This window comes from Melitaea cinxia, chromosome 14, assembly GCF_905220565.1.
Source record: "Melitaea cinxia chromosome 14, ilMelCinx1.1, whole genome shotgun sequence".
Lineage (NCBI taxonomy): Eukaryota > Metazoa > Arthropoda > Insecta > Lepidoptera > Nymphalidae > Melitaea > Melitaea cinxia.
The window spans coordinates 10,042,974-10,187,152 of NC_059407.1; the positions used below are offsets into that span (position 1 = coordinate 10,042,974).

The following is a 144,179-nucleotide window of genomic DNA, read 5'->3' on the forward strand; positions in this document are numbered from 1 at the left end:
AGATTGTTACTCAAACTGCATAACGCGGGTTAATAATGGGTATATAATAACTGAGGAATTTCCTGCTCAAAATATGGAGCAGCCCGACTGGGGTAGTACCTCGACCTTACAGAAGATCACAGCAAAATAATACTATTTTCAAGCAGTATTGTGTTCCTTTTGGTGAGTAAGGTGACCAGAGCTCCTGGGGGGATTGGAGATTGGGTTGACAACGCGCTTGCGCTGCTTCTGGTGTTGCAGGTGTCTATAAGCTACGGTAATCGCTTACCATCAGGTGAGCCGTACGCTTGTTTGCCGACCTAGTGACATAAAAAAAAAAAATCATGTCATATGCAAACATCTCAGAAAGCTTTGCTATAGAGGATAATTTTGAGATTCCACGATGATTTCTTCATTCCTTTTATCAAGACATTTATAAATTAGAGTTATCAAAGTTTTTTAACACAATACTGTAGACACCCTGTCCTCCTCGAATCCTTTATCTGGACTTTATCTCGGCTATCTCGATTCCAGATAGCTATCTAGAATCCAGATAGCCCAGATAAAAACAGATAAAAATTGTATGAAAATTGTTACAATAACTTAAAAAATAAAAATAAAATAAATTTTATTGGTAACAAAACACTGCTTACGTAAGATAAAATTCAACAAAATTCAATCTTCATACTTAAAATACAAAGCTTTACACAAAAAAAATTCTCATACAATCATCGTTTTTTATTTGGAACTTTCAGCAGAGCTAGTGGTTGTATTTTGTTGCAGTTGATAAATTTGTACACTTGTATTTTGAAGGATTTAATACTAGTAGTGTGCCGCAGAATGATAGGTACGAGATGGGGTCTAGCCCCAAAAATCACTCTGTGGCTGTACCAGTCCGTCATCAGGCCAATCATCAGCTATGGTGCTGTGATTTGGTGGCCGAGAACCAGACTAATCACCGGTGAAGCAAAGTTACAACGACTTGCTAGCTTGCATGGCGACTACGGGCTGCATGAGGACCACTCCGACTGCAGCCTTGGAAGCCCTACTGAACCTGCCGCCGTTGCATTTGTTTATCCAACAGAAGGCGGGAGCGGCTGCGGTAAGACTCAGGAAGCTAAACCTATGGAGGAACGTAAAAGTAGCACACAGAAATACTTGGCGAACTGGCAAACAGGGAACCGCTCATCGAAGCGGTTACCGACAGGATGCCCAAACAGTACGTATTCGATAAACAATACAGAATACAATTACACGAAGACCCAGGGGAAGGCCTTCACCCTAGAGAGTTACGAATCTTCACAGACGGGTCGAAAAAATCAACAGGTACAGGTTCTGGGTTTTACTCAGAAGACCTGAATATCCACATCTCATCGCCATTGGCAATCCACAATACCGTCTTCCAGGCGGAATGCATGGGAATCATAATGGCAACAACAGCGATCAACTCTAGAGAGGTACGGGGTTTTCCAATCCGTGTACTTTCCGATAGCAGATCGGTCCTGATAGCCCTACAGAGCGACATTATAACATAAGGGCTAATATACGAGTGCCCTCGAGCTCTGACGAAGGTAAGTGAAACAAACATCATTACCCTTCAATGGATAAAGGGCCACAGTGGATCGCGAGGTAACGACGCGGCCGATCGACTGGCAAGGAATGGATCGGAGATGAGGGTCCACGGACCTGAACCCAGTCTGCCTCTGCCTTTCGGATGGCTGCGCAGCCAGCTGCGACACAACACCAAGGTAATGCACCAAGAATATTGGACAAACCTAACTACCTGCAGGCAGACCAAGGAAGCTCTTCCGACGATCAACCCAGGATTGTCCCGCAAACTTCGCGGTTATGAAAGAGCTCAGCTCCGACTACTGGTTGGGGCTGTTACCGGACATGCCTTGCTTAACAAGCACTTACACAATCTAGGTGTTACAGACAGCCGTGCAGAGCGTGCATGGAGGCAGTAGAAACGGCCTCATATATCCTGCTGGAATGCGGTGGTGTGGTGAACTACAGGGCACTACACCTCGGGACACCGAGGTTGCTCCAGGAAGTCGTCGGCAACGTGAAGAGTATGCTAGGCTTCCTCAAGGAGCTAGGCTGGCACGAATAGTGCCCGCCGGCCAATCACGTAAAAAAGGTGCACCAAGACGTCGAGTTGCGGAAAAAAGCCCGTGCAAAACAACAACAATACTAGTAGCGCCTTTTGTGTGATAGCCTACGAACTTTTAAGCCCACCCTTGTATTTATTGACGGTATCTAATTTTATTTTGAAAACTAGCTGTGCTCGCCACTTCATTCGCGTGGAATTTAACAGAAAATTTATTGTTCAGTTCGTGGAGTTATAAAATAAATAATTTTCTAAAATAAAAGTAGTCTAAGTTATTCTTTACTACACCAGCTATCTGCCAGTGTCCCAAGTCCCGTCAAAATCGGTCCAGTCGTTTAAGAGAGATTAGCCGAAATAAACAGACAGACAGAAAGACAAAAATTGTAAGAAATGTTATTTTGGTATATGTACCGTGTAAACATCCATATGCATTTAGTAAAAAGCGGTTATTTTAATGTTACAAACAGACACTCCAATTTTATTTATTTGTATAGATATTAACAAAAACATGTTTTAATATTTTGTAGTTTTATTGTCTTTTTCTTTTAACTTCATAAGTGTAAATAAGTTCCGTCTGCTTAACATGACTTAGTGTAATCTTTGATTGCATTTTTAATAAAAAACACAAATTTATAATATCGGACAAAGCAAAGTAACGCACTGTTTAAAATTTAATATCGATGCCATTATACTTACGACAATAGTAGATGAAGTATTTTGTTTGTAGTTTGTAGGAGTATATATTTTATATAGCTTTTTTAGTAGTATATAGTTAATGACTAGTCCGTTGGCGCAGTTTGTAGTGACCCTACTTTTTGCTCCGCGGGCTGTAGGTTAGATTCCCACCCCGAGTCTGGGTGTATTATATATGTTTTTTTATTTGTGTATTATTTATATGTATATTTATCTAAGAAAAAATATGTAACTATACCAGTCGGCAGTTACCAATTATACGAGCATTAAGTTGCTTACCTACTTTAGAAACGGACGGCCGTGTGTGTATGTTGTAGATATTTATTTATATATAGATTTATTTAGAATTTCTAAAGTAGTTTCCTAGACAGTTCATCTCGCAATGCTTACATTTATACTAAAACTTTATCAAAAATATTTAGCAAATTTTAGGGACAAAAATAATTGCACACGCAAAGGAAAATAGTAATATCACCATCAAGATCACACAGGCATGTAAGATTTTATGTGACCAACTTTCGACTCCATAACAGCCTATAAGCGCAGTTGCATATTTTTTATGGGATTGTGTAAACTAGAAAAATAACTTCTTTATTGCAATGTCGTCCTAGTCAACACACATTCCAGTCAATACACATTTCCCCAGATTTTTGTTTATACTATCAATTCATTTAACCACGATTATTATGTCGTTGAATTCTCCGTACTTAACAGTTTTCTGTATATTGTTATTGAGAAACTGGATAGGCCTGCTCCAGATTCTAATACTTTTTTATACCCAAGCTAAGTCAATATACTATCCGCCAACCCGCATTGTAGCAGCGTGGTGGATTAAGCTCTGATCCTTCTCCTACATGGGGAAAGAGGCCTATGCCCAGCAGTGGGATATTACAGGCTGAAGCGAAAAAAGTCAAATATACTACGGGGATTTTCATATTTTTTATATATTTGCCTCATCTTATTTCTCTCCCTAAGACGGTTAATTAGATCTTTACCGAACCACTGCGGATACTTAATCGTCTTAGGTTTGTTTGCAGGGATGAAATCATGAACTGCTTTATTTATAACTTCTAAGAATGTCACAAGTAACCCATTAACATCCTTACATCCATCAAACAAAGACACCCAATCAACTTCAGCTAAAAAATTCCCGATTAAGTCACAATTAGCCTTATATTATATTATTTTTTTAGAAATTTGGTTTGTTAGTATTGTTATACTGCAATTTGGGACAGTAAATTGACGAGGGATCTACAATAACAAGTTAGTGCGGTGGATCGATAGGACACAACACGGCAACAGCCTCACGCACGTTACAAGATAACAATTCTTGTAAAACCAAATCAAGAGTTCTCCCCATATAATTGGTGATGCTATTACATTGTTTTGAGCTGTTTAAGTTAACAAAATCTACAAAATATTGAAAACGTGATGATAAATGGTACAACAAATCACCTACAGAAGCCCAATTTAAAGTTGACAAGTTAATATCTCCAAAAATACATATATAGGTACGAGTTGTATAAGTCAGAAATTCGATTGAAATTGTCCACAAAGCATTTTACTATCAATAAGTTTGCCGGTGGTGGAAGATTCGCCGCACACAGTGCCAAAGGAGTAGAATCATTGATTAGTACCCATAAATCCTCATAATCACTTTCCCAATCTTGTAACCTTCTAGAATCGATGCGATTATTTACAACGATCAATACTTACCATACCAAACATCATAATTCAATATGCTATTATATATATTAAGCCAAGCCAATATTATATTAAGCCAAGTTTCGTTTAATAAAACAATATCATAATTGGACAATGTAATCTTTGTATGAACATTTTAATTTTAGTACGCAAGCCTCGAACATTTTGATAATATACCGATAATAAATTGAATTTTAAAATTTATTAGCCAGATTCAAGCAAAATAACAACAAAGGTATCGTTAATTATTTAAGGTTATTCAATGGGTCTAAATCGCGAACAAGAATATAGTTATATAAAAAAAAAACGACCAAAAAAAAATCACGTTTGTTGTATGGAATGTCTTAAATATTTATTTTATTCTATTTTTTAGTATTTGTTGTATACATCATTTGTGGAATGCATCATCTGGGAAAATTTCAACCGTCTAACTATCACGATTCGTGAGATACAGCTTGGTGACAAACGAACGGACGGACGGACAGCGGAGTCTTAGTAATAGGGTCCCGTTTTACCCTTTGGATCATCACTTCATCATCATCACTTCAGCCTATCGTAGTCCACTGGTGGACACAGGCCTCTACAAGCTCGCGCTAAAAATGGCGTGAACTCATGTGTGTTGCCCCCATAGTCACCACGCTGGGCAGGCGGGTTGGTGACCGCAGGGCTAGATTTGTCGCACCGAGGACGCTGCTGCCCCTCTTCGGCCTGCGTATTTTAAAGCCGGTAGTAGTAGTTCCAAGGTGGTGGTAGAACTGTGTTATTCCTTAGTCACCTCTTACAACACCCACGGGAAGAGAGGGGGTGGCTATATTTTTTACTGCCGTAGCCACACAGCAGCACCCTTGGATACGGAATCCTAAAAATAAAAGGCAATTCAATTTTTTGTATTTACGGAACAATCCTTACAATTTTTCCTTACTAACAAAAAAAAAAACTAGGCTCTAACGAATTACCAGTAAGACAAACATGGAAAACAATATTTTCTTTGAATCAATAACGATTACAATGTCATAAAAAAAGTGTATGTGTCAGTCATCAGTGTCAGTTGTTTCACACTCCCCTTATTTTTAACGGACTATAAAATAAGGAGATTTCCAATTTGACTGTAATTTTTTTTTATGTTCTGTACCTCAGAACTTTTGACTGGGTGGACCGATTTCGATAATTCTTTATTTAATCGAACGGTGGTGCTTGTCAGGTAGTCTGACAAGTACTTTTTGGATTGTTTAAAAAATGCGTTCTCGTCGACTTACGTTTTATTATACCTACCTCATAGTTTTATACTGGGTGTACCGATTTTGATGATTCTTTTATTAATCGAATGATGAAGCTTGTCATATAGTTTCATTTAAATTTGATCGAAATTTGATCTATTTATTCCTCAACCTACGTTGTATTACTACGTTTGTAAGCAAACACATTATCATTTTACTACTATAGCAGGATCAGTGATATGATCTTAGAAAAATCGAGACCACTATTTTGTATTTTCTGTGAATGGTGGCCGATATAACAGGAACAATTTATCATATATCATTTCATTTTTTTAATGGGTTTTAAATGGAGTTTGTTCGAAAGGTTTTAAACGGATTCAACTTGTAATTTTGAATAATTAATAATTACTTTGATTTTGTTTCCTTAAAGTTTTTTAGAAAACATATTCGTAATTCTTAGCAAAACGTTAAAACGAGGTACTTGAATAATTTTTGTATCTACTATTGGTATATTACAGTCATATTAACTACGAGTTACGTAGAACACATTGATTGTAATTTCAGTTAAAGTGTGAATCTTTGTATACGCTACTTAAGTAAAGCGTTTAATTTAATGAGAGTGACTGTATGAAAGCAATTTTAAAGAAAAAAGTGTTTTGTTGTTGCGTTGCGCAGAGAAAGCTCTGGGCGGCTGAGCGCGGGGCGGGCGGCAAACGGGCGTAAATAGCGGCAGCGCGCAGTCGGCCAGCTATCGGCCGGTTCGTGAGAGCGCGCTGGCAGCGCTTTGCAATTCCCTCTCGATCGTGTGCCGTGTACCCTTCGTGAGTTGTTGATCGAGAGTAAGCTCGGACACTGTAGGTAGAAAGCCTGAAACTCGTTTGGTATCTCGTCAGACCATTACTTCGCCGAGTGCTAAATTTTTTAGTGTGTATCGTGTAGTGCAACCGTAAACCATTATGAATACTGTCCGATTCCTTTAGAAGAACTTGTATCCTGACTCTTAACGAAGATACGTGGAACTGAAGGAGGATATCCATACCTAATTCGAAGCTTTACGTCGCGTTTGTTAGAGGAGGTAAAGCTTATAATATTTGCCATTTCAACAAACTCTTACTTTGGATTTTGATTGATCACATCTCCAGTAGAGATGATATAGCAATAATTGCACGAAATTATTTGTTGAAAGGTTTACGTTTTATGCGATCGTTATTGAAGTTAATGTAATATATACGTATTACTAGGCAATTTATATAGTTCTGCATCGATTGGTAAAGTGCATGACAGTTTGTGACCCATTTACGCTAAGACACTCGAAAACTCGACGTTTGGCAATAGATATGTGTAACCATTTTGGCTGGTACACTCTCCTTGCATATATTTTAAGAAAGGTACAAGTGTAAAGTATCACAAAGATACCAAAAATAATCTCTAAGCTTGTTGATACTTTCATTTCCGTCTACAATATAATTTTTTCGTTCCTTGTCTTTGTACTCTTTAAGCTGAATTAGGTGAGCTTTTTCCGTTGGCATCAACGAGTAATTTTATACCAGATTATTTTTAACCTTTTAAAGTTAAGAATAAAACCTTAATTATATATTTCTAGACTTTTGTCCAGAAATGAAATTATAAATGCAGCTTTATATAAATAAATAAAAAAACGAATAAATATTTGCAGAAATAATATGCTAAAACATGTAAAATGTGTCTAATATTTTCTATACGTATATTTAAGGAATGTATTTCATTCATTTGATTAATGGCTTTCAATAGTTCTGAAAAAGTACGGATGATTAAGCCAATGTCAGCAGAATGAAGAGGACACGAAGGATTGATTGATCGTTTCCATTTAATAAAAATGTAAATTTCGCGTGTGATTTTTAAGGGACTGGAAGTAGGTTAGGTATTAAGGGGTCGAAAATCATTAAGGTTATTTAATATCAGAAAGATTTTTTATTTCCTCAAAAAGTGATACTTTATAGTAAATTCAAAAATCTTTAGTTTTGGATTTTAATGAAGGTTTTAGGTAAATGTGACGGACGAAACGTTAATGCATTTAAAAGTCAACTTAAAAAGACAAGAACATATAATAATATTTCATCTTCTAAACCTATCTATATTTAAATTAGTTGAGCTATTCACACATTAAGAAATCTCAAAAAGCGCTGAATGCATAAAGATAAAATTTGGCAGGGAAGTAGTTTTTTGTTAGTAGACGTCCGATAGGAACGGATTTTTTGATGGGGTAAAGAGGGTCAGAGCCCTCAAAAGATTTTAAAAGACCTAAATTTTTATGTCATAAGCTTGAAGTTCGACTCAGAGGTATTTTATAATTAGTAGACATCCGCTGTAAACAGGGTCGGATTAAGGTGGTCTGAGGGCTCGAGCATGATTTTATGGAAGTCCTTCATATTTGTAATAATAATAATTATTATAATAACCTAATGCATGACAAGTATGTGCTTGTATGTGGGTTGTTCTGCGCTTGCTAACACTGAGTACTACATAGACATAACCAAGTGGCCAAGATTCTCCACCAAGAGCTTGCTCTTAGGTATTTTCTCCTGGAACAGAGGACACCGTATTATCAGTACTCACCGTTGCCAGTACTCGAACGCGACGGAGTCGGTTCAACTCAGACCTGCCTATCGCCACAGACAGGACGATACTGGTGAACAAGCGATATTGTGGTGATGGACAGGGCACGGTTGAGGGTACTTTTAGTGGACATCACTATCCTGAATGACGAGAACCTCGTGATAAAAAGAAACTGAGAAAAAACATCTGGATCTGGATCTGGCGTACGAGAGTGTCGACATGTGAGATATGAGGTCCGCTGAAATCATCCCTATTGCAATATCTGCGAACGGTTTGATTTCGGTTAGCCTCGCTCACCATCTGAGGCAACTGGGAATCCGGGACGGTTCGCTTGCATTCAGGATGCAGAAGGTGGAGTTACTCGACTCGGCTAGGATTGTCCACGCGTTTTTTTACCTACAGCTTTCTAACCCCTAGGTCGTTTGATCTCCCTGACGGGGCGTAATCCTCCACCCGCTTTTATATGTAAATATATTTAAATTTAGTATGTTATTTATATAAGTATTTATTATATGTATCTATTGTATAATAAACGGGTGGAGTGATATCCTGAATAAGAATAATTCTTTGGAAGACCATGAAATTTTAGTTGTACAAGGTAATCTATACTAATTTTATAAAGAGGAAAAGTTCGATTGTTTGTTTGCATTGAATAGGCTCCGAAACTACTGAACCGATTTGAAAAATTCTTTCACTGTTGTGAAGTTACACTATCCGCGGGTGATATTGACTATATTCTATTTTCAAAAAAAAAAAAAAATAGGGAAAAGAATATGTTGAATTTTGGTAAATACCCGTGCGAAACCGGGGAGGGATGCTAGTATTAAATATGATTGAAGTACAATAAAACAAATCAATCATTTTTAACAATATATTGTCATTGAATTAGTTATACTAAAATTAATTATTAATATTACAATCATTGAAATGCTTATTAAATGTCACGTTTAATTAATTTTGTGCTACTAGCTTGAAATTTGGCAAGGATATAGTGAATAGTTAGTAGTTAGATAGTAGTAGTAGTATTGACACAGAGGTAGTTTATAGTTAGGAAACAGCCGCTATAATTTGTAACAAGGTACAAATTCAAATGGCGGATTAAAATTCAGTACATCGTGTTTGATTAGGTTGATCAAATTACCCAACACATTCAAAGAACGTCATTAGCAGTAGGGTCGATATTTAGTTCTGTTATTCGAATTGTCAGCTCCAAAACTTGTATGTATATTTGGAACGACGCTGTGAATTTTTTGTGTTTAATATCTCCTGTCTCCTACATGTCCAGATATTAGATTCAAAAGTGTCCTTATTATTTGTACCTACTTTAATACTGTTATTTTAATTCCTTAACAACTAAAAGTCATTTTTTATTAGAGTAGCATGTTGTTATTTCATAAAGAAAAAGTGTAATCCGTATTTGTTATAAGTAACTAAATTCTAAGTCGATTTTTTTGAAGATTTTTTTTTTGAGATTCTCACGTATTTCACTACATACTATGTAAAAAGTACCAACTATTTTTCACAACAAGTTATAGAGGATATAAAGAATAGTACTGTTTTATGCAGAGTAAAATCTAAAGATTTCCACGGGCGAACTTATTATTAAATTATTTGAATACTTCCACTTTTTAGTATGCTTTAATTACCACGGAAAACGGAAATACCTTAGTTGTTGTTTGATACAGTCTTTTTCTGAGACTAGTTCATTTTAATTATTCTTTAAATGCATTACTCTTTTTCTTTAGTTATACTTGGATTTTTTAACCGACTTCAAAAAATGAGGAGGTTACTCAATTCGACCGTATATATATTTTTATTTTTATTTTTTTATGTATGTTCGGGGATAAATTCGTCATTTATGAACCGATTTTGATAATTCTTTTTTTGTTGGAAAGAAGATATCCCTGGTGTGGTACCGTGATAAGGAAACCAGGATCTGATGATGCGATTCCAGAGAAATCGAGGGAAACTCGAAAGTCCGCATAACTTTTTACTGGGTGTACCGATTTTAATAATTTTAAATTTAATCGAAAGCCGATGTTTATCATATGGTCACATTTAAATTTCATCGATATCTGATTAAAACTTTTGGAGTAATCTTTGATGATGCGTATTTATTTGACTATTTTTTCCTCTACCTACGTTGTATTACTTGTCGATATAATTGAAGTCGGATTTTTTTTCGTTTGCCTGCAAACACAATTATTATTATGACAAATTTTTGTGAAGGCTAGGTGTAGATACTGATTTAATTTTTAATTTATTGTACTGGAGTCTTTAAATCGGTGATGTATTTTTTTAAAGAAATGAGCTGGTAAACAAAACTGGTAAATTCTATGCATCTTCTCTGCTAAATTACTAAATTCTTATCCGCTACGCTTTTCAAATCTGTATATACGAAAAATACAAACATACTTTGTGTTACACTTTCTCCTAATTAAAGAAAACGTTGTGATCAGGTTTGCTATTAAATCTACGCATTATGTTATTTTTGTGTCAATGTTTTTTAATACTATACAGGTGGTAAACAAGCGTATGGTTTGCCTGAGCGGATATCGTAGCGTACGGACGACTGCAGCACCAGCGGCAATGCGGGTGTGTTGCCGTGTCTTTTGAAGTTAGTTAAAGAAAAAACAAATATTTCATTAGCTTCTGTGAAAAAATGTGTTGTACACTTTTGTTTTTTTTTTTTTGCTGTTGTATTTTCAAGCGTATTTTTGTACAAAACTAAGCGCTCAATGACAAATATCACGGAAACTTTTGCCAAGTATTTTAGGCCATGAATCGCAGAAATGACTCAGGAGTTTATTTTTAAACGTATTTCCTACCGACGCTTAAACTTTAGATAGTTTACAGTGACAATAATTATTAATCTTTTATGGTTAACTTTCGCTGGTAGAGTATTTGGTACAAAAAATGAAAAATTGAGTACAACTAATCATGAAAAGCTAAGCGTAGCCCGACCCTACCTGCCTGACTAGCCCGTTGGCGCAATTTATAATGACCCTGCTTTCTGCTCTGTCTGGGAGTCTGGGTGTAATATATATATTTATTTATATAGGTATTATTTATAAGTATGTTTATAAAAAAATGTAGCTATACTAGTCGGCTGTTACCTATAACACAAACATTATATGTTTGATGCAGAAAATTTCAATCTCAACGATTTTTTATATTTATTTATCTGTAGAATACCAACAAAGTATACGCCATATTTCAAGAACATCATACAAAAACAGTAGGGTCGGAGTATAACTTTAATTATAGGTGAAAACTACTAAACTTGACTTACATACACTATTACCATACTTAAATAAACATACACATGGCTAGAACTTAAGATTGTGTTTTACATTACAATCAGCTATAATAAAAGATGAAAATTAAAAAAATCGAAGAATTAAAGAGAAACAATACTTGTATGGGACAGTCTATGGTTGAGTGAGAGATGACATGTGAGGGAAGGTTATGAGGGAAACCAAACCCAATGAAAGTCGATCTAACACTAAATTTATTCAGATTATTTTGAGTATATATAGGCAGAAGTACAGACGTCATTTGACGTCAATCGTAGCAAACAAATATCAATTTCATTAGAAATCTGCATAAGAAAATAACAATTTCGTAATAAATCAGCTAAATTAAAGAGGTTACTAATTAGCAAAACAATCATATTGCTCAATGTGCGTTGACCCGTACATCCTGCCGACTTAAAGAAGAAAGATAATTTTTTATATTAAAATCTACAATAACAATAATAACAATACAATTAAAATTTAAGTACATAGATTTAAATAACTTATATAATAATCATCACTGCACTACTCTTTAATTGGTATGTCCAGTCGAACGAATCGCGGTCGCGCGCTCGGGGGAGCAGGGGCCTCCTGGTCTTCGTTCTTATCTGCTGCAACTGGAACTGCGGTCGTGGAGACGTCTTTCACAGCACTGCTCTGTATAATTTTGTTTCTGCGGTATCGCATGGTACCGTAGAGACATCCCGCAACAATGATAAACCCTAAGATTATATACAAGACAGAGTACTGATGTATATCGTGTATACTGAGTGATGCGTTTTCCTGCTCCTTGAGGTTAATGATCTGAGACTTCATCCGGAGCCACAAGTCTTCATGATCCTCGGGTGTAAACAGTTGGAAATCCGAAGTATTTATTATGGAATTTAATATTGAATAATCGGCTGGGATCGGTATGTTTTCTTGGACCTTAACTTGGCTCATGTAACTATTTTGAGTGAATATAGAGAAGGTGTCACCTTTTATTGTACAACCTTGACCGATTTGTAAAAGGCCATTCCCGGTCAGTGTTGTCAATACAACTCCAGTGTCAATGCAAAATATGCGCACTGTGCATTTCCCACAGCAGGAATAAAGCCACATGTTATTGTTATGTAACTTGACCCAGCGCACGCGACATGGTGCCTCCTTTGTTTTACATATTGTTGTATTGTGTATACTCAAGTTACACATTCCGCTGGTTATTTGTAATTCGTATATCGGCTTATCGAGAGCGCATAATAATTTGTTTGTCTGTATGTGGACACAATTTTCTACATCTGATTCTGTCAAGATGAGTAGTAAGTCCTTTTGTAGATTGAATGCAATGTATGGTGCGATAAATTCTACGTTATAATGCTGCTGAGGAAGGGTTATTACTCTATCCAGTTCAAAATTTTCCTTAATTACCAAAGGAATCTTGATTTCGATTATCAAATAAGAAGAACCAATGTCGCCGTTAACCTTCATTAGCTTATAAAGTTCTTTAAAATCGTTTTTATCGGCAGGCAAAGTCAGGTCATTCGGTATATGTCGGTATATGATATTTAATTGTTCTTCCAATTATTCAGGCAGCAAAAATGATTGTCTAAATGACCGTTTGCGAGGCTTGTTAAAGAGTTTATAACGCTTTCTTGCAAGTGTCGTAGGTTTGATATAATCATAGCTGAGACTGAGGATGACAAAATGTGTAATTCATTGTTAGCTATCTTCTCAGTTCGATTACTAGCAAAAGAAAGATTCGTTAGACATTTCTGTAGTATTCCGAATTGCTTGTTTAATATTTCTTCATTCCTCTGAAGAATGTTATATTGCGCTTCTATGACACTTGTTTGATTTTTTAATAAGGCTCGTAGAAGGTCCTCGTTTACAGAAAATTTGGTTTTGTTCTTTTCATATTTCTTATTACCCTTTTCATGTTTCTTAGTAGTCTTAGTACTATCCTGTCTATTCAGGACACAGGAGGACACTTGATATTTTTGCGGAGTTGGAGTATTCACTTGGGTTGATGACCCACTGGACATGTCAGTCAGCGCGTTTGTAGACTGCTTATTAATGTTTATAGCATAGGCGTCATGTAACATTGTGTTATGACTCCTTTTACATAGTTTGCATTTTTTCATTGACGTACATAAATTCTTGTTATGTGTGTACAAGCAATTATGACAAAGGTTAAAATCTTCGATAATTCGATAACGTTCGCCCGGTGTTAATTTGATAAACTTCTCGCAAAAAACTGTATGATCCTCGAAGAAAGACTGTTGTCAGATTATAGAAAGCTTGTATTTTGCTTGAAGTTGCTGTATTATCTTCCAAACGGCGATGGAAATCCACAGCTTGTCAACAGCAAGGCTGTATTCTCGAAGGACCAAAAAACTGTAGGGAACAGTCTATGTATGAGTGAGAGACGACATGTGAGGGAAGGTTATGAGGGAAACCAAACCCAATGAAAGTCGATCTAACACTCTATGAATCTTGTCAACAGCAAGGCTGCATTCTCTGTATGAATCCTCGAAGGACCAAAAAAACTGTATGGTACAGTCTGTGTGAGTGAGAGACGACATGTGAGGGAAGGTTATGAGGGAAACCAAACCCAATGAAAGTCGATCTAACACTAAATTTATTCAGATTATTTTGAGTATATATAGGCAGAAGTACAGACGTCATTTGACGTCAATCGTAGCAAACAAATATCAATTTCATTAGAAATCTGCATAAGAAAATAACAATTTCGTAATAAATCAGCTAAATTAAAGAGGTTACTAATTAGCAAAACAATCATATTGCTCAATGTGCGTTGACCCGTACAATACTAAAAACAGATGAAAAAAACAAAACAAAAATAGGTACTTGGCATATAACTCATGTAGGTAGCCGATCTTTTGGACCCCCAACACAGGAGAAAATCCTACTGGGGGCCGTTGAGTGTGAAGTGTTTATTAATAATTTAGTAACAATTAATAGTCTGTATTCTACATAAAGCTCTTTATTTGAGAAAAAAATTATAATTAACGAGCAAAAATAAATAGATCACTTTTAAAATATTAATTAGCTTCAGCCTGTAATATTCCAGTGCTGGCCATAGGCATCTTTCCCCACGTAGGAGAAAAATCAGAGCTTAATCTACCACGCTGCTCCAAAGCGGGTTGGCGGATATATCCCCACATTAATATCCCTACTAACGATTACTATCAAGTGTACATGATAACAACCGAGACCGACTTCTTAATGTGTTCTCCGAGGCACGGTGAGAAGGAGACCCACAAGGACTAACAACCAGATCGAAAACAAATTTTTGTATAAACACAAATATCCACTCCTAGCAGGAATCGAACCCGCAACCGTCGGTGTTTAGGCGCCGCCGACACGGCACACGCACCATTACACCAGAGCGGTCGCCATATTAATTAATGTACGTTAATTTAATGTTTAGCCTGTATTGTAATAACTAAAAAGTCATTTAGAGAACGGAGAGGTCTACCAACGCTGCACTTCTCGTGGCACGGTTGTTATACTCCTCGGATCCCCAATGGCTCTTGATTCACCCCTCTATGTCTCTCATTCGTTGCCACTTTAGTTTCGTGACGCTTTGATCTCTATTAGTTACTTGGATTCGTTCTCCTCGTTTCTAATTTTTACAGTCGCGCATAGTAGTTAACCACATTAACATGCATTATTTAATTATTTCATTTATTCATTTTGACACAGACATTAACAGTCCATAACACTCTAGAAATATACAAGCGAGCTACATTTCGTAAATATCTTATTCTTAATATTTATCCTACTTAGCCGAATTGTATTGTATTGTACAGAAGATTTAGACTTTACGTTGTGATCCTCCAGAGTCACTATGTTCTCGGCAACCCGAAGTTTAGTAATGTAATGGTGATGTTAGTTTCGTCCTATTCAAAGGGCTGCACATCACATACATCCATAAAATTAGTGGTAAATCACTTTAGCTTATACATTGTCTTACTTTGATATAGTTGAAATACTCTCGTAACCTGATCCTGTATACAGCCTGGCAACATATGTTTGTTTACTCATGTATAATCAGTAGCCAAAAAAGTAAACTGCCTCATGCCTCTTCCATGAAAATGAAACGAATAGATTTGTATAAAAACTTTCAATAGGTTTCAATAGGTAATCTTTCTCTGCTAAGTTTGGAATTTAATTAAAATCAATTTTAACCGACTTCAAAAAAGAAGGACGTTACTCAATTCGACCGTATATATTTTTTTTTAAGTATGTTCGGGGTCATCGTCGTTTATGAACCGATTTTGTAATTTTTTTTGTTGGAAAGGAGATATCCCAAGTGTGGTACCATAATAAAGAAAATAGGATCTGATGATGGAATCCCAGAGAAATCGAGTGAAACACTCGAATCTTAGTGACGGCTAGTGACTTTGTTTATTTTTTATTCGTCTACTTACGTTGTATTACTCATCGATGTAATTGAAGTCGGTTTTTTTTCGTTTGTGAGCAAACACAATTATCATACCTTTAACATCAAAAATGACGAACTACCATACAAATTTTCATGCTCTATTTCATCCATGTAAGTGTGATAAATTAGTTTAATAATTAATAGAAAATAAAATCTAGTGATACAAAATAATGCGTTAAAAAATAATTACTAGCTACTTAAGCCACGTTTAAAGGACAAATTAAGGCTATAATTTTACAACAGTCATCACTTTACTGCTTTCACAAAATTAAATCAGACAATTGAATGCGCATGTCAGGGGGAAACATTCATTCTCGACCTATATTTATTATTATAGATGTGTATAAATATACAAGTCGAAAAGTCTGTTTCACAACGATACATAGTCACAAAGGGAATTGAAGGAAGGGGATGATTAAGATAACCTTTTTGGTAACTTTAGGGTATATATATAAGTTTAATGCTAATCCAAAAACAAAACAAAAATTTGTTGTTTAATTACGATGTGCTGTAAATATCTATGCGTAGCGTCTCATGTGTAAAGATCAATCGAATAGCTTCTAATTCAGTGTTAGCCCACAAGCTTTCATCTAAATGCTGTGCAAATGTTTTCCCTTATGGTTTCTTCATCATATGAGAAAACAGAAAAAGAAAAGCTCAAGTGACCATGATACTTCATTTTAGATTAGCAACCACGCATATTGAAGAATTTTGTCATTCATTCAGAAGGAATGATTTGAAAAAAATCAGCTGCGTTAGTTCGGATTTGACCCCGCGACCGTCTGGTATCGATTCACGTATTCAACCCATTCCATTTCCACACATAAACTCGTTAATTTAAAAATATATGAATAGGGCTGCACCATTTCATAACCCAACTCATTTCTTGGATATATACAGACATATTTTTTTACTTAGACTCTATTTAAATCATGTTCGAAACAAAAATAAAGTTTACTCAGTTTATTGATCGCTGTAAGACAAATGACTAATCTGTAAGCTTACGATGTGTACATGTACAGTAAAAACTATGCGAAGCTGTAGCCAATTATTTTTTTGTTGACTATATCCATAAAGACGACGAAAACAAAACATACATTTTTAATGTTGTGAATTGTAAATATGTATAATATAGTAAAATTTCGAAATAAATATATTATTGTTTCCAGGAACCAATAAATTAGTATTAAAAACCAATGGTTTTGTACTTCGTGAAACTCATAAAAGCTGTAAAACTGGTTCAAATATTGATCCAACGTCTTGCCGACTGCTAGTACACCTGCGTACTTATTGTATTGATTAGTATTTGATAGATGTGTTTATTACTTGCTTATCTGAAGGTTACACGACATGCGCATTTGTGAATTAAATACAGGAAAAAGTTAACCGAATGTTGACATATTAACATTCCACGGCCGAGTAGGGAAAGTTATTTTATATTTATGACTTTACGTATGTAGGTATATGTTTTCTATTAAGTAGGTTAGATGTTTTCTGCTTTCTTATGCCGCGTGGCTACCGCACTATAGAATTTAGCCACCCCCTCTCATCCCGTGGGTGTCGTAAGAGGCGACTAAGGGATAGCAAAGTTCCAATACCACTATGGAACTAGCGAAGCCGACCGATGGCGGGATAGCCATCCTACAGCTGGCTTTTTAAATCCACAGACCGAGGACGGGCAGCAGCGTCTTCGGTGCGACAAAGTCAGCCCTTCGGTTACCAACCCGCCTGCTCAGCGTGGTGACTATGGCAAAAATCCCATGAGTTCACGCCTAAAGTTTCGGCCCTTAGTTCCCAGCAGCCCCACTATTCCCGGCTATGGCAGCGGCCGCGGTAACGGTGGGGTAGAGGGTGCTAAAAATCACCGGGGTACCGGAGGCTGCCATACAAAACTATACCTGTATAATGGACGCACGCTACGATTGGACCATCACCTTACCGAACTTGAGGTAGAACTTAGTCACATTAAGTGGAGCATACTGGGGTTGTCTGAAGTCCGAAGAGAGGGTGAGGACACGATGATCCTGGACTCCGGGCACTTGTTATACTTCCATGAAGGTGATGGGATTTTCCAAGGTGACGTCGGTTTTCTGGTCCACAAGACTCTCACTAGCAACGTTGTGGAAGTCAGCAGTGTGTCGACCCGGGTAGCGTATCTTGTACTTAAACTCACTGACAGGTACTCCCTGAAAGCGATACAGGTATAAGCGCCGACCTCGGCACACTCTGACGATGAAGTCGAAGCCTTGTATGAAGACATTACAAGGGCCATTACATTGCATTACTTCGACCTTCTACAGCGTTGTTATGGGAGACTTCAACGCTAAAGTGTGAGTACAAGACCGCGACGGATCGAGCATCGGACACATGGGGCACAGGAATCGCAGGGGGCAGATCCTTGACAACTTTCTCGAATCGGAGGGGCTCTTCTTGATGAACTCATTTTTTGAGAAGAAGCCCCAAAGGAGGTGGACATGGCAAAGCCCCAATACTGTGACGAGGAACGAGATAGATTTCATCATAGCGGATAAAAGGCACATATTCAGCATATATACATAGGTATATATCCACCGGCTAATACGGGACACTCTGAATATATGCCTCCGAAAAGAACGGGCCCGCTTGATGAAATCTATCCTCCGACCTACGTTGCCCCAAATACTATGTGGCTCCGAGCAGTTCCAATTGGAACTCCAAAACTGATTCGATTCACTGGAAACTACTCGTGACGTGGATGAGATAACTGACAACATGGTGAAGATGGTGTGTACACTGGGTTGCAGACACTTTCCACCAACAAAGTCAACGAAGCAAACCACATTTTTTACCGAATCCTTGGATCTGATACGACAGAGGCGCGAGTTGCCGGCTGCTTCGCCAGAACGAACAACGACGAACGACAACTTGTACGCCGAGACCTCCTCTGCTCAAATACGACAGAGATTGCTACTCTGATTGAGTAGAATAGGGGTTCCAAAGTTTTCTAAAGACCATTGGGAAGAAGCCTTTTTGTGGAGCTCAAAACAGCGGATGGCAGAACCGTCTGCTCTCGCCCTCAGATCTGAGAAGAGGTTGAGAATTTTTATGGAAAGCTGTAATCGTCGAGCGCACGCAAGCCTGGGACTTGGGACACCAAAGATCCACGGGCACCATTGTTGCGCCATTATTCGGACTGTATCCCGGACTTCGAAGAGGATGAGATTAGTGCAACGCTCGGGCAGCTTAAAAACGGAAGGACCCCGGGGGATGATGGAGTTATCACTCAGCTCCTTAAAGCCGCAGTGCTATCTGTCCTAAAAGCCCTGACAAGACTCTTTAACGCCGTCATCCACCGAGGTACTACGCCGGAGGCGTGGTCTAGGAGTGTGGTGGTGCTGTTCTTTAAGAGAGGCGATAAGTCTCTGTTGAAGAATTACTATTATTACTATTATTTTTTTACTGTTTTCGAGGATTGTTACGAATCGTATCGCCAGGAGACTCGTCGGATTCCAACCACCAGAGCAGACTGGGTTTCGAAATGGCTACAGCCTCGTAGACCACATCCATATTGTTCGGCAGATTATTCAAAAGACAGAGGAGACAAAAGAGAGACATAATCAACCGCTGTGTATGGCATTTGTGGACTACGAGAAAGCTTTCGACTCTGCCGAGACCTGGGCTGTCCTGGACTCTCTGCATCAAATAAGGCATCAACGTCAACGCTGAATTCATCTTTCACCTTCGTTTCGCCGACGATATTGTCATCTTTGCGGAGACGTTGGATGAGTTAGGCCAAATGCTGGCCAGCCTAACGAGTCTTCCCAGCGCGTCGGTCTCTGTATGAACTTGGACAAAAGGAAAGCTATGCAAGCTGAAAGGAATGCTATGGAAATATATACAAGGATCCATATTAGGATTACAAGATTACCACTGCCACCTTGTAGAACTCAGTTTGCCAAAAGACATTTCGACTACAATGCCCCAAAACTATTTAACATTATAAATGATAAAATTAAAATTAAAGAATTGGGACCCCTTGATTAAAAAAAGATAGTAACTAATTGGCTTAAAACACAAGACTATGAAAATATTGAAAATCTATTCGTACCAATAAAATAATAGGTCAAACTCACTCCAAATCACAGCTAAACTTATTTACATACTCATACGCAAACACATACACACACAACACACGCACACATATCTACACACACACACACACACACACACACACACATATTCAATCACAACTAAACACACACTAATGAATTTTTTTTTCCATACTTTAATAATTGTCAACCTTTTTCGTTTTTAAATCCTGTGTTTATAATTTTAAATTTTAATTTTTGTTATATTATTGTGTTATTGTCATCCTTGTCTACAGTTTCAATTATGTTTTCGCTATCTGAACGCAAAGTCTGATTATGTAACAATAAACAAATATTTGGGGAAGACACTGTGGCCTGTAACACAGCTTCTCTTAAGCTAGCACAGGTCGCAGGGCTTCTAGATAATGTAAACCACAAAATTTGAGCAAATAAAACTATTTTATTATTATTATTATTATATATTAACACAGGCAGGACGCGCAGCCGAGACGTGGACACTAACGAAGAGTCTGGTCCAAAAGTTTATAGTCGCTCAACCAGCAATGGAATGGGCTATGCTTGGGGTTTCTCTCAAAGATAGGATAAAACATGAGACTATCCGCGATACAACGAAAGTAACCGACATAGCCCACAGAATTAGCAAGTTGCAGTGGCAGTGGGCTGGTCATCGGTGTCGCAGGACCGATGGCCGTTGGAGCGGAAAACCGGGATGTCTGGCGCGAACTTGGGGAGGCCTATGTCCAGCAGTGGACTGCAATAGGCTGAGCTGAAATGTTTTCAAAATGTGTGTATTTAGTTCAAAGCACATATTTAAAATATATTTAAATTTATTTTAATGTAAATTTTAAAAGAATATTACATATCGTTTAATAATAATTAATTTTTGTTGAACGATTAATAATGTTGTTTTTGTACTTCTTTGCTACGTAATAAGTAATACCTACGCTTTTAATGAAAAAAAAAAAAAAAACAAAATAATATTGTAGACATTACCAGTGTATTATTTTTAAAAAGTTAAATGAAAAACAACTTCTTAAAAATCATATAGTTATTTTAGTTAATATAAAAAGTGTTATAATAGGTATATACCTAACAGTATTGGTTTGATTATTTTTTACCATAAGCAATTTATTACAGTGCAGGAAACAATGCTTTTATTAGGTCTTTATTGTTATCACAAATAAGTAACGCTTTATCGTATCGTTTACCATCAATTAACGTATCGTTTCAATATTTTCGACAGTCGTTCTCACTTAGTTTATTTCGTAATTTTAAATCTTATTACAGTTTATTTTTTTAACCGACTTCCAAAAAAGGAGGAGGTTCTCAATTCGACTGTATTTTTTTTAATGTATGTTACATCAGAACTTTTGACCGGGTAGACCGATTTCGACAAATTTTGTTTTAATCGAAAGGTAGTGTGCCAATTGGTCCCATTTAAATTTATTTGAGATCTAACACTTGTCTATTTTTACTTGACTATTTTTTCGTCGATCTACGTTGTATTACTCGTCGATGTAATTGAAGTCGGTTTTTTTTTTCGTTTGCGAGCAAACACAATTATTAAGAAACAATAAAGCGAAAAACTTGTGCATTAAATTACAAAAAGCAAAATTTATTTAATAAAAGTATTTATTATAATATAAAATTAATAATAATTATAATGGATTCAAAATAAATAAAATATTATATATAAACGTATACCTACGGCCGACACTGTTCTTCTATGTTGCGGTTTTCCCCATAATCGTATACAAACGTCTGGCGAGCTTATGAGGACAAAACGAAAACTAAAAAATATGTATGAAATTGAGTTTGATGAAAACTTTAACTTTACTAATACTATAAAACTGAAAAGTTTGTTTGTATATAAATGCACTACTCTCAGGAACTACTAGTTCGAATTGTTTTTTTTTTGTGTTGGATAGTCCGTTTTCCGAGGATGGCTATAGGTTATTTTTTTCTTCAACTAACGACTGTGAAACCACGTGGCACAGCTAGTTTATTATAATAATTAATGATAAACATTGTACGAATAACAATTAAAGTATAATTATAATAATATAATATAGACGACAATACCCAATTTAAGGGTTTTAAAGTTTTGTTATAGATGTTTTGTAAACAACGTGATTTTAACTAATTATAAGTTTAATTTATAAAGTAGGGATTAGTACAACTATCATTTTTTCAACGTTAAGTGGTAGCGTGGACAAGTTGTTTGTAGAGCGAATATTGATCGTGCGTCGGCGAGAACAAAGGGAGCGATTTTCCTGTACCTACTACCTACTGCCTCTGTACAGCGCGTGACTACACCTTGATTCAGGCAACAGGTTCTACGTAACAGGTAATATAGCGTTTTTACAAAAGTGCTCCGTTAATGAAGCACCATAAAGTTGAAACAGCGAGGAACAAACCGTAGTACATTCAATTATTTTCCATTTCATAAATTGGAATTCAGAAACACGATGCATATTAAAAACAAAGTCATGTTTTTAAAAACTAATACCATTAAAATTTCATTTTTTTAAATGTCATAATCATAGTAGACCAGACGTTTATTTTTTCATTATAATTATGTAAAATTTATAGAATTATTAAAACTTGTCGAGATTTCCAATGACTCGGGCGACCTTTTTATTGTTCTATTTTCCTTGTTCAGACTATAACAAAAAGTAAAAAAAAAAAAAAAAAAATTGTCAATTTGACCAACGATCAGTATTTTACTTTTGTTTATAAGATTGTTTACATTTTCTAATATTTATAAAATCAAATAAGAGAGTAGGCGTCGATGTTATAGTGATTCTTTGGTAAGCAAATGAAATGAATAAATGATAAAGTTTTCCTTTTTATTTATATAAAAACTTTTATCGTAGAAACAAAACAATTTTAATTGTTAACATTCTTATTGTAAGAAAACGTTGGTGTGGGTGCACAAAGGTGCCAACTTGCACGTACTACATAACATAACGTTGGTGTTTATATAGGGGCCGGGGGAGAGTTGAGTGTTAAAGAAATACGACTACCTACACTATGTTTTATATTTTAATTTGTGAGTAGTTTGAGTGTTTTATTTAAATCCTAAAATTAAGAGATATATAATACGTAGTCAGTGTATGAGGTAAAGTTTCTAACTTTGTGTTTAGGGGGTAATCTTCAAATACTGATCCGATCACGAAAATTCTTACACTAACAGAAAGCTCTAGCTTTCTAACTATTCAGAAGTGACATAGGCTATATTTTATTGTTTTTGAACCGAAAATTCAGTGAAAAATCTTATATATAAAATTTTCGTGTCACAATGTTTGTTACATTACGCCTCCGAACTGGCTGGACTGATGATATATTTATGAAATTTTGTGTGCATATCGGGTAGGTCTGAGAATCGGCCAACATGTATTTTTCATACCCCTAAGTTATAAGGCGGGATTAAGGGAGTTAATAACATAATTATATGCCAAAAGAAGGTTTGCGGGGTCGGCTAGTAGATGATTTTATATTCGATGATTTATGATGATTTTTTATTATATATCATATCAAAAATTTCGATCTAGCAGTTACATCGTTCCATAGCTTAATTGGCTAAAGCACCGACACGGTAAGTCGGAGATGCAGGTTCGATCCCCGCTGGAGCGGTCGATTTTTGATATGATATTAAAAATGGTTTAGAATTTCCTAATGTGTGGGTAACACAAAAATAAATCATACGGACTCAAAGAAAACCTTTTGAGATTTAATAATTGACAAATATTATTTAGCCCGTATTAGATATGACACGATTTACTATCGCGAAACATTAGTATGTAGCATTAGCGAGCAACGTGAAACATTTTGATTGGTTGAGAAGGTCTATAATTTTTTTAGTTCAAACACGTTTATACATAAGTATTTCTTTACATCAGGCATCCCTCACGTAGCGCGGTGTTTACACAATTCGATGTGTGTATATTTTTCTAATACTTTATTACCTTACAATGAGGCATGTAACTATCATAAAAGTTTCTTTTATATCGCTAATTGAACTGTACGACTACTTGGCGCAGTTTATAGTTTACTTAAATTTGACATGTTTGTTTAAACTATTTATTGCATTATTTATGTGTAATGTTCGTGTTGTGGAAAGTTTTCTGTCTTTCGTTTATACAACGATTCGCGGAAGTATTAACCTTAAACTGATGTTTACGTTATGCGACTGTTATTTTTTGTGTGACTAAAAGTAGGCCGTAAGTTTTCCTGCGCTAAAATTAATTTTAGATGAAATGACTTTAATAACGTTTGAGTTGAAAAAATATCATTTACTATTTAATTATTTCTGAAAGGAAAAAAGGACATTAAGGACGGCTTATTGAAGCGTAGATTTATTGTTCTTTAATCGAAAGCTCAAACATAACTTTTCGTTTCCCTTGTTCAATTAACTTCTAAAATGACAAACCTTATACATATTATGTAAATGCCAATTTTAAATCCATTAAAAGGAAAATATATTTTTTGTTAACATAAGGTGACATCCATTGATTACGTGAGCTCAGAATAGGAGCGGGGGTTCAATAAAAGCTCACAAAATCTCATTTAAAGCGAGGGGGGAATAATCGAAAATCTCACCTCAACTTCAAAAAATATAAAATATTACAGATTACATATACAGATACATATACAGATTGACTCATTTTGCCCGCTAAAATAAATCTCATAGTTATTAAAATCATTTAGTTTTTGCTTTGAATTTTATTTAATTTAAACACATTAACTACAGTATATCTGAACTGTTTATTATTTTAAGGTAGTATTAAACTGTGATCTTCTGTCGATTCTCTAGTCGGGCTACTCCAGATTTTGAGCAGGATATTTCCTGCTGTGTCCGACCTCAGTTAATTAATTCTAGCTTATATAGTGTGAGCTAGGAGCACTTCATATTTAGCTAGCTACCTCGCAGTAAAATCAATATAAAAGTTAGACTATCAAAGTCGAATGGCGATATTGTCGAATGGTGAACTTTAACTTTTCATTACATTAGAATGAGAGAAGTACGGGAAGTATAACACGTACAATAATAATCTACTAGCTATACCCCTGCGAATAATTTATCATACGTGAGTTGATTTGAAATTGAATAAAAAATTTACCGACCGTCAATCATAGCAGCAATGCTGTATTGTGTCTCAATGTATATCTATATATATAATTTTAATAATTAATTAATTTAGAAAAAAAAAAGCAATAGTAAATTTTTTAGTTGTTGATGCCGGTAGAGCAAGCAATTTTCTATAAAATTATATAAAATTTATGTGGAGTAATTGTGAGTTTTTTTCAAAAAAGGAAGGGAAACATCTTAACCTTGGTATGATACTGATATTATAAGCGACGCGTTACTAATATTATGACGATGCGTTGGTAAGACGGGCACAGCACTGGTTTGTGGCTGTTGCGCTGGCAGTTGTGGGTTCGATCCCCGCATATGACAAACATTTGTATTAGCCATTCAGATGTTTGCCACGGTCTGGGCGTTTTGTGAAATGCTCGTGGGTCTGCCCACCGTGCCTCGGAGAGTCCATCGGTCCTGGTTGTTATCATGTATACCTGATAGCAATAATTACTCATAGTAGGGAATATATCCGCTAAACTTCTTTTTGTTTTGGATAGTCCATCCACCGATGAAGGCTATTTTTCCCATAAATTAAACCGCAGGCGACAGCTAGTTAATTTGTGATTGAACATTTTTCACCATTAAAGTAATAATACGAGTAATTCAGTTTGCTCACAAAAAAAAAAAAAATGGCATCAATTACATCCACAAGTAATACAACGTAATTAGACGAAAAAATAGTCAATAATAATAATACGTAAAAAATTCAATCGAATTGCTAACCTCCTCCTTATCTGGAAGTCGGTTAAAAAGAGCACTTTCCTTAATTATTTCACGTAAAACAAGAATATAATCGTTATTAAGTTCTCCTTACTAACCGTATCCAGTAGAATGCGTTGAAGCGCGTCATAATTATAGTTGTAAATGCCTTCATCAAACTGGCGAATGAGCGCAGATGCGGGTTGCGGGCGCAGAATGGGCCAATCTCGTTAGCATTCCAAATAGAAACGCTGGAGAGTTGGCAACTCAGATCTGTTTACTACACCACGTGTACTAAGAGGAATTTATTTTTATAGAATAATGAGTTTACACATTTTTATAAAAATAATAAAAACGTAGTCCATAGAATTGCTCATCCAAACATATTCTTTTTTTTTAATAAAAAAATTAACATCATAGATATATTTTAAAAGTTTTAATGTATTAGGTGTTCTTCAAAGTATTCAAGTAATTTAAAGATTATTACGTTTCAAAATTAAATTTTAATATAACATTCATTAGAGACAGTGGTTACTTGTCCAATTGCAATGTATGAATATGCCCTTAGATGATAATGCAACTGAAACGTTTGAGTCATTTCTATATAATATAACATTTATCTTAGCCGGAAACGTAAATATTTTAATAGCTTTCATAGTTCTGCAGGATGATCTGAAGAAACAGCTGGGCGTTACATTATTCATAACACAGATATTGATTTCATATATTTTTTTTAAAATTATTTTAAGAATTAATATTTTAAAAACACATATTTAAGTAATCTGTGTCTAAAAGGAAAGAAATACATGAATATACTACTTGTGCCCACGACTTCGTCCGTATCTTGGTTTGGTAATTTTTAAAAAATTCTAACAATCATTGTTTTGGGTGCTATTTGCATTGCTAACGATCCCAATAATATTTTTTCTCACAACTAAACCTTCCTGTCTGTACATATAGCGATCCGTTGTAATTTTATCATATGTGATGATATAATCAAGAGAAGAGAGATAGGTGCGATTGAAGATTTATGGGATACATTTAAGAAAGGGGTCGTGAATGTTGCTATTGAGGTATGCGGGGTAGCTAAAAGAAGGAAAGGAAGAAAGAACTATAATGTGTGGATGGATAAAGATGTACAAAAGGCTGTGCAAGAAAAGAAGAAAGCGTGGTTGGATTGGTTAGCGACAAAAGCTAACCAAAAAGTTCAAAAGGCAACGGATGACGAGATAAAGGAAGTAAGAACGAAGTATAAAAGATTGAAATTAGCGGCGAAAGAAGTTGTGTCTAGAAAGAAAGAAGAATGAAAGGAATTTGATAGAAGGCAAACATCAAGTCAGTCAAACATCAAGTTTTTCAGGAAATCCATCAAAACAGTGGAGAAACTTCTACCTCGGAACTGAGTACAATCAGGAGTCAAGATGGGAGCATTATAAAAGAAGAAGAATGTGTGTTAAAGAGATGGAAAGAGTATTTTAAAAGTTTGTTTGAAAGAGAGAAAGTTCAGGTACAACATACGGCACCTTCCATGGAAGCGAGTATAAATGTTGATGAAAGTGAGATAAGCATGGATGAAATAGTGAAATTAGGTAAGGCTGCAGGGTATGACAGGATTACCGTCGAAATGCTAAAGGCTGGACATGGCATAGTGGCTAGCCAGCTGTACCGCCTTTTCAATTTGTGCTGGCGAAACGGGTAAGTACCGTGAGACTGGTGCAAAGCCTTAATCGTCCCATTGTACAAGGGAAAAGGGTCACGGCAGGACTGCAGGAATTACCGTGGTATAAGCCTCCTCAGCGTCGTCGGTAAATTGTATACAAAAGTGTTGATTGAGAGGGTTGTGAATGAAACAAACACAAGTATGGATGCACAAGCGGGATTTAGAAAGGGAATGGGATGTACGGATCAGGTCTTTTCTTTGCGGTGCATAGCCGAAAAGTGTTTGACAAAAAACAATAAAGTCTCTTGCGCGTTCGTGGATTTAGAAAAGGCCTATGATAGAGTGATGAGGAATGAATTGTGGTCAGCATTGTCTGTGAATGGTCTGAGCAGTGTCCTCATACGAGCATTGCAATCTCTTTATAGGGATTCTAGTGCTTGTGTGAGGATAAATGGAGCATACACTGAATGGTTTAATATCGAAAAAGGTGTTAGACAGGGATGTGTAGCGTCACAGTGGCTGTTTAATCTATTCATGGACAATTGTTTGACATATTTAAAAGAGAATGAAAATGGGTTGAGAATGAATGAGTTACTCGTCAAATGTCTTCTCTATGCTGATGATCAAGTATTACTTGCGTCTTCACCCGAGGAGTTGCAGGAGATGGTAACTGATATGAGTGGAGCCTTTATAAGAAAGGGAATGAAGATGAATGTAAAGAAGATGAAAGTGATGGTGTTTGAAAGAGATGAGGTAGTGACAGACTGCAATATCGTGATTGGAGATGAACAAATTGAACAGGTGAATGAGTTTGTGTATCTGGGTTCAAAGTTTACAAGAGATGGAAAGTGTGAGAGTGATATTGAAAGAAGAGTGAATGCAGGAAACAGGGTGAATGGAGCCATGCACTCTTTTATGAGCAGTCAGAAAGTTGGGTATGGCAGAAGAAACATGAAAGCAGAATAAATGTAGTTGAGATGAGAGCGTTAAGAAGTATGATAGGAGTAATGAGTGACAGGATAAGAAACAGTGAGATAAGAAAACGTTGTGGTCTGAAAGCAGATGTAGTGACAAAAATTGCGAAAGGTATGCTCAGATGATTTGGTCATGTCGAGAGAATGAGTGAAGAACGATTGACGAAAAAAGTGTATAAGGCAAGTGTGGATGGAAGGGTTGGAACGGCTAGACCTAAGCTGACGTTCCGAGACCAAATAAGGGACGCCTTGAAAAAAGGCCTGGTTAAGAGTACCCTAAACCGAAGAGCATGTATGAAGGGAATGATGAAAGTGGACGAAGCGTACAAGTGTGTAAGGATCGTAGCACGTGGAAAGAAGTGTTCTCTGCCTACCCCTACGGGAAAGAGGTGTAATTATATGTATGTATGTATGTGATGATATTATGAAATCTATATATTAATACGTGAAGCAAAAAATTTGTACCCCTTTTTACGAAAATTGCGCGGACGGAGGAGTATGAAATTTCGTACACTTATAGTTTATATAGACAAGGAGTGCATATTGCTAATATTTTTTTTTAAATTTTGCATAAAATATATATTTAAATAAAAAAAAAAAAAAACATTACAGACATTACCATGACACACACACGCGTATTGCTACTATATACGCGTACATACTCTTTTGTTGATTGTCAAAGTCTGTAGTCAAATTATTATTTTTAAAAGGTTCTTTATTTTCACCATGTTTTGGTTTTTTTTTATTTACATTTTTAATTATCGTCGAATTTTGACCACTGGACGACTACTAGTTTAATAAATATATAGTCTAGACTCGATCGCGTTAAATTAAAACAGTTTTGAGATTCAACCAATCTAGTTTGTAGTTAGGTACTACATCGATGCTTTGAGGTATACGCGATGACAGTCTGCATCTTTTACCGATAAACAAGCTTTCTAACGCATTAATGGGGCCTGTACGTACAGAGATAATAGTACCTATATTTAAACAAACTAAGAATCATATGACGACTGTTCTGGTATAGTGGCATGTCTGCACGCGTCTAAAAACCATCGGTCGCGGGTTCGATTCCTGCTCGGGATGGATGTTCGTATTTGCACAAATATTTGGTTCCAATTTGGGTGTCCGTCCTCACCGTGCCTCGAAGAGCACGTTAAGCTGTCAGTCCCGGTTGTTATCTACTTTAGTGTGTTAAAATATAATGTAAACATGGGGTTAGTTCTTCTCGATGACGAGCCATATGACGCAAATACGATGTTTCACATTAAAAGTGCTGTTTATAAGTATCGATAACGCAAAAATGTTAGTATAGCAAATAGACAAGAGCTATCAGTAGTTATTGAGCTATTAAAGTAGATATGTGAACAATCTTAGTCTAAAGTCATCATACAAAATTACTAATCGATTTTAACGGACTATTAACATTTAAATGTTTCGGTATGGACTATTTTCATACTTTTCAATTTACATTATATTACATTTGTTATTAATGAAAAGTAGAATAAAGAACATATGTTTCATAGTTTGTTGCGACAGTTGGGTTTTAAGTAAGGGTATAAGGTAAAGTTGCTTTCTGTCAACTGGGAAACTTGCAACAACAAGAACATAAAAAAAGAGGAAGACAAATCAAACGAAACGGTGCGAGATGATTTGCTGAAATAACCAAGAAAATCTTGAAACATCATTTGCTTTGACGTCTCAGGGACGCTATATTGGCAAATCCGCCGTATTTGTTATTTCTCATGTGCCAGCCGTGACCTGTTTCAAAAAGGTCGGTTTCGTCTTATCGTTAGATATGGTCAGAGCCAGAGAGTATATAATTTATTGCCTTTTCGAGCTCGATTCGATATAAGAGCCAATTTTTCAAATGGATGTTTTAATCTAAAGTTTTATTGTCTAATATAATGGTACTGAAATGTGATATGAACTTAATCTGAGTCTAGAAAATACTTATAAGAGTTAATGTTAGAAATTTATATATAAGTTCATTGCGTCTAACGATGACCGGGTTTTTGGAAATCCTTATTAATCAATTTGGAAAGTGTGTTTATTTATAAGACGTCATAATCAAATAAACTATTTCTATTAGAAAAGGGAATATTATACAGAAACAAGATAGCTATGTCCAGTTACTTCCAAAAGAAAGTTTTTTTAAAAGCTTGTCTATGGTTCTTAATACGCATTAGGTCTCTAAAAAACGTCCATAATTATGGACTACAAGATTTTAGGCGTGTGTGAAAAATCTGATCTTTAAAAAGCAATGGCTTTAAGCCACTTCTAAGTTTGTGGTTTTACACATTACAATAGTCGTTCTTAAAAAATCTTAGGAAACGTATATAAGTTATAATGTAAATAAAGCAAACTTTATAAAAAAAAAAAATAAAAAAAAAATAAACATCGTCCCTAATCCCTGTTGTATTTTTGCGAAGGTTCCATTCTTATCTTTATTGAAGAGAGTTAACTTGTATATATATATATGACTATAATCATGATTAATCTATATATTTATGTCAAAAGCTATTTAATCATAACGATTTTAAATCGTCTTGTCTCTAAAAAAACCCGGCTCTTATTTATGAAGTAGTAAAGTAGACCTTGTTAGACAATTAGGCATCTCCACAAAAATCAAATAACTTACCTTATCGACTTACGTCCTGATAGTGTTTTTTCAATATTATTGCGGAATTATTACATATCAATCGGTTTTTCTTACTAAATACAACATGAACTTGTATCGACATATTTTATAAATTGAGTCACGTTGAACGCTCTTGAGGTTATACGCAGAGTCACTATCAAAATGGCCAGCGCGAAATTAATGAATGGTGGTGTATTTTAGTAATTGGTTACTAGGGAGAGAATACACGATACATGTTTAGGTTTAAGTATTAAGTGTGGGAAGTTTAAAGAGATGGATTTTATATGGAAGATGCCGAAGGGACTTATTAAGCGGAACCACATTACGTAGATACATTTAGCAGCAAAAATAAAATTGTTTAATAACTTTTGACCCTTTTGAAACCTTTTTATTCTTTTTATATGTCATTCGATAAGCTTAAACAAAATACGAAAGATTAATATGACAGTTGCTTAATTGAATAAATTAGTGTGGTATCTTTTTTTAACATAAAACATTAAACTTAACATCAAGAATTTAGTAATTAACATTTTCCCAAAGAAGTATGTACAATATATATACAAAAACTTTTACGAATATACACTAATATTGTGAAAAGCGATCAGAAAATAGCGAAGTTTAGAAGTAGGTACGAAAAACTGCACCCAGGCGAAAGCTTCAGTAGTGAATAAAATATTGCTGAGAGCTCGAAATAACATCGTGGAGCAAGGTCGGGTCGCCCGTATACATTAGATAGAAATAAAAGTTTTCTTTATTCGTTCAAAGTAGGATTATACCTGCCTGCGTACGAATTAGATGTTAAAGGTTGCCCTCGAGACGATTTATATGTTTACAACATGATTCTATATATATTGTTGATGTTCTCGAAAGCGTAATAATATTAAATACTTGATCGATTTATCAACCGTAAGTGTCTAATGTCGAGGAAATCTAATATATGGAAAGACGCGATGAAACAATTGGTTTTCGTCGACAGACAATTGTTATTGTCGATTTGATTACAATAACAGTACATTTTAATTTGATTTTGCAATAGTTTGTAACGTAATTATTCTGTAAGAGACAAAACAAGTTAGCATAAATTCGTATGCGAAGATTAAATTGCTATATAAACTTTTCTCATAAAATAAATTATGCTTTAATCTAAGGATTGGTGTCTTAATTTTTTTTTTGTATATGCATATAAGGTTTATTTGCTTGTTTTATTGATTCCATCTTGAGTTAACGTTTTGGAATCATACATTTTGTAGTATCTAACCTGGTAAATATATTTATAGGGATCGGATGGGTAATATAAAACTCCTTTTATACGAACACAGCGTTTTCATCGCTAGGCGTATATGTCCCGGTTCACCCATTTGGCATGCGGGGTTGGCAGCCCCCCAGGCGCCCACGTTCGTGCCCCTTGTATATTTCGGTGGCGTCACCTGCTCCGCGCTATAATGGTGATGCAGATGCGTACACTTGGCTCCACGCACGTGATGTTGCAACACTAATGACTGTCGTAGTACTAATTAAACTTTCTAGTAAGTACTCGGAAGTTCATGAGCTAAATATAGTTTTAATCGATTCGCCAAGATACGCCCACCATACGAAATATTTTTCTATAAATTACTAGCGACCCGCCCCGGCTTCGCACGGGCGCAATGCTGATACTAAATATACTACAGAATGTCTTTATTTATAGTGTGAAGCTAGCTTATAGCATGATTATTAATATAATAATAACAACATTCAAATATGCGACGTTAGATTACACGTTGTTACAGAATGCGTTGAAGAAATAAAGGTTCACTGCTCGTACCCCGTAGGTGATAGCGTGATATTATGTAGCCTATATGTTGACCCGACTTTTTAATAATATTCGTGCCAAATTTGAAGTAAATCCATGCAGTACTTTTTGAGTTTATCCCGGACATACATACTGGCAAATAGACAAACAGAGAAAAATTCTAAAAACTATATTTTTGGCTTCGGTATCGACTGTAGATCACACATCAAGTATAATTTAAAAAAAATATATTTAATGTACTGTTTTGACTTTCCTACCATTTTATTATATGTATAGATAGATGTGCGATGGTTTGTCTATATAATATACATATTTTTAAATGTTATTTTTAACTGATATTTTGAATATACAGATTTGCGTATGTTGCATATTATGATACTCATTAATTAGTTAATGTATAATTTTATATAAATACTTTTTCTCTCTAAATAAGACGAAATGCTTACTATCAATTTTGTTTATTTCAAAGTTAAATTTAAAAAGGTAATGGCCATTAAAAGAGGCAACATTGAGTGATATACATTTGTAAATTTATTTTTATTTGCTTTGCTTACATATTATAAGGAAACTTCTTATAAAAATAATAAAAATTATTTCGTTAGCAAGAAAGAGTCACTTGTGATTTGTAATTAATAAGAACATTGAAAATGTAAAAAATTCAATCTAAATTTAATTATATCCCGTTTACTTTAAAGAAAGTATTTTCTATTCGAAAAAACGAGCTAACAACCCAATCAAACGCGAGATAGTGAATAAATATTATGTTAAAGTTTTTACGTGATATGAACATTTGATAACATTCTTTAGTCGTATATATTTATACAAACTAGTAAATTGTAGTTTTTTTTTAAATGTAAAAAAGTACATTAATTTCTTTAGCCTGTTTTTGACTGGCTTGTTGGCTCATTTGGCAGTGAACCTTTTTTCTTCACCAGAGTTGGTTCGATTTCCACCAATTGCATATTATTGTTGCATGTATTTATTTACAAATTTGAATATACATAACAATTGGCTGTTACATATAAAACAGGAAATAAGTTCTTTAGTAGGGATGGAATGTCGTAAACGTCAAACAAATTTGCTGCTTATCTATGCTTAAGCTTTCATAGTTAAATGGACATGCTATATTTTTACTGTCTACAAATTTACTGGACTTATGATATTTTCCTAGAAATAAAAAGTAATTCAAGCAAAATCATTATTTTAATCTGTTTAATCGAGATTTTTATAAGATATATTTTATAATACCTTCGAAGAATTTTCATTTTTATAATGTAGTTTTAAGTTTGTTTTTATATTCTACTCGATTACATCGTCTACTGTTTTAAATTTTATTTTACGGAAACATTGTCTTGACAATAACGAAAGCAAAAAAAAGAGCTTCCAATTTGTTGCAATCGTTCTGAAGTTACGCGCGCACATTACTTGGCGATTAATTTTATTTATATCGATAATGTAAAAATGTCAGAAATATTTTTGCGAGCCTCCATTTAAAATGACGTGTAATCGCAAATATGCGTTAAAATTTGTTTCAGCCTTAATGTTTACATGTGTTTTTTCATTTCTATATTTAAACCCATCATTCTATACGCATTTCTTTACAGGCTAGTGGTCGCTCTTCGATTTATTGCTTGTGAAATTTGCATTTGATTCGTTCGTATTTACGATAAAATTAAATATAGAGTTTACTGCGAATATTTTTACGAAGTATTTAAAATTTTATGTTTTAATACTTTTCGTGTGTCTAGTTCTTGAAAATGAGTGAACTATAATTTCATATCCGTCCATCGTCCGTCTATTGTTCTACTATTAGTGTGGAGTTGAAAGGTTGTCTTAAGGGGACCCTGTGGTCTAGAAGCACAGAATTACATGAGTTTAAAAAAATATATATTTAAATAACAACCAAAACTTTTGAAACTTTGAGAGGACTATTTTATTACTATTTAAGTATACAAAAATCACTGTTACAATACATATATATTAACTATTTTAAAGATGGTGTTGAAATCATTCTTTAATAAGAACTTGAGCGGCGCGTGATGATTTAGCTCTTCTATGAGTCTGGAATAAAAAATAAAACAAAACGAATTTTAATTCATTAAAATTTTATTTCATTACAAATAAAAAATTGTCAACGCAAAAAATATATTTTTCGTCCTACGATAGCTGTTAGTGTATTAAATAACATTAAAATTTGAAACGCATCGACTGAGTAGTTTTTGACGTGACAACGTCTAATAAATCGATGAAAGCCAGCTAAATTCATGAAAAAGAATGACTCATTGTCCCGTTACGCTCATTGTACACTTGCGCCGCATCTATCTCTCTTCCAGTCGATTGGCCTATGCGTCCGAGGAGATGTTTTGGTATACGTTGTCACGTTAAACTATCGTCCGTAAATTACCTTTACAGACAACCAATTTTTTCTTTTTTGCCGCGCTCCAGGCAGAAAAAAGTAGTGTTGAGATAAACGCGCTTAAAATTTTAGTCAAGTAAATTCTCAAGAAAATTAGATTTTTAACATATAGTTCCGATTAATCAGCTATTCCAGCACCATATAGTATATCTGAGGTTATACTATATGGTGCTGTGATGTGGTGACGGTCCTGTCAAACTCTTCAATTTCTTCAGTTTCATCAGCTAACAAAACTAAATAATTTCCCCTTCCTACAATATACATGAAATACTGAAAATATCATCACCTAATTTTAACCGAACACTTTTGAAATACTATTCTTTCGAAATATGAAAAAATAAAAGGATTTTTCGAAATTTCCTACATTATATTTCGTAATTATATTAAAACTATTTAAATTATAAAAAATATCCAAGTTTTAACCAAAAGTATTTCAAAATATTTTACATATAAACAAAATCTATTAAAACAATGACTAATTAATTTACAAACATAGCTAGCTAATAGGTCTATGACAAAATTGCTCAATACTTTTTAAGCTGTGTAACTAAATCACCACTAGCTCTTTAATGATCGATTACATCAAGAATATTTGAAGATTCTTGGGCACTAAAATTTTCGCATGAGCTTGTCTATGTGAGGATTGGCGGTAGCTATCTCATTACTCCTATATTTGGCTTTGCAAAAGTTAATGCTTTTTTGCAATTGTATATTTATTTATTTTTAAAATTAATTATAAAGACCACTGTATTAACTTTTAAAAATGAGAATTATTAGATACCAATTTTCTGGAATTACTTCTGATTTAGTAATAACCATTACGTGTGTTTGGTTTGTATTTTAAAAGTACGTTATTACACTATGACGAGATTCCTTAAAGAAAAACAATATAGCGTCAAAATCGGTAAACTTACATGCATGTAAAAATATACATCCCGAACAACGGAGAATATATACCTATATAGGTAAATATTGCCCTTCTTTACCTATATAGGTAATACGTTGGTATAATCTTTTTTTTGCGTCAGGTAAAAATGTTGTGCAATACTGATCCTACAAAAAGCAATGAAAATATATTTGAAAATGAAGCCCGTTCTAACTTTAATCATTATTTAGTTCCCAATAGTACCTTAAACGGTGAAATCTGTTGTAAAATTCATGATATTGTGTAATATTTATTGATCGCGTACGCTACGTCTTAAGTTTTCGTCTTGTAAATATAATCAAACACCCATGTGTATAAAGATTATGATGTTAAAATAAAAACTCAACATGCATATTTAATAATGAAGTCTTCTATCTTCTTATTTCTAAAAACATACATTATACTATAATATCAAATTTACAATAGATTAGTGTTTGTTTACAGCGCACGGGATAGCTATCATGTGTATAACAATAAATGTTTCTAATTTGAGTTACTGGTGTTAGTGTTGTGGTTAAAGCGATAAATTCTCATTACGACTCACGTCCGTCAGGTTGCTCGGTTCCTTCGTAGACGCTCATCGTATATTACTGTTGTGATTATTCCATAAAAATAAACAATAAAGAAAAATACAATGCTTCACAAAACTGTGTAACAAGATGCAATGAAATAGAACATAAATGTGTGTTCTAGAGTAATTTAAAACCTATGAATTCAAACAATTCCGTTTAGTACTTAATTTCGTTGGAGTTGATTATAAATCAATTAAATTAACCTCAAAAATTAAATAAAATTTTTGTTATGTACTCACTTAAATATATACCTTGTTTAAATTTTTGGGTTTCATTAATTTTATTTATTTTCGTACAGAAATGGCTTGTTTTCTTAAACATTTTGAAGGTATGGTCAACTTTGAAATACCTAGTATGTTTTTTGCAGAAGTAACTAGACACGTACATAAGTCGTATTGAAAAATTGACCTTATTAATTTGTTTTTCAAAATGAAGCTAAGCGGGCGTACAAAATATTGAATTAGTAGATACCTAATTCTCTTAAATCTAACCAATTAACGATATCTTTAAGCTCGCTAATAAGTACAGCAGCTTTGTGGACTAAGCGACTAGTAATACATTTATACACATTGTGTACATTATTCCCTTTAAACAAATCAATGACATATTCACATTTTTTGGGAATAGGTTTTAAATAACGTTTGTCGTCATATTTCAATAATTTTAATCAGAAAATTACCCTTTTTTGTTTCATATACCTATATATATCATCATTTTAAATCAATTTTAAAATATTATTATTTATTTAAACATTTTATTAAACACCTTTTAACCGACTTCAAAAAAGGAGGACGTTACTTAATCCCACCGTATGTATATTATGTATATTCGGGGATATTCGAAATTTTTGTTAGAAAGGAGATATCCCAAGTGTGGTACCATGATAAGGAAACCAGCATCTGATGATGGAATCCTAGATAAATCAAGGGAAACCCTCGAAAATCGTAGTGACGACTAGTGCGTTTCTTAATTTTTTTCGTCTATTTACATTGTCATCATCATCATTACAGCCTATACAGTCCACTGCTGGACATAGGCCTCCACAAGGTTACGCCAAAAATAACGTGAACTCATGTGTTTTGCCCATAGTCACCACGCTGGGCAGGCGGGTTGATGACCGCAGTACTTGGCTTTGTCGCACCGAAGACGCTGCTGCCCGTCTTCGGCCTGTGTATTTCAAAGCTAGCAGTTGGATGGTTATCCCGCCATTTACATTGTATTACTTGTTTATTTGAAGTTAATTGAAGTCAGTTTTTTTTTCGTTTGCGGAAGAACACAATTATAACAAATAAAATTGTTACCTAAGAAAACCAGATAAAGTTATAATAGGAGAAGTCTTATCCAATTTATAACACGAAGCAAGGATGTCACTCACACTGTCTTATTTTTTTGGTTCGTGGTAGTTCCATAGAGACCTTCAATCTCTTTTCGCAAATTTTACGTCAAAATTATAGATGAAGGCTGCAATTTATGTGGAAACTATCCTATAGCGGCTGCGCCAGTCACGTTTTCAACCCTGACGCACTCGGCCAAATAGATCGTGTGGCAATCGTTGCAGCGCTAGTGGACAGTCGTAAATAGTAACTGATGTATTTAAATGTTATTTAATTAAAATTGTCGAGAAGATCAAACAGAAGTGCATGCTCTGACCAACGGTTACATCTTGAGAAATTTAACAGGGAGTAAAACATAATGCTTTTGGGTTCACACAAGGGTAGATTTGTGTGACACATTTAGAATGTAGAAAAAAGGTTAATTATAACAATGAAAAAAGTCATTGTTCTAAGACATTAATAGATTTCTGCCTGTAGTCAACACTTTGCAGATGTTAACACTTACGGCTACATGATTATGTATGTATGTACTACGTAACACGCTGTTTTTATTGAAGGTAAATAAATATTCTGTATAAACTACCACCAAAAGAGACCTATAGTACACCAAAATAAGGATATGAAAACACTCAACACATGGAAGTTTATTATTAGATGGGACAATATGACACATATAAAACACGCAGCAGCGCTATTTGGGTGAACGACGTGTATAGACATATCGATGTTACTCATTGGTCTTTTACTTTTGTTACTTTGTCATGGGTGTTATTTGTATCAAAACTGCATTTTATGTGTTTATTTGCCGTTTCTTTATGTCAATGTGCAAATTATTTTAAAACACTACTTGAGTGCTATAATTTAAAGGTTATAAAAGTAATATGTTGATAATGATGATTTATTGGCAACATTTCTGTCAAGCTAAAGCACGAAATAAATCATAATGGAGTTACGTTTGTTTTACGAGTGAACGGAAAGAGAATAACTCAATAGAGCTAGTGTTCTTAGAGACTGTTGTGTATATTTACGAATGCCACATCCCGGTACTGAATTAGCGATTCAGGTATGATTGTTTGCTTATAGTTCTATATCTGTAAGAAGACGTTCACACCAAAGTGTTCATAGCAACACTCAGTTTAGCTTGTTGCTTCTTTCCCCCAGTTTTCTTTCATTTAATAAAAAAAAAGAAAAGAAAATAAGCCGAATAATTTATTATCTACATAATTTGGTGATATGATACAACTCTTTTTAATAAAAATTACGCTTTGTTTTTACAGTTTCAACGGCTTTTTAAACTCAGTAAACATATTTTTAATTTTATCTGTTATGTAATATTTACTTTATAAAATTTTCCGCATCGGGTATATTTGAACAGTGTCTCGTATATCGACGCATCGGCTGCTTGCCAATGTATCGTAAAATGGTAGAATGGCTCGTAAAATCGACCATTATTGATAGCTATTAAATTAGACACTTTATAGGTCGCGCTTACTAAAAGTGATGTCTGCCGTGCCATTTATCTCTTGTAACCCTTGACACTTCTGAGGTTGACAACTTTTTTACCAAGCTTTTATTAGCTTGGGTTGTATGTATGTAATGGAATCTTTAAGCATAATTTTCACCAATTTTTAGATGTTTGATTAATTTGAAACATTATACTCGTAGCAAGGACTGATGACAATGCAATAATTCAATAACAGTTTCCCAATATCTTTATTAGGACCGCCACGGTTAGTAAATTCTTTCGTGGATACTCTGTAAGGAAGTAAGAGAGATAAAGCTAACGCGCGATCTGCGCATGCCTGCAGTTTCGGACTTACTTTTTCGTTCAGGCACTTAGCACAGCACAACGGAGGCAGATACTTTTTCTGGCTGGTTGCATTTTTACCTTGTTTATTCCTTAGTAGCTGTTTCTCGCCCGCTTCCGAATAGTTATTCTATTCGGATTGAAAAACTTGAATGCTCTAAGGTAACAGGAAAAACCCTATGCAACAGTGAAGCTTTAGACGAAATTACTAGATTACGAAATAGTTCGTAAGGCATTTCAATACTATCACATGTCCGCAAATAATTAATTGAAAAATCGAACTAAAAAATAAAAAATTAATTATAGTTTAAAAAACTAAAAAACCACGCTTTTATAGCTAATCGAACTAAAAAGTAGAAAATAATTTTTAATTACAGAGTTTATATTACAGTAGTAGAAGATCGATATTGAATCTGAATGATAATTACAAAGAAGATTAGTTCACTAAATTAATAATCCTGACAGTTATTTGGACATTTTTATGTACCTATCATTTTTTTATATTGCATTATTATAACACTGATTTAATTATAGCTCTGATATAAATATAATACTGATATATACGTTCAACTAGATAATGACTAGTTACTCAAGATGTCAATTTGTGGTCGCATCAAGCTTAAATATCAATTTATTACCGGATGACATAAAACAAATTTAGCTTTATAAGTTTCGATGTGTCTATTATAATAGCGAATTTAACTTTATTATTTTAGTTTGCCAAGAATATATTAACTATATGAACTCATCATATATAAATTTTCATAACATTTTAAAGCTACTTTACTTGTTAAAAGTACTAGAAATAAAACATCGATTCAACTGTATACTATAAACTAATATGAACATAAGTTAAGTTTTGTTCCACTTTTCCGCAATGTAATTTTGATATGCCTATGTCTTTTCCTGGGTTCTATTTAATTAAATAATGTCTATATAATTTATAATATATGTTAATATTCTTGTTGATGTTCGTAAGTTTGAAAAAAATATTCATATATTAAGGCAGGGTAGAAATGTCACAATAAATTCAAAAATATGTTAAAATAGCACGCGATCTATATTGCATAACCACGAACCACGCGTTTTATTTAATAATTGCAGGTGTAATTAGGCCGTGACCCATCGATGAGCGTGATGTGCAGCTGCGTCGGCATAATTACTTCCACTCCGTATATATTTGCGTATTGCTATTCGAAGCGCAGTGGGCTTCTAAAACCGGCTGACAAATAGATAGGTCAATGTCTTGGACTAGATCGAGCGCGTTCCGATCTTTTAATACTCTTATAAACTTCATGACGTCAAAGTGCGTATTAACTGCAATAACTATCGCGTTACTTTAATCAAACAAGTTTTATTCTATACGTCAAAGATATTGTAAAATATTTTTTAGGAAGACACTCTATAATCGATATAAAACCAAAAATATTACAACACATTTTTTTTCTATTTTGTATTACTTATTACATTTTAATGAAATTGGGTAGAAGTTGAGTTTATACCACCAGGACTGGATATTCTTTATCCTGAAATTGAATACGGTTTCATGAGAGCCAAAAAGTAGAATCGAATCTAAACAAAGTCGCGGGTACAGCTAATTTAGTATAAGACTCAATCTTACGGATTCTTAATTCGAAATTTACACTATAACCTTGATGAAAGTCCATCAATTGGTGAAAAATCATTGGAGAACAACCCTACCTTAATGGGTATACAGTTTTTTTTTATATTTAAAATTAACATCCACGGGCTCATCCCGTGCCTTTTTAATAACCGACCGAATAAACCGACACAAAAAGAGAGGGGTGTTATAAGTTTAGTAGCTCCCAAACGGATGAACTGATTTACGTTTAGTTTTTTTTTGTGGCATAGATAATATTATCCCGAGTGTTCTTAGCCATGTTTCATGAAAATCTGTTGAGCCGTTTTAAGATCATCAGCTCTTTTCTAGTTGAAGAGGGGATCTGACTAGCTTCTTTAGGTCCGATCGATTCGAAATTTGGTACCGGGTTACTTCAATGATATTGAAAGTATATGGTAAGGTAACCATGACCTGATTGGAATTTATTTTTTGTGTCGGGAGGTTTTTAAAATTTTTAATTTTTCTTTTATATTAAACATCATGCATTATAATTATGCTTATCCTACAAGCGATTTATTACTAAAACTACAGATCGTTAGCTAGTCCTGTGACTAACTAGCAAAGCTAGGACGTGGTCCGACGCTGATGGAATTTTTCTATTACAATATCTAGTATACTGGTTGTTAACAAAGAAGAAAATTAATCGAAAATAAATAAAATAAAATATCAGCTAGAGAACAGACATTTGTACATCTAGTCATTGAACTATTATCTCGATCACTTTGCTACTCACTAAATCCGTTAGATCACTGTGGACGAAATCGACATTCGCCGGGTCTGACGGAAGAGTTAATATTAAACTAAATCATATGATATGCGTAGCCCTGTATCAAGGAGAAGACAAAAATACTCGTCTTGACCTACGCAGACGCCTCGTATTATTTTAAAAGATAGGAAACAGTTAGTTCCTTGTCGCGGTGGACGTAGAAGCCATGTCGATGGCCTCTAAGAATTTGATCATAGTTGTTTTTAGAACCATTAAATGTCTACATGCCAAAGAAATATGTTTTTGTGTATTAATATACATATGTTCTCAACATATTGATGATATGTAAAATTATTAGTTCTCCGTGATGGCATGTTGATTGCATCATTATTGCACTTGTGTGCTAAATGTTTTTCAATATAATTGTCATTATCTTTGTTTGAGTTTCAAAATATTTCCTAAACCCTGAAAATCAAAAATATATTTGTCAATTTTTTTACCTTGGTCTTAACGAAAATCTTCTTTGATAGAAAAGTGTAGACTAAGTCGCACCTAGATAATGACTATTCGATTTTTTCTTGAACGTATGCAGGTTAAAAGTAGTAAGAAACGGGGTATAGGCAGAGCCTTCCACACTTTAGAATTTGTATCAGAAGCGTGGATAAGAAAATGTAATAAAGCATGTTTTTGGTTAACGTTTCAAAGTTGATTTTTTGTAAGATTATTTTTAGACTGATTAAGGTTAAAAATTTAATTTTCCGATGTAACCTGATATGATAGAATATTCTCTTTTACACAAAAAATATGTTTTCCGTTTCTTCAATGTTACTCTTTTTAAGAGTGAGCAGAGCGAGCGTCCTGTGGCATCAACCGGAAATCAAATTATAGATTTCAGTAATGGATTTATCATAAACATAGCTCCCGATGATCAACAAACTATCTAATAACAAGCATTTTTTATAAAAAACGAAGTAACCGATGCAGTTTTGAAAATTATACATATACTAGCTGACTCGGCAAACGTTGTCTTGCCGCTAAACGCTATTTAAAAATAGGGGTTGGTGGTAAAAGGGTGAAAATTTAGAGTTATATGTATTTTTTAACGCCAAATCATAATAAAATAAAAAATAAATAATTTATCTAAAAATAAAAAATAAATAGGGTTGGACTACCCTTAACATTTAGGGGGATGAAACATAGATGTTGTTCGATTCTCAGACCTACCCAATATGCACACAAAATTTCATGAGAATCGGTCAAGCCGTTTCGGAGGAGTTTAACTACAAACACCGCGACACGAGAATTTTATATATTAGGTTAATAATAACATCACTTCAGCGGCGTCTTAAAAATAGACGTGACATGCAATGTTATAATTATTCACAACAAAACTAATTGCGTAATTTGAATAGTAAGTACAAAGAAATGGCTACCCATATGTACCCGGGTTATATATATTATGGAAATATCTTTTAATGAAAGGACAAAAAATACATAATTAAGCGTGTGTACCAATGCGAGTCTCGCGCCCTTAACTACAGGATTGTAGGGCGCTAGGGATTTAATTAGTAAATGCTCTGCGTTTGTAAGCTTCCCTCAATTAAGTTTTATGTATAATTACGTAGATTACAATAATAATTGGATATGCTTTTGTTTAAATGATAATGATATGCTTTTGTTTTTATAGATATTTATTATCTGATGAAGCAGCTTCAAATTAATTTTAAGTAACAGTAGAGGAACTAGAAAACCTCCAAAAGCAATTTATTAGTTCTATTTCAAATACTTTAGTCTATGTGATATTTTAAAGGAATTTATGTTATACATTACAAATAAGTAAATATTTTCAATAAAATTTACCCGTATTAAATCTGAAACATACTTATATTTTAGTCCGCGGAAAATGGTAACAATCAGTTTTATTATATTTCTACGGAATTAACATAAAGAGCTCAGTAAAAAGATAAAATCTAATTAAGAAATCAACCTACATAACTTGTCGTGAAGAAGAAATACACTATTTACAGTGGAAATATTATTCAAAGGATCAATCGTTAGGGTCCCAAAGTCCAATGAAACCAGAGTTTTTAAAGGAGCAAGACGAAAAATGTAGGAAATCTATGCAATTATTTCCTTCGTTATTCAAAACAAAGTAAATGTAGTAGCGAGCCTATAGACTATTTAATGCGGAATAATCGTCTCAAATTGTGCGATGTCGATCAAAATTTGGGTTTTTGTACTGTGAAAAAAAACGAAGAGCCCGGGAGGCCTGCCAAAAACACTTGTCAGGCTAAAAGCGGACGGACACGTCACGTACTTGCGATCTGTCACGAAGCAATGTGTGACTGAGCCAGTGTAGGTACCACGACGCCCCGCGCCATCCTAATTGTTGCTGTATTTATGTGTCATTGCATGCATTCAATTCGTTAATGTACTTTATGCAGTGCCCTTTATAATTTATGGAACACAACGCATGTCATTCCATTAGAAAGATTCATTAGAATAAAATTAAATTTAAACATTAAAAACATTCTTGCATTCTTTTGCAGTGAAAATGAGATTGAGAATAAAGATTTTGTCTTGAAATAAAGCTGTAAACAACTATTTTATGAAAAGGTTACTCATGTTACTCGTAGTAAAATATCTATTTTATTACAGTTCGCGTTACCTATTATTATACATTCACTCTCACTATTTTTTGTCTTCTGAAGTTCTGATGTTTAACATGTAGTTATTACACAAATAAAATTTACACTAAGACGTCCTAAATTTACGAAAATTAAAAAAAGACTGTGTGGCTACGGCACCAAAGAATATAGCCACCCCTCTCTTTCCATGGGTGTCGTAAGAGGCGACTAAGGGGTAACACAGTTCCACTATCACCTTGAAACTTAAAAAAGCCGACCGATGGCAGGATAACCATCTAACCGCTGGCTTTGAAACGCACAGGCCGAAGACGGGCAGCAGCGTCTTAGGTGCGACAAAGCCAGCCCTGCGGTCACCAACCCGCCTGCCCAACGTGGTGACTATGGGCAACACACACTGAGTTCACGCATTTTTGGCGCGAACTTGTGGAGGCCTATGTCCAACAGTGGACTGCAATAGACTAGATGGATGATGAAAAATGATAAAAAAAGAATTTTGATATGCAAAAAAAACTTGCATATCTCATTATATATAGGCGTCTGTGAACAGTATTAAAAAGAAAAACAAAACAAAGTCTAATGAAAATAAAAATGACTGACCTCTTTTTATGCTGAGCTAAAACCAAATAAACTGATCAACAACCACATAAAACGTTTAATGTCTTATTCCAGTTCTTTACTTCAGAAACAAAAGACCGCTTCGCGATAATTTCGAATATTGTTCTAATATTTGATAGATGATTTGTTTAATGTTAATTTAGCTTATATATGTGAAGCATTACTAGAAATGAATCAGAATTTCGACACCTTAATAACCTAGGAATATTCTTTACGGCATATTTTTACACCTACTAAATAGACAAAAATACCGTGACACGAGATTTTATCCAATTATTAAAATTTATTTATATTCAATTGTCTCATAAAGACGTGTATAAACAGCGGTATGATTGCTGTCATTAGTTACGAACCATTTGCTGTAATTTAATTTAATTTGATAACCTAGAAAATTTATTCTGCATTTATTTCTATGGCGTGAGTTAAAAGTTCATTAAGCTAACGATAAATTGCGTGTATTTCAGATCTTTAACAAGTACTAAATACCTCAGCACATGAAAGTTTTTATATTAAAAATTTAAAACACTTGACGAAAGTTTAATGACTTTAAGCGAAATTTAATAGAGCTTTATATTCTACATAAACTTGCAAAATCACTTTAATAGAAAACTACCGTTAGTGATATAAGGACTTTTTTAATTGTATATATGTGTACTTTTTGTTATTTAAATAAATATCGATCCTTGTAGACGTATAAGATATAGTTCATTTATAAAAGCATCATTTAACTTATCAGCAAAGTAATCAGCGAAAATTTCAAGTAATATCATGAGTCATGTAAGGGTTAAATTGAATGCGCGGAATCCTAAGGGACCAGCTCTTTAAATGTCGGCTTGATTTACTGGCAAATACGGGTTAATAACCGTCGGCCGATATCAACTAATTAAAACATAACCGTCTTTTATTATAGTGATAAGTTTGTTTCATTATTTTTATCGCTAAAGAGATTATCAATTTGTTGAGCTGATTATAAGTATATGCAAGTAAAGCAATATAAAAAAAACGTAATAAAAATTATGTTAATTTATCGTAGTTGAAACCACACGAGACGTTTAGTGCATGGTTAGTTCGTAGAGAAATTAATTTAGCGTTTCTAAAGTTAATATTAGTAAATGAACTACATCCAAAGCAATCTGTCATCGCTACGATAAAAAAGTAATTTATTCAATAACCTAGATTTTCGTCACGAAAAACTTCTTTATAATGTACCGATTAGTCTAGCCAATAACGCTGTGTCAGTATAAAGGTATTATGAGTCAGCACATTTGTTCAAAGGTAAATCGACTTTGCTCGATTCCATTGAATCGGTACAATTGATATGATTTATTCAAGCACATGCTGAAATCAATAAATATGTATGACTTAAATTAATTGGAAAGCGTAAACGTCAGAGGTAACGTCGTAGAAGGTAGCTACGAGGATATCGTACTACTACGGATCGTAGAGTCTACTGACATTCCAAACACGTTTGTGTTTTTAATTACCCGTGACGGTAAACGGTATTGTTTATTTATATTTATTTAACATGTAAATTAATAGATTAATTTAGGGTACTTACAAAAGTAAGGAATAATTTGCTTATCATAACATCCTAAAATCTTATTTAATTCTGTGACAACAATACTCTATTTGTTGGATATACGCCAAATTCACAATGAGATAATAGCGCAAAATTTGTTTCATGTTGACATTTGACATTCACTTGACTTTATAAAATCCGCTAGCCGTAAAATTTTACCTTAACTAACCACATAATGATCAAACAGGCGTGTTACTGACGCACAAGTAGTAATATTTATATCTATACAAATAAATAAAATTGGAGTGTCTATTTGTAATATTAAAATAACCGCTTTTTACTAAATACATATAGATGTATACACGGTACATATACCAAAATAGCAATTTTTACAATTTTTGTCTGTCTGTCTGTTTATTCCGGCTAATCTCCGAAACGGCTAGACCGATTTTGACGAGAGTTTCACTGGCAGATAGCTGATGTAATAAGGAGTAACGTAGGCTACTTTCATTCTAGACATTTATTTATGAACAATTTTTTTAATTCTACGCGGACGAAGTCGCGACCACAGCTAGTATATTATATATTAAAAAAATCGACTTTATGATCCGACCATACAAAACGCTAATTTCATATGTAGGGACCTAATATTATTGATCGTCTAAAAGAAGTGTGTGAACGTACAGGGTAAAGATATTACGCACAGCAGAAAATATCCTGCTCAAATTCTATTGCAGTCTGTCTGAGAAAGAACTTAAACTTTACAAAATACTATAACTAAATAATACTGCTCTCAATTAGTATTGTGCTCCTGAAGTGAGGAAGGTTCCAGACCTCATGAGGAAGGTCAGGAGGAGGATCGATAACGCGCTTGCGATGCTTCTAGTGTTGCAGCGTTGATAAGTTAGGAAACCGTTTATTAGATGGGCCGTAAGCTTGTTTGACAAAGTCTGTGCCTAGTTTTCTTAGACTATATACTTAATTATTTCATACAAAAAAGAGGGTAAACGAGCAGGCAGCTCCACTAAAAGTTAAGTTACTGCCGCCTATTAATATCCGCAACATTCGAGAGTGCATTAACAGTAGGTATTAATCATATACAAAATTACAGTATAATCATATCTTTTAATTTCAAAGTTACCATAAATCGCTTGTTGTAATAAAAAGTGAAAATGTCTTTAAAAATACTTTTTAAGACAAAAACAATTATGTTTTAGTGTTATTATATATAACGCTTAAAAAAGTCCTAGAAAATATTATAAATGCGAAAGTTTGTGATGATGGATGTATATAATTATGTGTGTTTGTTACTCTTTTACGCAAAAACTATAAGACCGATTTTAATAAAACTCGGTACGTAAGATGGCTGGATATCTAGAATGCTTCTTTTCATCCTGATATTTCTACGAGATCGGAAACTACGCGGGTGAAACCTGCGAAATTAAAGGATCAGTACTAGGAGATCATAACTTCTTACGAAACAAGGCAATACAATGTCATTTAGTTTTGTCTGTTAAATTAAATATCGACCCACCCACACACACCTATACCAATCCATATCTGATATAATAGTGCTCTCAATATAAACATTTAGTAAGTACATAAGTAGATAGACTTATATAAAAATTTACGATCTACCAATTTTGTTAATATTCAAATAAGTGTTGGCAGCTATGTGTATTTAGGTCGTAAGGTCAAGGATTCTGAAGTCGCGTCGAATTTAGCGTCAAGATTTATAGATTAGCTCGGTTCAACGGATCTCAGACGTCACGCTGTCTATTGAAACGACGACGGATAAAATGTTAAGTTCAGAATGCAAGTAAAGTTTTGAGAAACTAAAATGACATTTTGTATAAAGATATTTTTTCGTCTTGCTTTGTAACTTCTATTCTTCTTTGTGTTACGTGAATATACCATTGGGTGATTTTAGACTTTCATTGTACATTCTACTACTTTATTACTATTATTTTATATTTTATTACTACTATTTTATTACTACTTTGTCTACTTTTTTTATTTCAGACAAGTAGGTATTCCATTTTAAAATCGAATGTAACATATATGGACAAAACACAAGTATTTTGTATGAGATTAGATAATGTATAGATAAGCTTAGTTCATTGGGTCTCAACATCACAATATCAGTCGAGTTGCAAGAGATAACGGGCGATATACATTGTTAAATTGTGATCAACTTAACCGATGAGAATGATTTGATAGTAAAGAGTAATGTGCAATTAACTTATCCATGGCCAATCTTATTTTTTAACTAAAGTGAGGGCACATTTCGAAATAATCTTTAGTTTAAGACTTAAATTTTAATTTTATATATTTTATGCATCATTATGAATCCTTTTTTATAATTTTAAAATATTACTGGAAAGTCTTTTCAGCGTTCTATTTACAGGTCTACTTTTACGTATCACACTTGAACGTTCTAAAACTGTATTTAGATAAGTCGGTATAGCAGTTGACAGGGTTGGGAGGCTGATATCAGATTATTTACTACCGGCGGCGCCTCCACGCCTGTCCCGTTCACAGCCCGAGATCAATACGGTGGCCGTCTCCTCCCAATTCTAGCCTCTTTACAGCAAACAGTTTTCCCCCTTTCTTTTACTATGTATGTAATTTCAACATATAAATTAAACATTGGTATTCAGATTACAAAATTTAATCGCGTGTTCGGCCTTATCGCTGAGTGTTCAATCTATTGAGTTCTTTACATACAAACTTTCATTTGAATAAACATTTATTATAGTAACAAATTTATTTCTATGGCACTGTTTTGTGTTACCATAATTACGGCAATTAAATATGAGCATAAGACTTTACCTCTTTATAACCGACTTCAAAAAAGGAGGAGGTTACTCAATTCGACCGTATATATTTTTATTTTTATTTTTTTATGTATGTTCGGGGATAATTTCGTCATTTATGAACCGATTTTGATAATTCTTTTTTTTTGTTGGAAAGGAGATATCCTAAGTGTGGTACCATGATAAGGAAACCAGGATCTGATGATGGGATCCTCGAGGAATCAAGGGAGACCCTCAAAAATCCGCATAACTAAAAAGTTATGATCGGTACACCCAGTAAAAACTGGGTGTACCGATTTTGATGATTTTTAATTTAATCGAAAGCCGATGTTTATCATATGATCACATTTAAATTTCATCGAGATCTGATTACAACTTTTACAACTTTTTTTCAGCTTATAACATTCCAGTACTGGGCATAGGCCTCTTTCTCGATGTGGGAGAAGGGTCTTTTTTCATGCGGGGAAAATATATTTTATAAATAATAATTTAAATATTGTTTTTCGTAAAAGTCGAAGGATTTTTTCTGGTAAGTAATTATTAATTATTCTTTTATATTTTTATACTTTTTCTTCTGTTATGAGCTTACTGTTTATTTCCTTAATGTGATTATAGAAAAATTACCTTTTGTTAGTTCGTTGTTAAATCATTTATTTCTGTATTAATTATAATATAATTGAGTCTGTCTTGTAATTAATATTGCGAAATCATTATTTTCATTGAAAGCATTTATCAAGATCTAATCTAAAATAACAAAAAATAAATAATAATAATAATTAATAAATAAATAATAAAAAAATTAAAAAAATTAAATGGATGTCATTAGTTCTGTGCATCATATAACAAGTGATATAAGTCAAATTCATCATTTTATGGTAGAGAAAAATGAAGGTTTCAAAAAATTCTTGTTCGTGGACTAAGTGGGCTAGGTTGAGCTTGATTATCTCCTTTTGTAGAATAGAAGATAAGCTTTCGACATAAATTTTGGCAAGCATTTAATTTTATAGGTACTTTACGAAAAAAACTTTTTAGTTGTATCTTTTATTATAATTATTAAGTACATAAATTGCGCGATATTGTACAGTTAAAACACATTACACCTATAATTTTACCTCGTATAAACTCTAAAATAGTGATCCTAGCGGAATGTTTCTCAAACAAAAGATAAAGATATAACTCTAGGTACATCAAAATTCACGAAAAATTTACTGAAAACGAATTGTCCAATGACACTTAAGTCATAAAGCATGAAAAATACTGTTGAATACTTACAGTAATTTGAATTACCAATAACGGGGTGCAACTTGATAAATACCTACTTTTTACGAATTTTTTAAAAGTTATATTACTATGTAAAAAATTATTTTCGTAACTATAGCAAATAGAAGAACGTGAATTAGACCAATAAATTCGTTGTTTTTTTTTCTGATAATGCCAATATTAAAATCTTCTTCTTCTTTAAAGAATATCAACTTTTCGACGATGATTTTGCCAATGACAAGTGCTAAAAGTATATTAAAGTCCGGAGACAGGGTCCGTTTTTGACAGTAAAATAGTGGGTTCAGCCGTTTAAGCTGCGGTTAACTGAAAATATTTGAAATGATTATTTAATTTTATTTTTTGGTAAATTATAGTTTTATATCATTGATTCCAATAAACTTAGCTAAGACAACACAAAAAGAAGTTGGCACTAAAGTTAGAAGAAAACAAACATTAACAAACAAGCATATCATATAGTGATACAGTTAAAATCACAAAAACAGTAGAATTTGACGTATATCATTTATCACAGGTGGCAAAGAGTTTTTCTTACATATTTTATAATGCACTCTTTTTCAAATTTAATTGAATTTACGAAGTTATATTTTTTTGTTTTTCAGAAATGTATAATATTGTTTAAATTGAAACAAACTATTATATGTATTGACTAAATACCCGAGCTTAATAACTTAGGCATTTTTATTTTGTTTGTTTACACAATACAGAAGGAAACTGATAACGTTTATGTTCTCGTACGTCTAGAAACATTTTAAGCTTGAATGAGTGCTTCAGTATAGTCTCAGCACGTGGATCAAAAGTCTTCAAGACTCTTTGCTAATCTTAACAACGCTTTGAACAAGAACTTAAGATCTTTAAGACACTGTTCATTTAGGTAGTTATTGTAAACAATTTTCAACAAATTTTATTTTTAATTTTTCTTTACGTAGATTTTTTGTTTGTTACAGATATTTTTTATTCTGTACATTTATAACCAACTAGCTGACTCAGCAAAGTTGACTTGCCGCTAAACACTATTAAAAATGAGGGTTGGTGGTAAAAGGGTAAAAATTTTGGGTTGTATGTATTTTTAATGACAAATCATAATAAAATAAAAATATAATAAGGGTTAATAACTTAGGGTTAAATCATCCTTATCATTTAGGGGTATAAAAAATAGATGTTGAACGATTTTGAGATCTACCCAATATGCACACAAAATTTCATAAAAACCCGTTCAGCAGTTTCGGAGAATTATGGTAACTAACATTGTGACACGAGAATCTATACTAATATAGCTGACCCCGCAAACGTTGTTTTGCCATATATGTTATAAACCCCCTTAATCGCCTCCCCCCTTATAAATTAGGGGTATGAAAAATAGATGTTGGCCGATTCACACAAGTTTTCATAAAAATCGGTCCAGACGTTTCGGAGGAGTATTTTATATCATTGTGAAACGAGAATTTTATATATTAGATATTAATATTATAAAAAGGTAAAGTATCTAACTTTGTTTGTTTGTAGGGAATAATCTTCGAAAATACTGATCCGACCATGAAAATTCTTTCACTAACAGAAATTAAGCTACACAATTCAGGAGTGATATATAAATTTTATTCTTACGGAACAAAAAATTCAGTGAAAAGTAATAGTATATGTAAATCAAGTCGGAGATGTCCGAGTGAGATGAAAACTTTACTAGGTATATATTTGCATCACAAAAAATAATTAACGCCCAACGAAGTGGGCACGGGTCGGCTAGTTTTATTTAAATGACTAGCGGATCCGGCAAACGTTGTCCTGCTCGAAAAACAGTTATCTAATTTGATTGCTTACATACCGATAGTAGTGCCACCTACCGGGTCCAATTGCTTACAAAACTTGATAAAAATTGGTTCAGTAGTTTCGGAGCTCCGTGGTATTTAAGGAACGATGTGCTGCAAAGAGACACTAAGACGCCCACCGTGGAGGAATAGTAGTAAAGGCCTCTACTTCTATTCCAGACATTTAAGCGGTGCCTGAAGAGCATTTTTTTATAGGTATATAAGCCGATACAGACTACCACACACCGAACAGGCAAAAGATGTGCTAGTTTCATTGATGTCGCTGTTTTGATGTTTTTTTGTTTCTCCTGTCTGATAAGAGTCCAAACTAGGCTTCATCATAATGTTGTTGACCATCCTTCACGCTCTTACGCCATTAGTCTCTGTTCTTGGCTATTTTTTCCCAGCTGTTGTGGTCTATGTTAAAAATAACCATATGGCACTTGGCGCAGTCTTTAAAACGGAGCAATGGCCTCCCAACATCCCTCCTTGGATTCGCAACTGCGCCAAATATGATCTGCCGTGAAAGTCAAGAAGGATCCATCCGGTGCACATGCCCTAACCAACGCAGCCGACGCTGTTTAAGCATAGCAGTTAGACTGGGCATTCGCACTATTTATAGAATTCTCTCGTATGTCGCTCTGTCTTTCCAACTTATAACCAGGATACTCCGTAGGCAGCGCATATAAAAAGTATGTGTATAAAAGTGTTCTTGCTTGGCATAAGATGTCCACGTTTAGCGCTCCGTCCAGGAGTGTGCTCAAGACACAGGCCTGGAATACTATCATCTTTGTCCTGTTGGTAAGATGTTTGTTGTTCCACACTCTTGTACTGAGCCGTCCGAACGTAGTCGCTGCTTTTTCGATGTAGAGTATGTAGAGGAATACCTCCGCAACATAGCGCGCGCTATGTTCGCTCGCGTGGACAAAGGTGCGTGCGTACCCCTCCACGGCATTGCCCCGCTTCATGTGAGACCGTCGGAAGGACGTCCTCTACCTCGCGAGCTCCTGCAACCACCACCGAGCCGACCCAGCGCGGACAGCGGTGGCGACGATTCGGACGATACGGGTGAGGACATTCCGAAGTTACCCTGACCAAGGGAGGGACCAACGGATAGGGATCGACCGACGGTGGGAGTATAGTAGAGTGCTACTATGCTGACCAGGCGAAGACCCCAAGGTTTAGAAGATCCTGGCCCATTATGGCCGAAATAATGTGACCCCGGAGGCAAAGCCCCGGTGATGAAAGCCTGGGTAAAGAGGGTAACCTCGAGGCCCGTACCCAGACAGACACTCAGGCCTGCCAGGAAGAGCCACACACACCAAGCTAGACGAAATTACAGATGCTTACAAAATTTGATAAAAATCGGTTTAGTAGTTTCGGAGTTACATACATTTAAAATTTTCACTGTTATAATCCTTATTAGGGATGAGTTATCATAAAATCGCTCATTGATCATTTCTACATCACATATAGGAGATTTCTAAAAAAATTTGTAGTCGATATATGTCGTCCCCGCAACCATTGTGAGTGGAATTTCTTAAAATTGGTTCTTAGCTGACTTCTACTCGGCGAAAGGAATATTCCTACCAAATTTCAAGTTTCCACGCCATATCGCTTATGGTTCCAGAGATATCGTGATGAGGCAATATATAGGTGGAAATCTCTTATATAGGTTACGTATATATAGATTACGGAATTGTTACATGACGATCAGATTTTATTACCAAACTACGTAAAATGGAATCAGCATATTTTATAAATTGAGTCACATTGACCGTCCCCTGAGATTATGCACACAGCCACTTCCAAAATAGCCAGCGCGAAAATGAACAGCGATGCATTTTTGTAATTGGATAAGGAGAGAATTAATGATATCTGTTTTGGTTTAAATATTAAGTGCGGGAAGTTTAAAGAGATGTACCATATTTGGAACATTTTTTAGACACATCCACCTTAAATGTGTCAATGTAACCGAACACGTTTAATTAGGTACGTGTTTTACGTTCGTTACAATTGAAGATCTTTTTGTTACAGAATTATAATATTTCTGGTATTAAAATATTTCTCGTAATATTAACGCTGAGAATAATAGTAACAAGCTAATTGATCACCTGATTTTGCCACCGCAACCCATGATGACTTGCAAGTCTAGACGAATAACAAATGCAATATAAATGGATACCTAATGGACAAAGGATGTTTGCTTCCGGCTCTTGAATGTATAACACTAAACTTTTGTATTTGATTTGTTGTGAATGTGCGATGTATAAACCAACTAAGAACTGTAGTCGACTATCGAGAGCTGGTGTTCTACTGTTACAGTCTGTCACAATTCCATTTTGGTTAGCGAGAGGAAGGAACGTGGTGTGAAGAATCGCGTCCGCCATTGAAAAGGGAGGATCCTCCACCAGACGGGTGTTGTGTCTGGCGGGCTACTGGCCCCGACGGTTGTTTGTCGGGATCTTGTATATATACTTAATCACTTTGAAAACTCTGATAGCGCGATGTAGCATACGTCAGTTTTCTCTAATTACGTAGTTTTGTAGTCGTTCGTATTTTCGCGCGATAGATGTCGCCACACCATTGTTATTAAAACCTTCTTTTCCTATGGACAAGAAGGGTTGGAGATTAATTTTACATGCCACTCCACGGCTGTTTTATAAACAAAATATGTTATATACATATTCATAAGTAAAATAAAAAAAAATGGACATATTAATGCTTCTTCGTCACCGTCGATATTTTTTTTTGCCCTATCTAATCTGTAAAAGGCAATCTTTTTGATATTATATTAGGCATAGGGTAGGGCTTTAATATCATGAAAAATGCTTTAATTGCATGAGAAATAATCATTTACATGACTTCCTTTATTAACATATTTTTTTCTACACATTATTGTGATTTTTTTTATTGTAATATTCACTGTGTCATTGATAAAATAAATATGGTTCCGAATTTTTCTCGTTCATATGTATGTTTGAATCTATTACTATACACAAACTTACTTCTGCAATTCAATTCTTCGTTACATGGATATTTATCCGCGTGCTTGACACCGCCTACGTTTGGGTGCTAAAAACACCTATAAGATTGACTTATTTCGTTACTTTGTGTAATAAGAAGAATAGAAGTGTACAACTTATATTGTTAAAAAAGCATAGATACAGTAGTGCTGTTGAACGAATGCAATGAATGCTATTATTAGATTAGGGTCGATCTAAAGGCTTGATACTGGCAGGGTTCGCCACGCGATCTGGTAATCGATTTCCTCCGCCCACCGCTCTCGATCGTGTCCGAATAAATACTTGCGATATTTATTTCTATTTGTCTGAAATGCATATAGCTCTGAAGAAGGACAATTAGTTTTAAAATAAACTGTTAACTCACTTCCTTACTCTTACAGTACATAATTTAGTGGACCACTTATAACATTTGTCGATTATTGTTTTCTAATTGTAAAACAATACACATAAACGTGCCAACGTACAAAAATGCCTTTTCGATAATATAAATAAATTAAGTATCATAAATTGACTTTTACTTATTATATGTTTATAAAGTTCGTTTTAGCTGGAAGATTAATTATGTTAGTAGGACACGAGGAGGGCGCGTGAATAAATAAAAGAGTTACAATGTTGTCAGTAGATGCAGTCGATACAAGACTTTAAATTTTATTCGGTTATTAGACAGAAGAAAATTTAAGGTGCTATAAATTTCATAATTTTTTCTATCGCCGAACACGTGGTAACTTGTAAAATTAAAAACGTAATTCGTCTTTTTTTTACAGATTAAAATAACATCGAATAGTCTTTTCAAGTCGGATGGGGCGGAAACGTGTGTCACGATGAGCTAGCGGTATGGTGGGCGAGGGGGCGGGCCGCGGCGCCGCGCGCTGGCACGTGGGCGACTCGCCCCCGCGTGCGCCCATGGGCTTCGCGGCGCCCGCGCACGATGCGCAGCTCGACCGCGGCCTCGCGCCGGCGCCCGCGCCCGCGCACTCGGCCGCGACCGCTGCGGCCGCTCTGCAGCGGGTGCATTCCAGGTTCAATCTCATATTTATTGTTTATAAATTCTACTCTTCAATTTCTTTATAAAACTAATCTGCAGCAGCCCGAATGGGAAAGTACCTCGACCTTAAAGAAGTTCACAGCAAAATAATACTGCTTTTACGCAGTGTTGTATTCCTGTGGTGAGTAAGGTGGCCAGGGCTCCTGGGGCTATGCTGCTATGATTACCATCAGGTGAGCAGTATACTTATTTGCCGAACTAGTTGTTTAAAAAACCACTTAATATAGAACGATATAATGTTTACTTTTAGATCGATGTCATCTTTACCACCGGAGCCCTTTATGATGCTAAGAGCAAAAGCTCTTAGCAAGCGCGTTATTATTAACGTTGGAGGTGTTCGACACGAGGTGCTATGGCGGACGCTGGAACGACTGCCGCACACGAGGCTCGGCAGATTGCGCGACTGCAACACACATGAAGCCATTACGGAAATCTGCGATGACTACTCGCTGCAAGATAATGAATATTTTTTTGATAGGTGAGTCTTTACTCATTAGTTGTACTTTTAGTCGCTCTTCAGGATTGTTATTGTATTTTGAGATTAGGAGTTCGGTTTTCTATAAGCGAGCATATTATTCGTTAAGTGTAACTTATAAAAGCATTCTGTTAAGTCTGAGCAGTTCCTGTAATTACATCGACAGTATAAATTTGATGAATTCAACTAATTACATTCATTTGGAAAAACTACCTAAAATCCATTTTTTCTTTTTATTTCAGGCACCCGAAAAGTTTCAGTTCAATTTTAAACTTCTATAGGACTGGCAAATTACACTTAGTCGACGAAATGTGCGTGTTGGCATTTAGTGATGATCTCGAATATTGGGGTGTAGACGAACTATATCTGGAGTCTTGTTGTCAACATAAATATCACCAACGGAAGGAGCATGTGCACGAAGAAATGAGAAAAGAAGCCGAAAGTTTACGACAGCGAGAAGAGGAGGAGTTTGGTCAGGGTACATGCGCTCAATACCAAAAGTGGCTGTGGGATTTATTAGAAAAACCTACCACGAGCATCGCAGCTAGGGTAACGTATAAGCTAATGCTAAATTAATACTATTGTTCCGTTAAACATTATACCCCAGCAAGCTGCTAAGGATTTATTTCTAAGAGTGAAAGGTATTAAGGACTCTATAAATTTAAAATTGTTTCACTTATATTTCAAATTTATGTAGAAATAGATGCTTGTGTATATTGTGGGCTAAGGTTTTCTATATTACACATTGCACAATTATTAAATAATTCTCAGACTAAAGTATATGCAACTTTATTAAATATAACATATTTTTCATACAATTAGGTATACAAACACGGCTTTGCACAGTATCAAATAGTCGATTTTAAATCATAAGGACTATGACTTGTAAACAATTGAATAAGAAACAAAAGATTTATTAATGTCGCACAATTCGTTGTATATATAGTATACCTATAAATAACAATGTTATAGAAATAATGTATATTTTAAACTGTTTAATACACCGATGTCTTCTGATTTTCATAAGTAGGTTATATGCATGAAATGGATGGATTATAATGTGGGCTGTCAATGTTGTACTTGTGGTGCATGAATAACATCTATCAATATCCTTCGTAGACAATGTGTTGTTAGTGTAATGGAATGTCGAATGTGGTGTTGTGTTCCGATGTTGTATCGTGACCAGATCGCTTTTGTCGAATTTGCCTGATACCCTTGTTCTTGTTCAAATACCTTCCCCTTAGAAGCAAGTATCAATGTTTGCTTACCTTGAAATTTTCGACAACAGCGACGAATAGATGCCCACTAATGTAAGTATAAGTATACATTTCACCTACTAGTTTTGCGTAATTTCAACAAAGTTAAATGGTTTGTCACATCTACTCAATAGTGTAATAACTACTAAATTAAAGTTATTATTAATACATAATTTTAATACAGTCTCGATTACGTTGCTATTTTTTTCGTTTCTTATTCTCTATTTTTATTTTCAATAAGTAATAACATATGTATCATATATTTATTTATGTTGTACTAAAATAATTGAGAAAGCATTTAAATATCAATTGCTACAACTATTATTACGTATTTGCATAGTCAAATTTAAATTTATGTTTCATACAAAGTAGTTTTAATATATTTTTATTACTTTTTAAAATTAATACATGTATATCTGTATTTATTTAGACGCGTGCGTCGATTTTAAGGTACTGCTTTATTAATTTCTATGTTTCGTTTAATCTAATATATAAATATCTGCTATTTTTTTATTTCAATATTCATGTATATGCATTTACAATATGGCACTTTCGTGCCATATACAATTTCGTGTTACATATATTTTTAATGTTCACAGCCGCGTGGATAGTTCTCTAAACGAGAGCACATTTATTAAAACAAAGCTTAATTGTTGTCGTAAAAATGCAAATATGGGATGGGCTTACGCGATGTGACCAGCCGCTGCCGGCGACGCTCCGCGGCCCGCGTGCGGGGTCGCACGGGACGGTCGTGGCGCCCTGCGGACCGGCGTCCGCAGTGCGCGCGTCGCGCCCGCGCTGCCTCTCACCACGGCTGAGTGTCGTCCTCCGGCGTTCGCACCCTCTCCTCTCGCTCCTGGCGTTCCTGTACTCTTTACCCTGTTTACCACAAACCCACCAGCGCTTCCGCTTCGTCGTACTGATCCGACTAACCGACGCGAATAATGGACGAACGCGCGTTGTTTAACATTAGTCATTACATATGCATTTACTAAACGCATGTCCGTCCATGACCGTACATGTATATTTTTTAACTTTTATACTACACCTCGACCACACAACACTACTAACAAAAACACCCATAGATGTTATTTTAACACCAAATTGCGTATTCTTAAGGCCATGAATGTTACATACAATGGAACTTAATAATTTGTGCTGAAAACTGTAAATACATAAATAAGGCAACATTTTTATATTCGTAACTATTACTTACATACTTTCACTGTTAAGATTACCGTTGTACAAAATTGTTAATACTGTATAGACACTTGCATTATTTAACACGAATTGTGCTACTACTACTACTTTACTATACTATTTCTACGATTGATATCATACCAAAACTTACATAATTAGGTTTTGAAGTGTGACAGTACGGTGGCGGGGAGCGTATTTCGCTCAATCATTGGATGCTTGCAGGTGATCGCAGTTATTTCGATCCTCTTCATCGTGCTGTCCACAATAGGGCTCACTCTCAACACCATTCCTCAAATGCAAGTGTACGACGAGAAGGGCGCACTCATGGACAACCCACAGCTGGCCATGGTCGAAGCCGTGTGCATCACGTGGTTTACGCTTGAGTATGTGCTGCGATTTAGTGCCTCACCGGACAAATGGAAGTTCTTTAAAGGTGGATTGAACGTTATCGATTTATTGGCAATATTGCCCTATTTCGTGTCTCTTTTTCTACTTGAAACTAATAAAAACGCGACCGACCAGTTTCAAGATGTACGTCGTGTTGTGCAAATCTTTCGTATAATGCGAATATTGCGTATTCTAAAATTAGCTCGGCACTCCACCGGGTTACAATCACTCGGTTTTACGCTCAGAAATTCGTACAAAGAGCTAGGACTGCTCATGTTATTCCTCGCCATGGGAGTACTTATATTTTCCTCGCTGGCATATTTTGCTGAAAAAGAAGAGCCGGGGACTAAATTTATTTCTATTCCGGAAACGTTCTGGTGGGCCGGCATCACCATGACCACAGTTGGATACGGTGACATTTACCCCACGACCCCGTTGGGCAAGGTCATCGGCTCAGTTTGCTGTATTTGCGGCGTGTTGGTAATTGCGTTACCCATCCCCATTATCGTCAACAATTTCGCCGAGTTTTACAAGAATCAGATGCGGCGAGAAAAGGCCCTCAAGCGACGTGAGGCGCTCGAGCGCGCTAAGCGGGAGGGCTCTATTGTCTCCTTCCACCACATTAACTTGCGGGATGCCTTCGCCAAGAGCATGGACCTCATCGACGTCATTGTGGACACAGGTCAGTAAATTAAACAAAATGCTATGCCTTTTGCTTGTTCATGTCATGTGTCCTTTGCACGTTCTCGTAACTTTCACCGTTTGCACGCATGCTTTATGTGTTAAGTGCTCGATTTTATATCCTTGTTAATGAGTGTGTTGGATGCTGGTTGAGTGCACGTCGCATCGTTTAGCTCTCCGGACTCGCAGGCATACTCAAATCAAAACAGATCACGTTACATCGCAGCTACAGCTATATTCACTCGTTGGTTCCAAAGAGGTGTATCAGAGTATTTTATTCCTTGTCTTCAGGTGACAAATGCGTCCTCATTGAGGCGAGAGACGACGCCAGATGAGCTACTTGCTACTATCGCACAGTCGTCATACTCGACCCCTTATTATTATATCGGTAGCTCGGGGTTGAGTTCGCGTCGCGTGTAGCTTGCGATGTGCGACGAAGACACTTTATCTAAGGTCGATTACATTGTCAGCGTAAGCCTAACGCTTCATAAAACTAACACTCATTTCTTCTGTGGACTGTACGTTGTGTGTATCCGGAGAACGCTGGATTTCTAGACTGTTCGTGTGGAATGTGTGTTTTGTAGTTCACGCTGCTTCATTAATTGTTCTAAATGTCGTTTTACTCGTATATAATTGTTATATAAAATATAAAAATAGGTAATATGAACGCTTACTGGAAATAAATGGGAGGCTGATAATGAAAGCTCTGCTACTTAAGATGGTATGTGTCTCCAGGACACAACCTGTCACAAGGGGACGGGACTAGCCTGGAGGGCGAAGCGCCGGCCACTACTGGATGCTACAAACAGTATGAACACGCTTTTGGAAATAAGATACCGCAGACTGCTGATAACGTTCAGGTAAGAGTATCACGATAACCAATTCAAGTACATAAATAGAAATCACTTAAGGTATAAAAACATCTTCTCTTCATCTTTATATTATTGCAAAGCCCAAAATGCTTCTAAATAAATACACTGAGCTTTCATTGACAATATTTTATTTTAAATATCATGCTCAAATCAAATGCTAAAATATATTTATCATCGCTACTTTTAATAATTTCAAGAAGTAACATGTAATGTACAATGGTAGGCACGCAAAGGGCTTATAATTAAAACACTAGTATGTAGTTTCAGAGCAGTCCTAAAAAGGAACGTCGCTTCTCAAGCGAAGGCTTGAGTTCGCCGGAGAAATGCTTGCTCATTAATCCTGACGCAACACCAGTAAGACATTATTAAATCAAAGTGCTAATCACTGTGCTAGTAGTGCTTCTTAGTTTTAAGCTTTTTAGAATAATTGCTTCGTCGATTATTAAAAGACAATGGACAAAAATCTATGAGCTTGGTTTAAATTTTCACCATTAACGGGATACCTGTAAAGCAAAATAAATATTGTGAATTTTATCAGTTAGCAAAAAAAGTATACTTTTTATAAATTTTATGACTAGATGAAGTATCTACGTACTTTCTACACTTCCCTATGGAATAAGTATTATAAACCTCATTAAACATCAGATCAGATCTGTGTGTTTACAAACATCATAGGCTCTCATAACTCGCTATGAGAATTTGTTCCGCTGTTGTCTATGCTAACTAACTGAGGCAGGGCACAGCAGGAATTTCCTGCTCAAAATATGGAGCAGCCCGACTGGGGTAGTACCTCGACCTTACAGAAGAAATAACACTGTTTTCAAGCAGTATTGTGTTCCTGTTGGTGAGTAAGGTGACCAGAGCTCCGGGGGGGGGGGATTGGGTCGGCAACGCGCGTGCGATGCTTCTGATGTTGCAGGCGTCTATAAGCTACGGTAATCTTTTACCACCACGTGAGCCGTACGCTTGTTTGCCGACCTAGTAATATAAAAAAAAAATGCTTAACAAGATTTTTTCCAAAGGGCTAGTATACCCAAATATGTCGAAAGTTACTCTGCTGTCATATTATGCAATTATAATGTGAGTGCAAAAACTGATTTCAACTCAAATACACACAAAAATATTATGTATTTCAAAAAAGGAGACTTTAAAAAAGGAGGAGTTTACTCAATTCGACCGTGTATATATATGTATGTATGTATATGTGTGTATATGTATGTTCGAGGATGACTTCGTCGTTTATGAACCGAATGATTGATATCCCAAAGATAGTACGATGATAAGGAAACCGGATCAGATGAGGAAATCCCAGAGAATGTTGTATTACTTTTCGATGTAATTGAAGTCGGTTTTTTTCGTTTGCGAGCAAACACAATTATTTATTCTTTGGTCATCACTTTTTCCTTACAATGAAATGTTATACAAGTTGGCGTATTTTTGATACGGTCCGGCTACATAAGTTTCGTTAGTGGTGGACATTTGACTATGGTTACTACCTACCTGAACCATTGTCCTATAAACAGATTTTTAACGATGCTGATGCTACCTCGCTAAAATTAATTTGAGGTTTATGCAAACGTCGTCATTAGTCTCGTCAATTAAATATTTTAGTAGCTGTTAACCGAGATATTAAAATACTTTGAAGGTGTTGGAATGTATGTTTTACTAATATATTCTCTTTTTCTAGGAAAAGAAGATGGCTGAAAAACAGCTTGACTTGGATCAGCTGCCTTCTGAATTTGAATGTTGTTTTTGCACGTTCAAGGTACTAAACACTAACATATGATTATTTGATTGCGTGTTTGCAAAATAACTTGGGTTTTCTTTACTTAAAGTTTACGAGAGAGTGCTAATAATCTTTTTTTAATCACATCTAATTTTTTCCATCAGCATTACCAGTAAGTACAAGCTTTAAATTTTTTATTTAATGTTTTTTTGCATACCACAGGTATTGTTAAAAATATTTTCAATTTATATATATATAAAGCTTTGAATACATAATTTTCGTCTTTGATAAGCAAATTTACAGCTTAAACTATTTTTAAACACATTGTGTTTTGATTAAATTTCGACAACATATTTTATAACTGTGTATGCATCAATCTATACGTTTATTTTGTGACAAATTTGTAACATTTATTCATGGTTTTATATAGGGTTACAAAGAATTTATAGACGCCGAACAACTGATGCCAATGCCGACGTCGGACCTCCGTCAGCCGGTGTGCGTGGAGCTGGCGTGCCTGCAGCGGCACCCAGCACCGCGTGCACTTCCCGAAGCGACGCCCAACAGTCTTGATAGCCCTGGTACGTACTTCCAACTTCATTTAAAAATGAACAACAGTGTATACATTGTATCTCATCTGTGCAACGCGAACATCGGTATCAACAATACAATATTAGGTACACGGTCACTGTATTATACCTTCACCTAAATTGAACACTATCACGTTACATTCTTATACATGTTACCGTATGTTTTTACATATTTTAACCAATTTATTCTTTTCTCGATTTGAGGTCTATTCAAAAAATTACCTTCCGATTTTTTTTTAAATTGTCCTACAAAGTGATTATAAGCATTTTGATGGTTTTTAGGATGAGTCAATTTAAAAATGTGCTCGATTCGGTCTGTAGCATCACACTGCTGGGTATAGGTCTGTTTCTCCATGTAGGAGAAGGATTGTAGCTTAATAGTCACCACGCTGCTCCATTGCGGGTTGGCGTATATGTTTTCTAGTGTGATTAACGATCATTATCAGGTGTATAATTATGATAATAAACCGGACCGACGCGACGGCTTAACGTCCTCTTCGAAACACGATGTGGAGTCCCACATAGACAGACATCCAAACTGGCAAAAAATATTTGTACAAATACAAATATCCATCCCGAGCGGGAGCGGGAATCGAACCCGCAACCCTCGGTGTATTAGCCACAAAACTAAACCATAGAAGTTATTTAAAAAATGTGCACTGAATTTCATAGTCGCTGTTGACCTCCAAATCTTGATGCCAAACTGTGAACAAGAAGGAATGAGTTGTTCACACTATTCGAATTTACCTATTTCCATTCATTGGTGCCATTCCATATGCGTGTGGGGCGTAATGGCCAATGGGATTTGTTTAGTGTTCGACGGAACCATGTCTCAATATTTTTTGAATAGACCTCGTATGCATAAAAACCTATAAACTGAGTCTGTAAAAATGTTTTTGAGCATTGTTATTTTGTCCCTTTTCTAATCGTGGAATGTATGTTGTCACTATGATCTCACTTCTTAGCACCCAAGTTGTGTCTGTTTTTTATTAGAGTGACCTACACTGTTTTATTCAAACTGGGCGTGCGCGGTTCCATGTGCCTCTGTCTTACGTTGCAGATACATTTGCATCATGCCTTACGCACCCTTTTCCTTCAGAGGGCGACATCACGTGCGAGAACGACTCTTCGAACTTATATGTGAATCCGTTGGACGGTAGCAGCGGTGGCGGTACGGGGGAGGGCGGGGGAGGTGTACCGGCGGAATTTAACGGTGTGCGCAAAAGCGCTTCGGGGGACGGGACCGTTTTGTGTGCGAAAGGTTCGCAGGGCGAAGGCTCGCCGCGCGGGTCTCGGGGAAGTTTGTCTGGTGTCGGGACGAGCACGGCGTGTGAGCTGGTCCGGCCACTCGACGCCTCGCGTTCGAGCTTGCCGCAGCCGATAGATGAGTCGCCCGTCGCCGCCGACGACACAAAGCCCAAACATAGAAAAGCGCGCTTTCAACAGGTCAGTCCGGGCTCTGTGCACCACTCGCCAGATAATAAAACCTCTGCAAGCGCGTCTTTCATATTCGCAGAATCAAAACTTTTAATTTAATATTCTATACTGTTTCGTCTGCATGATGTAGATATGCCCCTTAATCATCAAATGTAAATTGATTGTCACTTGTGCATGAACCTTATTCAATTTATTGAAAATATTTCTAATTTCAACCAGGTTGTGACGATTTTTAAACATGATACTGAACATGTTACGAAATTGATTTTACGCAGGAATGGTCGGAGGAGGAGAGGAGGCCGCCGAGAGGCATAGCAACACGGATAATTAATCACCATATATTATTTGGCAAGTTTATTTTTGAAAAATTGAATAAATTACTTGTAAGTTAAAATTTTGAGTCTCGTTTTTGAAGTTATACTTCTTCTATACAAATAAATAAAATTGGAGTGTCTGTTTGTAATATTAAAATAACCGCTTTTTACTAAATTCATATGGATGTATTGATTGTTCCGGCTAATCTCTGAAACGGCTGAACCGATTTTGACGGTACTTTCACTGGCAGATAGCTCACATAGTAAAGAGTATTTTAGGATACTTTTATTTTAGAAATTTATTTATTTTATAACTCTGCGAACTGAACAATAACTTTTTAGTTAAATTCCACGCAGACGAAGTCGCGGGCACAGCTAGTTTTTATAATAAATGAGATCTATATTAAAATCAAGAATATGTAAAATAAATTAGTTCCAAAACTAAAATTTAATGGCGTACCTACAATGTGTAATTTGACATTTAGGTAAGAATGGCAATAAGCGCGGTGGCAGCGGATGGCCTCTAGAGAGCGACTCGCGATCACGATCCATCTTAAAGAATAAGGAGTCTCGTGGTACCGACAGCGAGCTGCTCTTACAGGAGACTACCTCCCTTGGTGCTAACGTATGTTTCGATAGTTACTATGTATAACTACGTATTAAGTTGTAATTGTAAGTTATAAGATTATATGCTAGCAATAAAAAATACTTTCAATGAAACGAAACTGATCAAAATTATTATTTTGTGACTCCCAACATTCATGGTCCCCACTACCATGGTGTCTGAAACATCGTGGATACACACAAATACATACAAAACAGGATTGACGAACTTTTACTTGCTTATATGATCAAAACTTAATTAGATACTTAGTAAATATTATTTCTAGTTTTAATTAGCAAAAAGCATAGCTTTAGAAGGGCTCGCGAGATTATACATATAACTTAGTAATAATAACTAGTGGTCGTCGGTGGTCGAAATTCGACCATAATTAATTCAAATTATTAAGGTCCTGTTGTCAAAGACATCTATAATAAGAAACAAAAGAGCATATATGCGTTTGTGTGTGTGTCTACGGTAGTGTGTGTAATGTTTTTTTATTGATTTAATGTATTTTTTATGTACAATAAAAAAAAATTTGCATTCTGCACTCCTCTATATAAACTATGAGTGTGCGAAATTTCATACTCCTTCGTCTGCGCAATTTTCGTAAAAAAGGGGTAAAAATATTTTTCCTTCACGTATATATATATAGATTAAGGAGATATTTTTTATTCGAAACAGTTAACAGTAATAGTCTGATTCTATCGTTGAAACAAATACGTTTATTTTGTGATAATACGTGTAATCTCCGAGTCATTCATATTTCATAATCTTTAAGTGTAATCTTACCATTACTAATGCGATCTGTAGCTCGGAAAACTTGATGTGATTCATTTAGCCCATATAATGTGGATGAAAAGGAATTGTTTTGGATAATTGCTGTAAATAATTATTATCCTTCTAAAAAAACACACAGCAGGAAATATCCTACACAAAATCTGGAGCAGCCCAACTGAACATGACGATAAATTTGAGCAATTAATTGTTCTACAAGAAATAATATTTTTTTACAACATCATGTTGTGGTCCAGGAATCATTATTGTCTATAAAAAAATTAGATTTATGCAATTTTTTCTTGAAATTTATAACAAAGAGAACATAGTCTGATTTTATTCAATATGCAAGTGAAACTAACAACGATTACACAAATTTAAATTTTTTAGTTTTAAGTTTTTCTGTGCCGACTCCAAAAATATATTAAGGACCATAATCGATTATAATAAAATAAAAAATATTTTTTTAATACTTTGAATACTTTCAGGGTGATTCGGGAAGCGAGTCTTCACCTATACGTCTCAAAGATTTCAAAAGTCAAAACCACAAAGGCGCAACGGACAGAAGCAACTTAGTGTCATAGTTCAGCGCACCGCCTACCGCCCGCTACGCCTCATAGATGTAGTCGCGTACTCGATAATACTTTCATATATTAATACTTTATAGAACGCAATAAAATACACAAAAATAATTTTAACATATCATTGAGCGATTGTGACTGCTTGTTGATAGAGAATTTTCATTTTATAGAGTTTATTATAAATATTGTAAAAAAATAATAATATATTACGTAATGTAATAATCGTTCATTCCAATCGAAAAGTTGAAAGTACCTATTTGTTAAGTTTTTTACGTGCAATTATTAATTGCTAATTCTAATTTAAGCGAATATAGTTTGTACAGCATAGTTGAAGAAAAAAAAAAGCAATTATTAAAATTAAAGATTTTCTGAAATTGTTATTTATTGTTTTACTTGCAACTCATGTCTTACCCTTTATTCGTAATACGATACAAGAGAGGAAAAATAAATAAAAAATACAATAGTTGTCAACAACGATATTTATTTTCAGAGTAAATTATAATTTTAAATCAAAAAGAATACAAATTTAACACGTAACGTCGATCAATGTAAAAGTGCAAATTATTGTATATTTATCATACGTTATATAAAAATACATTAAATACAAAAAATAGTCCACACAGTTAAAATATAAATTTGGAATCTTAAATTTTGAAACGTAAAGTATCACACGAAATATTAATTAAATTAATAAAAAGTTTCCAGAAATAATAATACCCATTGTCATAACACTAAAAACAATAGTTTTAATAATTAATACTTTAAAGCACTAAAACAAAAATATACTTTGGTTCCTAATGAGTTAAAATATAATGACATTCTTTTCACACCAGCGTATGTCGAATGTAGGCTAATTGCACGAGCGCGGTGTTCACACGGCATCTTTTAAAATATTCTGAGCTGAATACAATGATGTAACTGATAAGATCAAATATCATTCAAAAGTTACTACTTGTATATTAGAACGTCTTAATATATTGGTGTAAAGTATTTTATCATTGATTTTGAAGACCCATTTACATTAAAGTTCCATTGATTTTAACATTATGTTAAAAAATAAGTAATCTAGTAAACACCGCTGATGTGATAAAAATCGTTATAATTACACAAGCACAGTGTTATTTAAAAATAATTAATATTAATGCATTTAACATTTATAACAATATTCTAGGATAGTTATTTCTATGTTAATTATAAATTACTTCTTTCAAGTGAACACACAGGCACCTTACTTCAAATGTCTTGGCGTAAAATCATGGCACTATACTGCATACTTAATATCACTCGATGCCTTTAGTTTTTTCCTCCTATAATATAATTTCATAACGATATAATAGTGTTTAATTTTGAGATTTTACGAAGTAACAGATAATTTTCAAGAAGCAAAATTTAAAGTTTAAAGCTTTAAATACCAAAAAAAAAAAAAAAATATCACAAGTTGTAACTGATGTTATGTGGAAGTGTATATAAATACGTATGTTGGTTTGTGGTCATATTACTAACTCCTATTAATATGAAGGACTTAATTGCGAAGGTGAATGATTTTAAAATGTTTTATTTAATTATTGTAAAACACACAGACATAACGAATGGTATGATATTGAATCCTAATAAGTAAATTGACCGTACCCACACATAGTGTACTAGATAAAGTGAATTTTTATTGTAGTATATTTTACATAATTAAATCGGATATGCGATCATTTTGCTAGCGGGACTAAACTAAAGACAGTATGATTAATTAATGTCTTTTTTTACTTCACGCTTGTTTTGAAAGAAAGAAAAATGTTTTTATAGTTTCATTATTTATACAGATATTGTGTAGGTACATGTATAGTTCATGAGTCATACCATATATTTATGGCCAACAAAGTTAATAAAATAATTAAATTTTAAAATAAGTTATGAAATATCTAGAGAGCAAATTTTCATAAATTATAATGCAGCGATGAAATTAAAGCTACAAGAAATTAAAAAGGGTAATGTCGAAAATATGTATATACATATGATATGTTTGTGAATATTTAAATTTTATACCTATTTGTTTAGAAGATCACGAAATCATATATTAAAGTTAAATAATTCTTGGCAATTATATAGGAAAATAATAATAAAAAAAATTGTTACTCATTTTGCAACAATTTACTTCTGTAAATGCATGTAGCTATCATTAAAAATTATCAAAATCATCTTAACAAATTTTCACTTTTCAATAATTAACGTCCTTCACAACTTTCAACCGTATTATAACATTAATTCTAAATGCAAGTGAGAAAAGTAAAGCGTATTTAAAATACAGACGCAGGAATCTAGGCTGTTTTATTAAAATTATTTATGACATTTTCTTTAACTATTAGAGTGGTAAGCAATGCTTACTCACATGTTAATTTGATATTGTGTTTAATCTAAGAAAAAAAGCCGACTTCAAATTCATCGACAAGTAAAAAAAAAATGAAAAAAATAATCTATAATATAAAAATGAGTCGCTGAATGTGTTGCTAAGCGCAAAACTCGAGAACGGTTGGACCGATTTCGCTAATTCTTTTTTTTAAATATTCCTTGAAGTACGAGGATGGTTCTTACGGAGAGAAAAATTCTAAAAAAAAAAAAAATTAAAATTTCCAGAAAAAGTCTAAAAACAACACTTTTCTATACTCCCATACAAAAGATTTGTGATAATACTTAAAAGTCAATTTGAACTTTAATACCATACGATAAAGTTTGTGTTAGGCGATACGAAGTTCGCCGGGTCAGCTAGTAATTCATAAAAATAATTAGCTCCAGATACGTAATTGTAAAGGTGTTCAACTCTATTTACAGCTGAAACAACACTGAAGTGCTATGATGCTGACTTATTGTACGGGAATCAAAGAACTTCACATTGTAGTTACTTACAGAATAACAAGTTATATTAAGATTCGAATCAAAACTATCGGATATACGAAATAAAAATTTATCCGTAATCTCAACATGTTTCGGATAATTTCGCAAGCATCTATTGCAGAGGGAATTTAAATAATACAATGCTGTGTTATTTTTTCTAAATATTTACCCGTTCAAATGCCACGAGCCGCACTTTTTTATTATCATAAATCAGTAATCAGCTCGTTTTATGGGTGGAACACATTATTAAAACTATGAAACAAAAAAAGGTGTTCTTATTTGATCAGTGGAAGACACTTTTCGGTTAATTAATTTTTCATAAATTATTAATCGTCATGTAAAGTCTAGATCCCTTTGTCTACGTATGTACATACATGTCGTAATTAGCGTAAACTTTATCTTAAATTTTAAAACTACATATAACATACCTATTTTATGCGTATATGTATAATTGTCGTATTAAATTCGAACCTTTTTAATGGACTTTTGATTCCATGAACCGCGTACTAGCAACATATAATATTGTTACGAGATTTCTTTCATCTTTGAACCCTAATGTGTCATGTATTAAAAATATGTCAAGTTTTATCTAATAATCGTATTTATTATGGTATAATTTTAAAAATCGATATTATATTATTCATGCACGTACGCGTATAATTACGAAAATACATGTATATTGCAATGATTTTTAAACATATCAACAGAACAAATACATATGTATGTGATTAGACTTCACGATAAAAAATGTCATAAAAGTGACACATAATGAAATGAAATGCCTTTGAACAATTTTACATTTGTATAATATTAATTAACGTCATTTTTTGCCAACAGAGATATAAAAAAAAAAATACATATACAAGTTGACAGTCAACCACACACCTTAAGTTTTGGTAAGTTAGTTAAGAAAGTTAACGTAAGTCGAGTTAAAAAGTAACATGCAAATAAGCTTGCTCTCAGTCACTTAAGGCGTGTAGGTGGCATTACAACTTGTGTCTGATACAGGCAGAGATCAATGACAGTCACACAATAAGATCAATCAGCTGAATGACCTATAGTCATTAATGAAACCAATAATTTCATAACTTGAAAATATCTATATAATATATATATTTGGCTAGTAAAAATAAGGTTTTATATGTACACTACCTATGCCAAGCAATGGTGAGAGCAGTTCGCAATTTGCCCCAGAGCCATGGGTAAAGTCCTCCTCCGCGCCACGCCACTTGGGCCACATATTTCACATAGTCATATAAGCCCCATGGTGCATGACCTCCGTTCACATAATATACATATGTAAATCCATCTTTGCAACGACCCTTAATTGAATAATAGTACGGTAGGAAAGAGTGTAATCTAAATCTGAAATTAAAAAAAAATACTGTTACAGATAAGATTTTGATTAAAAGTAGTAATAATTCTTATCAAGCTAATTTATCACTAGCTTGAGAAGATCGTAAAATACAGGTTAAAAAAATTGCATTATAATAATTATAAATTTACAAGGTCACAGCAGAAATGAACTTTATTATGTTTGTACTTTATATTAAATTTGATTTCATTAATTTGTTAAATTGAGAGTACCAAAGAGAAATAATCTCTCAACAAATATTTATCTTAAACAAAACTTAATACACCTAGATTAATATTGTAAATAGTGTGATAATTATGAGAAACAACAATAAATGTGTTTGCAGGCAAACGAAGAAAAACCAACTTCAATTATATCGACAAGTAATACAACGTAGGTAGACGAAAAAATAGTCAAGTAAATACGCATTATCAAAGATTACTCCAAAAGTTGTGATCAGATCTCGATTAAATATAAATGTGACCACATGATAAACATCGGCTTTAGATTACATTAAAAATTATCAAAATCGGTATACCCAGTAAAAAGTTATGCGGAGTTTCGAGTTTCCCTCGATTTCTCTGAGATCCCATCATCAGATCTTGGTTTTCTTATCATGGTACCAAACTAGGGATATCTGCTTTCCAACAAAAAAAGAATTATCAAAATCGGTTTATAAACAACGGATATTCGAACATACATAAAAAAAAAAATATACAGTCGAATTGAGTAATCTCCTCCTTTTTTTGAAGTCGGTTAAAAAAACTGCTGAGAAGTAATAAGACTACATTAGATTTACCTTCTTTTTTCGTAAAACAAAATAGCCTCATTGTTTGTAGTCAGTACGTGAAGAAATATAGCTTTAACACGATGTTCGTGAGGTGGCTGAGGCACAGGGCCAGCTAAGTGGTTTATAAGAACATCCAATAGCATGGTAGCCACTCCTGACCGACGATACGAACGTACCACACCTAAAAATTGATAACATAAATAAAGATAAGCACTTTATTTACTCTAATGTTTCGGAGATTTAAAACATATATAGGTTAATAATATAACACAAAACTACATAACACTAATAAGGTTGCACATTAAAATTTGTTTGTATTATGAAATTGGTTTATATAACAAAATATAATCAATTTTTATTTTATATTCAAATTTTTATTCACTTCAGCATATCGCAGTCCACTGCTGGACATGGGCCTCAACGAGTCGCGCCTGACATTATGGCGAGAACTCATGTGTTTTGCCCATAGTCACAAAACTGGGCACGCGGGTTGCTGACCGCAGGGCTGGCTTTGTCGCACCAAAGACAGTGCTGCCCGTCTTCCGCCCTGTGTATTTCAAAGTCAGCAGTTGGATGGTTATAATACTATTAGTCGGCTTTATATTTGTTTCAAGGTGGTAGTGGATCTTTGTTATCCCTTAGTCGCCTCTTGCAACACCCACGGGAAGAGAGGCTACATTCTTTACTGCCATAACCACACAGCGACAAGTCTTTATTTGCTAAAGCATATTATTTGATTCAAAATTATATTAGTGATAATGATGTGCAGGTTTCAAAGCACTGTATTTCATGAAAGGCATGAGTATATTTATAGCAGCTGAGTTTCTAGTCAAATTTTCTCAGCTGAATCTATATTCCATGTTGCTTGGTAGCTTCGCATCAAGAATGATATTTCTTAAAAAGTAATATTAACTTAAATTAGTAATATGATGATTCAAAAGTGCTTTTCAAGCTTACTTGAATAATAATATTATTGATTTTGATTAGCTTTGATTATAACATTTTATTGCCAGCTTGATATAATTATATTAATACATCTTGCAATATATCTATCTACTAAATATACTGTTAATATCTTACCTAAAGATAGTATATATGCAACAAGTGTATCTTTTGAGGCAAACCATCTTGAGAGTATACCTCTGTCTTCTGCGTTAAGTTTGAGATATGGTTTAATTTCAGCAACTATAAGTCCAATTATTTGGCTTTTATGTACAGCAGCCAGTGCAAAAAACCTCTCAGATGATGTGATGTCCTCATACCAGGATTGTGGGTACTCAATGGGGAACCAGTCTCTGCATAAGGATCTTACCTGTAAATGAAGATGAAATAACTTCAAAATATAAGGGCTTTTTTAAGTAAGAAAAATATATATTATTCACACCATGGACATCAAAAGTGCATAAATATGAATCACTTCATAGAAAGATTTAATAGCCGATGCGTTAATTATAGGAAATTTGAACATTTAAAGATGGAACTAAAAAAACCTTTTTTTTTCAATATTTTTTAAAAATGTATAAAATCAAAATACCTCCTCTAAATCTTCAGGACACAAGAAACGTAACTGTACATCTTTCAACGAACATTTTGCTTCTTTTGACTTCTCAATTATTACCTGGAAGCCTTCAGACAGGTACCTATAATTGTTTTTAGACTTAAATTTTCAAAATATTTTATTTTAATGTTTACAAAAAATATAGCATATTTTTAATCTCATCGCACATCATAAATATGAAATTGTCACGTGAAATAAAAGTAAATTGAGCAACGATTCCATCAATTAAAGACTATAGAAGGACTTTAATAGAACATCAATAATTAAATTGAATCAATTGGGAGATCTACCACTCTGTTTAAACATAAATAGCTACTTACCAGCTAAATCCAGCCATTCGGCAAACTGGCCATCAATAGTAACATCTAAAAATGTATTGACACAAATTTTGTTATCATTTCAAAATCTATCGTATCGTTTTCCATAAGCTTGTTATGAATCGCTCAAAAATTTTTGTGATATCAAATTCACAATAAATATAACTTTGACAGTCAAGTAACGAAGTCAATATGACACTTTTATGATAATAAAAATGACAGTGTAATTGATATTGCCATTGTAATGTATAAAGCTATGTGCACAACTGTACAAAATAACCATTTCGAAACATTTATATTAAATTAATAATAATTATTTAGAGACTATTAAAGGTATGAGTAGGATTGTATTTTATAAAAATAATTTAATAAATTAAAAACATGTTCTGTACATAGGATAAACTATGTAGTGGGACAAGCTATTTTTCAGTTCGGATATTGTTTGAATGTGTTTCTGACACATTTCTAAGTTACATAGGTATTTGTGAGGAGTAGTAAAATCTGGGGGCACGGTAGTGCCCCCGCCAAGACGAACCAAAAAAAAAAAAAAAAAAAAAAAAACGAAAAGCACTACCTATCTTTTCTCGAAGTGCTTCGTCGTTTTTTTGAACCCTCATAACTTGGGTTTGGATTATACTAGATAAACAAAATTCTGGGGATATGATGTCAATAGTGAACTTATTTAACATATAAAGTTTCAATTGCATAGCTCTTATACTTTAGATTTTATTGATATCTAAAAACCCCCGATTTCGTCACTCACTGATGATCATCAAAATTCTTAGAGTACTTCCTGAAGTCCCAGAAAGCTGAAATTTGGTATGTAAGCTAGTATTAGTACACAAACAACAAAAAAATTGTAAAACTTGGAACTTTTACCCCCCAACCCCTTAAACTAGGGGATGGAAGTTTGTATGAGACTTCCGCAAATTTTGATGCTAGAGGTCTGAAAATTGATATAGGGACTCCTTGTTATTAATAATAATAATAAAATACATAAAAAATAAAAATTGGTTATTAGTTTACGTCGAAAATTTACATTTTGTAGTTTTGGTATTTAAGTTTTGGCGGAGATCACCGTTTGCATATCAGTTCAACATAAAATCAAAAACAGCGTGCTTAAACCGAATATGGTGAAGATTGGATGATATTTATGGTATAAAATGTGTCGGAGGTAAAATGCAACTACAATAATGTCATAAGCAACTTACAAAAAGAAGTGAAATCCCACCAAAAACATTTTCATGTAAAATGTTGCCAAGACGAGATCATATGGCTCGCACTGTCAAAAAGTTATCAGATCTCATGTAGAGCCAAGCTTCTAACTCTACACGCCCTAACTCTACAAGCCCTAACTTCACAAACCCTACACCTTAGTCAAAATATGTGGCTTGGCCGTTTCGTTACTACCGGCTACCGATGTTGTAGATGACGACTTTCCTGTCTCATTTATATAAATATATTTTCTCTTTTTATTTTTATTTGTATTATATGTATATCAATTATTCTTCTTCTTTTTATTTTCTCTTTAATAGAACTATTGTATGACAGAAAAGTAAAAAACAGTGAAAAAAATTTTCACCTTACGCCCACGTGACGGTAGCGAAACGGCCAAGCCACATATTTTGACTAAGGTGTAGAGTTTGTGAAGTTAGGGCTTGTAGAGTTAGGGCGTGTAGAGTTAGAAGCTTGGCTCTACATGAGATCTGATAACTTTTTGACAGTGCGAGCCATATGATCTCGTCTTGGCAACATTTTACATGAAAATGTTTTTGGTGGGATTATCTATTTCATCATAATTTTAATTCCTGTCTTTGTCATTTCTAAACTATATGCAATTATGTGTTTATGTAATATGTCATTTTAAAATAATGACAATGATATCATTTAAAAAAATATGTATATAAAATTAAACTAAAATAATTATATATTACATATTAAACTATTATTTATTATATATACATAATTAAAAAATAATAATAACAGTAATAAAATTATGTCGTGTCATGGGGACACCAGGTAGGAACAAAATTCCTTCGGATAGTATAGAAGCAACACAATTTGAAAAAAAAAATTGAATTTTATATATATTTTCTAGTTCTTGATTTTTTTTTAATTTGTTGATTCGTTTTAAATTAAGTACATAAAAGAATTTAGGAAATTTAGTATTTTAGAAAATAACAAATAGCATAAAATAAAATAAATCAAACAAAATAATAATAATAATAATAATTCAAACTATTAAGTGAAATAAAAAACACATGTCTGTATTTATTTTTGTTGACAGTATAAAATTACATAAATAATTTTAAAAAAGTTTACTAGTAATATATTAGTTTTATAAACGTCATATTATACAGTCGTGTGACTGATACTACGACACTTCCGTTATATATTTTTCTTACGGTTTTTGTATTACATTTTTTTTCAGTTCGGTCGCCCAGCCAAACGTCAAGCCTGCCGTAAGGAACTTCGTTCTAATAATATTACACGCAGAAAATACAATACAAAATGAGAAAAACAGAAAATTATACCCAAGGAATTGATGATGATGATACCCAAGGAGCGCTGCAGCAACACTCACTAGATAGCTTAGTTTTTTTTTCATCATCATCACTGTAGCCTATCACAGTGCACTGCTGGACATAGGCCTCCACAAGATCGCGCCGAAAATGGCGTGAACTCATGTGTGTTGCACCACGCTGGGCAGGCGGGTTGGTGACTGCAGGGCTGGCTTTGTCGCACCGAAGGCTTTTTTTAGTTTTGTAATATTTTTTGTGTAATAAAATTTTTCGAATCTAATTCGCAGAAAACCGTAATAAAATATGCAATTTCTTTATAGGTTTTTAAAGTCTTATTAATTGTTTCTCTGATTGGATAAAAACTTTTTGTGCTACTATTTTACTTTATATGTTATTCCAGTAGAAAATACCAATTCGACGAGGTATTATTCTAATATCGCAAGGCTAGATTATTGGCCACATGTTGATTTTTGTCTAACAATTTTGGTATTTTCCTGTGTTCTATGGTATTGTACAATTATTAAATATTGTTTTGTAGGCACTTCTACTACATTTCAGATAAAAATTAAATGTGTTGAAGTGAAAAGCATAAACCGACGCCCCTGTGCAATAAGTCGGTAATCGAAAAAAGCAAATTTTACATGAAAAATAATTTACTGTTTTTTCATGAATAACTTTCTAACTTCTGGGAGTATTACGGTTATTGATACATCAAATGAAACCTAATTTTTTATAAAATGCTATTTTATTACCTTATTTAAATTATATGCATCCTGTCGGCTGCAATATGAAAATATTTTTTTACAGTATCGAGAAAAGTTTCATTGTTCTGCAATAGTAACTAACGGGATTATTGTGGTAAATTTATGAAGAGTGTTGATTTGTAAGAGCATACTATCGACTTTTATAACGTTTATTATTATTATAGCAAGTGAACGTAATATATCGTAACCAACTTATTCTAGTCATTTCTATATGCAAGAAATACCGTATAAATAAAATACAGTATTAAATAGAAAATTTAACAACAACTTTTTCATATTACCGTTTAAAACAAAAAGACCTTTGAAGAATAATAAACCAAAGTTTTTATTTGAAATAAATTTATAATTATGAATTTAATCATTTTTATTATATTTAAATACAATTTACAGAAATTATAGCCATAATCAACGATATAAATGGAATATAAGACGAATATTGAATAAGACGATTAAACAAAATCAGTGTGAAATTCTAAATAAAAAGCAATAGAAACATAAATTAAAAAAATCAACAATTACCCTCTTCATTTTTGTCTGTTGCGTCCACATTTTCAGTAAACGATATAAAAGGAATGATAAAATCGCGGGATAGCGCCACTTTTACATAAACTCATTAGATCTGTGTGTAAAGCTTTGGTGATTGGAATAGGCTGGTGGTAGGCTTGTTGGAGCTCAATATTACCTGGGACTATAGGTGTAACTTGTGTTCGTTTACGTCCTCGCCGTCTAATATTTAAAGTAGATTGTAGATTAGTATCAAGTTCGGAATATGCGTCTTCAAAATTGTATCTAAAAAACAGTTTATTTTCCTGCAAATGTGTCGCTTTAACCTCCATTACGTCCGCCCAGTGGATTATCTCTCCATCTTTATCACGCCCCCAATTATTAGGTTCTATAAGTTGTTTAATATCATAGATATCGGATTGTTCAAGTTCTTTAACACAATACTTTTCGCCAGTTACTTTAGAGTTCAAAATCTAATATATGAAATTCTCGTGTCATGGTGTTAAACATTGAACTCCTCCAAAACGGCTCGACCGATTTTAATCAAATTTTGTGGGCATATCGGGTAGGTCTGAGAATCGGCCAACATCTATTTTTCATACCCTTAAGTTATAAGGGGGGGGGGGGGGGATTAAGCGGGTTAATAACATATATGGCAAAGAAACGTTTGCGGGGTCAGCTAGTCTAATATATAAAATTCTCGTGTCATGGTGTTAAACATTGAACTCCTCCGAAACGGCTCGACCGATTTTAATAAAATTTTGTGGGCATATCGGATAGGTCTGAGAATCGGCCAACATCTATTTTTCATTCCCCTAAGTTATAAAGGGGGGGGGGATTGAGAAGGTTAATAAAATATAAGACAAAACAACGTTTGCGGGGTCAGCTAGTAAAGTTATATATTTTGTCGGGAGGGTATACCACTTTATTCTTTAAGTTTCTTTCAATGTGTGCATACCTGAAATCTCCCTCATTCTGGCTGTGTCCCGTTTCGAAAAACCTGTGGTTAATAGAAATGCCTAGTAATTTGGCAGCATAAAGATATAGAGCAAAAATATATCTATTTTTATTTTGCCCATAACACCCATCAGAATAAACTGAAATATGGTAATGCCCATAGTCACCACGCTGGGCAGGCGCGTTGGTGACCGCAGGGCTGGCTTTGTCGCACCGAAGACGCTGCTGCCCGTCTTCGGCCTGTGTATTTCAAAGCCAGCAGTTGGACGGTTATCCCGCCATCAGTCGGCTTTTTAAGTTCCAAGGTGGTAGCGAAATTGTGTTATCCCTTAGTCGCCCCTTACGACACCCACGGGAAGAGAGGGGGTGGCTATATTCTTTAGTACCGTAGCCACACAGGCCGAGGACGGGCAGCAACATTATTACAACATAAAACAACAAAATAGTTTTAATAGGTCGAATAAAGTACTTACTCTCAAAGTCATCTAATTTGTTCACCAAGAACAGCATTCGTCTTACACGAGAATTTTTTAATTCTCTAGGTTTTCTCGATTCCATCTTAAAATACTAATTCAAGTGGTAAACAACAGTATCCTATACAATCCTCATTTACACTCAAACATAAATACACTTATAATAATCAGAATACCGTAAAAAGAAAGAGAGAAATCTATATTACAAATTATCGGATGATGAAGTAAACACAATAATGTTGAATACAGGTATCGACATGGTCGAATTTGAAACGAATAGTAGGTATGTTAATGTTACCAAACATTTAATAACCGATTTTTTTTCTAAAAACTTTGTTATTTGCTATTACTGATTAATGTTTTACGAATTAAACACGAAATAAATATGGCATATGCGTTTAACGGAAATTACTACAAATTATTCACTAGAATAACCCAGTAATAGTAACTTACCGAATACCGAAAAGAAAAACACTTATTTATTAATGTGTAATGATGTTTTTCTCGTCATTAATGTATTTACAATTTCCCTACAACAAAGTGGCTATTCCAAATATCTCCGAAAACGTAAGTAGGAAAATTATAAAAAAAATTCACAATATGTATTCCGACCCATAGATTACGATTTTAACATAACAGCAAAAAGTCCATAATAGCACATTACCGACTTGTTGTACGGGGGCGTCGAAACAGTATTTTATTGTTTTCCAATGTTTATGGGAATTTCACTCAATATAATTAAACAACTTTTTCGGATTTTATCGCAGTTTACTAAGTTTTATAAATACCCAACGTTTCGGATACTTTACAGCAACCGTGGACACGGGTTCTCCCGTGACCGTAAAATCCGAAAAATTTGTTTCATAATAACTTTGGTATAATTTTCTTTTTTTCTCATTTTTTTATTGTATTTTCTGCGTGTAATATTGTTATTACTATTATTTTATTATTTTTTAATTTTGTATATATAATAGTTTAATATGTAATAGTTTAATTTGATATATATATTTTTTAAATGATATCATTGTCATTCTTTTAGAATGACAAATTACATAAACACGTAATTGCATATAATTTAGAAATGATAAAGGCAGGAATTAAAATTTTGTGTGCTTTTGTGTTTTGTGGAAACTTGGTAAGTTGCTATGCAACTTACTACGTTAATAATATAAGTTATATATCTATCTATTATTTTACAGGCTTAATGGATTTTTTTTTTAATATTTACTTAATGTAGCCATTCAGGTCTTCAGTTAAAGTAGGCATTGCTATGTTAATATAGTTATTGAACATTTCTTGACGTTGAGTATTTAAATAACAAGAATTTGAAATCTAAGAGATCAATTAAAGTAAAATTAAAATTCAGGTTTTGAGTATAATTGGCTCTGTAAGCGGCTTAAGTAAGGGTAAAGTGGGTTTAGAACTTCCCTGCTGACCTCAGCAGTGTAATTAATGTACTTATATATATATATATATATATATATATATATATATATATATATATATATATATATACTTATTCCTTTATATACTTACATTGTCTGGCCTTAAATACTGTCTCGATTACAAATAAACAAAATATTATATTTGAATTTGGAATCTGTCATTTTTATATGATAGTTCATTGTGTTTTCTCATTTTCGCGCCAATACACTGTAAAATATTTTTTGATATTAAAATGGAATGGGGTGAGGGATAAAGAGAACCGAATCGCTGTGGTAGCATTACGAGTACACAAAGTAGGTATGGAGCTAAATACAATTTTTAAAACTCTCCATACACTTGGTATTAGTCAAACCTTTGTGTACCGGGATATTGATAGGTTCAATGAAGCCTCTTCTTTTTGTGGCAAAAAAAATATCTGGCCATCCACGTAGTGTTGCTACAATAATTGTGTTTGCTCGCAAACGAAAAAAAAAAAACCGACTTCAATTACATCGACGAGTAATACAACGTAGATCGACGAAAAAATAGTCAAGTAACTACGCGTTATCAAAGATTACTCAAAGAGTTGTTATCAGATCTCGATAAAATTTATATGTGACCACATGATAAACATCAGCTTTCGATTAAATCAAAAATTATCAAAATCGGTATACCCAGTAAAAAGTTATTGCGGATTTTCGAAAGTTTCCCTCGATTTCTCTGAGATCCCATCATCAGATCCTGGTTTCCTTATCATGGTACCAAACTAGGGATGTCCCCTTTCCAACAAAAAAAGAATTATCAAAATCGGTACATCCAGTAGAAAGTTATGCGGTATAATACAACGTAGGTCGACGAAAAAAGCGTCAAGTAAAAATGCATTATTAGATATAACTCGAAAAGTAGTTGTTAGATCTCAAATAAATTTAAATGGGACCAATTGGCACACACCACCTTTCGATTAAGACAAAATTTGTCGAAATCGGTCCACCCGGTCAAAAGTTCTGATGTAACATACATAAAAAAAAAAAAAATATACAGTCGAATTGAGAACCTCCTCCTTTTTTGGAAGTCAGTTAAAAAGGTGATCAAAACAGTAATTGAAAGAATTCGAAGAAATCCTGTCGAAAACAAAAGTTTTGATGAAGATAGCACCTAAAATCATGTCGCGTATTTTAAAAGGTGATTTAGGACTTGCAGCTTATAAGAGACGCACTGGTCATTTCTCAACTGATAATTTAAAAAAGAATAGAGGTGGTAAAATTGAAACAACTACTTACGGTAAGAGTTAGTGCTTCTATTGATAACTGGCCACAACGTTTAAAGGGCTGTATTGCAGCCAATGGAGACCACTTCGAATAAGCTTTATATATTTTTATTGGTTATAAATAAATGTATTAAACTAACACACTGTAATAGTAATAAATATTACTTGCAATAGAAAAAAAAAAAGTTTTTTTTTTCTTTGTGACAATATTTTGGGCAAGACTATGTATAGGTATTATCTGACATTACAAGACGTTCGTTAGAAAAATAAAAAAATGAGGTTTTAATAACATGAGTATATATAATAAGCAATTTATAAAAAAAATCAATAGATTTTTAATTACATCTCCGTTTAAAAAAATACAATCGAATTGAGAACCTCCTCCTTTTTTGGAAGTCGGTTAAAAAGAGATATATATTGTTTTTTTTTTTTTTAAAGAATAGTAAGTACGTACCTACATCGTATTTTGTATAATACGATGAACCCAGAGCATTTCTGATGTAACTGTGCGTAATGATTCAGCCGCATTGTACACATGTTGGCACTTGGCTTGGTACTTTTACATTGTTGGATTTGATTTCTAAGCGATGTTCACCAGACACCGAGGTATCGTCTTACACTTGTATCTGGTATCGGGAGAACAATTTCACACGAACTGTCGTTGATTGAACCACTTGAACTTTCGGTCAGCGACAAGCGAAAGCCATCGTTTCCGATATGTTACTTATTCATAAATTTGATTAAAAAAATATTTTTAAAATACCTAATACACGACACTTTTTATTCTATGGGACTTCTACGATTGTCACTTTAACCTCAATATTTCGGCAACGTTGCTGACAACGTGGTTACGGGCGAACTATAAAACTTACTTAGGTATATATAAACTTAAAAAATTATTACAAATGGAAGTTTAAGCTTTCAGCCACTCACATTTAAACAATTTGCCGTGATTATTATTTTATGATTTCCGATATTTCAGCTACGACGGACGACTAGACATTCCGTAACCATGGCGTCTACAATGTCGCCGAAATATCAGGAATACCTAAAAAAAAAATTGTCGTAAGTCCCGTTTAAATGGAAGTAATGAAAATAAATATTTTAAATTTAAATTTATTTTGATAAGCAATGACTTTTTGAACTCTTAACGCCAAATGTATGACAGAAAAAATGTCCATAATCATATTAATTTTGAAGAAGACATCGGTTTAAATGTTAAAAAGATCAAATATAAAAGCGTAAAATTAAGCGTGTAACCCTCCGCCCATTTAATTAAGATCTCATGTGTTCTGGTGCAAAAAGTACTTTGGTTGCTCGTTGGGATAGGATGTCTTTCGGCCTGTGGACGTCTGTGAAACGCGAGCCGCCGCCGCACGCGCGCACAGCTCCGGCTCATTTGCACTCAATCTTAATATCCTAAGATGCACCATTAGTTATTCATAACAGTGTCTCTTGTTTTTGTTTTCGTATCTTAGGGTCTCCTTTCGAGAATTTAAAGTTAATTAGTTAAATATTTTTGCTATCATGTGATAAGGAGTTCCTTTTTAATATATTTTTTATGTTGCAATAAAAAAGATTTAGATTCTGAATTTTATTGTTAGTAACAAAATTTATAATATAAAATTATCGATGCTGTTTAAGAACAATTTTATCTGTAAAAGATAAAACAAGTAGGACTGGAGTCCGATTTGCATATTTGCTAAAATGCTGAAATAACCTATATTTATTGAAGTAAAAATTCTTTACACAGGCAAGTTGGTGAAAGAGTGACAAGAGCATTACGAAAAGTGTGATCGGACGAGGCAAACGGAAACTGAGAGGGAGATATAAGTTAAAGAGAGAGACTTACGTTTTGTATATTACTATAGGAGCTAAAGTTTTACTTCAGTCGTGTGGTTTATAGCACACTCCTTTTTACTTGTTTATCGGGCAGTAATAGATACATATTTTGCGAAATTTTTTACATTTTCACGTATTATAGTTCAAATTATACCTACTGTAGTTAACAGACGGACAGATACTCAATGTAGTTATTAGTCATGGGGTCCGCTGCCACTCAGTGGGTGAGTGTTTGTGAAAAAGTTAAATATTCTGAAGTGCATGTAAGAACTATATAGTATATGTATAATACATTTTATGACAAAAATATCTTTATAATAAAAATTACATATCGATATCTATTATTCAATAGTCGTAAACTATGTAACAAAAAAATTCAATTTAATAATATCTTGCATAAATTCAATTTATATAATTATGCAAATCATCGATATTATTCTCATTAATCGGTCGCGAAAATGTGAGAGTGATAAGATATAGGAACAAGGAGGCTTTGTGAGCGTCGGCCGCGACCCGGCCGGAAGCGACGGGTAGGGGTCGCTCGTATCGCTCGACATCGTTTCATGTACCCCTCGGCGGCGGCGCTTCGGAGAATCGAGACAACGATTATGAACTACGTATGAAAAAGAGATTAATTATTATAATATAACTACTTGTGTATATATGTGTATTATTATCTCGAATTGGGTATTTGTACTGTATGTATGTGATTGTACTTAGGTACATGTGTGGATTGTAAAATGTGTGGGCTAGATATTATTAAATGATTCTTTTTCGAATGATTTATTGCAGAATACATAATAAGATTGTACAAACGGCAGCCTTGATGCTTTAAAGCATTTTTTAAATAACCTACTTATTATTAGATGTCATTAATTTCTATCATTTTTCTTAAATTTAAAAACCTTTATTAACTGTTTTATATTATAATCTCATGAATAAAATATCTAAAATTTAATTTATTAAAATGTTTTATTTTAAAAATAACATTAACATTATATTTCTAATTAATCACAATAATAACTTAAGAATCTGTAAAGCATAATATTAATTTAATAACTAAGTATCTTAAATAGACACATCTCTATATTCTATGAAATATTTAATTATAAGCTTTGGAACCTGAGGCCTTTGACGAACTTTAGTACAATTGCGTCAGTATGATTCTTTAAAATTATACACACATATCTATATTTATATTTATTTATATTTCACACCTACCTATTTAATAAATGTGTTTACATTTTGAGATTTTTTTCTTATTTGAATATGTGCGATCATAATAATTACATAAATTCTCGAATAATAATATTATAATAATTTTTAGGAACGCATGCTTAATTATTTCAAAAAGATATTAGTTACATAATTACATTTAAAATTTATATTAAGCTTACTTTATCACATCCGGAAAAGTGTAGATCATAGTTATCATATTTTTTAACAAAACTTTTCTTTGTGATGATCAAATGCACGTGCGCTGAAACGATATGATATAAGTCCATGTGGCGATACGACATATTTTTTACTTACTGTACCTACGAGCACGAGACGCTTTGACCTATTTACAACTGTAGATTCGGATAGTGATTAGCGATTAAAAGAATCATCACTTTTTGTGTTTTTTTACGATAGTTTTAACAAATTATTAGGGATGTCCCGGGTAGTGTTGCCAATCTGCACAGGGCGGGTGTAAATGAGAGGGGACGGGAGTGTAAATTCCTGGTGGGTGATGCGTTAGAGTATGAGAGTAGCGTGGTTGCATTTCGTGGTAATCCGATATAGGCGCTGGCTTCAAATATTGATCTAGTTCAGCGCCGTCAGGCGGCCCGTCTGCTAGGAGCGCCCCATCGACTTCTATACGTGAAAAGTCAATTTGAGGAGCATATCTTTCAGGTGTCGGTTCCTGCTTAAGCCTGGCAGTTGAAGCTGGTGGAGGTTTACGTCGTCGTGGCTGGTACTTGTAGTCAGGATGCTCTCGTTTATGCTGCGTCCGAAGTTTTTCTGCTTCTTTTACAAAGGGTAATTTTTCTTCCTCGCTTAGGCTCCTGAGGAGAAAGATTATTATTACTTATATTTTATTGTTAATGACTCTTTTAACGGAGATAGGGCACAGCAATAAATATCCTGCTTAAAATCAGGGACAGCCTGACTGGGGAAGTATTCCGAACTTACAGAAAGAACTTACAGAAGATCACAGCTAAATAATACTGCTTTTAAGCAGTGTTCTGTTCCTGTGTTTGAGATAACCAGAGCTCCTAGGGGGATTTGGGGTAGGGTCGGCAATACGCTTGCGATGATTCTGGTGTTGCAGGCGTCTATTATAAGCTACGATAATTGCTTACATCAGGTGAGCTCGTACGTTTGTATCATGTCCTAGCTGTATAAAAAATTCGTCTATATTTTCCATCTCCATGCTACTTATATCTAACAAAAGTTAACGAACAATTTAAATTAGATAGAGAAATGTAACAAATAAGAAAATTTAGTAAATATTAATAAAATTTTCATTGCAAAATAGATTTGTAGTCAATTAACTAAAAATCGACGTTACTATAAACCTTATAACAATATCTACTTTTAAATGTAGTGGATCACAGTATAAGTATAAAAATACTGATATAATACCACTACCACGAATAAAAAGCCTATAATTAACATAAATATTAAAATATAAGAACTTGTCTACATCTGTTTTCATTTCCGGAACGTGGCATGATTCTGTCCTTGCAGTTTTTATTGTTATTATCATATGAGCAAAGTAATAATTTTTTATCACCATAAAAATCACACTTTGAAATTAATAAAACATTTAAGCTTATTTCACTTGACATTTTACTACGAGAAAAGATGCACAATTCCCTGTAGAACATTTACTTTCATTTCGTAAACGTTTGCATGTCTGGAACATTCTGTGACGAAATACGAGTGACTTGATACAAATAGAGAATCATCTATAGTTAAAGAGTAAAATATTAATGTTAAGACACAACGATATAAATGTTAAATGTTAATAAAAATGTTAAATGTTAAATAACAAATGTTACAAATTTATTTGAAAATAAACGATGCTCCTTTAATTTTAAGCTTTTTTACGTACGTGCAGTCAAAAGACACTACAGTCAGACAAAAATTACGGATAAAAAAATTACTACAAGAATTATATATAGAGCTTAACGAATATTGTACCCATTATTATTAACTCTTAATGATATAGTACCTGGGTGACCGAGCTTAGCTCGGTATTTTTAGTAAATCGTGTTTTTTGGAAATCATATCTAAATACGAATTACATATTTATAAAATATGAATAATATTTGTTTTACCGACAGTAATAAAAAATATAAATAAATATAAAAAAAATTATGTGGTGTCATGGGACACCAGGTAGGAACAAAGTTCTTTCGGATAGTATAGAGGCAACACAATTTGAAAAAAAAAATGTTGAATTTTATATATATTTTGTAGTTATTGATTTTTTTTTAATTTTGTTGATTGGTTTTTATTTAAGTACATAAAAGTATTTAAAAAATAATAATGGTAAAATATGAAATTCAAATAAAAAACAAGTACAATTAGAAGAAAAAAGAAAAAATAATAATCGATATGGAAATTTGAGGATTTGAACCGTTGTCTTTTCGGTCGATCGCGACCGGCCGATTTCCCAATTATTACAACTTTATTGACAAATGCGAAATTTACCTACTACTACTATATTCTAACGATATTATAGCCGTTTTCTAATTGTCTAAAAACAACATTTTCTAAAAACGAATCCTAACGAAACGACTGCATATTAAATTTCACGAAAATCGTTGTAGCCGTTTCCGAGTTTCAGATTATATATATATATATATATATATATATATATATATATATATACACAAGAATTGCTCGTTTAATAGTATATGATATCACCGTCCTATAGCACATTTTTCTGTCAATAATAAAAAAATAAAAAAATACTTAGGCTATATATAAATATATTTGTATAATCATGCTAATTTAGACATTTGCCATCTATATTCCATATATACATTCAGAGAGCAGGTCTAACAACAAAGCAATCAGTATCATTTCACCGACTGTTTTCTTTGATGATTCGAGAGTTTGCTCCGAATAGGCATGTCATTCTTGTGTCATAACAGCACATCGCGGGTGGTCAGATATGTTACAAGTGACTCCGGAAAAACTATACAAATACTAGACATAAAATGTATCGGATAGGTCTCTTAACTTTCAGTATTAATTCAAAACAGTGATCTTAATATTTCTAAACAAAATATGACATACAATAATATTGTATGCTTGCCTCAAACTTTGTTCCAAGATTTAGAGGATTAAAAAATAAATGTTACGCAGACCTATGAGTAACCGGATATATTATTTGAATATTCAAACATTCCGCCAAATATCTATCTATGTCTGTTTTCGTTAATAATTCCGGCAAAGTTCGGCAGTGGAAGGCTCGAGACAGTTAGAGATGTTATCGTATCACTTAGCGGCGATAGCATTTTAATGAGTAAACAATCGATGCACGCCGCTCGGTTGGGCGCCGCACGCGCTCTTCATTCCACTTGCGGTATACAGTTCGAAATACTTGATTTTATAGCAAAATATACCTTATAGCAATGAGTTAAAGGTTTGTTATCGCGGTTCATCGTTCCCTTCCATCCCTGTCCACTTTCTCAACCCTGCGCACAGTACTTGACATTACTCATCTCATCGGCCGCGATGTACTCATTAAGATAACTGGAGAATGGTTTGACGCTAAAATTGCAATGCTGGTTTAAACTGTTTGAATTATATTTTATACGTTAACCATTTTTAGTGAAAAAAAAATGTTAGCTATATAAAATTAAAATCAGAGCCGGTACATACTTTTTAAGGTTTTTTTATATCCGTAACAGCAGCAGAATTACTTTTGTTATGGGTATTAAAAAATTACTGATTAATAAAAGTTAAAAATATATGCGTTGGTAACTTTAGTTTTACATACTAAACTACAACAACATACATAACTTTAGTGTTACATAGGATTTGCTTTTTTGAAAAGCAACCGCAAAAAATATGTTGGTAATTAAAGTAAAATCTTATTAATACGGTAACTAATGTGTATTATACATTTATATAGAGAGAGATTGTACAGAACAGTATTTTTGACCGACTTCCAAAAAAGGAAGAGGTTCTCAATTCGATTGTATTTTTTAAAATTCATATTGGAAGTACTGTTAACTCTTGTAAACTGATATTATAATAAATAAATAATAGAATAAAAATAAATAGAAAATAGTAATAGAATCAAAAGTATATACTTATTACTTAAAATATGTGCTCTAAGACTATCAAACCCGACAGAGGTCTTGTCTTCCGAATAGTCAAACGCGCAGAGTAAGTTTAATTGAAATAATTGTTGTTTCTGAAAATTTTCGAAATTTTCTGTGCAATATTGTTTTCGTTAGAACTGTCTACAAATATTACGAAACTTAAAAAAAAAAAACAAGTCTGGTTTAGACCACACTACTGAAGTAAAAGTTCTTTTGTTAAAGTACTTTCGTTGAAATAGGCCTGCACTGTATCTTAGATATTAGATAGATATACGAAACGTAACTGAGAGCCAGAGAGAAAGAAAATGTGTCTCGCACATCTCTCTCTTGCTCCATTCGTCTCGCCCGATCACTTTTCGGAACTCTCGATCTCGTCACGCATTCACCAGCTTCCTCCCCAAGTCAAGCGTCCGCAAAGAAGTTTTACTTCAAGAAAGATTTAGTCGAAGTTGTCCACTTTGAAATACATTCAGCAATTCGTTTTTATTTAAATAGTTTATTAAAACATACTCACTTCCACATAGACCCGAGTGATTTGCTGAGTTCTGCGTTGTGCAGCGAGGGCCGTTCCTCCGAGAGGCGCCTACGCATCGCCTGTGCGAACACCATGAACGCGTTCATTGGCCGCTTCACGTGTGCGCGCCGCATACACCCTCCACCTCTGCGTTACGATATAATGTTGATGTTTAAACAGGCAGTTTGACATATACGTATAGTAATTTACGTTACGTTTCAATACTCTTGGTAACCATACTTAAGATAAAGAGAGTCTGAATTTATTTTATTTTATTCATTTACAGAAGAAAGGACAATGAAAGTGATAAACAGTGGAATAAAAAGCAATCTACAGTTTAAAAAGATTATTTTAATAAAATATACATGAATATACTGAGAAAAAAAATTCTTACAAAAGAAAAAAGTTGGTATAGGTAGTAGGTATTTATTGTTATTACCTAGAAAATGTCATTGTATACATTAAATGCAGTTTATAGTAAAGTTTTTGACAAATAATTAATTTTGACTATATTAAAATCATTTAAATTATCTGATAGGCTTGAAATCCACTTTAATGTTAAAATTTTCAATTATTGATTTGGAACACACATTATTTGATACTAGCTCAAGCGCTTAGCAAAACAAAAGCTAATGTTGACACAAATAATATGAAATACGCACTTGTGGAGGTACCACTTAAAAGTTTCAACTTTCGGCGCGCGAACTATAATTAGTAGGCGACAAACAAAACGACGACGAACAAAATAAATTATGAAAAACCCTTCATGTTAGTTTTTGTTTACTTCATGGGCTTGCAGTGGCGCGCCGGCGCAAGTAAACTTCTAAACGACCCAAGTGGCCGACCCTCACGTCATTTTACGCTCGTAAACATCTCTTATTTTATTACTTTTTTATTTTCTAATGCCGCGTTCGGGTTTCCTCGCGATCTCAATGCTGACAATAAATTATACTTTTTTCAAACACTGACACGCCACTAAAAGTCGATCGATTTCTAACGGATCACTCACGGGAACCAATATGAAACGAAATAATTACTTACTATTCGGGGAACTACCAGCGGTTTCCTTGTTTATTAGTTAGAACGAGTTCTGGCAATGGAATAACTTTAGTAAACTTTATTACCTTCGCATGAAAGCTAGGAATGCTTTACAATTATCATTAATGCCGTGAAGTTCCTATTGTGTAAAATTATTAATATCTCTAATGCATACCGCTTTACAGACAATCATTTCAGAGCATTCGATTACTTTTTGTAGGGACGAAGTAGACCTACCGCGCGCCGCCATCTGGTTAGTAACATCTTCTGACAATCACAGATACTTGTGGCCGACTCTCCTATTACATTTACTGTATTTTTTAAATATATAAATAATATTTAGGATTTTCTCAAAATAGAAAATAAATAAATACAAAGTAGTAAAAATATTTGAAAATATATAACATTAAAAAAAATTTTAATGTTAAAAATGAAACTGTATTTCAGAACATAAATATATTACAGTATATAAGGGTTTATACCTACTACAGAAATGCATGTAATTTTAAGTTACACAACTTAGTAAAAAATTAAAGTCTCTACATAATAAGCATGAAAGTAGACTTAAACAATAAAACTTTTTTAATGTTTAAGTATTGTTGGTTCCTTTGGAAGGATTAAATTAATTACTGAACGTGTCCTCGTCTTGCTCATGACAAAAAGTTTTATAGCTGTACACAGTGATTTACAACGCCAGATTTCATAGTCGTCTACGACATACATCTGTGTTTACAACGAATAGGACACGAATATTTTTTGCCTCAACATACAACGGAAAAGGCAATCAAAGGCACGTGTTTATTGCGTACGATTAGATTATTGTTACAACGATTACAATATTAAGTTTGTATATATAGTTTTGTATGCTAATGTTTGTATACTTTACTAATAAGTATGACGTAAAGCTGAAGAGCTCGTTTGGTAAAATGCGCTAATTTCTGGAACTGTTTGTTCGAATCGTCAACTTATTTTATGTATTCGATAGCCCATTTATTGAAAGACGCTAAAAGCCATATATTATAATTATAGCATCACGCTATGACTTATAGGAGCGAAGGTTTCTTTAGAGCAAGACCCCGAATAGAAGCTAGTTAGTAGCTAGTTAAAATTTGTATAACTTTATTCTGAGTCATATCTTCGGTTTCACGCGCTTTCGTTTGAGGAAAAATCGTATTAAAATATTATATAGCCTTCAGCCCTCTTCGATAAGTTGTATATACACCACAAAAATATTTTTTTAATTCGAACCAGTAGTTCCTGAGATTGGTGCAGTCAAACAAACAAACAACATTTTCAGCTTTATAAAATTCGTATAAATAGTTTTGTACAACCAAATTAATTTCAAACACACACTAAAAACACAAAGTTCTTTATATCAATTAAGATTTTAGATAGAGTTTCATAGTAGATGTAAATTTTGCAAGAATTATGTAAAACTTTTAAACATATTATACATTTTTAATAAAAATATGCATTTTATTATTATATTAAAATAGACATAATAGTAAACATATAATTTGGTTTTATATACATTCTCTAGAATTAAGGAAACAACTGATCTCTATCTGAACACATAGCTTGTAATTATGTAACAATAAGCCGACTTAATGGACCTTATAAATGGCTTTATAAATAAAGAATAAAAAAAATTACATTAAAATAATAAATTACTTTTACTAATCTCGTGAACAAATCCTTTCAAAATATAGTGTCATGTACACTATATTTTGTAAATATTTGAAAATAAATTAATTTTAAATAATCATTCATATTTTGACGTAAGCATTTTAGAACCCATTTAATCTATGTTATAGTAGTTTTGTTTTATATGTATAAAGCCAAGGTTAAATTGTGACCAAAATTTTACACGTGTTTCGTTTTCAGTCACAGAAATATAATTAATAATGCTAGAGTTATATAATTTGAGCCGTTGTTTTGCATAGCTTGTCGATGGGTCGCTCGTAAAACAGTGGTTCTGTTATGATTTGTAAACTGTAATCAAGGTACTTGATTTATTGTTTTAAATGTTTCTGCGACTTTATTTAAGTTTAGACTTTAACAAAAAATACTGTGTTAATATTTAGATTTCCCAAAACTCGCGACTCTAACTTCGACACAATTTCGATTGAAGAATGAGTAATGTATTTACAGCAAACATTATTTGTAATATTTATTCTTTATTGCACAAAATAATTTTATTATCATAGAAAATAAATTTAATATGGTACAAAATAATTTCAAAGGTAAACCGATTTTATGAATTAGAATGATTCGATACTAAGTCAACGATTGTTGAGGCCATTGGCTGAGGAAGTCATAAACAGTGCAGAATGCAGATAGCTTTCATCTGTGACGAGCCCGCCCACGCTATTTCTGCTCCCAACGATCTACCAGCGCCGATACTGCCCTCTTAACTTTATTATCATACAAAACCTATTTAAATTGTGAAAGATGCTGAAAATGAAATAAGAAGCTCTAGCTGATCCGAAGCGAGAAAGCTAGTTTGTAAAATATTTTGTTATTTAACCTTTTTTACTCTATAATGGAATTTTATATACTGTGCCTATAATTCAACATAATAAATATAAATATTTATCGTATTGTTTAAAAAAAATTTGAATTATGAGGGATTTTTTTTTAAAGTGTGCGTCATTATTATTTTAACTAAGTACATGCACTAAAAATGTGTAAGTAATTTTGAGATGGACCTGTAAAAAAATTCGTTCGAGGTTTTCTAACGTGTATTTTCAGTATGTACTACTAAATGATTTAGTCGCATTTACGAGTAAAGTTATACTAAAGACGTGGGCAGTAAACGTTTCTGTCGCTACCGTAAAAAATCAGAACATCCCCCAGAACCGCACTTATCTTTACAGACGATTTAACAACCACTATAAAACAATTAATGGCGTTGTAAAACACGACAGTAGCTGATGTCTCTGCAATCATTACTCTGGCACTCGAATGTATTATCATAACATATTCCGAGTTAGGTACCCGAGCATCACACACCTGGTTCAAGTGTTTTACCCCTGGGAAAATTTAATTCAACGGAATTAAGGGAGATTACATTATCAAGAATTATTTGTATTTGGTGTTATGGAATTTATTTACGTACGTTACTTTAGATAAAATTGATGGAAAGCTGAACCCTCTTTTCTAGTATTTGACAAAGCAAATAAATGATATGGCAGAGTTTAGTATCGCTTAAGCAAATAATTTAATTCAATTGAAACATAGTGATATGTAATTCTTTAGGGTACCTATTATTAATTTTTTTGGTGGGTATTAAGTATATATATAATTAGGGCGAGGAAAAGGAATAGCAAAACTATAATTAGGGCGAATAATAATTGGGTGAATACCTATTATTATTTTATTATGAGTGAGGCTCGCATGCGTTAAAAGTTTGTTTTCTTTTTCAAGATAACCTTTGGGCGTAGGACACTTTTTATTATTATTATGTTATGTATGTATATCCATCAGGTCAGAGGAGCAGCCGTCGACGACCACTCTGATCGACCGTTCACTCAAAAAGTCTGACATCCAGCTACAAAAGTTAGCAGGGATACCGTAAGCACGAAGTTTGCTAAGGAGACTTGCGTGCCAAACCCTGTCAAAGGCCTAAAATAACACGATCCAGTAGTAGCGGTTAGAAGTGTGCACATATTAAGAAGGTAAAAATCAATAATAAATAACGTTAAACAAATTGGATACATATTTAATAATAAAAATACGTGGCATTAATAAACATACCTAGATATAAAGTACGCTATGATAGATTTATAGATACTTATATATATATATATATATATGTATATATATATTATGTGTTTCTAATAAATGTGTGCGTGTGTGTGTATGTATTGAGCGACCTATAATACTTTTTAAAGCAAGCTTACGTTGGAGCTTGTCTTATTGGAAGCGTAAGAGAGCTCCACAGGTACCTACTGTGTAGATTAAATAAGTTCTTAAATATTATCTTCGCAAAATCAATAAAGTTACTAACAACTTTTATACCTTTGTATTTTGTTTAGTGTATTTTCGAAATATCATCATTACAGCCTATACAGTCCACTGCTGGACATAGGCCTCCACAAGTTTACGCCAAAAATAACGTGAACTCATGTGTTTTGCCCATAGTCACCATATTAAATTCGAATTATAATATTATAAATATCAATCATGACAAACTGACCACTTGGGTCAAATTGTTATAATAATTACGATATTGAACATTATAAAGTTTTTGTTGATTACTTAGCATAGAATTTACTTGACTCTATTATTAATATAAACCTTGATAAATTACTTAAAATAATAGAAACTTAATAGCACGAAATATACTAACAATAACAAGAAACATAAAAGTTGTTTTGGTAAGTCATAAGTTGTACGATTTTCAGAAGAGTATGGATAAATAAATGTATTTTATACAGTGACTGTAGGTATTTCGTTACAAAAATAGAGGCGTGTGTGTATTCACATTTGTACTCTATTTGCGTTGATAAAATGCTTCTACGAATGCTAAGCGATTTGCGATCCCGGTCAGGAAACGTTTCTATGTTAAAAGTTAACATAAATATTATATACTAGTTTGCACTTAATTACGTTATTTGTATTATTGGTATAAATTATTATTTTATCAGTGAAGATTTATTATATGTATTATGATTAAATATATTTATTAAAAACTAGCTGCCCGGACAGACTTTGTTCTATCAAAAATCGATAGTTAAAATTATTTATTTTTATTTTTTTAAGTATGAAAATCTTTCGTGGACCTTAAGGACATACAAAAAAATAAGTTAGCCGAATTGGTGGAGCCTTTCTCGAGTTATACGCTTAGCAACATTCATTTTTATTTATGTAGAAGACTAGTTCTACATTTAAGGGAAAAAATGTTTTTATTTAATAAATTATGCATAATTATGTAGCTATCGCCTGTGGTTTTGTTTGTGTCAAAACTTTCACTTTGTTTGGATTTTTTTTTCAAACTGTACCAATCAAATTATTATTTATTTCGTAACAAAGCTGAAAACATATAAAATAAAGTTTTCCATTTCCCAGCATATTCTTAGAATTTTTTCATTTGATTTACGCTTAGTGATAATTAATCAGACAGTCTGCCAGCGTTGATTAAGCTCTGTTCGTATAATGTTATTAATAATCTGAATAATAATAAAACTTTATAAAAATAAAAACAAAAATTAATATATATTTCGTTTTTTCGAATCATTATTATAAAGCGTACTTGCTACGCATTTAGGCTGGTCGGGGAACACGTTCGATTTCTCAATATTTGTCGAACAACAAGCCCTCCTGAAACAATTACTACACATATTCGGTGGACGGTGACAACCTATTGGTAAAGTCGGTCGTCTTTTTCTGAATAGATACGTAAGTTGTGGCCTATATATATATATATTTAATTATATAAACTAAATAAAATTAATTGTAAAAACTAAATACTAAAATGACGTAGTCGTTATAATATTGAGGGTTATATCAAACCTTCGAGATTTTCTTTTTTTATATAATTACTGTCTCGGCCAACTTTGTTTGTTTTTTTTCTCTTGAATTAGTTGATTTTTTAAATTTTCTTTTATACAAACCTTGTCCTGACAATAACGAACTCAAAAAAAATATATCAAATTCTTTGTAGTTTTTCGGAAATTATTCACGTACATAAATGTGAACAATTCATTTTTATGTATATAGATATGGTCCGGGAGCCAGGTACAAATTTGATCAATTATTTCCTCCCATTCGAAACTTCGTAAAATGCATTAGGGATTTATATTATGAATAATCGCGACCGTCAGCTGCGACTCCGTGGGTAGGACTGGCAGTGTCAGCCTCCCATGAAGAAAAAAAAGATTTTTTACTCATTTCCTCCCACTTTCAAATTTGTCGGATTATAGTTTACCTGATATTTTTAAGGAAAAATAAAGTCAGCTGACCATAACATGGTGGATTATGCGTCAGCTGGCTGCTTAAACATGAAAAAAAAAATGATATTTTCAATAATTTCCTCCCAACTAAAAATTTACCTGGTGATAGTTTCGATATCTGTGCTGTGTGGTTACGGCTGTAAAAATATAGCCACCCCCTTCTCTTCCCGTGGGTGTCGTAAGAGGCGACTAAGAAATAACACAGTTCCACAACCACCAAAAAGCCGACCGATGGCGGGATAACCATCCAACTGCTGGCTTTGAAATACACAGGCCGAAGACAGGCAGCAGCGTCTTCGGCGCGACAAAGCCAGTCCAGCGGTCAAAAACCCGCCTGCCCAGCGTGGTGACTATGGGCAACACATATGAGTTTACGCCATTTTTGGCGCAGCTGACGAATTTTCCACCGAAATACAGCCAACTATGGCGTATTTCGGTATATGGGCAGCATGGGGTTGAGATAAAATAATTTTCATCGTGTTAAATTTTTTTTTTCATTACTTGCCTAATGTGTGTGTGTGTGTGTGTGTGTGTTGTGTGATGTGTGTTTTTTACCCATTATTATTTATGATATTTTTTTATACTTAGCTACAAATAATAATAAAAAAACTTAACTAGATTTTGGTAAAAAATACATTAAGTATATACTTGTCGTTCAAAATACAGCCCCTCTACTGAGATTATTGCGTTTAATTTAATTTACGGACTATTTTAGTAGGTATATTTATTTGTTATAGATACTTATATAACTTTTATTTGGAAATAAATATCTTAGGCTTATTTATCATCTTCTATATATTAATACGTGAAGCAAAGTCTTTGTACCCCTTTTTACGAAAATTACGGAGAAGTATGAAATTTCGTACACTTATAGTTTATATAGAAAAGGAGTGCAGAATGCTAATATTTTTTTAATTATGCATAAAAATACATAAAACCAATAAAAAAAAAACATTACCCACTCTACCATGTATTTGACACAACATTTTGTTGATAGTCAGTCTGTAGTCAAATTTAAAAATTTAAAAAAGGTTCTTTATTTTTATTATTTTTTGGTTTGCTGTAATTTAAATTTTTAATTATGGTCGAATTTTGACCGCAAGGTGACCACTATTTTAAATAAATGAGAAAAATATTGCATTTTACAACAATTCTTTTCCTTTATTTACATAATAGTAAAATAAGTTATAAGGAGGGATATATGTGGGAAAACGTCTGCGGAGTCAGCTAGTAATATATACATACATATATCATCATTACAGCCTATACAGTCCACTGCTGGACATAGGCCTCCACAAGTTTACGCCAAAAATAACGTGAACTCATGTGTTTTGCCCATAGTCACCACGCTGGGCAGGCGGGTTGGTGATACATACATATATTAAGAAACAAATACGGACCACTGTTAGCTTATCAATCACTATAGGATAATCGTAAAAAAGACTAACTATTACATTATAATTTAAATTAATTAATAAAATAATAAAAATATAGTATATTTAAACCGAAGTCTAATTATTATATCGTACTAACCGTACTTTTGGTAACTATTTAAAAGGAAGCACTACACTGTTCTACAGAACTGCTGCTGAATGTGCCTGTCTCGGAGCTGTACTCGGACTTATTTACTTGGACTCTTTTTTCGTTAAGTAGACGGCACCACTAACGGAATAGGTACTTAACGAAGAATTTGCCGGTCAGGATGAAACGAATTTTTAACTTTTAGTTTTTGAAAAACGAGGTTAAACTCGTCTAACCTACAGCTACAATCAACAAGTTATAGATATTGATTTGTCTTGACTCTATAAGTATACAAATTTTTAATAAAATACAAAACATACTTTATACCCTAATTTCGTTCGTTCGCTCATCTTACACGTTTACTAGCATTTAACGTCATAAGTTAAGTGATAGGTTCTCATGATATCGGTTAAACATATGTAAAAATAGCATCATTTTTAATATTTAAATCATTTTATGTTTCGCATATATATATATATATATATATATATATATATATATATATATATGCGAAAAACTTTGTACATATTTTTTAAGCAAATACAGTTTACCGTCAATATAGTTGAAAGACTTTCTTTTATTCCACATAAGTTGTAGCAGTGCCCTGAGGGTGCATGGGAAAACATCTGTGTCCACACCGCGACTGATAATAATGCCACGTCCACTCGACCATATCTGAGTAAACATGATAGACAAGTCCTTGATTGATTTCATTAGGGGTTTCCATTGACTCGATAATGAGGGAAAAGTATATTTATTTATTAAAAATTTCTTACACAACTTAACATAACATGTTGCGCAAAAGGCAGACTCAAAGCATAAGTATAGAGGTATGTATGTAATAAACATAATTTTGATTTAAGCGTACCCGAAAAAATTGCTTAACTATTGTTATCTCTTAAAATTAAACAATTCCAGGATTTTTTTTTTTTTGATGGTTTGAAACCTAGAAATTTCTGTTTAATTTGATTTCAAAAAAACTAGGAGCGTTTTTAAGGTAATCATGAATTGAGCAGCAAGTGAAAAGAAGCTTATTTTGCTTAAAGCTTTTAGAGTAATAAAATAATTTGGTCATTTTATTGCTTAGAAATGGTTTGTTTTTATAAAGGCGCACAATGAATATTGAAAGAAGTAGCAACCGTGAGATATATAACGTATGTTGGTAAAACTAACTTGGTAACTGATCGCGAATAACGTTTAGCAACTGGTAGCATTCCAAATAAGTATATATGCGGTAATGAAGAACGTCTGGTGTTAACCGCGCGCATTACCGCTCGCCTGCTAACACACACACACACACATACGAAAACATCACAAATAACACACAACCTCACTGCTAGATTACACTCAGTCAATATTTGTTACATTCGGACCTCGAAAGTGAAATTAGACTTACAGCTACCGTCTATGGTATAACTCAAATGACCATGTAAATTTTTCTGTACAACAAAGTGTAGTTTTAATGTTACGCTCGATAAATTAATATTTGTTAAAAGTTTATGATACACGTTTGTTATTTCTCAAATTTTCCATTAAAACCTTGCTTTTATAAAGCTTAATTTTCTTATTATTTTCTTTTGTTCCCTTTTTCTGTACACTATAAAGCATAATTATAACAATAACATAAATATACATGTGTATATATACCAAAAACATTCATGATTTTAAGTAGTTGAATATCTTCGTAATAGTAAATTCGTTTTTCAACTTTGTAAATTAAATAATTGTGTTTGCGAGCAAACGAGAGAAACCGACTTCAATTGCAATAATATACAAAAAAAAAATGACGAGTAATACAATGTAAGTAGACGAAAAAAATATATTAATAAACGTACTAGTCCTCACTACGATGTTTGAGGGATTCGATCCCCTCGATTTCTCTGGGATTCCAGAATCATATCATGGTTTCCTTATCATGGTACCACTTTTGGGATATCTCCTTTCCAACAAAAAAAGAATTATCAAAAAATTTTCATAAACGACGAAGTTATCCCCGAACATACATTAAAAAAGAATATACAGGTCGAATTGAATAACCTTCCCCTTTTTTGAAGTAAGTTGAAAACAGTTTTAAATATGTCAACTCTCAAATGAACTAATAAATTTATTTAAGGTACAAAATGCAACACCGTATATATAGACACTGAGAATATATAACAAAAAAGGTGTATAAAAATAAAGTAACACTAATAAAAATTTGTCTGTTTCGACAGGTATACAGACAAATAATGTTAAGTGTAAGTTCAAATGTCATAGGACGGCTGGAGTGGCCTGTGTAAATAAGGTGTTGGGTGTGGAAGCGGCACCTGTGAACGTGTTTGCACCCCCACTTACAGGGCAGGCTAGAATAGAAATGCAATGTTTGCTTCCACCGGCACCGGCATAGGCGAGGAAATCTTAATCTACCGAAGAAGCTACATATTAATGATTCATTCTTTGAGCTAAAATTAACGGTTTTAATTTAATACCCGTTCTCAAATATTAACCGACATCGTTCGAGTTTTAGAGAGGTCATTTATTTTTTTATTGATCAAAATCACCCTAACTGTGGTTTTTCAACTGTATGAAATTCCACTTATAATCACTATATAATATAGAATGAATTATACTAAGGATGAAACACATAAAATAATGAATGTTACCTACTATAGGATATTTTCGTATGAGAATTGAATAATTTAGTATTTATTTAAACAATTATAATTATTAAAGCACTCTATAATGTAACTAGCAAATTTATTGAGTATTAAAGATAGATAAAATTTGTAGCAAGCGATAAGTGTTTTACGACCAGTATTTAAAATATTGTACGAATCAATCTTAAAATGCAACTCCTACAAGACCTCGAACGAAATGCTTATCATTAAAGGTATATATGTATATTAATAATAGTCTGCTAAACGGGATGAAGGTTTGTCGGGGACTCCCTCCCGGCGGCTCAGATAAGCACCCCACAAAGGACATGTTTGCACAGGCGCGTTATCGCTCCACGCGGAAATAAATCGGTAAAATAGGAAGACGATAAAAATTGTCACACGAACTACGTCAACACACGCTGTAAATCTCTACCTTCCTTAATATATGTGTGACATTGAGTAATCTAAGAAAGAATTTTTGATTTTAATTTAGAAGTTTTACGGAACACATGTTTCAAATGGAAAGTTTATACTTATTTGTGGATTTAAACATATTGTTGCTAAAACTAAATTATGAAATAACTTATTATAACCAATATGTAGTAAATTAATTACCAAAACAGAAAAAAATAAAAGTAGTTATTTATGAAACCGACAGTCGGTATAAAATTAATAAACAAGGAGCCGATAAGAGATAAACGTATTCAATAAGGCTGTACATTAAGTGTCGGTTTTATGAAGAAGCTACGCCGACCCCGGGTCGACTTCTATATCTTAAATACTGTAATTTAAAGATATGAACTAATTACGGAATAATTTCTCAGTATTTGAGGTCACATTCATTATTAATCTAAGCTGTACCGCATAATTTCTTTATCTACTGTAGCCGCCCGTAGCACTAGAGTAGAGGTATTTTGACAATATACATTTTGTGGCTTCATCAGTTCATCATCACTTCAGCCTATCGCAGTCCACTGTTGGATATAGGTCTCCACAAGTCAGCGCCAAAAATGGCGTGAACTCATGTGTGTTGCCCACATAGTCATCACGCTGGACAGGCGGGTTGGTGACCGCAGGGCTGGCTTTGTTGCACCGAAGACGCTGCTCTCTTCGGCCTGTGTATTTTAAAGCGTTTTGTCGCTTACCTATTACTAATATGGGTGAAAGATTACGTTGTTTTATGATTAGACATATATGACAAACTCTGACATGCTAAAATAGTTTTAAAAAGTATTTCATACCTTAAGCTAACATCATATTAACTACATTATTTAAAAGTTTTATAGGCTTTAAACGATCACTCAAAATAGATTCACAATCTGTCTATAGTTGAAAGAAAATATAACTTATAAATTTTATTAATTTGTAACACCACAACCATATATTTTATAAAATTTTGTTGTCTTATAATCGTAGTAAAATTAATTTAATTTGTTGAATTGAATTTTTTTAAGGTAAGACAAATTGAGTTTATCTGATTAAAAATACCGTAGATAAATATAATAATTTATCTTCCTGTATTTAATGAAACATTAATTTTAATTCAAAAAAATTTTTGAAGGGTTAATTCAAAATAATGCTAGTAACTACATACTTAAAACATAAGCCAACTTCGTTTCTTATTTATACTTGAATTTACTTTATACTGTGACCGCGACTTGGTCCGCGTGGATTTTAACAAAACAGTTATTATTTAATTCGCAAAGTAATAAAATAAATAAAATTCTACAATAAAAGTAGCCTAACTTAATTCTTAGTATATTATTTTAGCTATCTGCCAGTGCTCAAGCTGCAAGTTTTTACGTATGATAAAAAGTTACGCATTGTTTTGTATTTTAGAGCAAACTGAGTCATGTTGGGATCCCATTTATATTTTCCAAGTGCAACATTTTTCATAAGCTTCTTTACCTCTAATTCGAAAAGATATAACATTTTATAATGAACTAGCTGTGACCGCGACTTCGTCCGCGTGGAATTTGAAAAAAATATTTTTCAGTTCGCAGAGGTATAAAAATAAATAAATTTCTAAAATAAAAGTAGCCTAAGTTGCTCCTTATTACACCACTGCCAGTGAAAGTACCGTCAAAATCGCCGGATTCAACAGACAGCCAGACTGACAGACAAAAATTGTAAAAAAAGGTTATGTACGATTTTATTTTTTGTGTTACCCACACATTAGGAATTCCAAACATTTTTGAATATCATATCAAAAATTGACCGCTCCAGCGGGGTTCGAACCCGCGTCTCCGACTGACCGTGTCGGCGCTCTAGCCAATTAAGCTATGGAACGATGTACCCACTAAAGCGAAACTTTTGATATGATGATTTTTATTTTCGGTTTAAGCGAACCGTGGCGCCGTCTATAGTGAGTTCTTTACAGAAACCCGTAACTATTCAAAGTTTCATATTACAATGAAAATCTTTGACAGGAGACGACACCGTGCTATTTTAAATATGTACGATTTTATTTTTTGTGTTACCCACACATTAGGAATTCCAAACATTTTTGAATATCATATCAAAAATTGACCGCTCCAGCAGGGTTCGAACCCGCGTCTCCGACTGACCGTGTCGGCGCTCTAGCCAATTAAGCTATGGAATTAAAAAAAGGTTATTTATTACAAACAGACACTCCAATTTTATTTATTTCTATAGATCTGATTTTATACTGTAAAAAAATATGAAAATAATTTCGACAAAGGTTACAAAGATGAAACATCTTATTTAATGTTTGTTTGTGATAGACCGACATAGAAAATTCTACGTTATCATTGAACGATAGGCTATAATTTTAATAGTAAAAAAGGACAGCTGAAATCATATAATCTACGTGGGCAAAGCCGCGAATGGATCTAATACAGTTTTTAGATTAAGTATTAACACAAAGATTTGATGTGTAGTAGGTAGGTAATAAATATAAGTTTAGTCACCGTCTAAGTATGCATATTTTGATGTGGAATTTAGAAACCTTACAGAGATTTCTAATTCGCGATTCAAAAGTGCTTTTGAAGCCTACTTGAATTAAACATTTAATTTTAGGTTCTTAGTCAGATATGCACTTACTTCATCATTACAGCCTATACAGTCCACTGCTGGACATAGGCCTCCACAAGTTGACGCCAAAAATAACGTGAACTCATGTGTTTTGCCCATAGTCACCACGCTGGGCAGGCGGGTTGGTGACCGCAGTACTGGCTTTATCGCACCAAAGACGCTGCTGCCCGTCTTCGGCCTGTGTATTTCAAAGCCAGCAGTTGGATGGTTATCCCGCCATCGGTCGGCTTCTTAAGTTCCAAGGTGGTTGTGGAACCTTGTTATCCCTTAGTCGCCTCTTACGACACCCACGGGAAGAGAGGGGGTGGCTAAATTCTTTAGTGCCGTAGCCACACAGCACACCACCACATGCACTTACTTAGAATAGATAATCTTGTTCGGGCATCCGCGGTGCCATCTGCCGACAAGTTAAGGAGGCAGACGGTGGCGCTTTACTCGTTATTTGAGACGGTTAAAAGTTAACGACTAACCAATCAGATTGTATAAATTAAATTAAAAATACCATTCACATTTTTGTAACTACTAACTAACGAACGAGGAATAAAACGCTAAGACAAACCGATTACAAGTTTTCTTTATAATATTTCGCAAATCCATGTAAGGGATAATACGCTATATTCCCTACATAATTTTGGTCTTCGAGACGGATTTAAAAGAATCGGCGGAGAACGTTCGCAATCTGGAAGGCGCGTATGCAGATTTCAGGACTGTACCTACCAACCAAATACGCATTAAGAGGCCAGGACATCGGAGTAATCATATTATACGCTAAGGATTTCCCGTGTGTCACCTCAGGAGTCAGCTGTGTGCCGGAGCAAGCATAGGCTGTGGTGGTATAATCTTATTTTGCACAAACGTGAGTATCCTTTCCTTCTTTGGACTGCTAAAATGAGTATGGATAGCATTAATAAGCGCGATAAATCTCCATATAAGGGCATCGATGATGAAAATGTCGTGGTTTTAATTCGTGACCTTGCCAAAAAGCGTGGCATTCTCAAAGCGAGACTTACAAAGTTCTCCACTTATTTATCCAGTTGTCGATCTGAACAGCCTACAAATTTAAGTACCGAATTAAAGTTGCGCACCGAGGGGGCTACATCCTTATTTCGTGAATTCAACGATATTCAAAGTAAAATCGAGGAAACTGTTCCCGAGTCCAATCTTGAGGAACAACTACTGCATCGGGAACAATTTGAAAATAGTTTTTACAGTGCCCGGGCTCTTGCCGAGTCGTTGATAAGTTCAAATGTCACTTTCACTAGCTCACAAGGTCATAGCAATAATCCTAACGCCTTACAATCCATAAGATTACCGACTATAACTATGCCTAAATTTGATGGTTCGTATGAAAATTGGCTCGAATTTAGAGACACGTTTATTTCACTTGTTCACAATTCAAACGAACTTAGTGAAGTACAAAAATTTTATTATTTAAAAACGTCTTTGTTAGACAGCGCATTGCTAATAATAAATACGTTAGAATTAACATCTGATAATTATATAATCGCATGGGAGCTTTTACAAAATCGATACAACAATAATAGGTTGTTAATTCAAAATCATATTAAATCCATTTTCAATATTCAATCGTTTGCAAAAGAATCACATATTTTAATAAGAACATTAATTGATTGCACGTTAAAGAATTTAAGAGCTTTGAAGTTATTAGGCGAACCGGCTGACACTTGGGATACGTTAATTATATACATTTTGGTGTCTAAACTAGATAAAATCACTGAACGCGAGTGGGAACAACACAAAGGCAATCTTTACGCTAGCGATAGTAATATAAAGTTATCGCTAAACCACCTAATACAATTTCTAAATAGTCGAGCTGATATGTTAGAAACTTTGCAAGCATCACATAGCAAAGATCCGACTGAAGTTAAAAAACAAAATATTAATTATCACCATCACAGGTCACATTGTAACGTTTCTACCAATAACGGACAAGATCAACCAACTAATAAGTCTTACAGGCCTTGTGTAATGTGCAAACTTACACACCCGCTTTATTCTTGTACTAAGTTCATAGAGGCTAATTTAAACACTAAATTAAAACTAATACGCGATAATAACCTTTGCAAAAATTGCTTGCGTTCAGGGCATACTGTGGATCAGTGTAAATTCGGCCACTGCAAAAGATGTAATAAGAAACATAATACACTTATTCATACTGACAATTTACATTCAACCTCCGTAACGATGCAGTCATCAATGCAAACTGATGAGTTGAGAGCTATAGACCCGAGCCGTCGCAGCGCGACACTACTCGCCGCTCAATCCTTTTCTATAAATCACGCACACATGGGGATCGAGCCTATCGATACGAATGATCCACAAACAAAATCACTTGCGTCTCATTCACATGCATTGCAACCTGTATTGCTGTCGACTGCAGTCATCGAAGTGGCAAGCGACAATCGTATATACATCGCACGCGCTTTATTGGACAGTGGTAGTCAGCGCTGTTTTGTTACAAAATCATTTTGTGATTTAATAAACGCAAAATTAATACAGTCCGCTCACGAGATTAGAGGTGTAGGTAATTCAGTTACGCAATGTAGTGAAAGATGCGAGCTGACAATAAAATCGCGCATTAATACCTACACTACAACCATTCAATGTTTTGTACTACCAGAAATTACGTGTAAGGTCCCAGTTATTGATAATTTCTCACACAAACATTTCTGTATTCCAGACAACATTCAATTGGCGGATCCACAGTTTTTGCAGTCTCAAAATATAGACATTCTGATCGGCGCAGACATATTTTGGGACTTGCTTACTAACGGTAAAATAAGGCTACATAATGGACCTTATTTACATAATACATTATTCGGCTGGGTAATATCAGGTCCCATACATTACAATTCACGCAACCAATTTGGCCATATCCAGTGCAACTACTCAAGTACATTAGACACATTGTTACGACAGTTCTGGGAACTGGAGGAGCTACCCAAGCATCAGGGCGCACGGACTGATGAGGAGCAAGCGTGCGAGAATCATTTCGTCACAACCACTACGCGAAACAGTGACGGTAGGTTCTGCGTTTGTATTCCGTTTAAACGGTCACCTGAGGTCTTGGGAGACACGTTTCCTCAAGCAGAACGACGCTTTTTGATGCTGGAAAGACGATTACAACGTTCAGAAACGTACAAAAAACTTTATAGCGATTTTATGCATGAATATGAAAATATGGGGCATATGACTAAGATCACATCTTATAGCAACCCACACTATTTCATGCCTCATCATGGGGTTTTGCGTGAACATAGTGTAACTACGAAGTTGCGTGTAGTATTTGACGCCAGCGCCACTTCCAGCTCAGGCTTATCTCTCAACGACATCCAGCGTGTAGGAGAGCCCATACAAGGTGACTTACTAGCTATCCTTTTACGCTTCAGGCAACACCGGTATGTGGCCTGCGCTGACGTTGAGAAGATGTACCGGCAGGTGCTGGTTGAGGAGCAGCAGCGTCATCTACAACTTATTCTCTGGCGAGACGATCCTTCGCAGCCGCTCGGTATTTACCGTCTAAACACCGTCACTTATGGTACAGCATCTGCTCCTTTTTTAAGTATACGTTGTTTAAAACAGCTGGGCACCGAAAGTGCTGATCCTGACGTTTAGAGAATAATAAAAGAAGATTTTTTCGTTGACGATCTTATTACTGGCGATGACGACCTGACGAAATTATTGTATTTATGCAATGAAACTGCCAAAACATTGATGTCAGGTTGTTTTCCACTTCGAAAGTGGACCTTTAATTTTTCACAAGAAAATCTCCACGCATCAAATAATTATAACGCATTAAATGAATTATCTTTTAACAATAACAGTAGTAATAAAACATTAGGTAGGGGAGAGCGGGGCTGAAAGTGCCGATTTTGACAAATCTTTATATAATTCGGATTAAACAAGTACTATGTCTGAAAGTAGTGGTTCATCCTAAGCCAAATTTAGTGTAGATTACGAATTTACCTACAGATTTTGCATATTTCTAATAGTTTTTAAGAAAAAGTGATTTTTTTATACAGCGGCGGCAAGGCACAACCAACCCCACTTTGGGGTAAGTTGTGCCGTAGCTGAGGTTGGTTGTGCCGTTGATAATTCTAGGTGTTTTACATGAATGAAAATATATGTAGAATTAAAATACATCAATTTTATAATAATATATTTATTCCTTATACTTTTTACTATAAATTAGTTTTTAAAATGTACTTTTTTGTAACATATATTAATAACATATTAAAATAAAATATTTTAATCAATAGTTTGTACTTATTTTTATACGATTGAGATCAATTATTAAAATTATCAGTCCTTCAGGACTGTATCACAAAAAATAATAAAGATTTCTCTTAAATTATAAAATCACAGAGTTCTTCCAGTCTCTTATTTATCAATATCTTGAGTGTTTTTAAGGAATCAAAAAAGATTATCAAAATTCTCGGAATGACTAATCAGAATAACAATTAGGACATACAAATGCTTGGCTTTCTTCATCTTCAATACATTGCAAATGGGCCTAATTCTTACATTCTCTGCATTCAATCCATTTTTCTCCAGGGGCAGAGTTAGAATAGGCATCACAGAAACATATGATACAGTACCATTCTTGTTCATCATCAGAACTGTCATCTAGTAAAACTCTTCTCTTAACGGGCTTTTTTATTTGTTTGCCTTTTCCTTTGCCTTTTCCTTAACTTTCTTTTTAGTTTCACTTTCTTTCTTCTTCTTTTTAGTAGCCTGCTCTTCGGCCAAAGCATTTTTCTCTGGAGTGTCCGTAAGAACAGCTGTCTTTCTTTTACGTCCTTTACTATGTGCAGTTAATCTAGGAGATGCTTTAGGCAGAGGTCTTATTAGCTCTGGTGAGAAATTTTCTGTAGTTTTATTTCCTGTGTTGTTATCAGCTGACTGAGGAAGCTGCAGCAAGGGATAGGCTCTTGGAAGCTGCAGCAAGGGATAGGCTCCTGGAAGCTGCAGCAAGGGATAGGCTCCTGACAGCACTGACGTGTCTCTTGTTAATTACCTGATGGTTGACTAGTTTCAATCTCAACATTGCTATCCACATAATTTGACTCATCAAGATATTCAGGAGTCCTTTCTCGATTATTTGGAGAGACAGGCAAGTTGTCTATACTTTGTGAGGGTCGATTTATACAATAAAAGTTGCTTAGGGGTTGGTTGTGCCGCGGCAAAACCAGCCCCACGTGAACGGCACATTTTACCCCGCTCGTGAGAGTGTGATATTTTGTCTCATATACAAAAATCACTCTTCTCAAAGCATCAAAATTACACTGTATAACAAACTAGGATAAATAACAAACCTTTTACTAAAACTCTCATATTAAAAGCAAGAAAAATACTAGCTTGAGACCAAAAAGTATTAAGTCGAAAATATTTACTTACGTGTCGCTGGAGGACCCTCACACGCACAGACACACGGTCCGCGTCGCTGACGCAATTAAAATGGCAGCCGTGTGTGCCCGACTTTTAGGCATTTCGCGACGCAATACGATCGTAAATCTATCTCTTTCTATTTTCAAGATATTTGCGTCGGCACAACTTACCCCCGGCACTTTCAGCCCCGCTCTCCCCTATAGGCTGGTTTAATACGACAGACGAACTTCATTTTAATACACAAATTGATTTTAATGATAATAATTCTAAATGTATAACTAAACGTATTATTTTATCTCATATTTCTCAAATATTCGATCCTCTCGGGCTAATTAGCCCCAGCATTACGCAAGCAAAAATTTTATTACAGCGTCTATGGCTACTTAAAATTGACTGGAACGATGCAGTGCCCGATGACGTCACTCGTACGTGGAACCGGTTTATATCGTCCCTCGCTAATGTTCTCAATACTATCCGTGTGCCGCGTTATGTACTAGGAGAAAACCATAAGCATACTCTCACGGAATTGCACATATTTACAGACGCTTCACAATTAGCTTATGGCACTTGTATTTATGTTCGCACAGTTAGTGACGACTTGAATGTTTCTGTACGATTGCTCTGCGCGAAGGGCAAGGTAGCACCTTTAAATTCGGTAAGCATACCGCGCTTAGAACTGTGTGGCGCGCTATTAGGAGCGAGACTATACGACAAGGTAGTTTCATCTATTCATCGTAGGTTCGATTCTATTAACTTTTGGACGGATTCAACGATAGTAATAGGTTGGTTGCGTATGTCGCCTAATTTATTACAAACATTTGTCCAAAACAGAGTGGCCGAGATACACGAACTAACAGGAGAACTGCCATGGCGTCATGTCAGCGGGAAACATAATCCGGCTGATCTAGTGTCACGTGGTATGGCGTTAGAAGAATTGGTGAATTCAAATCTATGGTGGACGGGGCCCGAGTTTCTTCACGATGTAAATATTGACACTACAAACATATATCAGCCACTTCCCCTAACAGCTGACGATTTGCCCGAAACAAAAGGGTGTCAGCTGACGTTCGTAACCACTGATAATAATCAATCCAATCAATTTATTGATTTTGAAAGATTTTCAAATCGAATGCGCTTACTACGCGCCGTGTCGTACGTGTTGCGTTTCATACATAATGTTCGCAATAAAAGTAAAAATAAAGGGCGAGGCGAGGTTATAAGTGTGAATGAGTTAAGAGAGTCGGAAAAATTATTAGTCAAAATATCGCAAATAGAATCATTTCCAAATGAGTATAATTTACTACTTAATAATCATAAACTTCAGTCTAAACATAATCTGAGTAAACTTAACATTTTTATTGATAAGGACAGTATTTTACGCGTTGGAGGTCGATTGACGTATTCAAATACGTTCTCATATAACAAAAGGCACCCTATTTTATTAAGCAGTAATCATCACTTCACCAAATTGTTGTTCCGTTATGAACACATAAAATTATTACATGCAGGTCCTCAAGCTTTGTTGTATAACATTCGTGAAGAGTGGTGGCCAATAGGAGGTAGGAATCTTGCGCGTAAGATAACGCACGAATGTGTTATTTGTACACGGCTAAGAGGTAAAACTCTTACTCCTCAAATGGGTAACTTACCTACTGAACGTATTAGTCCCACTTACCCATTTTTCAAATGCGGTGTCGATTACGCGGGTCCAATTTTCATGCTCAATCGAAAGGGTAGAGGAGCGCGTAAGATTAAATGTTATATTTGTTTGTTTGTTTGTTTTGTAACGCGTGCTGTTCACTTGGAGCTAGTGACTGATTTGACTTCCGATGGTTATCTTTTGGCTTTAAAACGTTTTATTTCTCGTCGAGGTAAACCGGACGAGATATTTTCCGATAATGGTAGGAACTTTGTGGGTCTCATGAATGACTTTGCCAAGTTTTTATCAAAATGTAGTTCAGACATTATTAATTACGCTAGTAAAGAACAAATTAAATTTCGCTTTATTGTACCTTATGCTGCTCATTTTGGTGGTCTGTGGGAGGCTGGGGTGCGATCATGCAAACACCACCTCCGTCGAGTCGTGGGAAATGCGAATCTCACTTATGAAGAATTGAGTACAGTATTGGCGCAAATAGAAGCAATACTCAATTCACGGCCTTTATCACCTATGTCTTCGGATCCCACGGATTATCTTCCTCTCAGCCCGGCTCATTTCCTGGTCGGTCGCACTTTGACATCACCGGCATGTGAAGATTTCACATATGCAAACACGCTGCGGCTTACACGCTACCAAAGAGTTGAACAGATGCGACAGCATTTCTGGTCTCGTTGGATGAAGGAGTACGTTGGTGAACTGCAAATTCGCAACAAATGGAAGTCGGAGATAGATGACCTTAAGCCTAATACATTAGTAGTTATTAAGGATGACAATCTTCCCCCTCTTAAGTGGCAGTTGGGACGTGTGACACGAACGATACCCGGCAAGGACAATATCACACGAGTCGCTGAAATTCGTACCAACACGGGTCTTATCAGGCGCTCATGCACAAAAATCTGTCCCCTGTTTGAAACCGATTGAAAGTCAAGACTTCCAAGGCCGGGGGTATGTTCGGGCATCCGCGGTGCCATCTGCCGACAAGTTAAGGAGGCAGACGGTGGCGCTTTACTCGTTATTTGAGACGGTTAAAAGTTAACGACTAACCAATCAGATTGTATAAATTAAATTAAAAATACCATTCACATTTTTGTAACTACTAACTAACGAACGAGGAATAAAACGCTAAGACAAACCGATTACAAGTTTTCTTTATAATATTTCGCAAATCCATGTAAGGGATAATACGCTATATTCCCTACAATCTATATAAATAAAAATGAACGTTGCTAAGCTCATAACTCGAGAATGGCTCGACCAATTGGGCTAATTTATTTTTTTGTATGTTCATTAAGGCCCACGGAAGGTTTATGTATAATAAAAATAAAAGAATTAAAAAATTAAAGTCATCACTCGGAAAACGTTCCATGTATTTTAATATTAACTTTTCAGACAGAAAGAATTCTGTCCAGGCAGCTAGTAGGTATATCTATAATATAAAAAAAATTAAATTGGAAAGTAGCATAGTGTATATGTTTTTATTGCGTGCAGAGTGGATGTCATTTATATATAATATTAGAAATAATAAGTAATATTTAGTAAATAAATATTGAATGTAAAAGGTGCCTAGATATGCCTATACTTACCAAATAGATTTTTTTATTCACTCATGCGAAGTATTACCGTAAATAAAAAAACATATTCTCGTTAATTGTACCTACACGATCATAAATGATTGTAAAGTCTGCACAGTTAAACCATGAGCGGTACTGAATATAACAACTAAACAGAAGTACGTAGTTTGAGCATGTAAGGGAGCACATAGTAAAAAAAAAAACACCAGACCACAAAAAAAAAAATTGTAACATTTAATATAAAATGATTGTAGTAGGCTTTACTAGAATAAATATTTACGACTAATAAGGATGTTTTAGCAATTTTCACAGAAATAGTTGTATATCTGGTAGAAAAATAAAATGTTAGCCGCAGAAATTGTGTTTTGCGTATGTATACAGATGATTTATTATATTAATAATATCAATTATGGCTACCACTAAAACAAGCTGTGAGAAGAAGGGGCAGAAAATAATATGTTATATGTTTCTCGTACAATGTGGAGAAGTGACTAATATAATAATTTTCTTTATTAAGACTTTATAATACTATAAGTTCTCGGAAAAAAAATTGTTATGCTGTTTTTACACTCATTATTTTTACAATAAAGTTATCAAAATAACACGCAAACATGTTTTTAATAACGTACTTACAAAAGCATTTTATACCTACTTGAATATTTAAATAATATTATTTTTCATAATAATTTTAAAATTATACGTAATTCTTAAAGCTTTAGCTACGTTGAATACTAATATTTTTCCTATCACTTTCTATTCTCTACTATTTTTGTATAAATATAATAATTATATTAATAATATATAAGAAATAAAATTTAATTACAAGTAATTATTTTGAACGAAATATACTTTATGAGTAATTAAAATAAGTGTTCGATTTTTGGAAAAAAATAGATTAATTGTTAATTATAACTATTAATTAAGCTTTGATAATTGTCAAAACTAAACGAAAAATGAGACAATACTATATACTATAAATAAGAGAATACTAAATCGAAAAAATGTTTGTCCTGGAGAAATATTTAGCACTAAATAAAACTTCATTAAAAAAGAATATTCGGTCTCAACAATAATCAAAATAATCATAAATGTAATAAGCAGAGGTTTTATCTTTTCTATTTTGTATTTCATCGCAGGATATTATGCGTATTTTAAAGCGAAGTCGACAGAAACCCCTAAACATGTAGGAAAATCTTAATCGAAGTATAAGCGTTACCTTTACAGATAAACTCTCACTTGAACCTTAAATGTGTTCATTGATAAATATTTTTTTTCGATGTTTCTTATGGAAAGGTACAGCACACAGAGACGCACAGGCATGACTCATTATATATTTACTTTTACTTTCCCTAAAACTTCGAAAAATATATTTTCAGATTTTTATATGAAATAAAGTAAACAGATATACCTTTGATTTTTGTCGTAGCGCTACAAAAGCTCTACATTGAAGATGGAAGTCAATTAAGGACAAATGAAAAAAAAATGTAGCTTACTTTGTTGGCTGAGGTAATATGGTGTCATAGTTAAATGATAGTAGAAGCTTCCCAACCGCTTCGTTGATCTCCAATTTTTCCGTCGGCTTGTGATCTTGATCCCAGCTCATCGTGTTCACCGTAAACTGAAGTTATTGTGTAATACAAAGTTTGAAGTCGCGGGACATGCGCGTGCGATCGACTCGCGCGCACTGACTATAAAGAATTCCTTATGCTCGGCGCCTAGGTATAAATGTAGTATAGCGCACGCCGATACTTAAGTGAGCTTATTTTGTTTACTTCGTGATATAAAACATTTTATGACAATATTTTTGTACAGAAAATAAAGAATTTATTGATATCCAAGTTAACAACGTAGAAGTTAGGTAGGTATTAAATTAATTTACGGAATTTTTATATTATATCTCTTAAATGTTACAATCATAATAGTTTGTAACATTTGAATATAATTATTACATCTGTAAGTAAAGCTACTGTTAGCACGCTACTTTTGAAAAAATAATTATAATTTTAGCGTAGGTTACTTTTATGCGTCATATTTATATAAAGTTATATTTAACTTTGTTTATAATGCTATTTTTGCATCATATACCTAATGAATTTTCCGAGTTTTTCCGTGTCGTAAAATACAAGTGGGCGGTGCTGTAAAGGTAGCGCCTCCTCGCGTCGCCATTGGACCGGCCGCTCTGACGTCACTGCGCGTGCGACTTTATCTCCGTGCCTACTGAGAGATTGCAACGGGCATCGTGTGGATAAACTACACTAGTGATAAAATGAATGTATCATACATGAGTATTAGACTCGATAATATTAGAGATTCGACAGGATTACAAAGTATTTTACCGTAAAAATAATTACAAGGCAATTTAAAATACACTCTTTGGTTTTTTCTAAATATTGATGTTTTAAAATAAAAATGAATCATGACTATGCACAGGTACTAACTAAAACTTCAGAATGCTGGTTTCCTAATAATGTTGTACGTTAGCAAAATTAATGAAATTAAAATCATTCAGTAAGTAGGCATAAGAAATTCACAAATTAGCTGCTTTTTATTAAACCCTCGAGTTGGTCAATTAGCACGATCTAATTTTGTGCCCAATTTACGCAAGAAACCGTTAATTGAGCTGTCAAGGTACGCCGTACCAACAGCGCTTACGATAGATATAATAACTTTAATATTCAAAATTTTTCTGTTAGTTTCCTCTGGAATTTCAGTTATATTTGAAATGAAGGTATATTGAAGGTATATTTGTAGTAAGCATGTTTTTACGTAGGCTAAAGACAAAGTAGAGATTTTAAAAAGTAGCTACACAACAAAAATCTCTTACTCATCAACATACAAAAGTATTGTATTTGACATAATATTATATCCTAATATATATATATATTTATCCTATATATAATATTATCCTATATATATATTATCCTATATATAATATTATATCCTAATATATATAATAATTCTTTTCAAGGAACTTAAATAAACGTATAAAAAATAAATGAAAATTAGGTCAGTTTTAAAATTAAATTTCAATATTAGGTACCTAAGTACCTCTAGGTAGGTCCTCAAACTAGAAACGACGATTATTTTTTAAGAACGTAAACCTGACATGTTACCTCAGAACTTTTGACAGAGTCATCACATCACATCACATCACATCACATCAGCCTATCGCAGCCCAGTACTGGACATAGGCCTGCACAAGTTCGAGCCAAAAATGGCGTGAACTCATGTGCTTTGCCCATAGTCACCACGCTGGGCAGGCGGGTTGGTGACCGCAGTGCTGGTTTTGTCGCACCGAAGACGCTGCTGCCCGTCGTTGGATGGTTATCCCGCCATCGGTCGGCTTTTTAAAGTTTCAAGGTGATAGTGGAACTGTGTTATCCCTTAGTCGCCTCTTACGACACCTACCGGAAGAAAGGGGTGGCTATATTCTTTAATGCCGTAACCACACAGCATTTGACAGAGTGGACGGATTTTAATTATTCTTTCATAAACAAAAACTGCTTGTCATGTAAATTTGATCGAGACCTGACGAGTGCTTATTGAGTTATCTTTAATAGTGCGTGTTTACCTGACCATCCATATAGCAAAAGTATAGGAGTTGCTGTTCTGCGGGTTGACGGATATATTCCCTTATGAGTAACGATTGCTATCAGGTGTATATGATAACAACTGAGACCGACGGCTCAGCGTGATCTCCGAGGCATGGTGTGTAGAACCACAACGACAGACATCAACATTGGTACAAATACAAATATCCATCACGAGCGGGAATCGAACCCGCAAACCACTATCACTATCTACTTCAGTCTATAAACGGTCACGATATTCACACCGACTTCCACATAGACAACACGCACCAGAGCTTTTCAGATGTAATTGTCATATGCAAAAGCGCATGTGATATACAATTATTTTTATTAAAGGACAAGCTGTACCCGCGACTTCGTCTGCGTAGAATTTAACAATAAAAGGTAATTGTTCAGTTCGCAGAGATATAAAATAAATGAATTTTTAGAATAAAGTAGCCAAGTTACTCCTTATTACATCAGCTTTCTGCCATTGAAAGTCCCGACAAAATCGGTCCAGCCCTTCAGAGATTAACCGGAACAAACAGACAGACAGAAACACAGACAAAAATTGTAAAAAATGGTATTTTGGTATATGTACCGTATATACATCAATATGTATTGGTTACGTACAAGAATAAATTTGTGACTGTAGATCTACCAGATAGAAAACCATGCTGATGACAACCAATGTACCGTACCAAGTCCTTGAAAAATGATTTATAGACCAATCTCTTGAAGACCTTTGAAGTTGATAAATCGATATAGATCTATAATTGATAACATGTGCAGCGTTTTCACCTTTAAATACCGGTACGATCCGCGCCTCCTTCCATATTTCAGGGAAAATACACCGACACCAACGTAATGATACACCGACAAAACGACACACCGATCCACCGACATTGACACACCGACACAACGACACACTGATACACCGACACGAAGGTACACCGACACAACGATACACCGACACAACGATACACCAATACACCGACACCGACACAACGTCAACGGCACAGACACTGACACATTGATACACCGCTACAACGACATAGTGACACACCAATACACCGATACCGACATAATGACACAACGATGCCGATACACCGACATCGACACTCCGATACAACGACATAATGACACACCGACACATTGACACAACGACACACCGATACACTGACACCGACAACGACACAACGACAACGACACAGACACCGACACAACGACACCGACATAGTGATACACCGATGCACCGGCATCAACACCAACACCATGACACAACGACATCGACATAGTGGCACACTGATACACCGACACCGACACCGACATAACGGTACACCGATACACCGACACAACGACGCCGACACACCAACACCGACACCGACACACCGACACCGACATACCGACATAATGATACAACGACGCCAATACACCGACATCGATATAACGACATCGGTACAACGATAGACCGATACACCGAAACAGCGATTCACCGATACACCGACACCGACACACCGACACAACGATATAATGACACACCGATACACCGACACCGACTCAACCACAACGACACAGACACCGACACATCGATACACCGATACAACGACATTGTGACACACCAATACACCGATACCGACATAATGACACACCGACACATCGATACCGATATAGAGAATCACCGATACACGGACATCGACACACCGACATAATGACACAACGATACCGACATAATGACAGACCGACACAACGACATAATGACACAGCGATACACCGAGAACGACTCAACGACAACGACACAGACACCGACACAACGACAACGACACAGGCACCGACACAACCGATACACCGACATAATGATACAACGACGCCGATACACCGACATCGACACACCGACACAACGATACACCTATACACCGACACGACGATACACCAATACACCGACACCGACACAATGATACACTGACACCGACACAATGACACATCGATACCGACATAGGGACTCACCGATACACCGACATCGACACACCGACATAATGACACAACGACACCGGCATAGTGACACACTGACATAGTGACACACCGATACCGACATAGTGTTACACCGATACACCGACACCGACATCGACACACCGACATAGTGACACACCGACACCGACATAGTGTTACACTGATACACCGAAACAACGATACACCGACACAACGATACACCGACACAACGATACACCGATACACCGACATAATGACACAACGACACCAACACCGACATAGTGGCATACTGATGCAGCGACATCAACACCGACACAATGACACACCGATACACCGACACCGATACAACGACACAAAGATACACCGACACACCGACACCGACATAATGACACAACGACGCCGACACACCGACACTGACACTGACACACCGACATAGTGACACAACGATACCCACATAGTGTTACACCGATACACCGACACCGACACTAGTACACCGACATAATGACACACCGACACACCGACCCCGACATAATGACAACGACGCCGACACATCGATACAGCGACACCGACATAATGACACAACGACGCCGACACACTGATATACCGACTCTATGTCGTTGTGTCTGTGTCGGGGTATCGGTGTGTCACTATGTCGGTGTATCGGTGTCAGTGTGTCGGTGTGTCACTATGTCATTGTGTCTGTGTCGGAGTATCGGTGTGTCACTATGTCGGTGTGTCGGTGTCGGTGTCGGTGTCGGTGTCGGTGTGTCGGCGTCGTTGTGTCATCTTGACACACTGACGTAGTGACACACCGACACCGACGTAGTGTTACACCGATACACCGACACCGACATCGACACACCGACATAGTGACACACCGACACCGACATAGTGTTACACTGATACACCGAAACAACGATACACCGACACAACGATACACCGATACACCGACACAACGGTACACCGATACACCGACACCGACATAGTGACACAACGATACCCACATAGTGTTACACCGATACACCGACACCGACACTAGTACACCGACATAATGACACACCGACACACCGACCCCGACATAATGACAACGACGCCGACACATCGATACAGCGACACCGACATAATGACACAACGACGCCGACACACCGATATACCGACTCTATGTCGTTGTGTCTGTGTCGGAGTATCGGTGTGTCACTATGTCGGTGTATCGGTGTCAGTGTGTCGGTGTGTCACTATGTCATTGTGTCTGTGTCGGAGTATCGGTGTGTCACTATGTCGGTGTGTCGGTGTCGGTGTCGGTGTGTCGGCGTCGTTGTGTCATTATGTCGGTGTCGGTGTATCGGTGTATCGGTGTGACGTTGTATCGGTGTGTCACTATGTCGGTGTATTAGTTGTGTCGGTGTCGGTGTATCGGTGTGTCATTGTGTCGGTGTTGATGTGGTGTATCGGTGTGTCATTTTGTCAGTGTCGTTGTGTCGGTGTTTGTGTCGTTGTCGTTGTCTTGGTGTCTGTGTCGTTGTCGTTGAGTCGGTGTCGGTGTGTCATTATGTCGTTGTGTCGGTGTGACATTATGTCGGTGTAGTTGTGTTAGTGTCGGTATATCGGTGTGTCACTCTGTCGGTGTCGGGATGTCACTATGTCGTTGTCGTTGCGTCGGTGTCGGTGCATTGGTGTGTCATTGTGTCGGTGTCGTTGTGTCGGCGTCGTTGTGTCATTATGTCGGGGTCGGTGTGTCGGTGTGTCATTATGTCAGTGTAGTTGTGTCGGTGTCGGTGATCGGTGTAATAATATGTGGGTATCGGTGTGTCACTATGTCGGTGTGTCGGTGTCAGTGTCGGTGTGTTGGCGTCGTTGTGTTATTATATCGGTGTCGGTGTGTCGGTGTAGCTTTGTGTCGTTGTGTCTGTGTCGTTGTATCGGTGTCGGTGTATCGGTGTGTCATTGTGTCGGTGTTGATGTCGCTGCATCAGTATGCCACTATGTCGGTGTTGGTGTCGTTGTGTCATTATGTCGGTGTCGGTGTATCGATGTGTCGGCGTCGGTGTATCGATGTGTCGGCGTCGTTGTGTCATTATGTCGGTGTCGGTGTATCGGTGTACCGTTGTGTCGGTGTATCGGTGTATCGTTGTGTCGGTGTATCGTTGTTTCGGTGTATCAGTGTAACACTATGTCGGTGTCGGTGTGTCACTATGTCGGTGTGTCGATGTCGGTGTCGGTGTATCGGTGTAACACTACGTCGGTGTCGGTGTGTCACTACGTCAGTGTGTCAATGTCGGTGTCGGTGTGTCAGCGTCAGTGTATCATTATGTCGGTGTCGGTGTATCGGTGTGTCACTATGTCATTGTGTCGGTGTCGGTGTATCAGTGAGTCCCTATGTCGTTGTATCGGTGTCGGTGTATTGGAGTATCGTTGTGTCGGTGTGTCGATGTCGGTGGATTGGTGTGTTGTTGTGTCGATTTATCGTTGCGTCGGTGTCGGTGTCGGTGTATCGGTGTATTTTCCCTGAAAAATGTACCGGTATTTAAAGGTGAAAGCGCTGCACACGTTATTTAACTGATAAATTATACACCTATATCGATTTTCGGTGTTGGTGCATCGGTGTGTCATTGTGTCAGTCTTAAACAATATATATTCGCTATTCACAATTTTATTTCATTAAAAACCAAATTACGTTTTACTCGTTAGCCCTTGTCAAAATTCTCGGTCATGCGCTCTGAGCTCTTTCTAGATCGTTCTTTTAAAAATGCCAAATTAATTTTTATTTAAAAATCGCGGGAGAAATAACTAATGTTACATACACTGTATACTTAGGGTATTGTGCGGATATGCTTATTTATTAAATACATAAAAATTTTATTATTATAATATTTTTATATTTATTTTATATTGATTAATAAAAGTTAATATAATTATGTGTAATACAAATAAATATAAAATACATAAACAAATAATAAATGCCAGGTAGCCTACACCACCCCCTCCAGCGACCGTCAAAGGCGATAAAAATCTGGAAAATGAACTCGACGTCCAAAACGAGTTTTATGATTTTTCTGAACATCTGGCAAGGGTTCTGGTTCAGAAGTTGTTGGGTCAGACACCGTGACCTCTTTACCCTTTAAAAGTATTTTGAAAACTTGGTCATCCCTTGACAAAACCTTATGAGGCCTGAATATGCAGGATGGAGAGAACCACGCGATGCGTCTTCGTGGAGGAAAATGTGATCGGTGGTTGCTAGTTCCTTATAAACAAAGACTTTCGCGCTAGCGTGACGAGAAGCGGGCAAAGGTTTCAATCATAATGCGATCTGGTGGTGTATCGTAAGGTGAGCGGAGAATTCAGACAGATCCGTTGTACCACCGTCAGTAGGCTGGAAGAATTCGCCTGGTAATCTTAACGGCTCCCTGTAAATAAGCTCAGCAGATGAGTACTGAAGATCCTCTTTGAAGGTACTACGAATGCCTAGGCCATGGCAGAGATTCCGTCCACCTGTCATTAGCATGGCAAACGATGGCTTTGAGTTGGCGGTGGAATCTTTCCACCATGCCATTGCACGCTGGATGATACGCAGTCATGCGAAACCGAAGCAGTCTTTGAGAGACATTGAAATAACGCCGACTCAAATTGACGACCACGGTCGGTTGTAGATGGACAACCGAACCGAGCGATCCACGTTGACAGGAGTGTTTGGGCCACTGTTACCGCAGTAATATCTGCGATTGGCACTGCTTACGGTCAGCGAGTAAATCGGTCTACCGCCGTCAGGCAATACCGATAGCCTTGCAAAAGTGGTAAAGGGCCAATGTGGATTTGGGCGAAACGAATTTTAAGCAAGGTGTACGTACCGAGAGGTGCAGTGACGTGCCGGTTGGCCATCTGACATGCTAGACACGCGTGAGCCCATCCGCAGCAGTCCTTGCGTATCCCAGTTCAGACGAATCGTTCTGCAACGAGTTTTATAGACACACTACCACCAGGATGACTCAGCGAGTGAAGACTCTCAAAAACTTGCTTGCGAAAAATCTTATGTACATAGGATCTAGAGGTCGGTGTAGTGACGTCGCAATACAGCGTAACTCGACTTCCAGGTACTGTCAGCTTCTCTAAACGCAGAGACCAACCTGCTGTTAGAAGAGTTTGGAGCTGAGACGCACGATTGGGCTTGGGCTATGTTCTCGATACTCACCGGTTTACCTAGTTATTCAAATTCTTCTTCTTCTTCTTTTTCTTCTTCTTCTTCTTCTTCCTCCTCTTCTTCCTCTTCTTCTTCTTGTTCTCCATCTTCTCCATCTTCTTCTTCTTCTCCATCTTCTCTTCCTTATTCTTCTCCATCTCCTCCATCTCCTCCTTCTCCTCCATCTCCTCCATCTTCTCCTTCGTTATAAAAGAAGTAGTGAAGGGTTTAAAGCTCTGCCGACTGAAATCAATCATTGGTTCAATAATTCTGTTTTGTAAATAAATGTTTGTTTGGTATTTGTTTTTCTTTTTAGAGTACATTGACATAAAAGATGAGGGTGTATAGAGAAAGAGATGAATGAGTGATAGGAAATAGAAAGAGAAAATATGAAGAGTAAATAGTGAATGAACTAAGAAAATGCATACAAGGAATACTATTTCGTAAGTTTTTGAGTAATTAACCCTTAAACTGGCAACACCGTAATATTACGGTACATTCAGCTAATTGTAAATAATTTTATGGTTTTTACCAAAACAAAAAAAATCGAATGTCGATTTCCAAGGGTGAAATATCGATTCACTGGATCGATTCAGTACAAAATATCGATCTTTACAATCGATTTTTTTGGTCCAAGGAATCGATTCTTCGATTAATCGATTTCAGATCGCCATACCTAGTCGTGGCCTAGTCTGACACTTAAGACATTGGCAGATCAGTTGATATTTTAATATTGTTTGGCGTCGATTAGAGATTATTTAAAATCGCCAAAATATTAAAAAAAATTATGTTCTCATAAGATTTTAAGAATAAATGACATGTTTTGGACCTTATTCGGCTTCTAATAATAATCAAATAAGATGAAGATAGCTGTAGAAGGTTGTGCTCACGGCGAATTAGAAACAATTTATGAATGTATTGAATTCTTACAAGAAGAACAAAATGTAAAAATAGATTTATTAATTTGTTGTGGCGACTTCCAATCAGTACGTAACAATGATGACCTTCGTGGGATGGCCGTTCCTGAAAAATATCAAAGTATTTGCACTTTTTACAAGTAAGTTATACGGCCTCAATTTATAATGCTGTCAGTTGATTGATCTCCCTAAACAACACAAATCTTTGTTCCCAGATATTATAGTGGCGAGAAAGTAGCACCGATCTTAACGTTATTTATTGGAGGAAATCATGAAGCATCCAATTATTTGCAAGAACTTCCCTATGGAGGTTGGGTGGCACCGAATATATACTATTTAGGTCGAGCAGGAGTTGTGAGATTTGGAAATCTAAGAATTGGTGGTAAGTATAAATTTAAATATTAATTCTTTAATTTATATCACTTTCTACTCTTGCATGGATTTTTTAAAAAAAGATTATAGGTTAAAATAAAACGATAAGGATATTCAGACACTAGCGTGACTCCAGCGGTAATTTAGCATGACTAGTGTGACTAGCACTTAGTACAGTTTCATCTATTTTGGTTCTGTTTCCATAACTTAATCACTAAATACCCCTAGAGTGTTCTTTTGAAGCCAGAGATGTCATGGAATGAAATTATGGTGATAAACGATGTAAATTTGAGGTTAGGTTAGCTTTTTTTTCAAGAAGTACAAGTCACGCTAGATTACCGCTGGAGTCTTGGTAGTGTCTGAATATCCTCAGCCAAAATAAAAATGCTGCAATGTTCAAAGTCATTGTTTTCTCATTGTAAGCCAAATAAACATTTTTCAAACTATCATCTTGAGGCTAAAATTTAAAACAGTGCTGAAAGATCTGTTTTATTATGTTAAACAGTTGAAAAAAAAAGTTCTTTTAACTTTAATAGCTAAGAACTTTTTTATTTTGAAAGTAGGGTATGTGAATACCTCATAAATATATTCCCTTAGTTTAATAGTTTATAATTTTTTGTTAAGAAATTAAGTTTGTATGTTTTACTCTAAGCTAACAATTATTAATTTCAAATTTCAGGGCTTTCGGGGATTTTCAAAGGCCATGATTATTTACAAGGGCTTTGGGAATGTCCTCCCTACACACAGAGTTCGTTGAGATCTGTTTATCATATAAGAGCTCTTGATGTTTATAGACTAAGTCAGGTAAAAACAAAGATTGATGTAATGTTATCACATGATTGGCCCAGAGGTATCACTAACTATGGTGATAGAAATGAACTTTTGAGAAGGAAGCCATTTTTTCGGTTGGTATATTTTTATATTTTGACTGATGATTTTATTCAGCCTGTAACATTACTGCAGGTTTGCAGATGTTGTCTGATAAGTAACTATTGCTGTTAGATGTTTATAATAACAACAGGGACTGACGGCTTCACATGCTTACCAAGGCAAAATGACTAACTGATGAATAAATGAGACTAAACAAACAGACATCTAGACCAGAAACAATTATTTGTATTAAAATACAAATATCTACTCCAAATGGGAATCCATCCCATGACCTTGCTTAGGCATCTACATGTTTATTAAATTTTACACAGTTAAATATCTAGGATTTAGAAAAATAGGAATATTAACTAAACATTTTATTATTTTAGAGAAGACATTGAATCAAATAGACTGGGAAGCCCTCCAGCGGAAAAATTAATTCATGAATTAAAACCAAAATACTGGTTTGCTGCACATCTACATTGTCAATTTGCAGCTGTTGTCGGACATGAAAATGATGAGGAGACGAAGTTCTTAGCACTTGACAAATGTTTGCCCAAAAGAAGACATTTGCAAATATTGGATTTGCCATCAAATTATAACGGAGATATGCTTCTGAAGTATGATTCAGAATGGCTAGCAATATTAAAGAACACAAATCATCTTCTATCTGTAAAAAATATTAATTGTCATCTTCCAGGCCCAGGTAGCGACGAAAGGTAAACTAATAATAATTCTTTATTCATCATCTTCCTGCCCTTATCCCACTTATGTAGGGTCGGCACAACATGTTTTCCTCTTCCATTCCTCTCTATTATTCGTCACTTCAGTGCTTACTCCTTTCTTTCTCATATCCTCACTCACACAATCCATCCATCGCTTTTTCGGTCTGCCGATCGCTCTTCGTCCTTCGACATTCATCCCTAACATTCTTTTACCAACATAGCGGTAAGGATATTCACATATATAACACAATAAAGAATTAATAATAATTCTTTATTGTGTTTTAATTATAATGTACAAAAAACTACCTAAGTTTAATTTTTCTTTTAAGGTATGATTTTACTCCGACACCTGATGAAATTCAAGCTGTAGAAAAAGCATTTGAAAGTTTAGTAATCAGTAATGACAGTTTTGTAAAAACAGCACAAGATTATAATCCTAATAAACCTAAGTGCACTCCGACTGAACCCATATTGAATCCCCAAACTGTGTACCTTTGTGAGAAGTTAGGAATTGATGACCCTGTTCAGGTTGTAATGGCTAGAGCAGGAAGAACTATGAAAATATTTTCCCCAGATTGTAACGACACACAAACTGAAAATACTCCAAATAAATGTGGAAAGCTATCTTTACCAGCACCTGTTACGCCAAGTGAAAACCAAAGTGAAGAAATATCACAAGAAAATTCTACTATAAGTCTTGAGTTAAGTTATACACCAGAAAATAGCAATTATTCATCAAATTGTATGACTCCACCCAGTGCAAAGAAGGTTTTTAAAAGACGTAACTTAGCTTTATATACGTCTGAAGAATGTGAACAAGGTAGTGATAAATCAAGTTCTCCTGCAAGTTCAGATAGTCCCAGATCAAGTAAACTTCCATACAAAAGCAATGAATTATAATAAACAATTTAGAAGTTGTAATAGTATTTTTGTATTTAGATCAATTGAATGTAGATAAATACTTTTGTATGTAATGAAATACTAATTAGATGAAATTAAATATTAAAATTAAAATCATAAAAATTATTTTGTTACTGACACATTTCACAATGTAAGGCGATAAAATAATAAGCAAAATTATTACTAAGTGTCAAACATTTTAAAAATAAGATTTCTTAAAAATTATTTTATTATGTACATACCTATTTCACATACTTTGATTTTCTTATGCTTGGATGTGGTCATGACATACATACTTTATTTTAATGAGGATTGTCTACGCTTTTTTAAAAATTGATAGTTACATTGTACTATTGTTGAAAGCCATAATATTACTTTATAATACTTGTGTAAGTAATGGAAGTGTCTCAAAGTGCTCTTATTCTTAAGTCAAATTTATTTAAAAATTTTGGCAATAAATTGAGTGCAATTCATAAGTTAACGTGGATCAGGTAATTTCCACCAAATATAAAGACCTGTAGAAGTAAACAAAATTTTATTAATTATAACTCCAAGGGCGTGGTAGTTTTTTGTTGTAAGAAAATCTTATATGTAATTTGATTTTACAAAATTATTACCCAAATATGATTGTCTTTAATGCTCAACACGCTCAACACAGATCATGTATATATTTTTAATGACATCTATTTTGTAATATTATGTAATGTATTTGGACAAAAATAATAAAAAAAATCACTTGGATAATATTTGCATCTCAGTTGTTTTCCATATGTCCTCTGTTATACAATTATTTTATATGAGTAAGTAAATGTTGTTTTAACTGTGGCATGTTCTTTGGTTCATAGCTGCACTGATTGCATTTAAGAGGTGTTGACATGAGAGATTTGTGCGTCTCATTTGATATTTTTTGTATAAAACCATCTTCTGTCAGTTTCTTAAAAATGTCTGTAATGAAAATAAAAAGGGAATAATAAAATACTTACACAACACCATTAGTTCATTTTCTGATTACCTTTATATAAATACTTTTATTAAATTGCAGGGTTACATAAAACAAATATTTAATTGTCATCCTTTTTTATGTAAATATATTTTTTACTTATATAGTTAAATCAATAAGGACTAGTATTTGCATACCTTCATAAAGTATAAAAAAGCCAGTGGTAAAACTATTCCAATGGACTTTAGTTTTAAGGCACGGAGAATTCATATCAGTACTGATCACATGCATATGCAGCCTGTGCATACTAGGGACAGCGTGAAATCCAGCTCGTAGCTCACAGTCATGTTCCTCTTTTATTGTTTTAAGCAATAAACCAAATTCGTCAAGGAGATTTAAGTGTGATTTATTTAACTTAGAAATGCTACTAATATCGTCACGAGGTAGAACAAGAAAGTGTATTTTAGCTTTGGGGTATTTGTCTCTAATGACAACAAGGTTTTTGGTTTCTTTATAAATTAATTTAGGATCTTCCATCGATTCTACTAAACCCAAAGACCAATGTTTTTTGGGTTCTTTTGCTGGTATTTTAGAATCATCTTTATTATTATCTAAACTACGTTTGCTCATATTTAGCTTTTTAAGGCTATTATTTTTGATTAACAGATTTTTTAAGTATATTTGTAAAGCTGCCACATCGACGTTGTTTACATTACTGCTTGATAAGCCAAAACTACTTTGGAGTTTTATGTAACTATGCACATAATATACAATAAATTATTTAACCACTGCAGTATAATTTAGTTTTGCCTTTATAGATTGATTGATTTGTTTGATGGCTTTCAGTTGTGCTAGTGTTGCACTGTAGATTCCGCCGTCACGTCGATTGGAGTAGGAATACACGAAAAATACTAATTAGTGCGGTTAAGATTTAATATATATAATAATAGTTAAATTGACTTAAATAACATTTAGTTCAATTGGTTTAATGACGTTCAGTTGAGCCACTAGCCAGTGGGGGCTGGGGCACAGTATACAAAGTACTCTGTGGAGCACAGTTGATTCCAATTTATTATTGTGCTCTTTGAATCCAACAACCATAACATTTAAATTTTCCTATATATAATAAAGTACTCTGTGATTTAAATTAGACTTCGCGTTGACAATTTGACATTTGCCAATTGCCAAAGAGTATATAAGGTATAATTGCCATTTTCCATGGACAGTTTGACAAAAAATAAATGTTAGTTGCCCTTGCCAATTATATGTTGGCAGTTACTTATTTTGTAATTTTTGCAATAGATTTCATTATTCTGCTAACTTTAGAAATCTACACCAAATATATTCTTGTTACAAAGTTTATTCACATTTGTTAAAATTTTAATGTGATCATATGATTATCACTAAATTCATTTCAAACCAAACATGAAGTCTTCAACTTTAAAAAAACGTAGTTATTATGTTTATTATTAAATCAAATTTCACTATGAAAAATATATTTAGCTTGAATTTATTTTTATAGTTTTAAACACTGTCATGAAAACACACTATGTATATTGTCAACTGTGTTGAAAATATATTGTAGCAGGAATTTAGGGATGTTATATTAAATTTTTTCAATTCACCTCGTTGTGATTTTGATATGATTAAAAATGTTAATATTCACAAGCATTTAGTTGAAGTGTATAGTCACGATTAAATTTTAATAACCGTTTAGTAAAAGCTATGGCTTTTGATATTACAAACAGAAGCTTTTGTATTTAAATTTAAGTGTTGATAAACGAATTGTCTTTCAAGAAAAAATATTATAAATTACACGATTACAATACTAGGGAAGCAATAGATATTAAAATGAAAGATAACGAAATTGTTCGATTAATCTATAGGTATGAATTATGTTGAATATATACCGATGAATATTCTTTTATTTTTAAACTTTTCAAGTAAATGTTATTTTATATCTTTCTTCATATGTGTCACGAAAGAGGCATTAATAAAAACTAAAAAAAAAAGTCTGAAATAAATATTTATTTGAAATTACAAAAGTACTCTTGTAAATACTTATATCTAAATGGATTTACTTACATAACGATAAATCTTACAAATAAATGCTGCCTATTACAATTTTTGTTTAACTTAGAGAGTATTTTAAGCACTTTACGTTTTATGTGACGGTCATGACTGAAAAAGTCTTTAGTTTACGTATTAAATTATTAAAAACCTTTACATTTTTCAGTCATAAGATCAAATATTTTAAAATCAATACGATACAAGTATGTTATATTCAATACATTACTTATTAAAACGTTCGATTAAATTATATTATAACTTAAAATATATTAATTTACTTTACCAAAAACATTTTGATCTTAAAAATCGTAATCTCATATAAAATAATAATAAACAGTAAGTCTTTTTTAATATTTTCATTATTATGTTCTTCCTCCATTCAAATGTAATCGTTTGAATTAAATATGACGATTTAAAAAAGTTGTTGTGAGGTTACGGCAGTAACAATATAGCCACACCCTCTCTTCCCGTGCGTGTCGTAAGAGGCGACTTAGGGAAAAGACAGTTCCACTACTACCTTGGAACTTATAAAGCCGACCGATGGCGGGATAACCAGCCAACTGATGGCTTTGAAATACACAGGCCTAAGACAGGCAGCAGCGTTTTCGGTGCGACAAAGCCAGCCCTGCGTTCACCAACCCGCCTGCCCAGCGTGGTGACTATGGGCAACACACATGAGTTCACGCCATTTTTGGCACGAACTTGTGGAGGCCTATGTACAGCAGTGGACTGCAAAAGGCTGAAATGATGATGATGATGATGATTTAAAAAACGGCAGAACTTATATCACAAGGATAATGGACAAAGATCTGCTTGAAGTGTTCATGAAAAAGTAATCGTTCAAATGTTTGTGCCATCGCCGTACTTTAGCCATTATATTAATAATATGATTGAACATCATCTTTGAGCTTGTCAACACAAATATTTTCATCTAATTTACTTATTTTATAGCCTTCAACACATTAACAATTTCATAAATTATACCAAATAAAAATCACTAACATTTACATAATATTGTACATTTAATTTTTGTTTATTTTACTGAACGGTGGGTCGACCTGTATAGCCATTTTCAGAATTTGAATGCTGCGCCAATTCTCTTAAAATTTGTTCAAATCCTTTTCCTGATGCACCATGAAAGTTGTTATTTTTCAACATCGTCGAGTTCAGTTTTGTTGCAAGATAACACATCTGTAAGAGTAATGTAATAGTAATAAATCATCTAAAGATGACGACTACTTTCAATTTGTTATGAAAATTTATTTTCAGAATAATCACAAATATGCAAATATTGTAGTGACTGTTTTACTATAATTTATAATATAAATGCGTTAAAAGTACATGAGCTCTATAATTGAGGCTCCATTACGTGATTTTTAATATAAAAATGATTTTACCAATAAGGCAGACATAAATAATAAGGCTCCCAGCGCAACTGCCACCATCATGGACGTCGCACAGGTTGCTTCTAACGGCGTCCTGTGAAACAGCTCCCCGGGCATCACCACCGTATACTCGAGGTTCTCCTTGAACCTCGTGAACGGCGTCGAACCATTGTCCGCGACGAGCGAAGAGCTTGTTAGATTGTGAGAGTGACTCGCTTCAGGTAACGATCTCTTCCGACGTCCATGGCCTAGAAACGTTTTATCAGCAATTACTTTGTACATTGTTTCAGTGATGATTAGAAGTGATATGTAAAAGAACAACTTTAATTTATTAAACCAGAATCACTTTTGTTTGTGTACAGTGTAATTCATTTTAGGCACTTTATTTATACATAGGCATATCTATATCGCGCAAGAGTAAGACTAACCTGAGGGTTCGAACAGATCAAGGCAATAGTCCGGCTGACAATCTGCGGCATCCATACAAGCCTTTATCTGTGAGTGTATCCAGAGAGTTGATCGCTCCTTCATAGAGGCCAGCAGGAACGCTTCGAAATCTAAGAACACTTCGTTGTGACGCTCACGGTAGCGTGCCGGTTGATGTGGGATGATCGAAGCGAAATCTCTGTTTCGACAACTGGAAATATATTTTCACTTAAAACTAGACAGCTTCGGAAGTTTCTCCTGTGCTTTACTTATAGTTACTTTTTTGCTAGTATAGTAACAATACGGCGGGACATTTTGTTGTGTACGACAACGTAACGTAACTTTTTTAAGTATAACTTCCTTACGCACGATTGACTTGCGAGGTAAGCTGATGAATGCGTGACGAGACCATTACGAAAAGTGTGATCTGGCGAGACGAATGGAGCAAGAAAGAGAGTTGTGAGTACACATTTTCTTTCTCTTTTTATAGTACGTGTGTTTAAGTTACGCAATAACCAGTTACGTTTCGTATATCTAAGACTCAGTGCAGGCCTATTGTGCAGAAGTTTTACTTTACTCGTGTGGTCTAAAGCACACTCGTCTATATATATATAAATGATTTTTTGTCTGTATGTCCTTTATAGAATCGTCAAGTATGCATTCGATCATGTCATGATCTTCAGCATACTGTTTTGCTTGAGCCAACAAAGGTTTCTGAGATGGAACGATAAAAAGAAAAAAGCGCAAGGTACAGCTAGTTTAAAAAAAAAAGGATTTATCAAATTACTCTCCGTAGGAGTATTACATCTTGACGGTTCGGCGCAATATCTTATAATAGTAGGGGTTAATTTATGTAACTATATATTTTGATATCGTACCCGTCTTTGACCAGCAATACCGCTCCTGGCGCATGTGGACGATCAGGGTCAGGAGAAACAGCTACTTCTAAAAGTTTGATGTGCCGCCAAGCCGAGTCAGGGTTTATACGTGCTCGAAGTTGAAGTTTTGTACCAATTGGAACAGCCTGAATGTAACATTAAAATCAGTCAAAGAAAGATTAATTTGGGGAAAAGTCTAACATGTTGTAATATTTATAAAAAAATCTTTTTAAGATAAAGGTTCAATTCGTACTAAAATAAAGCAAAAATTTAAAGAATTGAATTGGCCATTAAGAATTTTGTATTGGCCATACAGGTGTTTGACATGGTCTGGGTGTTTGTGCAGTCTTTATGGGTCTCCCCACCGTGCCTCGGAGAGCACGTTAAGCCGTCGATCCCGGTTGTTATCATGTACACCTGATAGCGATCGTTACTCACAGTAGAGAATATATCCGCCAACCCGCATTGGAGCAGCGTGGTGGATTAAGCTCTGATTCTTCACGTAAGTACATGGGGAACGAGGCCTATGCCCAGTAGTGGGATATTACAGGCTGAAGCGTACATATTCTACGTTTACTCACATAATATATTTCAGTGCAACAATTAAGATAAGGTGCAAAATTCACGCACAGTATTTACCTGGTCAACAGGCATGTCTGCGGAATGGTTGGAATGTCTAGATAATGGTGGCGCTTCTTTGTACAGCGCTACTTCGTATTCGAGACGGCCTGGTGTTTCCTCGACCACCCCAGAGACTCGAGCGCCATGCGGACTGCAAGTTGTTCAGAATTATTTCACTTCGCTACTTATAATATAAAAATATATATACGAGTAATAGTAAAAAATATTGATTAGATTTCTCGACACGATTATGTAAAATCAACAAACATTTTAATAGATTATAGACATACAAACTTACTGATGGTTACGAAATACGAATGATATCAATCTTTGACTCATAAAATAGAATTATTATTTCAATAAAAATACTAAGAAATCGAGTAGGTATTGTATATTAGAAATTGTGTAGGGCAACAAACAATAATTTTTGTGTGCCCGTATTATCAACTTTGAAGACAAAGTCAATGCAAAAAATGTGTGTTTTATAATTTTTTTGTGTGTCTGTGACCCTCTGTATGTTGACCGTCAATTTCGTTAAAACTCCTGAATTTAAGGGGAACTGGGTTTCATTTTGGGTCATACTTACTACGGCTCCTAGGGCTCTGGGAACTCCGTAAGCTAGCTTAAGTACTTAATTCTACAGGCTTATGAAAATGATGTTAAGTGCGAACAAAGTTGTGAGTACAACTAGTCTACAATATAATACTCACAAGCTACCGGCAAAACCTGCTGCTTTGTTCTCGATGATAGTGGGTTCTGGCGGCTTGCACATGATAATCAGCTCCTGATCGGACTGCATCACCACACCCGGGAATTGCGGGAACCAGATGCGAACATGCACAAAACCCTAATATGGAACAAAAATTAACGAGTAAAAAAATTATTGAAAGTTATGAGAATATTTGTTAATTTAATCCACATTTTGCTTTAATAGTTAACGACTACTCTTACCTCCACAAAATTGTTTCTCCTGTTAATCTACTTTTACTAAATTAACTTAGAGTTTCTCAGCAAAATAAACACTCAAACAAGCATTTATTTTGTAGTAACATACAATAATTGTTCTACGTTTGAGTAAAATATATGCATTAATGTTTCAAAGTATATTATATATTCTAGTTAAATATCTAAAGTAAGAAAGCTGGTTTCAATTACGCTTTGAGGACAACCAGGCTTATCGATTGATCTCTATATACAAATAAATTAAAGCTATACATATATATTAGCGTCAAAGTATGTTTCTATTTGACAAGTTACTTATTACCGCCTCTATCGTTAAAGTAGTGTTTTACATATCTTTTAGTTTCCCTCATAATGTTACCGGTCTTCGGCAGTTAATAGTATATCAGAGTGGAGCAGGTGCCTCGTTGTGTATAGCCCACTAAGCACTGCATACTGTTATTGTAACGGTGTTTCTATTATATGTCAATGTTACAAGAAGAATACTCAATACCAAAACGACACTATAGATGAAACAGTCACATCATTCAATTGTTTCCGCAAGGTGTAATGAAAAAATCATTATCATTTTGTGATACTTACTGCTATATTTTTCCTTCTTTAAACTGTGCAAACTTTATAACCAGGTCAATTTTTATCTCTTAGCTTTCAATTGGGAACACAAAATATTTTTAGTATAGTTGGTAATATAATAAAAAGTTTAAAGCATAAGTACATATTTAAATTTAAAAAGGACAATGAGGACGTACATTTCTCTTTAAAACTCCACATTTTGTGAAATCGTTGATCCGTAATCTGTATAATAAACCGGTAGGATCTTCAGGCTCAGGTCGTATTTGGCAGACGGGGTCTGCAATGGGGTCAGTTGTCCGGTCGTCGGCGAATAGAGGGGCGCCGCGGAAGCCTTCCGGCTTTCTCAGAAGGGCTGACACGGAGTCGCGGACGCCTGAGCCGGCGCTCGAGAACGAGCACTGAATGTCTGTTACTGTAAAACATTGACCATATTAAGTAATGTTCCAACATTTTTTTTCTTAGTAAAATAGTAGCATATATTTTAATTAATATTTATGATGTTAATTAAAATATTTTATGGTTTAGATATTATCATGGGTGTGGCTTAATTTTAGTTACATTATTATTTGCAATTTCAAATTTTTGAAACTTAAACAATTTTCAAAAGTAAAGGATACAGTTGACAACACAAGGAAATCGAAAGTAGGTTGTAGTTGTACCACTCACCATCATAGTCTTGTGCGAGCACAGCCGGAACCTGAAACAATGAGCATTCAATTCAAGGCGGGGACCACTAGATAATTTGTTTTACTTATTGTTAAGCGAATCGCTTAAATCTTGCGCTTCAAATAGTTGTTAGACTGAAGGATATGTGAACTCATTATATTTAATAATAATAAATATGTAATAAAGTACTGATAGGTATTTTTTGGTGTAGGTACACTTTGGTGTATCTTATGCCTTTAAATAATAATTTTGTTTGCTCACAAACGAAAAAAAACCGACTTCAATTACATCGACGAGTAATACAACGAAGGTCGACGAAAAAATAGTCAAGTAACTACGCGTTATCAAAGATTACTCGAAAAGTAGTTATCAGATCTCGATAAAATTTATATGAGACCACATGATAAACATCAGCTTTCGATAAAATTTATCAAAATCGGTACACCTAGTAAAAAGTTATTGCGAATTTTCGAGAGTTTCCCTCGATTTCTCTGGGATCCTATCATCAGATCCTGGTTTCATTATCATGGTACCAAACTAGGGATATCTCCTTTCCAACAAAAAAATAATAACAAAATCGGTTCATAAATGACAGATTTATCCCCGAACATACATAAAAAATATACGGTCGAATTGAGAACCTCCTCCTTTTTTGGAAGTCGGTTAAAAAGAAAGTTAGTAACTAGATTAATGTAGGAGCATGATTGAAAATTGATTAACATAATGATCAATTGATGTTTATACTTATAGAATTTATGTATGTAGGTACATATATAGGTATATAACTTAAGATTAAACAAGTCGCTCATCTTTCCATACAAACGTATAACAGCACCTACTACAATGTTTGATGTTGACCATTCAAAATTAAGGATAATATCAATTGATCTCGTCACTATCTATGTATGTATACCTATACCCAAAACTGTAAAAAAAGTGTACATTTAAAAAATACGAGCTTCTAAACTTTCGTATTTCAACAATGATTTTAGGCCAACTTTTGGCGAAAATAAATAGTATACGGAGAAAGAAAACTCTAAAATAAAGTCTATACCGATATAGTTTAGTTATTTAAAAGTGGAAATAAATTTATTTTGAAAAGATACATTTATTAGTTTTTCTTTAATACCTCTAAACTGGTTGGTTATTTGGTTTGAACGACCATCGGTTTGCCGAACCGATTTTTGAAATTTTTTTTTACATTATCAGCATATTTAAGATAAAAATATATAAAATACTAGCTGTGCCCGCGACTTCGTCCGCGTGGAATTTAAGAAAAAAGTAACAGTTCAGTTTGCAGAGTTATGAAATAAATAAATTTCTAAAGTAAAAGAAGCCTAAGTTACTCCTTACTACATGAGCTATCTGCCAATGAAAGTTTCGTCAAAATCGGTCCAGCCGTTTCAGAGATTAGCCGTAACAAACAGACAAACAGACAGACAAAAATTGTAAAAAAGTTATTATAGTATATGTACCGTGTAAACATCCATATGCATTTATTAAAAAGTGGTTATTTTGATGTTACAAACAGACAGCTATTTACTTTTTTAAACTTAAAATTAAGTATTTTGATTTATCTCCGTTTAAATCAAGCTCATTTAAATGACACTATTTTTGCTAAGTTCTTATTAAGTTTTTGTATGGCTTCATAGCTATCTTATGGCTTACAAGAAATACTATTTAGTGGTACCGTTAGAGAACCTATAATATCTTAATATGGATACTAATATAGTTCTATTGATGCTATTGAAAGCTTTGAAAAAATTTAATGAAACCGACAGCATACCCTGGCCGCTATCATGAACTATCAATATATCAAACAACACGTGTGCTAGGACTGTCGTAGTGCTATACATTTTTCGAAAGCCGAATTGAAATTTCAGTAACATCTTATTGCCTTGCAAGTATTTTGTTACTTGCTGCTAAACAATTTTTTCTGTCATTCTGGACACACAGGGGAATATACTTATTGGTCGTAAATCCTTTCAGTAACTGGTTTGATTTTTTAGAAGAGGTTTTGCAGTGGTATGTTGCCACGGAGTCAAATATGTACTTCTTAATAGGTGTAGTTACCATAGTAACGAGGCTTTAAAGAGAGCTTGGTAGAGTCATGCGTCTCATATCAAGTGAAATACCATAAACGCCAACAGTATTTGATTTTATTGTTTTAAGAATTTTAAGGATATCTGTTTCATTAGCTTCATCTAAATCGAAAATAGAGTCCAGAGTACACATTCGATGATTTTAAGATGTGATAGAGTAATGTTTTTATTGCCTGGAACAGCCATAAAGTGGTGGTCTAGTTTATTTGGATCGTTAAATATATGACTTGGTATTACATGTTTTGTTTATAATCTTAAATTTATTTTGTCTTTTTTATATTGCGGTTTACATAATAAGTGAAGTATTGTTTTTCTTCCAATGTTGTTTCATTAACAGATTTTTAAGTCTTTATAAATTGTTTGTGAGCTGTGTTATTTTTTATTTTCGACATGTGCTATCGTTTTTTTTATTCATTTATATGTGGAGCATGTAGGTATATCAAAAAGAATCAAAACAGTTTTGTTGAATATTAACACCTGCTGATTGACGTCACATACATTACAGGCTATTGATGCTACATAATAAAACGAGAATTATTCATTTTTTTTGTAAAAAAAATCTGTTAAATCTATTTTAAAAAAACGAGTGTGCTATAGACCAAACGAATGTAAAAGTAAAACATCTTTAGCTCCATCTAACTTATATATCCCTCTCAACTCCCGTTTGCCTCGTCCGATCACACTTTTCGTAACATCGCGCATTCACTAGCTTACTCCCCAAGTCAAGCGTGCGTAAAAAAAGTTTTACTTACATCTAAAAAACATTATTATGCGATCTGAACATCACATTCGTTTACAGCGACAAAGTGACAAATCCACAAAAGCGAACTGCATCTGTGAAATCCTTAAATAATTCTTATACAGTTAAACTCTGGCTAACAGTTTCTCGTGACTTATAAAACGTAACAATATCGATAGCAATCAACAAATGCAAATCAGCAGTGAGTCTAGTAAACGGTTTTTTCCTAAAACTGTTCCACTCTAATTACAGAGCGTGAAGTTAAAACGAGCTATATTAATTGATCTTACACACGTGTGTATTTACGTTCAAAGAACTCATTACATCGTGCTTTATTATTCATATTGTACGTGTGACGAGATAATTGAGACATTTTCTTTTCTTTTTATTTATCGCCTGAAAACCTTTTCCTCTTTAAAAGAGATTTTATTCAGAAATTCGATTTAACCCTTTATCAATAAAACTATTTTAATAATTTATTTCGAAGAAAAAGTACAAAACTTTACATACAAATCGAATTAACTATGTACATATATATAATAAAGATACTGTATATTATAATGTCATTATGAATAGGAAATTACTCGGTATGCTAATACATAAGTACCTTACTTCATGCACCAATAGGTGAATGAACACATAATTAGTAAAAATAAATAATAGTATTTAAATTACAATTCTGACCTAATTTTATTAATTGTTTTTATTTTATTAGGTATCATTACATGTTTTAACGAAAATTTCTTATATTAAGATAGCAATTATAAGTTCATTGTGTTTGTTAATTAGCTGATAATAATTTACTATAAAGTTTATTGCACTAAGCTAGATAAATTGGCTAATATCAGAAGTAATTGTCATAAGATATTGAACTCTACGTTAACGCAATTTTCCGCATTATCATTAGGCTACGTACCTGCTTGTTACGCTTCGAGTGCGGTATGGTACAGTTTCAATATTACGGTTAAAGTCAACCATAACTTAATTTTAAACCACCGAAGATAATCGATTCGATTTCTTATCAAGTGCTTAGCCGGGGTAATGACTAAAGTATTCCAAGTTATTTTATTTTGAATAATTTTTTATCACTTCCAATATTTTCGAAAAAACAAAGATCTACATCTGATATCTGATCGGCAATAACCGTTATTGCTTAGAATCTACTAAACGCACTTTTTATATGAACTTTTATAACGTTTGTTGCGTGAAATTATTCATAATAAATGTAATAATAGTCTCACTTACTTTACCTCGAAAAATTTACATACTTTTTTTCAAATTATTACAAACTTAAACGCTTTCTACTTTACAGTTTTAAAGTTCGGGTAATAAAAGACCTAGTTATAGTGTAAAATGCCTAATTACGGTCACGATAACTGTTTATGTGTGGTATTTGGATGTTTGTACAAATGAGTCATAATTGCGATATGGATTTTATGGTAAACTAGCTGTGCACGTGGTTTCACCCGCGTTAATTTGAGGAAAACGTCCTATACCCTTCCTCGGTAAATAGGCTATCGAAAACAATAATATGTTTTTTGTTTAGAACCAGTAGTTCCTGAGATTAGCGCGGCTTTAATAATAATAATAAATAATAAATATCTACACAATACACACAATTTAATGAACAAGCAAACAAGCAAAACAGCAAACAAACAAGAAAACTTTTAATCTTTATAATATCAGTATAGATTTACTCGTAAAAATTGTTTTGTTTAATAGAAAACGTTTGGTAATTTCATATTTTCATATCTATCTGGGCGGTTGGTACTCGCGCACGGTAAACAAGGGGTTACCCGTTAAGATTTAAATCTTGATTTCATGGAAATTTTGGGATATAAAATAGTCTATATTTTGCTCCATAATCGCCTCTATCTTATAGTAAAAGTGCCATAACAATCGGTTCGGCCGTTCCTAAGATTAGCCTGGACAAACAGGAAGACAGACACACAAATTTATTTATATTTATGTATAGATATGGCGCTTTACACTTGCTATTCAAAGTTTACGGTTATAAGAAACCACCAATGACTTCATCTTAATTCCTTTTACTTTATAAGAACTTTCGAGAGCTCTAAAAAGAAAGAGTTATTTTTTTTTAGTTACTTCGATCAAAAACCTTTCAAATAAAAACTTTTTAAGTCATTATTGTGTTTGCTCGTAAAAGGAAAAAAAAAACAGACTGAATTACATCGACAAGTAATACAACCTATGTAGACGTATTAGTCAAGTAAATACGCGTTGTCAAACGTTACTTAACAATTACTAATCAGATCTCTATTAAATTTAAATGACAAGACAAGAATCGGCGTTCGATTAAAACAAGAATATTCAAAATCGGTATAACCAGTGAAAAGTTATGCGATATAATACAACGTAGGTCGACGAACTAACAGTCAAGTAAATACGTATTATTAGATATAACTCGAAAATTACTTGTTAGATCTCAATTAAATTTAAATGGGACCGAATTACACGGACCACCTTTCTATTTAAATAGAAACAGTGCACCCAGTTCTGAAGTAACAAACATAAAAAATACAATCGAATTGAGAACCACCTCCTTTTTTGAAAGTCGGTTAAAATGTGAAAACCAGTAAAAACAAAAGTCAATATTTACTTTACTCGGATATAACAGTTCTGTACATTACTTATTAAACATTTATTTAAACCCTTCGTTATCTTAGACTTACCGTTAATTTAGGTACAAATACCAACAGGGTTTTTGTCGTTTTACTTTATATTTTCAATCAATGTCTATTGTTAGTGGTATATCTTTATAATCACGCCAAATCATTTTGTTGTTGCTGAAATGAAGTTGAATCAAGATTTTCTTTTTCTAAAAATCAAAAACTACTTTTTGGTAGCATTTAGCATACCTCTGTGATGTCGTTTTGTAAATAACTAGGTTTAACAATAAGTAAGGCAACAGAGAACGCAATTATCGAGGATTTTCCACTTAAAAATCACATGCCTACATAATAATGACCTACGAGCATTTGTGAACTGCTGTGTGGTTACGGCAGTAAGAATATAGCCACCCCTCTCTTCCCGTGGGTGTCGTAAGAGGCGACTAAGGGATAACACAGTTCCACTACCACCTTGGAACTTAAAAAGCTGACCCATGGCGGGATAACCATCCAACTGCTGGCTTTGAAATACACAGGCCGAAGACAGCATCTTCGGTGCGACAAAGCCATCCCTGCGGTCACCAACCCGCCTGCCCAGCGTGGTGACTATGGGCAATACACATGAGTTCACGTCGTTTTTGGCGTGAAGTTGTGGAGGCCTATGTTCAGCAGTGGACTGCGATAGGCTGAAGTGAGTGTGAGTGATTTGTGAACGTAGATATTATGAAACAAAAACCAACGTACATTTTTGCAGTGCAATTAAATCACTTTAAAAAAATATGTGGTGTCATGGGACATCAGGTAGAAACGAAGTTCCTTCGGATAGCATAGAAGCAACGGAAATCTTTCTTAAGGTTTTAGTATCACATTTTTTCAGTTCGGTCGCTCAGCTAAATGACAAGCCTGCCTGCCATAAGGAACTTCGTTCCAATTAACTGTTTATATTATATAGATAAAAATGTGTAAAAGTACCTTTTACATTATAAATGTTAGAACATTCTCATAAATTGAAGAACACTTTAAGATATAATTTGTAAGTTGTTCTAAGGTCGTATCGCACTAAATGTAACAATTAAGTACATTTAATTACATTTCCTCAACTTTGTGTCTCACGGTGTCTTGTCGCTTTCTCAGACGATTTGGCGTCATTAAATGTTTAATTATATTTGGTACCTACCACTGTCGTGTTATGACGGTGCCTCATGTTATTTTTCCCTCCAAACATATTATTACTTTTTTAATTAAAAAATAAGTTACGTTAGAACTAAAATTAAAGGTAAACGCGTTCTAGACAAGTAAATATCTTAGTTGTTTTAAGCGACTAACACTCTTTAATAATGATTTCTATTTATTAATTACTAAACACAATTTGGATTACAAGTAGCACTACTTTTTTAAACTTATAAATAAACTAAATTCTCAGTGAAATCTACAAAAATCCGAAGAGAAATCTACAAAATTATACGAGTATGTTTAATTTTAAAATGAGAACATCTGTTTTTTTGTAGTTAATGTGTCTTAGGTTTCCATAAAAAAGTTAAATTACAAAAAAAATATGAAAATAGCAAATTAAATGACAATAACTAAACAAATCTGGTTTTTAAGATTCCACATCACACTTCTTCGTTCTACGCCAACTCCTTTTCCGTAACAACTGTTAAGCTCTGGAATTCTCTCCCTGTCTCTATAAGACAAGCTCAATCAGTCTTTAGCTTCAAAAAGTACCTTAAGGCTCACTATTTGTCACTAAATTCGCCATGATTGTCTTTGCACCTTTGGATGACATAAATATGTATGAATTGTTTATATTTATATATGAGTTTATGTGTATATGTGAATGTATGTAAGTGTGTAAGCATATGTATGTATGTATATATGTATGTATAATTTTATAATCTATTGTGATGTATTCTAATTTCTATAACAATTATTTGTACACTTCCTAACCGCTTTTCTATACGCTGTCCTATACCCAAAGGTTGTCTGGAAGAAATCGCTCTTTTAGCGATAAGACCGCCTTTGTACATCTTCCTCTAATTATACTACTTTTGTTTGTATCTTTTAATGGTGTGCAATAAAGAATATTATTATTATTATTAGGTGTCTTTAATAAATCAATTTTAATATTTACTTCGTTACCAGCAGAGCAGAGTATGTCAACTATAGGGATGCCCGACACGATAAATATAGTATCGATGTATCGCATCAAACTATGACAATATTTTGTTTATAATAATAATAATATAATAATAAATACTCTTTATTGTACACCACAAACAAACATTACAACAAAAGTGATACATGAAAAGAAAGATGTACAAAGGCGGTCTTATCGCTTAGAGCGATTTCTTCCAGACAACCTTTGGGCATAGGACATAGCGAAGAAAAAGAGAAGCGGTAGGGAAGTGTACAAACAGTTGATAAAGAATTGGCATATAGTTAACAAGCAGTATGATATTAACAGAAGTAAATATACATATACACATACATATACACACAATATACATACACATACATATATACAAATAAATATATACATATATACTACATAAACAAATACTACATAATATATATATATATATATATTTATGGAGCTGATAATGATAATTATGAAGTATTTAGTGACAAAAAATGCGCCTTTAGATATTTTTTTAAAACAAGCAAGAGATTGAGCTTTTCTTATAGTGAGAGGAAGAGAGTTCCAAAGTTGTACAGCTTTAACAGAAAAGGAGTTTGAATAAAAGGAAGTAGTATGAGAAGGAGTTTTGAGTGTTAAGGTTGAAGATGACCTGAGGGAACGTTCATGAGTGTCACAGAGAAACTCAAAGCGATTTTTTAGATAAAGCGGTGTATCTGGATGGACAAGTACACAATATAGTAAAGATAGGATGTGAGTATTCCTGCGAAAGCGGATAGGGAGCCACTTGAGTTGATTACGAAAATCGGAGACATGGTCATATTTACGAAGACCAAATATGAACCGTATGCAGAGATTCTGGAGGCGCTCAAGCTTATTTAACTGCTCCTCTTTAAGATCTAGGTAACAAATATCAGCATAGTCAAGAATCGGTAGTAGGAGTGCCTGTGCTAACGCAATTTTGGTAGGGATAGGAAGAAAATATTGAAGCCGGTGGAGGGATCTGATAGCTGCGAATAATTTGCGACTTAACTCACTCAGTTGATGTGTCCACGAGAGGTGACTGTCAAATATTATTTTTATAATTAAATTTATATACGTAACATT

The 144,179-nt window shown here is 34.3% G+C and overlaps 6 protein-coding genes and 2 long non-coding RNA genes across 8 annotated transcripts; 3 read left to right on the forward strand and 5 right to left on the reverse strand.

Moving 5' to 3' along the window:
- Window positions 1-25,393: 25,393 nt before the first annotated feature.
- LOC123659536 lies at window positions 25,394-38,549 on the reverse strand. Its single transcript, XR_006744028.1, has 3 exons — window positions 38,537-38,549; window positions 33,164-33,170; window positions 25,394-25,475 (listed from the first exon to the last, which is right to left on the reverse strand). It is a non-coding gene; the product is annotated as an uncharacterized LOC123659536 (long non-coding RNA).
- Window positions 38,327-50,813, forward strand: LOC123659537. Its single transcript, XR_006744029.1, has 2 exons — window positions 38,327-39,348; window positions 50,434-50,813. It is a non-coding gene; the product is annotated as an uncharacterized LOC123659537 (long non-coding RNA).
- A 6,168-nt stretch (window positions 50,814-56,981) lies between these two features.
- Window positions 56,982-68,469, forward strand: LOC123659359 (potassium voltage-gated channel protein Shab). Its single transcript, XM_045594576.1, has 12 exons — window positions 56,982-57,166; window positions 57,443-57,670; window positions 57,910-58,216; window positions 60,346-61,192; window positions 61,927-62,051; window positions 62,325-62,417; window positions 63,751-63,828; window positions 64,220-64,370; window positions 65,440-65,825; window positions 66,092-66,164; window positions 66,616-66,755; window positions 67,997-68,469. The coding sequence occupies exons 1-12, from the start codon at window positions 56,982-56,984 to the stop codon at window positions 68,090-68,092; spliced, it is 2,709 nt and encodes a 902-aa protein (XP_045450532.1). The 3' UTR covers window positions 68,093-68,469.
- An 84-nt stretch (window positions 68,470-68,553) lies between these two features.
- On the reverse strand, window positions 68,554-75,011 carry LOC123659358 (N-alpha-acetyltransferase 60). The gene is made up of 6 exons (XM_045594575.1): window positions 74,995-75,011; window positions 74,651-74,756; window positions 74,197-74,428; window positions 73,126-73,297; window positions 72,125-72,337; window positions 68,554-69,396 (listed from the first exon to the last, which is right to left on the reverse strand). Exons 1-6 carry the CDS (start codon window positions 75,009-75,011, stop codon window positions 69,351-69,353), a joined length of 786 nt encoding a protein of 261 aa, XP_045450531.1. The 3' UTR covers window positions 68,554-69,350.
- Window positions 75,012-86,393: 11,382 nt separating this feature from the next.
- On the reverse strand, window positions 86,394-115,032 carry LOC123659596 (transcription factor SOX-9-like). Its single transcript, XM_045594803.1, has 3 exons — window positions 114,923-115,032; window positions 90,587-90,733; window positions 86,394-86,793 (listed from the first exon to the last, which is right to left on the reverse strand). Exons 1-3 carry the CDS (start codon window positions 115,030-115,032, stop codon window positions 86,394-86,396), a joined length of 657 nt encoding a protein of 218 aa, XP_045450759.1.
- An 8,936-nt stretch (window positions 115,033-123,968) lies between these two features.
- LOC123659718 (lariat debranching enzyme) lies at window positions 123,969-127,934 on the forward strand. Its single transcript, XM_045594901.1, has 5 exons — window positions 123,969-124,218; window positions 124,294-124,460; window positions 125,130-125,355; window positions 125,710-126,039; window positions 126,375-127,934. The coding sequence occupies exons 1-5, from the start codon at window positions 124,022-124,024 to the stop codon at window positions 126,943-126,945; spliced, it is 1,491 nt and encodes a 496-aa protein (XP_045450857.1). The 5' UTR covers window positions 123,969-124,021; the 3' UTR covers window positions 126,946-127,934.
- Window positions 127,466-128,743, reverse strand: LOC123659720 (aprataxin). Its single transcript, XM_045594902.1, has 2 exons — window positions 128,083-128,743; window positions 127,466-127,890 (listed from the first exon to the last, which is right to left on the reverse strand). Exons 1-2 carry the CDS (start codon window positions 128,513-128,515, stop codon window positions 127,733-127,735), a joined length of 591 nt encoding a protein of 196 aa, XP_045450858.1. The 5' UTR covers window positions 128,516-128,743; the 3' UTR covers window positions 127,466-127,732.
- A 2,250-nt stretch (window positions 128,744-130,993) lies between these two features.
- LOC123659390 lies at window positions 130,994-137,265 on the reverse strand. Its single transcript, XM_045594605.1, has 9 exons — window positions 137,251-137,265; window positions 135,465-135,495; window positions 134,975-135,210; window positions 133,976-134,112; window positions 133,284-133,416; window positions 132,645-132,790; window positions 131,769-131,977; window positions 131,353-131,588; window positions 130,994-131,146 (listed from the first exon to the last, which is right to left on the reverse strand). Exons 1-9 carry the CDS (start codon window positions 137,263-137,265, stop codon window positions 130,994-130,996), a joined length of 1,296 nt encoding a protein of 431 aa, XP_045450561.1.
- Window positions 137,266-144,179: the final 6,914 nt, after the last annotated feature.

What these genes read in the sequence shown, in the direction of transcription:
- LOC123659718 (XM_045594901.1), top strand. Translation starts at nt 124,022, where the DNA reads ATGAAGATAGCTGTAGAAGGTTGTGCTCACGGCGAATTAGAAACAATT. An exon ending in AGAAGGAAGCCATTTTTTCG is followed by an intron (nt 125,356 to 125,709) that starts GTTGGTATATTT and finishes TTATTATTTTAG; the next exon opens with AGAAGACATTGAATCAAATA. An exon ending in GGCCCAGGTAGCGACGAAAG is followed by an intron (nt 126,040 to 126,374) that starts GTAAACTAATAA and finishes TTTTCTTTTAAG; the next exon opens with GTATGATTTTACTCCGACAC.
- LOC123659390 (XM_045594605.1), bottom strand. An exon ending in GCTCGCACAAGACTATGATG is followed by an intron (nt 135,211 to 135,464) that starts GTGAGTGGTACA and finishes AATGTTTTACAG; the next exon opens with TAACAGACATTCAGTGCTCG. An exon ending in CAGACATGCCTGTTGACCAG is followed by an intron (nt 132,791 to 133,283) that starts GTAAATACTGTG and finishes TGTTACATTCAG; the next exon opens with GCTGTTCCAATTGGTACAAA.
- LOC123659359 (XM_045594576.1), top strand. Translation starts at nt 56,982, where the DNA reads ATGGTGGGCGAGGGGGCGGGCCGCGGCGCCGCGCGCTGGCACGTGGGC. An exon ending in CTGCAGCGGGTGCATTCCAG is followed by an intron (nt 57,167 to 57,442) that starts GTTCAATCTCAT and finishes GTTTACTTTTAG; the next exon opens with ATCGATGTCATCTTTACCAC. An exon ending in GAAAAGCGCGCTTTCAACAG is followed by an intron (nt 65,826 to 66,091) that starts GTCAGTCCGGGC and finishes GATTTTACGCAG; the next exon opens with GAATGGTCGGAGGAGGAGAG.
- LOC123659358 (XM_045594575.1), bottom strand. An exon ending in GTCCTGAAGATTTAGAGGAG is followed by an intron (nt 74,429 to 74,650) that starts GTATTTTGATTT and finishes CTTCATTTACAG; the next exon opens with GTAAGATCCTTATGCAGAGA. An exon ending in TTGTTTTACGAAAAAAGAAG is followed by an intron (nt 72,338 to 73,125) that starts GTAAATCTAATG and finishes TTTTAATTTCAG; the next exon opens with ATTTAGATTACACTCTTTCC.
- LOC123659720 (XM_045594902.1), bottom strand. Translation starts at nt 128,515, where the DNA reads ATGAGCAAACGTAGTTTAGATAATAATAAAGATGATTCTAAAATACCA. An exon ending in CTTTTTTATACTTTATGAAG is followed by an intron (nt 127,891 to 128,082) that starts GTATGCAAATAC and finishes TTTTCATTACAG; the next exon opens with ACATTTTTAAGAAACTGACA.
- LOC123659596 (XM_045594803.1), bottom strand. Translation starts at nt 115,032, where the DNA reads ATGAGCTGGGATCAAGATCACAAGCCGACGGAAAAATTGGAGATCAAC. An exon ending in ATATTACCTCAGCCAACAAA is followed by an intron (nt 90,734 to 114,922) that starts GTAAGCTACATT and finishes ATCGTAACGCAG; the next exon opens with AGGTGGAGGGTGTATGCGGC. An exon ending in TCACTCGGGTCTATGTGGAA is followed by an intron (nt 86,794 to 90,586) that starts GTGAGTATGTTT and finishes CTTTCTCCTCAG; the next exon opens with GAGCCTAAGCGAGGAAGAAA.